This window comes from Salmo trutta, chromosome 35 (genome assembly GCF_901001165.1).
Source record: "Salmo trutta chromosome 35, fSalTru1.1, whole genome shotgun sequence".
In the NCBI taxonomy this organism is placed as follows: domain Eukaryota; kingdom Metazoa; phylum Chordata; class Actinopteri; order Salmoniformes; family Salmonidae; genus Salmo; species Salmo trutta.
The window spans coordinates 19,325,227-19,469,405 of record NC_042991.1 but is presented as its reverse complement, the minus strand read 5'-3'; the positions used below and the strand labels follow the sequence as shown (position 1 = coordinate 19,469,405).

Below are 144,179 nucleotides of genomic sequence, written 5' to 3'. Positions count from 1 at the left end.
TCCTGATGGAAAGTGAATCTTCGCCCCAGTCTGAGGTCCTGAGCGCTCTGGAGCAGGTTTTCATCAAGGATCTCTGTACTTTGCTCCATCCATCTTTCCCTCAAACCTGACTAGCCTCCCAGTCCCTGTCACTGAAAAACATTCCCACAGCATGATGCTGCCACCACCATGCTTCACCTTAGGAATGGTGCCAGGTTTCCTCCAGATGTGACGCTTTGCATTCAGGCCAAAGAGTTCAATCTTGTTTTCATCAGACCAGAGAATCTTGTTTCTCATGGTCTGAGAGTCCTTTAGGTGTCTTTTGGCAAACTCCAAGCATGTTGTTAAGTGCCTTTTACTGAGGAGTGGCTTCTGTCTGGCCACTCCACCATAAAGGCCTGATTGGTGGAGTGATGCAGAGATGGTTGTCCTTCTGGAAGGTTCTCCCATCTCCACAGAGGACTTCTGGAGCTCTGTCAGAGTGACCATCGGGTTCTTGGTCACCTCCCTGACCAAGGCCCTTCTCCCCCGATTGCTCAGTTTGGCCTAGCTCTAGGAAGAGTCATGGTGCTTCCAAACTTCTTCCATTTAAGAATGATGGAGGCCACTGTGCTCTTGGGGACCTTCAATGCTGCAGATGTTTTTTGGTACTCTTCCCCAGATCTATGCCTCGACACAATCCTGTCTTGGACAATTCCTTTGACCTCATGGCTTGGTTTTTGATCTGACATGCACTGTCAACTGTGGGACCTTATATAGACAGTTATGTGCCTTTCCAAATCATGTCCAATCAATTGAATTTACTCCATTCAAGTTTTAGAAACATCTCAAGGATGATGAATGGATACAGCATGCACTGGAGCTCAATTTTATTCAAATTGAGCTATGTAATCAAGTTTTAAAGTTCTGGTGACAAATCATGCATTCCGATTCTTGCATAGATTGTAATGGACACATGATGTGTGTAAAATACTTTTTTGAAGGTTGTACTGATTATGATGAGTTAATGCTAAGCTATTTGCCAGCTATGTGTGGCGCCATGTTTGTTGACATCATACAATGCATTCTGGTTGTCACGTAAGCGTCTATCAGACTAAAGATGTTATAACAAAACAAGGTCCTGTGTGGCTCAGTTGGTAGAGCATGGTGTTTGCAACGCCAGGGTTGTGGGTTTGATTCCCACGGGGGGAATGAAATGTATGCATTCAGTACTGTAAGTTGCTCTGGATAAGAGTGTCTGCTAAATGACTAAAATGTAAGGTGAAGGATGGTTCATGCTACTGACTTATGGTGCTCTCAAGACTACGGGGTCAAATCATGACATCAGTGATCTTCAGGTCAGAGCTCTAGAAAGATACCTGAGTTCTTGAGTTAAAATTCTGAGTTGGATGACCGTTCAAAAGGCTTTTTGCCAGTCGGAGCTAGTCCCCCCCAGAGTTCCCAGTTGTCTTGAACAGACTGAAGTCAGAGATTTCCCAGTTCCCAGTTGTTTTGAACGTAGCATCAGATTGTAACTATGGTACCTGATGGTTGCCAGCTCAGATACCTCTTTCCAGGGCTTTTATTTAGCTTAGAAACTTCTCCTGTGTTTGCCCCCCATTTATAGATAAATCCCCAATCATAGTAATATTTTCTGCATCATATCCCCCCATGATACCTTCCCCCATTTCTAAACCCCCCCCCCCCCCATTCGACTTACAAATCACAATACCTATGAAGGGATGCATAAGTATAACTTATAACTGCCCTTGACACAAAGGGTTGTTTTTGTGAGGGTGGTGATTCTATATAGATCTCACCTCTTCCAGGGTAAGATGCTGAGAGGCTGAGCCTTTGAGAGAAGCTACAATGGCCGGGGTGAATCTGTGACTCATACACACAAACACCGAGCAAGCTAGTGCACACACACACACGCAGGTCAACAGCTCTCAGAGGTAAGCAAATGTAATCAAATCAGCTTAACTACAGTGAGTATGATGCTTTGCCTCTTAATTTAGATCTACTTTAGACATGAAAGCATACAATTTGTGTGCCTTGAGTAGTTTAGGATCAAAGTACATAGCTTGTTTGCTTTTGTAAACATCTAGAAAATGGCTCTGAAATTACACTATTGATAGTGCATTTTATCAACGTCATGGCTTGACAAGTGTCAAGTGGGTAGTGCTTCAGACTGCCATAAGTAGGAATTGGAATGACCTACCATGTTATTAGGTTAATTACACAAACCATATGGTATTAAGTGTTAGTGTTGCCATCTCTAATTGTAGAAACTTTCCAATGTCATTTTGCCAATCACAACAGAAATGATTTATATAATCAAGTCAAAAATAAAAGTAATTATCCAATCCACAGCCATACAAGAAAAATAAGTCCAATACCAGAACTATTTTCTTTCAAGCGTGTCAAGATATCTCAGGGAAACATTTATTCATATCACAACCGATATTGCCACTAGCCAGTGCTTTATGGCTTTTTTGCTCCAACCCCCTCCCCCCACCCCCGTGAAGATGGATGGTATCAATCATGAGTGACCCACACCTTTGGCAAATTTCATTTGATGCCCGGCGCTAGGTTTCTATGATGCACAAGTCCAGATGGGAAAGAGGGAGAAAAAACAAGAACTTGTGATTGAGTCAAGTCCCATTCCTCTATTACTTATTTGGAGTCCAGGCGAGGTATCAGCTACGAGTCAGGCAACTAGGATTGCAAGTGCAACATGGCAACAACACTTAATATGGCAGAAGAAAATGAAAATCTTCTAGAGCAAACACATGACATTGTTCACCCACCAAATCTATGTCTCTGTGTCAGCAGATGCCGCTGCATTGTTAGAATGTTGGCAGGGTTTGTAGACATATGCAAGATACAAACAAAAGCATGTCCAAAACCGTACCTGCTCTGTCTGGCTGGAATTAACTGCACCAGTGCACAACTGCTGCTCCACATTATCAACGTCAAAGATACAACCTCACAAATGAACCCTTTCAATTCCAGTTAGTCAAGATGGTAACACATCCACTTGGAAGAAAATTCAAATGCTTTTTACCAATTCTACAGCACAGAACAATCCCGGTCTTTTCATGCTCTCATTGGTTTTTGTCGAGCAAGTATTAATCAATTCCCAGCCTTTTATTCCAGCTGGCATTACCAGCTGAGGTAGAAGGTGACTGTCAATCACTTAATCTTCTAACTACCTTCGATGTGATTGATCCATTTGTCTAATTTGTACGTGGATGTGCAGGATTGAGGAAGCACCTATACAACATGACTCAGATCATATGTGTACCCCAGTCTAGACCTTATTGTCAGAAAGTCTAGCAAGTCACCCAGATATCTTCTAAACCCATAAGTATTTGCAGCGTTGTAGTTAGGCTTAAAAGACTAATGATCCAATGCATTTATAAAGAAGCAAGTCATGACTGGTCATAACCAGTGATGTAAAAAATAAAATGGGCAAACGCTGATCGCGGTGAAAAAATGCTCACTAAGATGAATGCACTAACTGTAAGTCTCTCTGAATAAGAGTGTGAAAATGAAAATGAATAAAATGGCAAACATAACATCAGACAATCAACATGTTTTTCATGTAACATGTAGTTACCATAAAAGCAAGAACTAGTCTATAGTGCTTCAGTAATTAAATATCATGTCCCCTTTGTCTGCCAGCGAAACTGGGAAACTGGGAAACAACAGGTTAAATGTAGTCTGCAATTAAAGCACTATCAAATGATTGTTCCTTTCATGGCTGGTGATAGATCTGCAGAAAGTACCCAACAGTGAGAAACTGTAATTTACAGCCTATCAATACATCTCATCAGCAGGATCTCACTCTCCTCAGGTGGAAAAGAACAAGGACCAGACAAAGAAATCTGTCTGTCTTCTGAGACACAAAGGCTTTGATGACTGCTTCTACACCATTTTGGTAATGAAATAACAGTCTACCATGTTAAATAGGGACATCGTGTCATCGTCAGTTATGTGACTGTGAGACACATGGTTCTGTTGTGCTGGGTTCTGGGGGACGTTATCGTGGTACAGTTAAATTATCTGACTTCAATCCATGCTGTCCAGCATGGGGTGTGATCTTCCTCTATCCCTCAGCCCCGGTTTAATTCAATTGAAGGCCAATTATTGACTGTTCTGACTGAGGCTTTGAAATCCCCTTCCATTATATTCACAAAGAGAGAATCTTCAGGTGTGGACCTTGTTTTGCCCACACTGCATCTGAATGAATGTACATAATATTGTTTACTTTCTTGTCACTGTCAGAGAGAGTCATTTGATATCTTTGGTAATTCTACTATAAGCCACATCAGTTTTTCTTCAAACAGTGCTGTTAAATCTTTCTCTCTGGGAGCTTAAAGACATTTTTATAGATGTTGATGTTATTGGTCTGATCAAACAAAATGTGTGATGTGATTTGCCACAGACCCAGAACTGTAACAAAAACCCCTAAAAGGATGTGTTCCACACTCCAACTATCTGACCATTCTAAAAACATCTGTGGGACATTCATTCATACTAATAACCAATGAGGTTAATAACTGTAAGGGCTGGAATGCAAGTTGAAAACGTACATAAGACTGAGCATTACCAGTGATGACATGGTCTTCACTGCACAAACATGCCCGTCCTGCAACAATGGGAAGTGGTGGAAAACCGAGCCATACAAAACAAATCAAGAGAGTCCGATACAATGGAAGTCAATGCTTCCCATGTGGTTCCAGGTTAAATGAGGCAAATTAAAACTGTCACATGGTTCCGTATGGGATTACTGGGTTATGTACATTTTGTTAGGGTGCAAATGCTTCAGTAACTTTACTGAGGCACATGCTTTAAAAAGAGTAACAACTTCTCTATGCTCTGATTCAAGCAAGGCCAGTAAATTTGCAATCCAATGAAAGCCTCTAACTTTTTGCTCAACTGCTGAAAAAATCATTTAATTGTCAGCTGTTATGGAGCTGCTCTGTGGTGAGGGATTTTTTGCACTCAGATCTCTTAAGTGTTTAGTCACTGTGCTTATATTCAGGCTGCAGAACTAAAGAACATGTTCGACTATATAGCAGACTAGCAGTACTCTCATGGGTATTCTAAAGCATCTATAAAAATCAGGCAAAGATCACAGCCAACCTGTACCACCGAAGCTGCTTTTTCCCGTTCCTCCAAAATATTGGTAGATCGATACTGTAGCAAGATATGAAAGTAAAACTGGATGCAAATGTTGTCAGGATAATACAACTAACATGGATGAACAACTGCAGTATGATGATAGTCACAGTGCTAAGAGTGTCTTACTGAAATAGGGATTAACCCATTGATATGTTGTGTTAGACTGTCTGTACATCCTGTGCTGTAGAGTGAAAAACATACCATTGTGAAATATGTGACTCACTTGTAGTAATTAGCACCGACAGACGCTGAACCAGCAAAAGGACATAAGAGGGGAACTTACTTTGAGTATTCTTCATTGTCCCTGTCGCATCTTGCGTCCTTATGCTTTTCCCAGTCCTTCCCATGCTTGCAGGTGGTCAAAAGAATGATATCTTCCCCATTGTGAATGTGATACAAAGCATTCCTGGTTTCTGAACCAATACCAGTCAGATATCTCTTCCCTTTGAAAACCAGTAAATATTTCCTTGATGGAGGGACATTGTTGAGTGTCAAATAACCCTTGTCTCCTCCTTTTTGAGAATGGTCTTTTGAAAACAAAGGAATGGACACATCAAAGTGTGGCCTAAAGTTATCCATATCAATGCTGGCTTTGGCTAAAATGGCCTGACCAATATCAAAGCCCAGTTCCTCCGTGTAAGCTGGCCAGGTACCAGAGTAAAGGTTGAATATGAGGTGATTCCTTCCGTCGTTCCATGTAGGGAGGCTCTGTATTCTAGCCTTGACATTGTGAATGTACTGGCTTGACAGCTGGTCCCGGTCCAGAGTGTCAATGCCCAGCACAAACAGACAGGCCTCGTTGACGTCTGTGGTGTGGAAGCGGGAATCCTCGACAGCTGTCAGGATCTTCTGGTAGCTCTCAGACACCGTCTCCCCCTTCAGCAGGGGGTAGACGTACACCTTGAACCCCCTCTGGCAGCGGCTGAAGTCGAAACATGTGTCCATGCGGCACCTCCTGCTCTTGTAGATGTTGTTACGGACCTCCCGTCTCTCCCGGGGAGAGGTGTGCTGGTGGTGGAGGAGAGGGCTGTCCTCCTCCTGCTCTCCGTCCTCCAGGTAGGTGTTGAGCGGGTGGGTCCACTCAGGCCAACGCTGTCTGGGCAGGCCGGGGCTCTGGGCGACTCTGTAGAGTTGCTGGTGGTGGTTTTGGTGATGGAACTCCCCAATCTGCAGTCCCCACAAGTAGGCAACCAGAAGAAGACAGGCCCCTAGAGACACGAGCAGGTACCTCTTCTTGGCCTGCATGTGGACAGTAGGGCTGAAGGTGATGGGAACCAAGGCAGGAGAAGGAGCAGGGAGAACGTGGGGGTCCACACTCAACCCACGGGGATTACTCTTATCCACAGGTAAGCATGCTGCTGATCTGAGTCACTGTGTGCACAGGATAGAACAGAGTGCCTGATAATCACACTACAGCAGGACATTATACATGCAGAGACAAGAGATGCATTGGTATCACTGACAGTGTTTGCTGCATGTTTTGAAACCAATCAATATTCATCTTTCTGATTAGAATCAATTGCTCAACACCAAAGTAATCTCCTTCAGACAATTTCCCACCCATCCACAAAAGTAATAACGAATTAATATAGATCACTCGTCACCAATTCCATTCAAAAACCAATCCCATTGAAGAAAAACCAAACGTTTATTGAATTAAGTCATGTATCTGGGAAAACATGTGTCCTACCTTTTTGTAATGAACACCTGTGGTAGACTACTTTCTGTTTCTGAAACTTCCAGCGTTGATTGATTCCCTCTCACCAGGATGAACAGTTGATAAACACGACGAAAATACTGCATCCTAAATTATCCGAATAGCTTTTGGGACACTTAATTAACAAAAATAATGTATTTTTGTGAGGATAATAGTCAACGAAATTGGAGATGCATTGGAAGCCATCCGAAGCAAAGTAACCTTTTTCCTTACCTAGAATGTGGTTGCCTACGTTTACGTCAACATATCCCAGAGAACTCATGCAAAAATACTGTTCTTTCATTCTCAAGGGCCCCTGCCTTGCACTTCTTGAAGAACATGTCATCACTTGCGATAGAGGTCATTTTCCCATATGGGAGGCCCCGCTAAAACGTTTTTTTAATTGTTATTATTCTTAGTGTAGTCTTATTTCCATAAGGGACCCCCCCACCCCCATAAGACTTACTTATATAGGCCTACCTATATTTTCTGTATTCATGCAATTCTATAGTGGTGTTTACAACGGTTTGCTCAGGCTGTCATCTTTGAGTGTGTCGGAATCCTGCATAAAAGTTTCCATGGAGAACACTTTAGTTTCCAAAGTTCGCTCTCAACGGGTGAATCCGAATGAGTGAATCTAGACCTGTCTCTCCATACTTCCCCGGCGCTCGTACAGACTGGCTATGTCAATTCCAATCGTTACGATTGTGGAACCTACAATGCATTGGCATATCCTTCGTCTGATGACAGTCCATGATTGTCTACCCAGCTCCGTCCGATCAACAAGGCGCACATGCATACCGTGCACGAATCACTGCTGAGATTTAATTCAGGGTTATTTTCTCAATCTCTATACATTCGCGTAAATCATGCGTGACAGTTGAATACATCCACCTGATCGTAATTGTATGGATCCCATGTACATCCACTTGCTCCCAATTACATAGCAGATAAATGATACACAGTCCGTAAAGTTAAGTGTCTGTGTCACCTAAACGACGCGCGCCTCAACAGTCTGGAGCCCAGCACAGCATCTTCCAACGACCAAGCGTCAAATTTACACCAAAGTGATACGGTGCATCAAGCTTCAATCTCTGTCTTTCATTCACCGGGCTGTGATTGAATCACTACGAATATAACCACAGTTCGCAGATAGGGGGTAATTCAAAATGTTCCACGGGTCCTGTGGAGTTTACGAATCCTCCTGCATCCCTCTCCACTCCCATTCAGAGCAGAGGACCATGCAATGAACCTCCCACAACGAGAGGCTGCGCCTCCGACCGCGGTTATTGGTAGAGGATGCGCTGTGAGCAATGGAAATGGATGAGGGAAGCGTCGATCATTTCAAGAGGCGTTGGCAGAAACTGCAGCTGTTCGATGAGAAAGCATGCGAGACGAAGTTCGTGGTATGGTAGCCTGCCTAATCATGACGTGCCCACTACCCAGAGCTCTTTTTTTGTATCAGTCGTCCATATTCACTCTTTAGGGGTGTGCTTGAGATATAGATTGCACATAGTCTGCGCTTACTTTTTTCATCTCAACGTGTACTGTAGGCTATTGTGAAGTTGACAAAATATTCCACTATGCATGCTTGTCTTGAATACAGAGCTTAAACGCAGAAATAGATGATGAGTAAATGATCCAATACTGCGCTGATTCATGATGATGATGAAGAAGTGTGATGATAATGTAATAACTTGGTAATATGGTCCTGTATGTACGTCATCACTGTAGCGGACTATAACTTTAGCAACACTCCCTTGTATAATTAATGGCAAGTCTGTTATATGGTATTTTCTAGACCTCACACAAACCATAAGGATATATGGAAATGCCAGTTATAACACAGTAAAGTATTTATTTAGCTTATTAGTGACACTTATACAATGACTAAAGAGATGCAGACCTTTTTTTGATACCATTTTATGCTTGCTGGATATTGTTGCATCTTTAAAAGTTCACCTTGTTACAGTCGGGTTCATTAGATACACTTAAAATACAACTCCATCAAAGTGATCAAATTGTTTCAATAGGAAGTTCCTAAGGATGATTCAAGTAAAGATTGTTAGATTCATTCTACTTTTGAAGAAAATATTCAAAATTATATTGATTCAGAATAACAGTATAACTGATAATTTCGTCACTATCGATGAATGATACAGGTGTTACGAGTAGGGTAGGGTTTGCATGTCAGCTCAAATGCACATGCTTCATCGTGCAATAAATGATGCCATCTTGTGGTCGAAGATGTAACAGAAAAAGCCAAGCATTATTCAGAAAGCCTGGAATCACTCTACTTGCGAGTATAACTGTTGGTAAGCTAGATCAACCTGTGGTAAATAAATTACTGTCTGAAAGGAACGCTTTATATTTCATTTATGTTCAAATGTAATGTACAAATAACTTCACAGAATCAAATGCACATGCATTGAACTGTGCACAAGCAGAACATTTCACATTCTTACAATAACCACATGAAATCATGCCACATAAAATAACCACATTTGATGCAAGAATCATTTGCAAGTCAGAGTGTAACTTGAGAGCTGTGTTTAGTGCCTAAATGATCAAGTCAACCTATTCTGTGTGCTCAAGTGAAAATCCAATTTTCCCTTTGCATTCCGCCGTTGTATGGGTTCATTAGACTCATCAAGCCATATCTGCAGGCACAGGGGCAGGCTACGCACCACCACTATGATGTTAAAGATGTAGGATCTTAATTTGAGCCAGTTAGCTACAGCAGGAAAATAATCCTGCCGCAAGAGAAAATGTGAATTATTATGTGGATTATAATTCATAGACATATTCGTAGGAGTTGATCAACTTTTTTGTGAGGGAAAATCAAGTAAAAAATGTGAAAGTGTATATTTCAAACTTCAGAGGCCTTTTTAAACCTCAAATACACTACCATTTTTACTATTTCTGCATTGCAGGAGATGCAACAGGGTGATCAAATTAAGATCCAACATCTGTATGAGGCAGCATTTTGCCAACACTTATAGAAAGAAACTGAATCATCTCAGTTCTGCTTGCCGAGTCCTAAGAGGAATTCTCACTACTGCCTTTGAGTCTGCAAAACAACCACTGTTATGAATGTTCCGCTATAGTGTTGTATTGGAAGCCTGAATATACTCACACTGTTTCCCATTAGTTTTTCCAGAAGGATTCCCTCTCTGGTCAGAGTTCTCAGCTGTGGCTGCTAGCTGACCCATAACTACCCTATCTCCCTCCAATGGGACGATAACATCTGCCGTGCCTCAGAGCTCTCCGGGACTGGTGCTAAGTGACCATCAGCTGGCCTGAGAATATACAGTATATTGTGGCAGGTAAACTACAGTACAGATGTTAGCCCCTAGGGTTATATATGCTGGCCCTCTGGGGTGCATTCTATACACCTTGATGCCTGGGGTGCCTCAGCAGTGGCACAGCCCAGGTACAGTAGGATCAGACCACATGGAGCTCAGGGCAACAGAGGGCTCAGTGGAGCATCCATAACAGCTACATGTCAGCAGAACCACAAGTGGGTTTCAAGACAAATCAGGTGCTATCAAATGAAAAACACCCATCGTATTAGCACACAATTACAGTACTTGCTGTATGTCCAAGTGAGTTGTTTCTGTCACAAGCAGTGAATAAAAATAATAAATAAATTAAAATATCCAATGAGACTGCATTTGTTAGGCTGAGAGAAAATTAGCAAATTTCTAGCAATTCTACACATATTGACATGGGGCAGAAAGAAAAATGTGCAGTTTCATAGCTAATCTCATGCTATTCTACACATTTTGCAATGAGGCTGAGAGAATTTTGCGTTTTTAAAGCAGTGAGTAGAAGGCAGTGTGAAAGCATGCCAACTGTTAGGTGCTGTTTAGGAGCTGATAGAAAAAAATATTAAAGCTGTCAAGTCAGTGCATTTTGAGGATGTATTACTCTGAGGGCATACATCATTCTCATCTTGTTGTCTGTGTTGGTCCTGCATGGTTAGACAAGCTATGTGTGTCAATCTGTATATATGTCAGACCGCTAACTTCGTGATAACTTGTAGGCAAGATGACCCTTTTCTCTCCTTTTTTCTTTAGAAAGCTCTGTAAACAATTGTTGCCTTTGTCTGGGATATTAAAGGACATTAGTTGCATATTTGGCTCATTCTACAATATGTCCATCTGTTTTCACAGCTGCTGTATCCTGTCCTCCTCTGGTACTGTGAGGCCTCTGTCTATCATCTGGTGAGAAAATCATGTAATGAGGACTGTCCCAGCTTCCTCCTGGTGCTTTCCAGCAACCCCTGGTCACAGTTAAAGGTTACAGGTTTCAACATCGTGCCTGAGATCAAGCATTAACACCCTCTAGGTTCAGAGGTATGTGATGGATGTCACTGGGAGCACGGTACAGAGTTAATAAGAAAATCATTATTCTACCCCACTCTGACTGTGTCTTCCAGGCATACTGATAAGGGTGTCCTAGGGGTGACCATCAAAACATACCTAATGAGAACGTAGCTGTAAGGCAGGCTTTGGATCCACTGTGGGAGTGTACATGCAGGGCTGCTGCCTGATGAGAGAGCCGTGTGAAGCTTCCTTTCACTTGTGACAAAGTGCCCACTTTCATCCCTCCTTCACTCTACACGTGTGAGGCTTTTTAACAGGTCCCACAACTTCATGAATGGTAATGCTGGGCAGGTCCTGCTTAATCAGGCCGTGGGAGGCTGTAAGCGAGGCTGATTGGCAGTGAGATTCCCATAGGTGTGGGGACCCTAGCCTGTGGTCTACCTGCTGTTGCTTCCTGATTGCTTACTATATACTCTCAGTGGGACAGCGAGAACAACCTTCCCTGGAAACAGAGAGTCCTGCTGGCTTAACACCTGCCCTTGTTGCTGCTCATTTGATACAATCCAGTGAAGTTGTGTTTACCAACAAGATAAGCAGGACTGAGAAAGAATATTAGTGCACACACAATTAATAGACACTAAATGTTTTAAATAGGCCTAAACTTAGAATATATATTTTCATGTTTAATAGTTAAGAAATGTACATGCAGAAACATTATATTTAAGACCAGAAAGAATTACAGTGCAACATGATTTCACAAACGCACTGCTTGAGTCTGAGGTTACTATTGAGGTTTTGTCAGTCTTGAACATTTTGTTGTCAAGCAAACAATAATGGACCAATTGAGAATGTTGTTGTCTTGTCTCGCAGAGTATTACAGTGCAATACCCAGCTTTAATGGATGGGCAAAAGACTGGAATGTTTTAGGACAGTAAGTCAAGAGAGTGCCGATGTCTAAACTGAATTACATATGGATTGAGTGGCCTTTTATCAATGCAGTTGTTCTGTTGAGATTCTTCTGGAAGTCTCCTGAGTTAACAGATTATTAAAAACAAAGTACCATAGCAGCTTGGTTCCTGTGTGTCTGCCTGAGTCTTGACCACATATGTATCCCTCATGAAATATTGATCTGCCTGTCATCCATTCCTCCCAACTCTTTTCCTATTAGCTGTGTAAAAAAAGTTAAGAGTACACTTACGATTTGAGAGGGGTAGAGAGAGAGAGAGAGAGAGAGAGAGAGAGAGAGAGAGAGAGAGCAGACAGAATGTTGATGAGATATGTTCCAGGAAAACAAGTCTTTGATTCATCAAGGCCTCCTGAGTTCTGGTGATAAATAACCGCTTCAAACTCAATACAAATATTTGATTTATCCCTTTATCAAAACAACACTGGTTGACTCACTAATACACTATGTTAATATCATCTCTCGCTGGCTTCTTTTATTAGAAATCACATCAGACCAGCTGAGTTCATGACTCCAACATGATTGGACTTTTTCATCTGAGAATGGTGGGCTCAGGAAGTAAGGTATCCAATTTCTAGTTGATCTGGGATGTCATTTACACTGGCTTTGACAAGTATCAGACTGGGCAAGAGTCAAGCTGCAACCCGTCCTTTTTTCCTCTGCAGGTGTGATATTGTGTTCTGATAGGGACCAACCCATACCCAGTGCCATGTTATTTGGGGAATTGTAAAAAAAAGTTCCACATAGTTTTGGGGTTTTTGATATATTGATAGGAAAAGTCTTTAAGGGTGTGTGTATATAAATAATCAGTAATCAGGGATCACTCTCATTTGACTCAAACTAGATGGAAAATCAGTTATACTGTATGTATTTGTTGTTTTAATGATGCACCCAGCCAGTCAACCACACGTCATAAAATGACACAAATATCCAACAGCCATTTGTGGCCAAATACAGTACCTACATTCTTTTGTTCAGATATGCTTGATTAATGGATTTTTGAGTATTCACATCAGTGAAATAATGTGCCGTTTTGTTTTAGGGCCATCTACTTGTATACAAAGTCATGATATTCACCATAATTAAGATAAAAAACAACTAGACTAAAAAGCTAGACACTCTTCATCCAGAGAGCTTCATATAAGTAGGTTAGCAGTGGCAGCACAATATCCTATCAGGCGAAGGATAAATTCAAAGTCAAACATACCCGTTGTTGAAGTGAGGACACATACAGAGGTAGGGCAATAGGCTATCTGAGGCTGGAGTGCAGATTACATGAACAGAAAAACATACATTTGTTGACATGACAAGCTGGTTGTAATGCCGCACTGTCACTTCTGTAGCGCTCTCCTGTAATTGACCTTCACAGTCAAACCCCAGATGGTCTGTGAGAGATGGAATGCATTCTTACACCCTGCCAGCCAATTTAGCACTTTGGAGACTGGTGTTTGATAGCACTAAAAACAACACATCCTTAGTCGCAACCACACGGATGCCATCAAAAACGCCATAATAAGCAGGTAAACCATATGCTGAAATGAAGGTAAAAGTGACCGAAAACATGAAATGATGTGCTCCATTTGAATGGTGAAGTACACAAACAATACATTCTCTATTCTTTTCTAAAAGGTAAACTACTCTAACGCTGAAAATAAACATTTCTCTTCGCAGATGTACTGCATTATCAGGAGTTAGAGTGTGTATAGATGCGCTAAAGCTGTGAGCTTACTGCGTTACATGGAGCATCGGGGTACTTCTCACCTCTGTTGTGCATAGCGTCCTGGTGCATTACAGCCGTGGTGTAAATTGATTTCTCGTGTTGCCACCGCTGGTGCCAGTGGGGGAGAAGAAGCACCATGTCGAGTGACTCACAACATATTTGGGTCAATCAATATCAAGAGCAGGACCAGCTCAGAATACAGTCCCTAGAGTGGTGTCCTTTAGCTCTCCCAAGTAAATGTCAGCATACACCAGGGCGCCTCACTCAGTCCAGGAAGTATCAGGTGGTGTAGTGAAAAATATCAACCATGAAGTAAACAAGACATTTCCATGCCTGATGATTCTAAATGTATCCCATTTTGTGGTGAATAGATGATTAACTTAAACACCTACAATCTGTGAGGAACCTATACTCTGTCAACCGGAAACTCACAAGTCAGCAAAAGCTAAATCTTTGTCTTTTGGTATTTTTGCCAAAATATTGCTTTATCTACGTGCTATTGCCAGTTAAATATTGTTGTTCAGTGATTATTGATGATGGTGTGGTAGAAGATATGGTTACTCTAGCTATTGCATGCGTCGTTCAGAGATTTCACAATCAATTCCAAATTCACAGCTATAGACTGCAGGGAGCTTCATATAGCTGCGACTCCAAATTAAATCAAGCACTGGTGAGTGTGTCAATTGAAAAGAAGGGTAACCTTCATCCTCGAACAGCAGGCTACCATTAGAAACAGACACAGCATTCTCGTGAAATAATGGCACTCATTCAATCTAATAAAATGAGAATCGCAGGACAGGGAAAGGAAAGTCAATGCATTCTTCTAAGAGGCACAGGGGTATTGTCACGCTGGTATAAAGGATTTTGGAGACAGGCGCATGAATACACAATAGGGGTTTTTAATACACCCAAAACAAACACGTATACAAAAACACTGGGCTCTACCCAAACAAAAGAGTGAAAATAAGCCTCGTTGAACGCCACGGGACAATACCCGTAATACACAATGTACAGTTGAAGTCGGAAGTTGACATACACTTAGGTTGGAGTCATAAACTTGTTTTTCAACCACTCCACAAATTTCTTGTTAACAAACTATAGTTTTGGCAAGTCGGTTAGGACATCTACTTTGTGCATGACACAAGTAATTTTTTCAACAATTGTTTACAGACAGAATTTTTCACTTATAATTCACTGTATCACAATTGTAGTGGGTCAGACGTTTACATACACTAAGTTGATTGTGCCTTTAAACAGCTTTGAAAATTCCCGAAAATTATGTCATGGCTTTAGAAGCTTCTGATAGGCTAATTGACATAATTTGAGTCAGTTGGAGGTGTACCTGGGATGTATTTCAAGGCCTACCTTCAAACTCAGTGCCTCTTTGCTTGACATCATGGGAAAATCAAAAGAAATCAGTCATGACCTCAGAAAACAAATCGTAGACCTCCACAAGTCTGGTTCATCCTTGGGAGCAATTTCCAAGCGCCTGAAGGTACCACGTTCATCTGTACAAACAATAGTACGCAAGTATAAACACCAGGGGACCATGCAGCCGTCATACCGCTCAGGAAGAGAAGCTTTCTGTCTCCTAGAGATGAAGGTACTTTGGTGCAAAAAGTGCAAATCAATCCCAGAACAACAGCAAAGGACCTTGTGAAGATGCTGGAGGAAACAGGTACAAAAGTATCTATATTCACAGTAAAACGAGTCCTATATCAACTTAACCTGAAAGGCCGCTCAGCAAGGAGGAAGCCACTGCTCCAAAACCGCCATAAAAAAGCCAGACTACGGTTGCACATGGGGACAAATATTTTTTGGAGAAATGTCCTCTGGTCTGATGAAACAAAAATAGAACTGTTTGGCCATTATGACCATCGTTATGTTTGGAGGAAAAAGGGGGAGGCTTGCAAGCTGAAGAACACCATCCCAACCATGAAGCACGGAGGTGGCAGCATCATGTTGTGGGGGCGCTATGCTGCAGGAGGGACTGGTGCACTTCACAAAATAGATGGCATCACGAGGAAAGAAAATGATGTGGATATATTATAGCAACATCTCAAGACATTAGTCAGGAAGTTAAAGCTTGGTCGCAAATGGGTCTTCCAAATGGACAATGACCCCAAGCATACTTCCAAAGTTGTGGCAAAACTCCTTAAGGACAACAAAGTCAAGGTATTGGAGTGGCCATCACAAAGCCCTGACCTCAATCCTATAGAAAATATGTGGGCAGGTGGGCAGAACTGGAAATGTGTGTGCGAGCAAGGGGGCCTACAAACCTGACACAGTTACTCCAGCTCTGTCAGGAGGAATGGGCCAAAATTCACCCAACTTATTGTGGGAAGCTTGTGGAAGGCTACCCGAAATGTTTGACCCAAGTTAAACAATTTAAAGGCAATGCTACCAAATACTAATTGAGTGTATGTAAACTTCTGACCCACTGGGAATGTGATGAAAGAAATAAAAGCTGAAATAAATCATTCTCTCTACTATTATTCTGACATTTCACATTATTAAAATAAAGTGGTGACCCTAACTGACCTAAGACAGGGAATTTTTGCTAGGATTAAATGTCAGTAATTGTGAAAAACTGAGTTTAAATCAAATCAAATCAAAATGTATTTGTCATGTGCGCCAAATACAACAGGTGTAGACCTTACAGTGAAATGCTTACTTACAGGCTCTTACCAATAGTGCGAAAAAAAAGGTATGTGTATGTGTGTGTGTGTGTGTGTAGGTAAGTAAAGAAATAAAACAACAGTAAAAAGACATTTGAAAATAAGAGTTGCAAGGCTATATACAGACACCGGTTAATCAGGCTTATTGAGGTAGTATGTACATGTGGGCATGGTTAAAGTGACTATGCATATATGATGAACAGAGAGTAGCAGTAGCATAAAAAGAGGGGTTGGCAGGTGGTGGGACACAATGCAGATAGCCCAGTTGGTCAATGTGCGGGAGCACTGGTTGGTCGGGCCAATTGACGTAGTATGTACATGAATGTATAGTTAAAGTGACTATGCATATAAGATAAACAGAGTGTAGCAGGAGGGGGGGGACACCGCCTGGTGTAGAGGTCCTGGATGGCAGGCAGCTTTGCCCCAGTGATGTACTGGGCCGTACGCACTACCCTCTGAAGTGCCTTGCGGTCGGAGGCCGAGCAATTGCCATACCAGGCAGTGATGCAACCGGTCAGGATGCTCTCGATGTTGCAGCTGTAGAACCTTTTGAGGATCTCAGCACCCATGCCAAATCTTTTTAGTTTCCTGAGGGGGAATAGGCTTTGTCGTGCCCTCTTCACGACTGTCTTGGTGTGTTGGACCATTCTAATTTGTTGTTGATGTGGACACCAAGGAATTTGAAGCTCTCAAATGTATTTGGCTAAGGTGTATGTAAACTTCTGACTTCAACTGTATATAGTATGCATCATAACAGCTGCACCAACGCATAGGTACGCCACCAACGGACATGGGAACAATAACCGACAAAGACAGAGGGAACAGAGAGCACATATATAACATACTAATCAGGGGAAATGGGAACCAGGTGTGTGTAATCAGACAAGACAGTCCGGGGTTGATGATAATAAATCCCGTTCAGTGAAGACTAGAAAGCCTGTGATGTAGACCTCCGGAACTGGTGAACAGAATGAGCATCAGTACCGGGGGGATCCGTGACAGGTATAACACAGGCACAGTATAACATTGAGTTGGTTCAGATGAGGGTCGTCTCAGAGTGCTCAGCTTCAGATGGATGTTCAACTCTCTTATCTCTGAAAGGCCCCTTCACCACAACAATATATTTCAAATTAAACATATCTAGCAAGTGAAGGGGTCACTGTTTCTATTTTGTGATTTACTTCTTTGAAAGTGGTGGATGTTCTGTTCAGTATGCAGGTTGACATTTATTGTCATGAGTCTTGCCCTAGAGACAGAACTGAGTGATTTCCCCTTAGATAGTCCAGATGCATATTCAAAAGTGGCTATATTGTAAAAACTCATGCATTTTGGTCTTAATTGGTCTTAATTTAAGATCAGGTTAGGCATTAGGGTCTGCAGTGTGGTTAAGGTTAGGGTTAAGGTTAGGTTTATGTTTAAAATCAGATTTTATGACTTTGTGGTTGTTCCAGATAGTGACAGCCATGTAGAGTTGCCTCCAGAACAAGATTCATGACTGAAAAACGCTGACCTGTGTTTAGAATGTCCAACTCCCTAAAGAAAAGTAACACATTGTTTGTTGCCCCTGACTCAAACACACGACACAGCTCCCTTGGGCTTATGGTCTTATACATAACTCAACTACTGTATTTTATGTTAATATAATATTCAAGGTCCAGTTACAGTTAAACTAGACATGAATTTGGGAATGAACTGAGATCTAAAAATGTACAACTTTGTTCAAGGGATGTGATGGATCAATATGAAGTTATTGACAACCACCAAACCAATAACTTAATAAATGAAGACTTCTATTTAAAGCATATAGGGAGTAAGCACTTTTCATAAGTGTATGAATTTATTGTGAGGTGTGGCAGCACTTCATTAATAGTATTGAATGGCTAGTGAAGATGCTACAGGTATCTTACTTTTAAAACACTGCCAGTATGGTGTGTCAATGAGTTCATCTTTGCGCAGACACGTGTTCTGTCAAGTTGAAAAAGTGGACCTGGAAAAACACAGCACCTTCTAAGCATTTCATTTTCTCTATTTTATACCCGTTTAATGTGGTGCAGATCAATTATATGCTGCAGGTGTTCAGATAACAGAGCCTTAATTATTTCTACTAACTGCCCTAGCATGATTATCGTTCATTGTTGACTTGGAGAGTAAGTCACCTGCGGTCCCTCTGATAATGATGTAAAAAATAATAGGGAATTATAGTTGTAGTAATATCCAAAGAGAATAATATCGAGACAGCAACAGGTCTAAAGAAGAATTCATATGACACGATTGTAACGACGGTCGTCTGGAATGGACCAAGGCGCAGCGGGTTGAGTGCTCATAATTCATTTTTTTAATGAAAACACTTATACAAACAAAACAAAACGATGGACGACGAATACAGACTTGGAGGCAAACAACAGCAATTCAAGTGACAACCTCCAACAAATTACAAACACACCCTAATATATAGGACTCTCAATCAATGGCGACTAGACAACACCTGCCTTCAATTGAGAGTCCACACCCCAATTAACTAAACATAGAAACAGACTAACTAGAAAGAACATAGACTAACAGAGCAGTGACCAAAAACCCCGGAATACATAAATCAACTACCCTCTACATAATACACACACCCCGAACCACATAAACCAAATACCCTCTGCCACGTCCTGACCAGCCTACACTAACAAAATAACCCTCATACTGGTCAGAACGTGACAACGATAGGTGTAGATCTATGTTTTAAAAAGCTGGTCTGGTAATCTCGGTTGTTCAGATGAAGATGGTACTGTATGTTTGATCAAATTTAGGGAACTACCGTGTCAGAACATACCCACTGGGCACACACTGGTTGAATCAATGTTGTTTCCATATCATTTAAAGGAAATGATGACAAACCAATGTGAAATAGACTTTGAATTGATGTCTGAGCCCAGAGGTATTCTGTTTGTGAATACAAATGCCATCTCCAAGGAGACATTTTCCATGTTTGAAATGAAGATACAGGGTACTGTAGATATTTACTTTCAATGGTGGTTGTCAATTTCAATTGTGAAAATCATGCAGCCTACCATGCAGCTCTTTACACACTACAAGTCGTATGGTTGCCCAGCAGCATAGGAAGATGAAAGCTGAAGCCAGACAACTTCCATCTGGCCCCACCAGACAAGTCCACGGCACATGTCTCTCTCCTGCTCAGTAAAAAGTACTGGGGCCAACACAGAGCCCAGCGGTACCCCTGGCCAACACCAGTGATCCAGACACCCATCTCTCACACTCCCTGGGAGAACCTGGACACTGCCACAGCTCCACAGCTTCCAACACCTGGTCAAACTGCATGGCCTCTCTGCAGGGAGTCCCAGCCTGGATTTCCTGAAATGTTTATATTTATTCTGAGTTAAAGGACTGTCTTGAAATGTTTCCCAGAATCGAGTCATTGTACTGGCCTGTGTTGATTATCTGTGTTTCAGTGTTCTTATTGCAGAGGAGAAGCCAAGTTGATGGTTTTGTGCAGTAGGCTACTTATAATTGCATTGGAAGCTGGTAACCACTGGGAAAACATACTTCCACATGCTCTTTATACATATTGTAGGCATGTATGTATTATGGATGAAGCAATAGTAGTTTCTCTCAAACATTTGACTGGGCTCTGACAAAATAGTGACTGAAAAATCAGGTCAGGAAAAACTTGAGCTCAACTTAACAGAAATGTTATATTTAGTGTATGAATCTAACAGTGGCTGCATCAAACATTGCCAGCTGGATGCTGCTGAATAAAGACCGTTGTATTAAGCAGAAATATTGAGAGTAACAAAAGAGTGAGGCATTGAACCAAAGATACAGCTACAGATGTAGGATCTTCATTTGATCACAGTTTTGTTGATGAAAAATGTCCTGTACAGCAGGAAATGCAAACTTGTAGTGTATTCAACATTGAAAAAGGCTTCTAAAGTTTGTAATTTCCACTTCAAAATGTCAGACTTGATTTGCCCTAATGCAAAATGTACCAACCCATACAAAAAATATCCATTATAATTCACATAATAATTCACCTTTCCTGTTGCTGCAGGATTATTTTCCGGCTGTAGCAAACTGGCTAAAATTAAGATCCTACATCTATTAGTATTTATTCTTAGAATGTTTTAAGAGCCAGTGAGACTTAAATTCCGAGAGTGGATTCTTTTTTCAGGACAAAGGCCTTTTGTTCCAGGTCACACTGAGAGCTGCTGATGCTAGCATAGCCCCTCATATCCTAACTGAAAGATGGAAAGTGATTTGTGTTGGGGTGGAGGACTCCTAATGTTTGGTGCTGTGACACTTTTCATCTTCTTGCACAGGACTGTCAGGACATCAACATGGTTGTTTGTCAGACTGTTTTTACATGTGGAGATGACCTCTTACGACTCAATCCTAACTTGAGAAAATGACTTCTTGGTATCCCATTGTGATCACTCTGCTTTGATATGGACACTTATCAGTGGAAATGCTCTCATACTGAGTCATGAAAATTAAGACATAAGAATCAAGACTTCAAGAATCAAGACTTGGTTTTATTCACGGCATTAATCCAAGTAAAACATTTGGACACTTGACTTAAAACAGATGACCCCTACATCTTGTGTTTTCTTAATTTCATGTTGACCAGACACTTGGTCCAAAGGGATGTCATCATTAACAGAAACGAGAGTTTCTGATCTCACATATCCCCTCAGAGCTCCAGTGGGATGATCACAGGAATTTTCAACAAAATATGCAAGATTATACTGGTATTATTACAGTCTGTTCACAAGGGTGATATGAGCAGGAGAATTTAATCCATGTTCTGTATTCAATTTAAAGTACAACGCCCTATCTCTCTCTATATCTCTCTTTCTAGCTCTCTCTCTCTCTCTCGCCAGTGCAATCCCTCTTCACCAGTCGTGAATAGTTATCTTCATTCTGATAACTCAGCTTGAATTAAGCTCACCCATTCTCATCAGCATGCCCCCTTTTGACAAGGACATTAAGTGCTATATCCCTTGTATGACAGGTCTTGAGGATTGATTTTTATGCCCTATGAAGGCAGTATCTCTTTCATATCAGACAGGAGCAGATTCCAAAGTTCAATTTTCGGTAACAAGAGATACTGAGAGAAGATCATGTCTCAGACTGACAGAATCATTCCAGTGCTGTCAAGAAACTTATGGGAATGAAATTGAAATTCTCCCAAACACAAAACTACTCAAAAACTCAAGACATAGACATAGACATTGGACCCTAAAATATAATAATTTGAGAACTATGACTTCATCCAGACTATTCTATCATCATTCAACAAGATATACAATTTTCTAAACATCTCCATAAAGATATTTGCTACTAAGGACCAGACCCACTATACTAACTGTAAAATCATTGGAAAATAAAGCACCCATATCACTGCATCACAGCATCAGGGCACCAATTACCTCCAACACTTTACAACTTGTCACCTTGTCACCATACATTTTTCAAACCCTCCTTTCCCCAGTGCAAAATGTATAGCATATGATGTGCTTCATTGACCAACCCCTGTAAAATGTTTATGCAATGTCATGTGAATGACATACTGATATATTTTTAAATGAGCTAGTTTGCAAACGAGAATCATTTAGGAGATATCCATATTATGCATTCAGGGAAGCATGCCGAAAATATATAGCCAGATATATGTATGATGGGAAAGATTGATGATAAGACTTGATAGCGGAAGATCTATACATCTTAAAAGATAAAGCCAAACAAATTCTATGTTCATGTTACATGGCTTTGAACAGGTTGTATAGACATTATTTTATAAGATAGACTTTCTTTTATAAGAGTTTGCGAAATATATATCTTTACCAGAGGCTTTCGTTTTTCTTTACATAGACAGACACAGGGCATGCCAAGCCAATGATAATTTAATATTTCTCTATCAGAACTTTTGCAAGGCTTTGCAACTATAAATTACTACAACCAAATGAGCCAAGGCATCGCTGCCCTGAAACCCTTTCTCCCACAAGCCACTGCGGCCACCTGCAGATGCTCTCACACAATCAGTTCGAACACAGCAAAGATAAATCAACTGCCAAAGATCCATTGATGTCAGGAAAATAAATTGCCCTTGCCTGCGTTTTCAGGGAAAACTAATTTTCCTCACCCCGGTAATAAACTACACGGTAGTTTGGCCTCGCTGGAAGCTTGCCCATCAGACCCAGAGCTGTGTACCTCATTTGTCTTGACAAATGGATATATTCAATAACAGGCCGCGCTCTTTAACCTGGAGATAGTGTGCAGACTTCTGCTAGGTGCTCTCTATGCTAATAAAAGTACCAATGTCTTGTTTGATTGCTTCCTTCCATCGTCAATTATTTGCCCCTCTCCTTTCCTCTCACCTGGAGTGAAGGTTTGACTGAATGCATGGATGACTTGCCAATTACTCCACATTAATCACAGAGAAACCATTGAACCAATTGGGGATATGGAGGCCATTCCCGAATGTCTCCTGGAGTAACTTGATTGGCTCCCCACAATAATTCAATCCCCATGCTGCCTTGCAGCAGGAATCCTATAAGAATTTGAAGAATCCTAATAAACACCAAATTAAGGAATAGGCGGTGGGCCGTAGCAAGCTGTCTGCTTTAACTTTCGAGATGATCGATCTCTGTCGAGGGAGGAACTTTTTTTTTTTTTACATATTGTGTATATCTATTCCACTCACAGTTCCGTTTGTTGCCAATGCCAATTCTTGCAAATGTTTTCAAAATACTTACTTTTATGGTCGCTAGCTGGACAGACAAATGCTGCCAAGTACTAAACTGTAACCTAATCAAAACTCATGTACTATCCATGCTACCATCTCTGCTGATCACGTCTGCCAATCATGTTATCCAGTACCTAAGGTAGTAGACAGCTGGTAGACAGCTGGTGACTACAAATATCTATAGGACAAGTAGTGTAAAGCTAATACAGTCATCAAGGCAGGACAGGACCAACTCATTTCCTTCTAACAAATAAGAAATGCCCCATTATCTCTGTCAATAGTTGGAGTAGGATGATTGCAGAGCACCCCGCCTCAGACTGTCAGGATGTTCATTTTCTAGCTCACAAACTACATTCCTTTGCTGATTTATTTTATTCATTTTTGTCACTCAATTTTGTCTCACATGATCTAATCAGCTATGCTGTGTCCAGCTCTCAGAGATCAACCAAGTGCTATTCACCGAGCATGGGCTGATTCACTCACCTGTGAGGAGAACCATGCTACTGCAGTGCGAACTAGCCCTGCTGTCACTGTTTAGACATTGGGACCACATATGCATTTGACTGTTGTCTTTTCTTTATGGATTTTGTCTTACACAGTCTAGTGCATTTTAAAGTTGAAGAACATCCAATACAGATAGATGGGCTTGTTTGAACATCTTTATTCAGTGTCTCTCACTTTTGTCTTCCATTGTCTTTTCACCAAGTCCTGCAGTTTGAACTAACCTTGCCATCACTATTTAAACATTGAGGCCACATACTGTATGCATTTGCCTGATGTCTTTTCTTTGTGAATTTTGTCTTACGAAGTCTAGTGCAGGGATCATCATCTAGATTCAGCCGAAATAAACTTTTTCTTGAGCGGATGGTCAGGGGGCCGGAACATAATTACAAATAATGTGTAGACTGCAAACTGACCACAAGAAAGGGAAAGGGGGATACCTAGTCAGTTGTACAACTGAATGCCTTCAACTGAAATGTGTCTTCCTCTGAATCAGAGAGGCCGCCTAAGCACAAATAGATACAATATTTGACAAAAACATAATCATTGCAAACCTTGCTTACATTTGTATACGATCACGTGTCTCTCTACTATGCTTGGGAATACATGGGAACAGATTTCCAAAATGAAAATCACTTGGAGCTGATTTCCTGGGGGGTTTTACAGTTTTTATGTCCAACAATTAAATTAAATAAAAAAAATATGTATATATATATATATACTGCTCAAAAAAATAAAGGGAACACTTAAACAACACAATGTAACTCCAAGTCAATCACACTTCTGTGAAATCACACAGTCCACTTAGGAAGCAACACTGATTGACAATACATTTCACATGCTGTTGTGCAAATGGAATAGACAACAGGTGGAAATTCTAGGCAATTAGCAAGACACCCACAATAAAGGAGTGGTTCTGCAGGTGGTAACCACAGACCATTTCTCAGCTCCTATGCTTTCTGGCTGATGTTTTGGTCACTTTTGAATGCTGGCGGTGCTTTCACTCTAGTGGTAGCATGAGACGGAGTCTACAACCCACACAAGTAGCTCAGGTAGTGCAGCTCATCCAGGATGGCACATCAATGCGAGCTGTGGCAAGAAGGTTTGCTGTGTCTGTCAGCGTAGTGTCCAGAGCATGGAGGCGCTACCAGGAGACAGGCCAGTACATCAGGAGACGTGGAGGAGGCCGTAGGAGGGCAACAACCCAGCAGCAGGACCGCTACCTCCGCCTTTGTGCAAGGAGGAGGAGGAGGAGCACTGCCAGAGCCCTGCAAAATGACCTCCAGCAGGCCACAAATGTGCATGTGTCTGCTCAAACGGTCAGAAACAGACTCCATGAGGGTGGTATGAGGGCCCGACGTCCACAGGTGGGGGTTGTGCTTACAGCTCAACACCGTGCAGGACGTTTGGCATTTGCCAGAGAACACCAAGATTGGCAAATTCGCCACTGGCGCCCTGTGCTCTTCAGAGATGAAAGCAGGTTCACACTGAGCACATGTGACAGACGTGACAGTCTGGAGACGCCGTGGAGAACGTTCTACTGCCTGCAACATCCTCCAGCATGACCGGTTTGGCGGTGGGTCAGTCATGGTGTGGGGTGGCATTTCTTTGGGGGGCCGCACAGCCCTCCATGTGCTCGCCAGAGGTAGCCTGACTGCCATTAGGTACCGAGATGAGATCCTCAGACCCCTTGTGAGACCATATGCTGGTGCGGTTGGCCCTGGGTTCCTCCTAACGCAAGACAATGCTAGACCTTATGTGGCTGGAGTGTGTCAGCAGTTCCTGCAAGAGGAAGGCATTGATGCTATGGACTGGCCCAACCGTTCCCCAGACCTGAATCCAATTGAGCACATCTGGGACATCATGTCTCGCTCCATCCACCAACGCCACGTTGCACCACAGACTGTCAGGAGCATGCCCAGGCGTTGTAGGGAGGTCATACAGGCACGTGGAGGCCACACACACTACTGAGCCTCATTTTGACTTGTTTTAAGAACATTACATCAAAGTTGGATCAGCCTGTAGTGTGGTTTTCCACTTTAATTTTGAGTGTGACTCCAAATCCAGATCTCCATGGGTTGATAAATTGGATTTCCATTGATTAATTTTGTGTGATTTTGTTGTCAGCACATTCAACTATGTAAAGAAAAAAGTATTTAATAAGATTATTTCATTCATTCAGATCTAGGATGTGTTATTTTAGTGTTCCCTTTATTTTTTTGAGCAGTGTATATATATATATTTATTAATTACTTGATGGGCCAAATAAAACCACGCCAGGGCCAAATTTGGCTTGCAGGCTGCCTATTGGGGAACCCTAGTGCATTTTAGAGTTATACAACATCAACTACAGATACACGTGCTTGTTTGAGCATCTCGAAGACTAAATTCTATGTAGAATCAGTTTGACAAGTGAAGAACAGATTATTTAACAATTATAACATTTCAGTGGTGAGAATGATACGTTTTTTAGTAAGTTGTTCCCAGACACAAATGATACATGTGACAGATGCTCAGCGGCCACCGCTGATCACACTCATATGTTCTACTCATGCCCTAAGCTGTCGGAGTATTAATCATCCTTTTTTACTACTCTATCAAAAGTTGTCGATATCGTCCTGCAGCCTTCTCCGTTGATAGCTATATTTGGAGATCCATCTGTGCTGCCCACTCTTATCAAACGAAAAGCAGTTGTTTGTTGTGGCGTTTGCTTCACTCACAGATTTTATATTTAATTGGAAATCCTCCAAACCAACCACAGTATCATCCTGGTTCCTGGTTGAAAGACCTACATTAATGTATGTTCTTAATTTACAAAAATGAGAGGATGCACTGATAACTTTTTCTTGAGATGACAACCTTTCATTTCCTTTTTTGACCACTTCCCCTCCATTGATGAGGATGAACAACTTAACCGCCAACACGGAGAGGGAGGTATGGGATGTTGTGATTTGTTTTTATATTATTTTCATATCGTTTGTGATCTTTGTCTTTTGATTGTTTGTTTCTTGTTTGGTCTTGTTCTAATAAAAACAATAAAACATTATACAGTTGAAGTCAGAAGTTTACATACACCTTAGCCAAATAGATTTAAACTCAGTTTTTCACAATTACTGACATTTAATCCTAGCAAAAAGTCCCTGTTTTAGGTCAGTTAGGATCACCACTTTATTTTAAGAATGTGAAATGTCAGAATAATAGTAGATGGAATTACTTATTTCAGCTTTTATTTTTTTCATCACATTCCCAGTGGGTAAGAAGTTTACATACACTCAATTAGGATTTGGTAGTATTGCCTTTAAATTGTTTAACTTGGGTCAAACGTTTTGGGTAGCCTTCCACAAGCTTCCCACAATAAGTTGGGTGAATTTTGGCCCATTCCTCTTGACAGAGCTGGTGTAACTGAGTCAGGTTTGTAGGCCTCCTTGCTCGCACATTCTTTTTCAGTTCTGCCCACATATTTTCTATATGATTGAGGTCAGGGCTTTGTGATGGCCACTCCAATGCCTTGACTTTGTTGTCCTTAAGCCATTTTGCCACAACTTTGGAAGTATGCTTGGGGTCATTGCCCATTTGGAAGACCCACGCACCCCCACAACATGATGATGCCACCCCCGTGCGTCACGGTTGCGATGGTGTTCTTCAGCTTGCAAGCCTCCGCCTTTTTCCTCCAAAGATAAAGATGGTCCTTATGGCCAAACAATTCTATTTCTGTTTCATCAGACCAGAGGACATTTCTCCAAAAAGTACGATCTTTGTCCCCATATGCAGTTGCAAACCGTAGTCTGAATTTTCTATGGCGGTTTTGGAGCAGTCTTCTTCTTTGCTGAGCGGCCTTTCAGGTTATGTCGATATATAGGACTCGTTTACTGTGGATATAGATACTTTTGTATCTGTTTCCTCCTTGTTCTGGGATTGATTTGCACTTTTCGCACCAAAGTGCCTTCATCTCTAGGAGACAGAACGCGTCTCCTCCCTGAGCGGTATGACGGCTGCATGGTCTCATGGTGTTAATACTTGCGTACTATTGTTTGTACAGATGAACGTGGTACCTTCAGGCACTTGGAAATTGCTCCTAAGGATGAACCAGACTTGTGGAGGTCTACAATTTTTTTCTGAGGTCATGGCTGATTTCTTTTGATTTTCCCATGACGTCAAGCAAAGAGGCACTGAGTTTGAAGGTAGGCCTTGAAATACATCCACAGGTATACCTCCAATTGACTCAAATGATGTCAATTAGCCTATCAGAAACTTCTAAAGCCATGACATCATTTTCTGGAATTTTCCAAGCTGTTTAAACGCACATTCAACTTAGTGTATGTAAACGTCTGACCCACTGGAATTGTGATACAGTGAACTATAAGTGAAAAATTCTGTGTGTAAACAATTGTTGAAAAAATTACTTGTGTCATGCACAAAGTAGATGTCCTAACCGACTTGCCAAAACTATAGTTTGTTAACAAGAAATTTGTGGAGTGGTTGAAAAACAAGTTTTAATGACTCCAACCTAAGTGTATGTAAACTTCCGACTTCAACTGTATATTTGCACTTACAGTATGTCAATAATTGTAAATTGTTTCCCCTAAAATGTCCATTGAGAAGGAAAAAAAATTCTGAAAATGATTTCACTCAGGCTCTATGGGTTGTTATCTTGTGATTGTATGGTGTGACTAACACATTGGTCACCAATGTCAGCATTATCTCTTTGCCATAAAACACATCAGCAGGGAACAGATAAAATCACCTAAATACAACAGCTTCCTGGCATGGCCTCTTCAACCTCAATATCACTTCCAGGACTGTTTCCACTGTTTATTCTCTCTAATCCCAAAAAATGGATGCATCTCATGCCCTGCCACTAACTAATTTCTATATCAGAATTTATTGATCCTTTTCTTGCAGTTGCAGCTATGAATAATTTACAAGACAGTGACAAACAGTCTGCAGTGGCGTCAGATGGATGCACTGCTGGTTGGCTATGGCTGGCGGGGGATAGGGATGGGATGTACTACCATTTCTATAAATGCAAACACAGCAGAGGGAGCGAAGGGGAAAATGCAGAGTTGTGCTGAAAGTGACGACGTACAGCCCCTCACAGGCAGCAAATAATTTAATTGCAAGGGATATGTCATTACTTTGTCTGTGGTTTTTCCTCACACACTTTCAAAGACAAGGGAACTAATTGGTTCATTATTCTGAAAGGAGCCCTGTCATCCTTTCCCCAGTCTAAAGTCTCCCCAACCCCTGGCTGCCTGTCTGTGTGACCAATAGGCATAAGTAGTGTCATTAGAGTAAGAGCAATGTCTGTCAGGCTGAGATTTAAGGCCCACCTCTTCGCTGAACCTCCCCAGGTATCCCAATAGAAACGCATCTCTAAGGCAATGTGCTGACCCAATGAAGTCATGATCAACATGCACAAAGACCTATAATGGCACTCCTCTGATTGTCTTCTGCCACACTGAGACGGACAGACCATCTGTGAGTTGTATGCTCTGCCGTGCAGCCGTGCTGCAGTACATTGCCTGAATTAAGATTGTTACCTGAGCAATAAGATCATGTCATGAATTTAAGATAGGAAATAAATATCTTTGTAGCTGGATAATGAAGAATCAGTAAGTTATAACCCTTACTTGACACCTGCTTCGAGTAACCTTGTTAAACGTTAAACTAAAATGAGAATCAGAAAGTCATGTGAAAAGTTCAACCAACCCTTAATAATTAAGTAGTTGCTAAAAAGCTTCCCTCTTTTATCTGCTGCCTACATGAATGATTGATCCAGCGGTGCAGACAATAGACTGGAGATGCATTATGTCTTGGCAGAAGTATAGATTTTAGCCAACAGAGTGTCTATTAGATATGGAATATAACACAGACCAGAGACTCCACCACAGGAGGTTGGTGGCACCTTCATTTGATACGAGCCCGCGTGGTAATGGCTGGAGCGGAATCAGTGAAATGATATCAAATACATCAAATACATGGTTTCCACGTGTTTGATGCCATTCCATTTGCTCCGTTCCAGCCATTATTATTAGCCGCCCTCCCCTCAGCAGCCTCCACTGGACTCCACGTTAACAAAACCCTGATTGCATTCTTGAACTGAAATTTGAGTAAAATATAAACAAGACAAAGAGGTTACAGACCCCCCCCCCCCCCCCCCCCTAATTTATTGGAACAATATTTTGGCCAGGAAATTTTATTGAGTCTAGTTACAATAAAACTGTTACTACCGAGAATGTATCTTGCTGTATGTTAGCTCCACTTAGCAGTCCATTGTAGTCCTTTCTCTTATTCAACCCATCACATGTTGGATGCCAAACAACACAAAGTTCGGTTCCATGTTTCTTTTTTCTTCTCATCTCTTTGGGTCAAAGGCACGATTTGCTAACCTTTGGAATATTCGGGAAGCCCTCACTGTCATACATGATTAAGTGTCTCTCCCCAAGGTATATTTACATTTAACGTGAGTCAGCGCTTTCCTGATGCACCATCGCCCTGAATGGAGGAAATCAAATGCCATGCATCTCTGAGGGACATTAATCAGCCTGTCTAATTTGGTGTGCCCCCCACTGGGACCCTAGAGCCACAGGCTCAGCACTTGCTAATGTCCATGGAAGGTGAGGAAATGTAAACAGTCCTTTTATGGGGCACATCAGATTCAGCATGCCAGGCCTGGGCTTTTCAGGAGCTGGATTACTGAACAAAGAAAAAAAGTAATGTTCCCCTAGAGGTGTTACTTTCACTGAGCAATGTGTTTTTGCTTTCTTTCTGCTGTCCTCTGTTTTTTGGCTGCCCTTTAAAAGTAGGAGGAGATTTAAAGTTTGGGTTGTCTGACAAGTGTGTGGGGAAGTGGGAAGATGTATCGTGACAAGTCATGTAATAGAGACAAATGGACATTGTCTGAGGGCACCAGTGTGTCTCTCAAGATTTAGGCCACTGGCTGATTCTGCACATTGATTTTTATATAATTATCAGCGAAGACAATTATTTCAAATGAACAATGATCAGATTTGGTCTTCATTACCAAATATGAGGTGTCAGGTCAGACTCATGCACTAAATAGGGTTCCTCCACAGATTAACCCACTAAACACCCGTGTGACATTTCATCCTCATCTCTTCACTGGAACAACTTGTTTCTCTCCTGTGTTCTAGGCTGGATAGCAAATGGATGTCTAAACATAGCGTTTCCTGTTTATGAAAACATTACACTATAATACAGGTATAGTGGTTTGTAGTTGAACTGCATTGTATGCTTTGCTAAGGTACTGTTTGAGCTTCAGATTTGACAGTCCTGCAGTTTTTCATGTGCATGTAGTGTCTAATGAAACGTGCAGAACCTTAGGGATGCACTAAAATACTTCAAACTGGAGCAAACAAACGTTATCATTATACAATGGACAGGACATTTAAGTCTGGGGGGAATTTCTCTGAGGAAGGAGGATTTGAAACATAGCATTTGCAAACGTAGCACTTTTATTTGCTCCACTTAATATGCAAAACTGTTATGTCTGAGCAATTTAAGCAAGCACATGATTACACAAGGAACTGTTTATATGAATATGTTCCAGGAGCAAATAAAATAGGATATCTCTGCATAGAGTACATTCCTAGCTGGGCATTCCTAGTAGTCATACTGGAGGGATTCTATACGTAGTTGTGTTCCATTTAAAGATTTGCTAGACATTGCATTGTATTTGACAGACAGAAAAACTCTGCTGACGTCTTACAAACATGAGGTGTGGAGCAACAAAAGCTAAACAAAGACGAGTTTCAGTCAGAGGACACAACATTCCTACTCCTACATAAAACTATATAAGCAAATACATAAAACTTTAAAGCCATTTTGTCTCTGCCAGAAACTTCCCATTAAATGATCCCTATTATGTTCCCTGTGTAGGGCCTAATAGGTTTGAGCAGCATTTGGGTTGTTATCTAAATTATGGCCATGTGTCCCTGCATTAAACTCAGGACTAATTTACTTACTCTCCATTCTAATTCACACAGGGTCTCCTGAGAGTAATATAACAGGCCATTAGCTAGCCAAATCACTGCTGAGTATGGGATTGCAACATTTAGTCCAGATGAGGGATGCACTGTATCCCCTGTTCAAGTGGGAAATGATGTTCTCCCTCTGCAATAGCTGCCACATAGTGTATTGAGTATTGTGAAAAATAAGACCACAAGAGCAGCGCAGAGCGAGGGGCAAGGGCTTGATTCACAGACGTGTCAGTAAAACTACAACCATGCCAAAACCAATCTGGCCGCCTTCTTCAGGTCAATGATTACTGAAAGCAAATGTATTTTTTCTTCTCTAGTCCTCCACACCGTAGATGGACTAAATAATGATATCTCAGACCTCTTCTTCTGTTATAGTCATGAAGAGAAACACTCTAGAGAACGAGAGATAAAAATACGTTTGGTTAAAAACACATTTGAAATATGCAAGCATACGTACCACATTGAACAAAGCCCATTGTGAACTTATTTTATCTATATTTTGAATGTGAATTTATTTAATCTATAGCTATCTTGTATCCATGCCAAACAAAGCCCATTGAATGATTTGATTTTCAGTTCAGTTGAATAGTACTGTTCATCTGAGGCTTTCACCTCTCTCTCTTCTTATTCGATGCCAATCTATTCTTGGCAGGTGTCTCTAAGCTAGTCCTCTTGCTGAAATACATGTCTGTCAATCATGTTGGCTGATAATGCAACCTCATATGAGTCACTTTGGGTATATAGGCTACACTCTTTCAAAAGGGTTCCTAAAGGGTTCTTCAGCTGTCCCCATAGGATAACCTTTTTTGGTTCCACGGAGAACCCTTTTTGGTTTCATGTAGAACCTTTTTGGGTTCCATGTAGAATCCTCTGTGGAAAGGGTCCTACATGGAACTTAAAAGGGTTTTACCTGGAACCAAAAATGGTTCTTCAAAGGGTTCTCCTATGGGTACAGCCAAATAAACATTTTAGGTCCTAGATAACACCCTTTTTCTAAGAGTGTACAAGTGAACTCCTGAAGCCATCTAAGAGGACACAGTAGATGTCTGTCCCTTTCTGGTGCAGTTTTAGACAATAAAGTAAAGTTAGGTCTTCACCAGAGAAGAAGTCGTTGATATAGGCTACAACTGAATTCCTGATAAAGTTTAAAAGGAGAGGTAGAATGGATGTTTGTTCCTCACCAGAGAAGATGTCATTAAGGTTCTCAAGTTCCTCCTGGACCCTGAGGAGAAGAATGTCCAGTAGGATCTCCTGAAGATGCTCCACCTCCACCCCCATCCTCTCCAACTGGTGTTCACCCATCCTCAGCAGAGCTCGGCCTGTGGAGGGACAGAGCAAGAAGGCAAGAGAGGTGGTGAGGGGAGGCTACTAGAGAAGGAAGCAAAATAATGCCAGTCAAATAAGGCTGGGAGCATGGATTTCAAATTGAATGGATTCATATTACATGATGAACTTGAATTATGTGTCACATTCCATTCCTAAATTTACTTGAATTCAAATGCATTTAGCCCACAGTGGGCAAAACTTCCGTCCCAGGATCTAAGCCTTAGGACACAAGGTTTTATTACTCATACAACAGTTGTTTTTACTGCATGTTTTTTGACAAGGATTTACTGATGCAACATTACAACAGTACTGACACTGTGAATGAGCTGTGTGGTTTGTAGAGGGTTAACAGTAACTGGGAAGATGAATGTTCCATGTCATTATGTGGGGTCCAGAACTCTCTGCAGGCATCCGTTACTTATACAGTACAGGGCTGGAGTAAGCCTGGGATAAAATATCACATATATTCACTTTAAAAAAAATAATAATAGCAGTCTATTAATGATGACTGATGTACATGAATATACTGTAGGTTGTTTTGTACTAAGGCAAGATTTGGTAAGTAGAAGAGTTACTGAAGATAGCTACCAGATATGTCATGCTTGAAGATGGCTAGTTGGAAGACACTCTTTTGGTAGGGGTACTGCTCCTTGACCCAGTCAAACACATCCACCACGGTCCAGAGGGAGACCCTTTTGGGAAGGCTCATTCTGGAGTTATTATCTGGGCTGCACTCTATATGTCAGGGAAGGAGAAAGTCATAAGTATCTAGTATAAATCTACTTATATACATTTCTCAAAAAGTGGCAATGACAATTTGAAGTTCATTAATTGTTAATTATTTCCAATATCTTAGGAAAAAAGCAGAATACTGCAGTTGTTAATGTTATGAGATGGTTGCTCTTGTATGTCAACTTCATTATAGTACTATTTCCTCAGCCATATCCCTGGGGTTAGACCAGTAACTTTTATAGAGCTGCATCAATGTTTATTTGGCCTTTACATGCTGTGGGGCACTGTCTTGCTTTTGCCATGTTGGAAATATAGGAATGTTTTACTGATTTAATGAAGAGACTAATCTATGATGTTGGCAGGAACGAGCTCCCATATGAGTAATTACTGGACAGCCAGACAAGACAGTGAGAAACCTTTCATTAAGAGGACAGGAAAAGCAGGAAACCTCTCTGCTTGTATATTAGTAAATATCCCACTTGTCTTTTCCTACTAGTGCTGTCTTTGCTGATAACTTAATTACTACAACTTATATGTCGTTGTCTCACCTAGCTATCTTGAGATGAATGTACTAAATGCAAGTTGCTCTGGATGAGAGCATCTGCTAAATGACTAAAATGTAAATGTCCGTTTTTCCTGCCTATGCAAAGAAAGCTGTTAACACTGTATGAAATGTTGCAGTAGGATCTGTTCCCAAGAGCTAGGGGCTGTGGGATTAGACTTTGACATCTGTACACAAACCACAACACAACATCATGTATGAAACATAATCTCATCAGAGAAACACCTTTATCAGTCTTGCTGCTTTCCAGAAGAATTACATCACCATCTTCCTGATCAAACCCACATGAAACCACATACTCTGACCCAGTGCATTTCTAACTGGTGTGTGTAATTCAATGTTTTGTGTGATTCAAAGATGAAGTTGAGAGTATTCAATTCCTTACAATACATCCTGGATTAATCACATGACACTGGAGAGACAGGATCTAAGCGGTGAAAAATACATCCTGTGCATATTGACATTACTCCCTACCCCAAATCTCCCCTTGGGCAGAGAGTTCCCTTCTGTTTGTTTTCACAAACTCTTGGAGACCACGGACTGGACAGAGTATGAGGCAACAAGGTTTAGAGTAAATGTCACTGAGGTTTAAGACTCAGACCTAATCAAATATTACATCAAAGTTTTAGAGTAAAGCGCTGCGGGTCTAGAATGTTCTAGGAAAAAGGTTCAACAAACATTGTATGGTGCGTGGAATAAAGATAGAACGAGACAGCAAGATAAAAGGGAAGGAAAATGAGAGAGGAAGTTGATAAATCTCTCTGAGAGTTCATCATAGTCAAGTGCATAGGTGCACCTTGCTCAGCTAATAAATCAAACTTGCCAAGTAATTGAACATACCTTCAACAGCTGTTGTTTGCAGGCCTTCTCATGTTTTGCTGGACCTAGGTAAACAATTATATATCTTATAGTCAGAAGCATGGGCCCAACGTGACAAATACACCATCTTGTGGTGATATACAATAGCACAGAACATACTAACTTCCCATATTCTAGTACACATGGTCATTTCAATGACATTATACTGTATAACATTTCAAATTCTACACAGGTATACATTGAATTAATGATATAACTTTATTCCAGGTATGGTTGTAATTTTGATTTCTATTTTGCTGCACACCAAACTGTATGCTAGTCAGTACAGTAATAGTAGCCTATGCCATTCACAGGAAGTGTACTGCACTGAGGGCAAACGGTTAATAAAGACAGACAAAGGGACAGAAAACTGTTGAAACTAATCGGTAGCCTATTCTATTGTAACTGTATTTACTAGTACTACTATTATAAACTCTACTGTAAATGCTACCACGTCGCATTTGTAAGTAAGCCTAGCGCAGGTAAGGCGAACTTTTGTAGTCCTTGTTATTTCCTGCCTTCGTATTATTTATTCACTTATATGCGCTAGACTTGACATTCATGATAGTAAAAGTAACGTTAATAGTTATTGTAGTGTTTAATCAAGTACAGTTAATCGTCTTATCGGCAGTCATATCAGCCTCTTACCTGTCCCATTGTGCACAACCCTTCCTGTCTCTGAGTCAGCCAAGCCTGCGTACTGCCGTGGCTGTGGGCTGTTGCTGGTTCGGTGCACAGCTCTAGGGCTCCCTCATGTGGAAGGAACTCTTCCTAAAAGGTGATCTTGGACCACAGCCATTATCATCCAAATAAAATCATATTTCATGCAGAGGGAATAAAGGTATTTCATGACGAACATGCTTCATTTAGGCTATGTATCTACTTGGCCTACAGAGTCATGTTTACAGCACAAGCCTAAAGACATTAACATTAGGCTATTTTATCACTTTTGAGGGCTTTCAAAAATAATAGTTCATTATTTTTCCTCAGAAAGTATAGACCTATCCAGTTGCTATTTTAACATGTAAATCTTGGTGGGGCAAACAAAAAAAAATAGTTTTTTAATGCATGCCATCAAAGCCATTACACAACACAACACTAAACAATACATTCATTTCACTATAACGGTGACAAACGGTGCCCGCACACTGTTAGGGCCTACATAAAGCTGTCCCAACAGCAGAGTCCCAACAGCAGTCCCAACACCTTACCACTGCTACACCTGGCTATCAGCAGAGCCTTGTCTGGCAGCCAAACAGTTCATTCAGCCTCATTTACTGCATTTAAAAAAACAATAGCTGATATGGCTGATTTGCCAAAACAAATGTTGTTTCTACTGACAATTGAGATGTACAAACTATGGCATAATCGGACGACGAGCGGGTAAGAGGCAATCCGTAATTTAGATTAAGACATTAATGAGCGAGCTAGGACGGACATAGTCAATATAACTATTTGTTCAGCACTTTTGAAATGTACAGCAACAGAATTCAGAACATGGGCCGTTCTTACAGTGTTCTCCCTGTACACCAAGTCAGAACCGTAGGATAAATAAAGGGGGCATATAAGCAGATAATGAAAGCTCTTACAATATTCGATGATTACATTTCTATAAAACAGGCTATAGGCTACATGTGCACCACCAAGTCAGAACTGTAGACAATAAAAGAAAATCATGGCCGGTTGTGATACAGCCTGGAATTGAACCAGGGTCTATAGTGACACCTCTAGCACTGAGATGCAGTGCCTTAGACCACTGCGCCACTCAAGGGGGACCAAATTATCTATGTAATATCTCGCTGGCATATTTCATCATTTATGCAGCAGCATAAAATACATTTTTGGACTCACCTTTTTGTGCTGTGCTCACTTCAACCGGAAGGTGGCCGGTGGTCCTTTGTGGGCAAATTCTGTCATCAAACTTTGTCATCAAAGTCTGGCAATCTCTGGATTTATGGTGCTTTCAAAACAACTGGGAACTTGGAAAAAAACAAGGTTGAATCATGATGACGTCAGTGATCTTCAGGTCGGAGCTCTAGAAAGAGGCCCGAGTTCCCGACTTGCAATTCCGAGTTGTCTTGAACTCACTGAAATCAGATTTCCCAGTTCTGAGTTTCCAGTTGTTTTGAGGCCGGCAGAAGTCATGCTGGATTGACACCATGAACAACGTTGAATGTTTATCCTTTTAAGGTTGGACAAGAGACCCTTAAAACCAGACTTGGGACCACACACACACTCCACTGAATAGCAGGCTAGTGATTGCTTTGCAATGCTTGCAGTTAGCCACTGATTCCTTCCAAACCACTCATTGTTGAATTTGCGATTTCCAACATGTTGTGTTTCCAACATACGTTTTATCTATCATTTCTCTTAATTATTTCTCTTCATATGACAAGGATTAAGGATTTGCCAGTAGATTGTCAACTTGATTCATGATGATGACTGCTAGCTTGCTAGCTAAGATTTCGAAAGTATGATGTTGGCATGATCAGTCCAATCAAAGCTGCTGTAGATATAATGTGATTTGATGTAATTTTTATCTGTGGCCAATGACCTTGAGGCTTCTTGGATGGGCACTTCTAATGTAACTCTATGGCAGCATCCAAAGGGCTTGAATTCTCTATCTCTACCCTTAGATTTGGCGGTGACGTAGTGTCCCCATGAGTGACAGAACACTGAGCCAATCACAGCGCAACTGGAGAACATTACCAACACTTACGCTCCATATTTTCCGCTGGCAGCACCACCACCACAGAAAGGACTGATAGGTTGAAACACCTGCATTTTGAAGTACCCTTACTCAAGAAAGCAAAAAAGAGACCAAGTTTGTATGCAACTTTTTTTTAAACATTGTTTGCAAACTGATAAACTAAATATCATATAGTAACCAAAAAAGTGTTAAACAAATCTAAATGTATTTTATATTTGAGATTCTTCAAATTAGCCACCCTTTGCCTTGATGACAGCTTTGCACACTCTTTTTTTTGCTAGAAAGGTGGAGCTCGAAATGACGGTCGCCACTGGACCTATCTATTATATATGTAGTTTATGAGGAATTAGTATAGGAGGGTAGTTTGGAACTTGCAAGAAAGGCATATCACTGTTCGTGTGCACGTGACATTACAACTTTAAACTAGTTTTTGGATAAGATCTGTAGAGATGGAATGCATCTTTTCTGTAATGTGCAATGCTTAAATGCTCAGAGGAGGGCGTATTTGTTCAAAAATTTGTACAAAAGTTTTACCACGGTACATAATTTATACTGGACGCTGCCCTGCCCCAGGCGCATAAGTACAGCAACTAGATACTATATATAGAATGAGGTAAGAATGCATCTAGTCAGAGTTGTCCAGGCAGGGGTATTAGCCACATCGTAGTCTCCATGCCTACACTACACTTTTTAAAAGGGATTAATTCACCCGAGCATCACAGACTGGCTGGTGCACGGATCTCCACGCTGCGCTTATCTAGCTACTGAGAGAGCAAGACTTCAGTTAACTGTTTTATGTTGAAAGGAAACGTTTATTGAGATGCCATTGGGAAAACATGCACACTTTTTAAATTGAAATTAGAGATGAGACATTTGCATCTGTTATACTTTTTAGTCACAACTTTGACAAGGTGAGTGACAAACTTTTCCAAATGTTGCGTCAATTTGTGTAGTCTAGTTTTGTTACCTGTTATATGTGTTCATTTGAAGACATCAACAAAGTGAACCTGAAATGCATTTATCCCCGAAAACCTTTTTACATTCACTTGATTATGTCCATAGATAAATCATGTTCAGTATTTTTGCATCATGACCTTGAAATTCCACTAAAAAACGAGACAATTCTGTTTAAAGAAATTTGAATTCCCACAAATAGAAATTAGATGCCCCCAAATAATGTAGCAAAAATATAATTCAGATGTAATTATGGAGACCTGTAGCGTCTCCATAATGACATCTGAATTATATTATGGCCATTTATTTTACACCTGTGCTCTGGTATCCAATTTAACAACAAACAAACGAGTCTGTTCCTTGTTGACTTAATGCCAAGAAAATGCATATCCGAAAGTTTTTAGTTTTATATTTGTCCACTCATGGGTGAAGTGTCCGTGCGTTTAATTAACTGGGAAATGGGTTAATTCCACACGGACGGATGGATACGGGATGTCTCTATAAACGTTCCCGCTCATGTGAGACCTCTGAGACCACACCGCTGAGCTCTGCTGACATCGTGCACTCACTCCACAGAGATGCCACTCAGCTGTGAGGTACGCGCTGGGCCACTGGACATTTTAATTGTTTTCTCTCCTTTAGATTTGGTCACCATCCATGTGTGCACGTTCTCAGTGTGTCTAGTCTATGTCTATTCAGTCCTCCCTGGTTGGCAGAGAGAAGGCAAACATTACTATGGCATAGTCACAAATCACAGTGTGGGCTTTTTTGTCACAATGAAGGATGGAGGGCTTTGTCCTCTCCCTTTGCCTAGAGACTTTATTTTTCATGATACAGAAAGAAGTTCCTCGTGGAGATTGGACATGCTCATGTGTTTGTTCCTGTATCTGAGGAGACATCACATGGCTCACTCATTGCCAGGTAGGGCAATACCATGGAAGACTTTTACTGTAGCTTCCAATTCCAAAGGAAATATGTCTGGAGCCTACCACTGCCGTGCCTCCATGGAAAAACACAGTGGTGTGTGAGAGATGGCAGGATGGCTTCCTGGGCGTTCTAAGGGATGTACTTTCTCAGAAGTTTGCATTGGGTGACAATGATCAGTGGTGGTGATCACATACAGGTTTCCTAGCAGCCTGGTTCGGTAATAGCTGTGTCTGCCCGAAAATGTCAACTGACACTCCCGCTGCTTAATGAAAAAGTCCAGATTGAGCTCCTTTTAATGACTTTGTTCAACAGTCCCACATCCGTCTCTGTATTTCACATTCTATTCTCTATTGCACGGTTAATATTGACCTATTCCCAACTGATGTCCAAACTACACTGTTTTCTCAGCCATAGCATACTGTAAAGGTACATGCACCTTAATCCCACATTTAGGAGATTATTAGGGTATTTTATAAGGGTCTAATTTCTTGCCTGCTGCTACTGGTTCATATTGTAAGGGGAGGGGTCCATAGGTCTGCCTGAGCTGTGGCCCAGGAATGTGGGGGAGCATCACACTCTCTCTCACACAGCTGTTCAGCTAGGAATGTTTACTGTCAGCCATTTTATCTCTTTCTCACTCATAGACCACAGTCAGATTTATGGCACTAGATGGCAGCACAGGAGGCTTGGATCCTCTATATTCTTGTCATGGATTAATATAATTCAATCCATTCCACTTGCATTATGTTAGAGGCTCTGCTGTTTGCTTTAAAGAGAAAAGTTACGAATTTGGTTTTGTATTCCATGCTGAGAAGATAATAAGGTAATAGATCGGTAAGAATACTTGTGGAGCTTTGCCCTCTTGAATAATGTGTAGTAGTCTGAGAGACAGGGATACAGTGCTCGACCTATGACCCTACCTCCACACTTCAACTTCAAATGAATTATGAATGCCTCAACACTGACAGGCAGCCACATTAGTGGTCTGGTGATGATTTAAAACTTAGGGTTTGAAATTGACACTCAGTCATGCATCATAAGAAACAGATCAGATAGACTCAATATTATAAAAAAGACTGGGGAGAAACAGAGCTTGATAGAATGGGGGGGGGCTTTGCATTACATTTTGGGCTGTAATTATATGTGCCATGGATGACTATAACAAATTGACAAATACTTACATGCATATACAGAACTCATATTGTTGTCTTTGTAAGAATATGTCAAAGATAAATACACAACGCAGAGACAAGAGTACGAGAATAGAACTAACGATCAATGGAAATAGGGTTTTTTCTGTAATAGGGAATTATTGATCAATATGTCTTCTGGAATATGTCTTCTGAAATAGGATACTTGTTATTTGGTCATGGGCTAGTTTTATTGCAAGGAATTCTAATTGGTCAACCACAGGCTAGGGCTGGGTTATAAAACTACATGCTGTTCCCTTTGTTCTGTGGAGAGAGATTCACTGGAGAGAACCACAGGAGAGAATCACTGTGAGAGCATCACCAAGGACAGGGGAGAATGACCATCTAACTCCCCATATGATTTGTCCTCTTTGAATAAACCTATTTTCCTCCCCCTGATTTGCTTTGGAGTTTGTGTTATTGAAGAATAACATACATTGCTAACATCTTACATATTGCTTTGGTTACATGAAAATAATCTGTTTTGTCCTCCCTACAGTTCCTGAATGGAGAATAAGGCCATGTACCTGAGTACATACGAAGAGAGGGAGAACGGATCCTTCTATGAGGAGGGCTACGATGGCAGAAACCTATCAAAGCTTAACCTGTGTGAAGATGGTAAAGAAGCCATTTCCCTTCTTGTCCTGTATAAATCCTTGCCCCTTGGCGTTTCACACGTTTGCCCAGAGGCTTATAATCACCCTCACACATTCACACACACACAGCATACTATCAGCACATAGTGCTTTTTCACCACTCGCTGGGTAAGGGAAATCTGCAGACCCCAGGAGTCAGATTTCCCTTTCCCTTTTCCTTATATTTGCAGTTACAAGCATACCTCTAAAAAGGCCATGACCAAATCGGGTCAAATCGTTTTTGAATTCTGCCATTGATGTAAGAACTCATTTTGTGCCTCCATATGTGATGTGCTCATATTTCAGCTCATGGAGTGATGCAAGCAGAGTCTCTTTGACCCTACTTGGTCATGGCCTTTTTAGAGGATATGCTTGTAACTGCAAAGGTAAATATAGGAAATCTGACTCCTGGGGTCTGCCGAGTTCTCTCACTCAGCGAGCGGTCAATAAACACTAAGTGCTGATAGTATGTTGTGTGTGTGAATGTGTGAGGACCTTGGGCTTGGTCAGGTGCAGTTGAACAAATCAACTGTACAGTGTTCACAACAGTGAATTGGTACAAATTCAGTTGGCCTCTACTTGTCCAACTCAACTAATCTGTCCCTAAGCTGCCAAGCATACTCACTGTAAACATTCAAGGATCCTGTTGCCATCACACAACCTATAAAAAAAGCCAGGCTGAACATGCTGCCACATAATGGCACATTAACTTGTGTTATTTCGTGTTGTGTCCAATGTATTACAGCGTCTATGTCTTAATGTTGCAGGAATTTTTAAAGTAGAAGTTCTGTTCTGCTCCATCTCCTCTATAAATATTCATTCTCTCATTGCCTGATGTCAGCTTGTGTTTAGACTTTATTGACCCCTACGAATGTCTAAGATAAGTAAATATTGTAATGTATATTTGCTATATCAGGGTGAATGGTAATGGTAGGATATATGATATACATGATGCCATACAAAGCACCAGCGTTTTTCTGTGGAAGGTTTATTTACATGATTTTCTTTCCACATAAAAACTAGTGTGATTTAGTAAGCAGACAAATTCAACTGAAAAATGTCAAATTACCCACCCTTTATGTGACATAACTTCCAAAATAGAAATGTGTGCTATAAGTCTTGCTCTTTCACGTTTTTTCACACTAACATTTGCATCCTGTAGCACAAACTCAAAAAAGTTCTGGGACACTGTAAAGTCCATGGAGAATAAGAGCACCTCCTCCCAGCTGCCCACTGCACTGAGGCTAGGAAAGACCGTCACCACCAATAAATCCACTATAATTGAGAATTTCAATAAGCATTTTTCTACGGCTGGCCATGATTTCCACCTGGCTACCCCTACCCCGGTCAACAGCCCGGCACCCCCCACAGCAACTCGTCCAAGCCTCCCCCATTTCTCCTTCACCCAAATCCAGATAGCTGATGTTCTGAAAGAGCTGCAAAGCTGTATACATCAATGATGTCGCTCTTGCTGCTGGTGATTCTCTGATCCACCTCTACGCAGACAACACCATTCTGTATATTTCTGGCCCTTCTTTGGACACTGTGTTAACTAACCTCCAGACGAGTTTCAATGCCATACAACTCTCCTTCCGTGGCCTCCAACTGCTCTTAAATTTATTTATTGCCTTACCTCCATTATCTTACCTCATTTGCACACACTGTGTATAGACTTTTTCAACTGCATTATTAACTGTATGTTTGTTTATTCCATGTGTAACTCTGTGTTGTTGTATGTGTCGAACTGCTTTGCTTTGTCTTGGCCAGGTCACAGTTGTAAATGAGAACTTGTTCTCAACTGGCCTACCTGGTTAAATAAAGGTGAAATAAAAAAAATGTAAACATAAAAAAAGGCACGTCAACAAACAAATGCTTAGTATTTGTATCATTGAGATCTACGTTTGCACTGCTTAAATATGTAATGACCTCTACATTTCTATACATTCCATATATTTGAACAGTTTAAACAGCTCTGTTTTATTTAGCCTTAAGAAAAGGTGCACTTCTGCTAGAGCTAGAGTGGCCCTTTTGCAAGGTTGTTGTTCACACAGAATCCCAGCAGCCACAGCATATGTGCAGCACAGATCCATTGCATGTCTCTATGGACATGACATCACCTGTATTGGTACAATTGAAACCGCCATGCTGTAGGGCTGCAGAGCAGGCTCAAGACTGTTTATGGAAAATAGGTTGAGGGCCTTGTCTTCTAGAATAGTCTCCTCTGTGACTTCAGAGCTATATGCTCCACAGAGAGAAAGAGAGACAAGGAAGGATTGGGGGGACTACTCATTTTTAGTCTTGTGTCTGGGATTGCTTGCCAGGAGAACATAAAATGAAAGTGTGTAATACTTTCCCCTTGGTCTCTCTCAGGGCTTATGTCTCCTCGAAATAAGACAATGTGCTTCATGACCTAATAGCATTAGACACTTTGGAATTGATATCAGATTCCTATTGGACTGAGATCTTTTTAGCCTGAATAATGATGTCTTCTGTCACCCTACTTCTGGGCCTATTTGACCAGCGTTGAATGTTCCCTCAGCAACAACAGTTTAATCCAAACAGCTTCCTCACAAGCACATGACACATACACAAACTCCCAACTAGAATGCCACGATGACAGTTTTAGGTTCGACCTGGACAGTGTGTTAAGGGGTTAAATTACTGAGTGTACAGTATGGTGCACCGGTGACCAATAGATCTCAGGCCAAATGCCAGACATGCAGACTTTGTTTTGACTCTCATGATGACTACAATCTCAACCCAGTGAAGAATCAAGGCTGCCAACTCGCTATGTCAGTACTAATAGAACAATAATAAAATCATTTGGGGGAATTTTTAGCACTCATAAAGTCTATGTTATGAGAGATGGCCGCAACAATGCAACAAGTCATTCAGTTGACAGTCAGGCATGCATTTTTATGTAGGACCTTTTCATCACTGCATAAGAATATTATCCTCATGACATTTTATCCTCATTTCATACAGCTTCTTTTATCCTCATGGCCCCTCAATTCAGACCCCCTCTAAGAGCCCTTGTATCCATCTTTGTCTTCCAATTCTAAAGAGATGTTTTCTTTTCAGCTGTTTCTGCCAAGAGGAGAAGAAAGCCAGACAATTGCTGCAGCCACCTGAACTCCCTGTCTGCCATCAAGTATGCCATCGTGTCTCTATACATCTTGGTACTCCTGAGCATCTTTGGCCTCTGTTTAGCAGGTAAGTCAAGTCACTTGAGTTACAAAGCATGTTATTGCCAAGCTGTCTATCTTAGAGTTTATATACACAAACCACATCAGCTCTATCTGGCTGTTTGAGTGAAATAAGATAAATACCTTATTGGACACTGTCAGTGTTATTCCAGTTCACAAGAGGTGGATAAATTATGCTATTCTTTACATTTTTCTCTGTGGGATCAAATGTGATTGAACTCAACGACATACACTGTCTGAAGCGGGTATTCTGGTTGACTTGAAGTGAAAAACAGAATAAGTTGAGATGTGTTCAATTCTTAAGTTCTTCAACTGAAATTTCAAATTGTTAGTCCATCTGGTTTCACTTGAGAACTCTGGTCTTCAGCCGTTTGCAACGAATGACATCAGTGATCCCACAAGATTAAGAATGAATGGGAAAACCTATGGCTACTGCCACATTAAAACAGTTAGTCTGTCTCAGGAAACACATAAGGATTGTGCTTTGCAATTGTACTCCACTTTAAACATAAGCGACTGCCTATTTCAGTTTATGGATTAAGAGACATTTTTGGTAATTTGAGAAAAGCCATTTCTTTGTACGTTTGGAGAGTAGCTTGAGACCAATGAAAGCAGTAGGAAAAGCAGCTTTTAGTAAAATCAAACAGACTGTAGCTTTGATTGTCGACAGGCTGTCTTCCCACACAATGACATTGGCAAAGGCCTATAGAGTAGTTGAAACATTCTTGGAACAATACATTTTTCTTAAGTAACCAACCCTGACATATGACTAAGGTTACCTGAGACATACTGTAATCCTCATCTTTTAAAGTTATGGTGCTGAAAGAGGGTTACACTTCCCAGTCATTCTCAGTCATGTACCTGCCCCAGTGCATTACTTATGAGACATTGTGAAGAGAGAGGCCATGTGGATGGATTTGGCATGCAGAGACTGACAGGAACGTGTTTCCAATACTCCACGGCCCCTGGAGGGACTCCACCATGGCCATCTTGGCTCTCACAGGGTCCGTGTGTGTGTTTTGTGTGTTGTGGTTGAGGAGAAACTGGACTCCCATCAGCACGTTCGAGAGAGCTCGCCCATGGTGCTGCCTGGCGGCTGAGGCCCTTTCTTCCCACTCCTGGAAGTTGTGTCGTCAGGTAATGCAGTGCTGCACGGTCTGTAGCCAACCCTGAGAAACAGTGTCATTAATCAGTCATGACAGAGCTGTGCCTAGAGCCTCTCCTCCTCACCTCCAGGCCTGGGTCTTTGTGTCTGGGGAGGGATGTCTATAACGTGACTTGCCAGGGTTAGAATCTATGCCCTGGTGACCTTTGGTGTATCAAACCTGGGAAACACCTTGGTGTTTTAGTTAGACATGAGCAGCAGGACTAACATAAAGGGGAGTGATGTGGAGTCAATGTTTTGACAGGTCTTTCAAAACAAATAACCATTCTGGAGGGAAGTTTGAAGTTGTATTTATGGAAAGATTTTTTTGTTGTTGTGTATCACTGGCTTTGTGACACATGGCCATAATACATTTAAAGCTAGAATCCTTAAAGCTGAAACTCACACGTTCATTTGGGATATTACAACAAAGAAGTTACTGCAAACCAGTGGCGTTCGGGGCCATTTAAGATGGAGGGAGGATGATCATTTTTTTTATGAGCATAGCTTTATTTCTATTACAAGATATTGGATAGATGACTCCATTCACCCAGTTGAATGTCACATCGATAGGTTTAGGTTACTACATGATACAAACATTTTCCCTATACCCATCATGAGGTTGCTACAACCTAGCCTATGAATGAAAGTTTACAATGTAGGTGCAAACAGGTCGAGAGAAAGATTTGAGGTGACAGACAGTGACACATGGACAGGGAGTGACACATTCAATATTGCCTTGCACACTCTTGCCTGCATCTAGCTGATCTAGGGTGTAATCATTAGTCTAATAGTTGCAAAAGTGAGTTTCTATTGGACAAATTCAGGTATGTTTATCCCCTTTCGTTTAATTTGCATCCGTTTAAGAAAAGTTTTTCAAAATTATCGGCGGAATGAATATACTCCTGATCACTTTCATAGGCACATATAAACAGCTCATTGTATATATAATTCCTTCTCACATCTATGTGCTCTCCTCCTCTCACCTTTTCCCTTTGCTTATGGACTTCAATGCACAACACATCACCTGTCTGTGTCTGTGACCAGGCGAAAAAAAACTTTCCAAGCCAAACCTTCATAAATGCTACACACAGCCTACATTGCTGTCACCATATTAGCTAAAGTAACATCAACGTCAACATAGCTAATAGAACTAACATGTTAGTAAACCTGCTACAATCATGCAGTGCAGTGTACAGCTAGTAAGCAGTTTAGCAGTTACTCCAGAGGGCCCCGGTGGTAAAACCAAAAGCTTACCTTGACTTGGAAGAGTTCCAGTGTTGGATAGTCATAGCCAGCTAGCTAACATAGCATCCCTCTGTTTGAGCTGGGCGTTTGAGTAGGCTAAACTAGCTAGCTGCATTTGTTAGTTATGTAAGTGAAAGTAAATTTTTTTAAACTAAATCTCTCCCTCTCTTTCTCTCTCTTGCTCCTCCATTTTTGAAGAAATTAATTTGTTCAAAACTGTTCAACTATTGTCTTTCTCTCTCTTTGAGTCAACAACTCACCACATTTTATGCACTGCGGTGCTAGCTAGCTGTAGCTTATGCTTTCAGAACTAGATTAATTATCTGATCCTTTAAATGGGTGGACAACATGTCAGTTCATGTCCTCCGGAAGTTGTCATAATTACTGTGTACGTCTATGGAAGGGGGTGAGAACCATGAGTCTCCAAAGGTTTTGTATTTAAATCTATGTACCCAGAGAAGGAATGAAGCTAGTTGTCCTCTGGCTACACCATGGTACTATCCTACAGAGTACTGTTGAGGCTACTGTAGACCTTCATTGCAAAACAGTGTGTTTTAATCAATTATTTGGTGGCATATTTTGTATAGTTTAAACTTTCAAATGTTTCACTATTTTTATTTTTATGAAATTTACTGAGGTGGATGGTCCTCTCCTTCCTCCTCTGAGGAGCCAACCACTGCTGCAAACAGCAAACAGAGTTTTCTCTCCTTGGACATCATTGCATGATCTCAGTGGTGATTTTAGCATGTAAATCTTGGTGGAGCAAACAAAAAAAATGTGGGATGCATGCCAGCAAAGCCACTACACAACACAACACTAAGCAATACATGAATTGCACTATAACGGTGACAAACGGTGCCCACAAACTGTTAGGGCATACATAAAGCTGTCCCAACAGTAGAGTCCCAACAGCAGTCCCAACACCTTACCACTGCTACACCTGGCTATCAGCGGAGCCTTGTCTTGCAGTGAAACAGTTCATTCAGCCTCATTTACTGCCTTTTAAAAAAACATAGCTGATATGGCTGATTTGCTTAAACAAATGTTGTTTCTACTGACAATTGAGATGTACAAACTATGGCATAAGGGGACAACGAGTGGATAAGAGGCAATCCGTAATTTCGATTAAGGTATTAGGGAGCGAGCGACGACGGACGTAGTCAATATAACTATTTGTTCAGCACCTTTGAAATGTACAGCAACAGAATTCAGAACATGGGCCATTCTTACAGCGTACTCCCTGTACAACAAGTCAGAACCGTAGGATAAATAAAGGGGGCATATAAGCAGACAATGAAAGCTCTTACAATATTCAATGATTACATTTCTCTAAAAGGTTATAGGCTACATGTGCAGCAACACCGAGTCAGAACAGTAACGTTAGGAGAAATTAAGAGATGAAAATAGACCAAAATGTTAGGGTGAGGCACATTGAACGCCGTTTGTGTCTTTCCGTGTCAAAAAAGATACATGTCACAGAACACTATTTGAAGTGTTAAATATGCTTTTAATTTGACACGTCAAATAACAGAATTCTATTACAGAATGTTGTGTGTGTGTAAGGACTGACGCTGGGAGACGAGAAGCAAGTACAGGGAGTGAACATTTAATGGATAATAGACAAGAAACAAACAAGGACAGCGTCAGGACAGGGGAAAACGTAACGACATCAATGCTGACACAGGGACCAACTGAGGAGCAGACAGAAATAGAGGGGCAATCAACAAAGTCAAGGAGTCCAGGTGAATCCAATGAGCGCTGATGCACGTAATGATGGTGACAGGTGTGCGTAATGAAGGGTAGCCTGGCGCCCTCGAGCGCCAGAGAGGAAGTGGGAGCAGGCATGACAGTGTGCTGAATTTGCACATGCAAGCCAAGCCCCACCACTCCTATCAGTAGCACTGTCAAACCTGTACAAAAAAAGTACAAAAAAAATCACACACCGCACAATACCGCGTTGGTGAAAATAGACCAAATTATTAGGGTTACTAATAGCTTACTATACAACATACACTTAGTATTACTTTCTTAGCTACAGTATACATATCTCCCTTGCATATTACATAATTTATGCAGCAGCATACAATACATTTTTGGACTGACCTTGTGATCTGCTCACTTAAACAGGAAGGTGGCGCGGCGGTCCTTTGTGGGCAAATTTTGTCATCCAAGTCTGATATTCTCTTGATTTATGCTGGGAACTCTGTAAAAAAAAGCACACAGCCACTCCATTGAATAGCAGGCTAGTGGTTTCTTTGCAATGCTTGCAGTTAGCCACTGATTCCTTCCAAACGACTCATTGTTGAATTTGTGATTTCCAACTTGTTGTGTAATCTTTATGTCCAATGGCCGATGAGCACCGATACGTTTTATCTATAATTTCTCATCATTATTTCTCTTTATATGACAAGGATAAAAAAGGATTTGCCAGTAGATTGTCGACTTGATTCATGATGATGACTACTAGCTAAGACTTTGAAAGACTTTGAAAGCTACTGTACATATAACGTGATTTGACGTAATTTTATCTGTGGACAATGACCTTGAGCCTTCTTGGAAGGGCATTTGTAATATAACTCTATGGCAGGACCCAAAGGGCTTACATTTTGGATGTTTACGCTTACTAAGGCCTCATTGAGCTAATCACGGCGCAATGCTCCTATTTTCTGCTGGTTCGCCCCACCACCACAGAAAGCATTGAGCTAGGCTGAAACACCTGCATCTTGGAGCTGCCTTAGTCAAGAAAACAAAAAAACAGACCATGTTTGTATGCTGCTTTATTAACTCAATTATATACATTTTTTATATTGTTTGCAAACTGATATGTGACACGTATAATGCCAAAATAGCATGAAAACAGGCAAGTCCACTCCCAAAAAGTATATATACCGCTCAAAAAATAAAGGGAACACTTAAACAACACATCCTAGATCTGAATGAAATAAATAATCTTATTAAATACTTTTTTCTTTACATAGTTGAATGTGCTGACAACAAAATCACACAAAAATAATCAATGGAAATCCAATTTATCAACCCATGGAGGTCTGGATTTGGAGTCACACTCAAAATTAAAGTGGAAAACCACACTACAGGCTGATCCAACTTTGATGTAATGTCCTTAAAACAAGTCAAAATGAGGCTCAGTAGTGTGTGTGGCCTCCACGTGCCTGTATGACCTCCCTACAACACCTGGGCATGCTCCTGATGAGGTGGCGGATGGTCTCCTGAGGGATCTCCTCCCAGACCTGGACTAAAGCATCCGCCAACTCCTTGACAGTCTGTGGTGCAACGTGGCGTTGGTGGATGGAGTGAGACATGATGTCCCAGATGTGCTCAATTGGATTCAGGTCTGGGGAATGGGCGGGCCAGTCCATAGCATCAATGCCTTCCTCTTGCAGGAACTGCTGACACACTCCAGCCACATGAGGTCTAGCATTGACTTGCATTAGGAGGAACCCAGGGCCAACCGCACCAGCATATGGTCTCACAAGGGGTCTGAAGATCTCATCTCGGTACCTAATGGCAGTCAGGCTACCTCTGGCGAGCACATGGAGGGCTGTGCGGCCCCCCAAAGAAATGCCACCCCACACCATGACTGACCCACCGCCAAACTGGTCATGCTGGAGGATGTTGCAGGCTGCAGAACGTTCTCCACGGCGTCTCCAGACTCTGTCACGTCTGTCACGTGCTCAGTGTGAACCTGCTTTCATCTGTGAAGAGCACAGGGCGCCAGTGGCGAATTTGCCAATCTTGGTGTTCTCTGGCAAATGCCAAACGTCCTGCACGGTGTTGGGCTGTAAGCACAACCCCCACCTGTGGACGTCGGGCCCTCATACCACCCTCATGGAGTCTGTTTCTGACCGTTTGACCAGACACATGCACATTTGTGGCCTGCTGGAGGTCATTTTGCAGGGCTCTGGCAGTGCTCCTCCTGCTCCTCCTTGCACAAAGGCGGAGGTAGCGGTCCTGCTGCTGGGTTGTTGCCCTCCTACAGCCTCCTCCACGTCTCCTGATGTACTGGCCTGTCTCCTGGTAGCGCCTCCATGCTCTGGACACTACGCTGACAGACACAGCAAACCTTCTTGCCACAGCTCGCATTGATGTGCCATCCTGGATGAGCTGCACTACCTGAGCCACTTGTGTGGGTTGTAGACTCCGTCTCATGCTACCACTAGAGTGAAAGCACCGCCAGCATTCAAAAGTGACCAAAACATCAGCCAGGAAGCATAGGAACTGAGAAGTGGTCTGTGGTCCCCACCTGCAGAACCACTCCTTTATTGGGGGGGTCTTGCTAATTGCCTATAATTTCCACCTGTTGTCTATTCCATTTGCACAACAGCATGTGAAATGTATTGTCAATCAGTGTTGCTTCCTAAGTGGACAGTTTGATTTCACAAAAGTGTGATTGACTTGGAGTTATATTGTGTTGTTTAAGTGTTCCCTTTATTTTTTGAGCAGTGTATATTTTTATATATATATTTATTTTTTGCTAAAAATGTGGGGCTCAAAACAGGTGGGGCTCTCAAAACAGGTCCCCACTGCACGCTCTATAGAACAGCAAAATATGTACTGCAAAAAATTATTGGATGCTTCTTTTTTCTGTTTTCATCAACATAACAAAAACAATAACAAAGCCACTGGAGGCAAACAGTAGCACTGTTTCCCCAAATGCGGATTCTTACTTTAAACCAACTTAGAATTATACCGTTGTTGACTAGATTGATTTGGAAAAACCTAGAGCATCTGAAAGGAATCAGGCTCTTGGTATCCATGGCTGACAAATTATATCCTAGTGACCAATTTAACATTAATAAAGTAATGTTTCACTGTTAGATTCTAGCTCTATAACCCAGAGAAAACATGCAGTGGTGGTCAGTAAACCACACCTCTGTATTATTAGTAATGAGGGAAGTTCCCGGACACAGACTTAAGCCCTGTTGGGTTGGCGAACAGCAGGAATCTAGATGATTAACTCTTTGTGTAATCTCTACGGAATTTCACACATGCCTTTCCAACTCCTCCCATCAGGACCATAATAACTGAAGTTCTGTAGGTGGATATAGGCCTAGGCTAAGCCAAGGTATTACTGGAGCCAACATGCAATACTATTGACATAATTTGAAAAGGAAGACGAAATCGTGGGAGACAAACACTGTCGTGGAGGTATTTAGAAATGTATGGTTTAGCGTAAAGCTAATTTAAAAAGCAATCAAGCAGAGCTTTCAAATAGTCCCTGTGAAATTAAATGTGGATCATTAGAGAGGGTGAATGAGACTAACATAACATAATGACTGCTGTGGAGGGGGACATTTCACAGGAGCCCTGCCAAGTTTCCAGTGTGAACCAACACCCATCCATTTATTAATCCACATTTGCTTTTCATTTGTGTTAATTTGTGAATATTTATGAGGTTTCCCTATATGACCTGGGCAGGGCTCTGCTTCAACCTCCTAGCCAGCACATTAAATATCCAGGCCTGACATCTGAACCTTTAATCCATGCTTTTAGATAGATAAGAGAGAGGGGTTATATCACTCCATATTTCAAGTCATTCAGATGTACTCGCTGACCCAGGCTGAGAGATCACAGCTCTGTAAGGTCGGAGAAGGCACGGCATGAATACAGATCTGAACCCTGTGCTCCTGTATCAAAGGATGTTCTCCAACTTTCCATAGACCGACTGTATTGGTACACCTCTGTCCACGGACTCAGAATGGCTCTTGCAGCCGTTAAACAGTTGAACAGTTTACATACAATCAAAGTCATCTGCTACTTAGTAGCATTAGTATAACTACACATTACTCTGACAATCACAATAACTATCACCCTACTACTCAGGAATTGAGATGGGATGGAAGAGCCGAGGACAGTAAGGAGGGAACAATGGAGAGAACAGAGAAAATAGAGATACAACAGTTAGACTGTATCTCAGAAGCTGAGCAGAGCAGTGAATAAAAATCAAAGCACTCTATATTTTATGGCTACTCGACCTGAGCACATGATGTTGAGAGTGTATGAGAAGTGAGTTAACCAGCTAGTATTTAGTTTCCAGTTCAAAACGAACTCCCAGTGGGAACTCCCTGTTTATGTCTGGCTCTCTCAGCTGCCTGATAGGGCTTAACAGTGTTTCAGAGAGTGTTCCAGTGAGTTTAACAAACTTTGGGATCCTTGCACTCAGTTATATAAATGCTGCTGTGTGCATGGAAAGCGGTTGCACTTTTGATCCTCCATGCTTATGAGGAAAATTCATGGACTTGTTTGGCCAACGTTCCTAGATGAAGGGACCGGTGCAGTGAAGAGGAAAAAATCTGCAAAAAATAAAAATGTCAACCCAAAAGAAGGATGTCACTGAGAACATTTATTATTTTCATGAATCACTGTGCTCATTCCCACTGTCAAGAACTAATAGTGAAGAGAAGCAGGTTCCTATTCTAGCTACATAAATAATGTGTAATTTTCTTAATCAAAATGTACTACTATTTCTATTTCAATAGCAAAACAAATTGCAGCTGCTTTAAAAAAAAATTGAGCTACATGAGTCTGTATAAATGGACCCTATGACTCATACGTGGTGCCTAGTTAATCAACAAGCTATGTGAGCTATAACCCCTTTACAGTGGGTGGATGTTTCAAAGCATGAAAACACCAGGATTTGCTGGAAACCAAAGTGGTTTATGGGTAATAACACAACCGCTCGCCAAACCTTTTCCTGCGTAGTCCTGTTCCAAATGCCTACAGGTCATCTCTACAAACAATATTAAACAAACCAGAGATACCTGTTCAGATCACCTATTGTTTTAAAGGCCGACTAGTAGCCTAGTCACAATGGACTTGGACACATGCTGTACACATTATTTGGGTAATGATACATTGATTTCCAATGTATTTGAATGTACAGTATGTTGACTAATTTGAATGCATACAGAACCTGATTTAAAAATACATATATATTTGTGTTTTATTTCACCTTTATTTAACCAGGTAGGCCAGTTGAGAACAAGTTTTCATTTACAACTGCGACCTGGCCAAGATAAGGGCAGTGCGACAAAAACAACAACACAGAGTTACACATGAACAAACGTACAGTCAATAACACAATAGAAAAGAAAAATAGAAAAAAATATATGTACAGTGTGTGCAAATGTAGAAGAGTAGGGAGGTAGGCAATAAATAGGCCATAGAGGTGAAATATTTACAATTTAGCATTAATACTGGAGTGATAAATGTGCAGATGAGAATGTGCAAATAAAGATACTGGGGTGCAAAAGAGCAAGAAGGTAAGTAATAATATGGGGATGAGGCAGTTGGGTATGCTATTTACAGATTGGCTGTGAACAGGTACAGTGATTGGTAAGCTGCTCTGACAGTTGATGTTTAAATTTAGAGAGGGAGATATGACTCCAGCTTCAGTGATTTTTGCAATTCGTTCCAGTCATTGGCAGCAGAGAACTGGAAGGAAAGGCAGCCAAAGGAAGTGTTGGCTTTGGGGATGACCAGTGCAATATACCTGCAGGAGCGTGTGCTACGGGTGGGTGTTGCTATGGTGACCAGTGAGCTGAGATAAGGCAGGGCTTTACCTAGCAAAGACTAATAGATGACCTGGAGCCAGTGGGTTTGGCGACGGATATGTAGTGAGGGCCAGCCAACGAGAGCATGCAGGTTGCAGTGGTGGTATATGGGGCGTTGGTGACAAAACGGATGGCACTGTGATAGACTACATCCAGTTTGCTGAGTACAGTGTTGGGGGCTATTTTGTAAATGACATCGCCGAAGTCAAGGATCGGTAGGACAGTCAGTTTTACGAGGGTATGTTTGGCAGCACGAGTGAAGGAGGCTTTCTTGCAAAATAGGAAGCCGATTCTAGATTTAAATTTGGATTGGAGATTCTTAATGTGAGTCTGGAATGAGAGTTTACAGTCTAACCAGACACCTAGGTATTTGTAGTTGTCCACATATTCTAGGTCAGGACCGTCCAGAGTAGTGATGCTAGTCGGGCGGAAGGGTGCGGGCAGCGATCGGCTGAAGAGCATGCACTTAGCTTTACTAGCATTTAAAGCAGTTGGAGGCCACGGAAGGAGTGTTGTATGGCATTGAAGCTCGTTTGGAGGTTTGTTAGTACAGTGTCCAAAGAAGGGCCAGAAGTATACAGAATGGTGTCGTTTGCGTAGAGGTGGATCAGAGAATCACCATCAGCAAGAGCGACATCATTGATATATACAGAGAAAAGAGTCGGCCCGAGGATTGAACCCTGTGGCACCCCCATAGAGACTACCAGAAGTCCGGACAACAGGCCCAACGATTTGATACACTGAACTCTATCTGAGAAGTAGTTGGTGAACCAGGCGAGGCAGTCATTTGAGAAGCCAAGGGTATTGAGTCTGCCGATAAGAATGCAGTGATTGGCCAGGTCGATGAAGACGGCTGCACAGTACTGTCTTTTATCGATGGCGGTTATGATATCGTTTAGGACCTTGAGTGTGGCTGAGGTGCACCCATGACCAGCTCGGAAACCAGATTGCACAGTGGAGAAGGTATGGTTGGATTCGATATGGTCGGTGATCTGTTTATTAACTTGGCTTTCAAAGATTTTAAAAGGCAGGGCAGGATGGATATAGGTCTATAACAGTTTGGGTCTAGAGTGTCTCCCCCTTTGAAGAGGGGGGTGACCGCGGTAGCTTTCCAATCTTTGGGAATCTCAGACAATGCGAAAGAGAGGTTGAATAGGCTAGTAATAGGGGTTGCAACAATTTCGGCAGATAATTTTAGAAAGAGAGGGTCCAGATTGTCTAGCCCAACTGATTTGTAGGGATGCAGATTTTGCAGCTCTTTCAGAACATCAGCTGTCTGGATTTGGGTGAAGGAGAAGCGGGGGGGGGGCTTTGGCAAGTTGCTGCAGGGGGTGCTGAGATGTTGGCCGGGGTAGGGGTAGCCAGGTGGAAAGCATGGCCAGCCGTGGAAAAATGCTTGTCGATTATCGTAGATTTATTGGTGGTGACAGTGTTTCCTAGCCTCAGTGCAGTGGGCAGCTGGGAGGAGGTGCTCTTATTCTCCATGGACTTTACAGTGTCCCAAAACCTTTTGGAATTAGTGCTACAGGAAGCAAATTTCTTTTTGAAAGAGCTAGCCATAGTTTTCCTAACTGTCTGAGTATATTGGTTCCTGACTTCCCTGAAAAGTTGCATATCGCGGGGGCTATTCGATGTTAATGCAGAACGCCACAGGATGTTTTTGTGCTGGTCAAGGAGAGTCAAGTCTGGGGTGAACCAAGGGCTATATCTGTTCTTAGTTCTTAATTTTTTGAATGGGGCATGCTTATTTAAGATGGTGATGAAAGCAGTTTTTAAGAGCAACCAGGCATCCTCTACTGACAGGATGAGGTCAATATCCTTCCAAGATACCCGGGCCTGGTCAATTAGAAAGACCTGCTCGCTGAAGTGTTTTAGGGAGTGTTTGACAGTGATGAGGGGTGGTCGTTTGACCGCGGACCCATTACGCAAGCAGGCAATGAGGCAGTGATCGCTGAGATCCTGGTTGAAGACAGCAGAGGTGTATTTAGAGGGCAAGTTGGTCAGGATGATATCTAAGAGGGTGCCCATGGTTACGGATTTAGGGTTGTACCTGGTAGGTTCCTTGATAATTTGTGTGAGATTGAGGGCATCTAGTTTAGATACTCATGTTTCAGCTGGGCTCCTGCATCTGGAGTCCTTTATGGGAAAATGTGTTTTGCAAGGTATCCAACAAACATTCCTATGGACAAGGAGATTGCCCAATACATCACCTTTCAGAGGAGCTGATTTCTAAATAGCGTTGACACTTCATAGGTGTCCAGGACAGAAGAGGGGAAGGTTGACCAACACTGAAAAAGTAGACCTGCTCACAATCTGTTTGAGAACGGTAGATAAAGTTGGAGAGTAGACCTAGGACTACCAAAAATATCTGTCTTTTTTTATTCCTGCAGCAACCATGATGCGAGTTTATGACATAATGGTAATGGCATTTCACTATAAACTGTGCCCTGCTAAAGTCCTCTCGATGTTTTGTTTACATAATTTCTGTCTGTAATTTTGCCAAACTACCACAGAATGTTTTTCAACATCCCGTTTTTGGCTCAATATGACAGTGCACTCTATATAGTGTATGTCAGGGCCTGTCTGGCATATGTCTGACATCTAAGAGATTTAAAAGAGCAGCATATTAATGTTGAGCAAGGCCAGTTCCATGTGGAGATACTGAACCTCATCCATATGGGTAAATAGATAGTCAGAGAGACAGAGATAGATAGTCAGAGAGACACTGCTGAGAGAGAGCATTCAACAAAACCTTTTTGCTCTGTCATGATGGCCTCACAGTCACTTCTATCCAGATGTTTATGATGATGCATTAGTTGGAAATCCGGTGACTTGATTTAGTTCTACAGGCTCAACACCAGGTTAAGATGCTCTGAGGTTCAAATCAAATTGTATATGTCACATGCCTCGAATACAACAGGTGTAGACCTTACAGTGAAATTGGGGTGGCAATGTAGCCTAGTGGTTAGAGTGTTGGACTAGTAACTGAAAGCTTTCAAATCCCTGAGCTGACAAGACACAAATCTGTCGTTCTTCCCCAGAACAAGGCAGTTAACACATTGTTCCTAGGCTGTCATTGAAAATAAGAATTTGTTCTTAACTGACTTGCCTAGTTAAAATAAAATGCTTAGTTACAAGTCCTTAACCAACAATGCTTTAAAAAGAAACATATGTTAAGTAAAAATAGACAAGTTGAAAAATAGAAAATAAAAGTAACAAATAATTAAACAAATAATTTAACAAATATTAAAGCGCAGCAGTAAAATAACAATAGTGAAGGAACCAGTGCAGGGGCACTGGTTAATTGAGGTCATATGTACATGAAGGTAGAGTTAAAGTGATCATGCATAGATAATAAACAGAGAGTAGCAGCAGTGTAAAAGAGGGGTCTGGGTAGCCCTTTGATTAGCTGTTCAGGAGTCTTATGGCTTGAGGGTAAAAGCTGTTAGGAAGCCTTTTGGACCTAGACTTGATGCACCGGTACCACTTGGCGTGCGGTAGCAGAGAGAACAGCCTATGACTAGGGTGGCTGGCGTCTTTGACAATTTTAGGGCCTTCCTCTGACACCGCCTGGTATAGAGGTCCTGGATGGCAGGAAGATTGGCCCCAGTGATGTAGTGGGCCGTACACACTGCCCTCTTTAGTGGCCGAGCAGTTGCCATACCAGGCTGTGATGCAACCAGTCAGGATGCTCTTGATGGTGCAGCTGTAAAACCTTTTGAGGATGTGAGAACCCATGCCAAATCTTTTCAGACTCCTGAGGGGGAATAGGCTTTGTCGTGCCCTCTTCACGACTGTCTTAGTGTGTTTGGACCGTGATAGCTTGTTGATGATGTGGGCACCAAGGATCTTGAAACTCTCGACCCGCTCCATTACAGCCCATCAATGTGAATGGGGGCGTGTTTGGCCCTCCTTTTCCTGTATTCCACAATTGTCTCCTTTGTCTTGATCACGTTGAGGGAGAGTTTGTTGTCCTGGCACCACACGGCCACACAGGACTGAGCACCCACCCCTGAGGGGCCCCTGTGTTGAGGATCAGCATGGCAGATGTGTTGTTAGCTATCCTTACCACCTGGGGGCGGCATATCAGGAAGTCCAGGATCCAGTTGCAGAGGGAGGTGTTTAGTCCCAGGGTCCTTAGCTTAGTGATGAGCACTGAGGGCACTATGGTGTTGAATGCTAAGCTGTAGTCAATGAATAGCATTCTCACATAGGTGTTCCTTTTGTCCAGGTGGGAAAGGGCAGTGTTGAGTGCAATAGAGATTGCATCATCTGTGGATGTGTTGGTGCGGTATGCAAATTGGAGTGGGTCTAGGGTTTCTAGGATGATGGTGTTGATGTGAGCCATGACCAGCCTTTCAAAGCACTTCATGGCCACAGACGTGTGTGCTACGGGTCAGTAGTCATTTAGGCAGGTTACCTTAGTGTTCTTGGGTACTGGGACTACGGTGGTCTGTTTGAAACATGTTGGTATTACAGACTCAGTCAGGGAGAGGTTGAAAATGTCAGTGAAGACACTTGCCAGTTGGTCAGCGCATGCTCGGAGTACATATCCTGGTAATCCGTCTGGCCCTGTGGCCTTGTGAATGTTGACTTGTTTAAAGGTCTTACTCACATAGGCTACGGAGAGTGTGATCACACAGACATCCGGAACAGCTGATGCTCTCATGCATGCTTCAGTGTTACTTGCCTCGAAGCGAGCATAGAAGTTATTTTGCTCATCTGGAATACTCGTGTCACTGGGCAGCTCGTAGCTGTGATTCCCTTTGTAGTCTGTAATAGTTTTCAAGCCCTGCCACATCTGACGAGTGTTGGAGCCGGTGTAGTATGATTCCATCTTAGTCCTGTATTGACGGTTTGCCTGTTTGAAGGTTTGTCGGAGGGCATAGCGGGATTTCTTATAAGCTTCCGGGTTAGAGTCTCGCTCCTTGAAAGCAACAGCTTTCCATGGGTTCTGGTTGGGGTATGTATGTATGGTCACTGTGAGGACGACGTCACTGATGCACTTATTGATGAAGCCAGTGACTGATGTGGTGTACTCCTCAATGCTATCGGAAAAATCCTGGAACATATTCCAATCTGTGCTAGCAAAACAGTCCTGTAGCTTAGCATCTGCTTCATCTGACCACTTCCTTATTGACCGAGTCACTGGTGTTTCCTGCTTTAGTTTTTGTTTGTAAGCAGGAATCAGGAGGACAGAATTATTGTCAGATTTGCCAAATGGAGGGTGAGGGAGATATTTGTACACGTCTCTGTGTGTGGAGTAAAGGTGGTCTAGAGTTTTTTCCCCTCTGGTTGCACATTTAACATGCTGGTAGAAATTAGGTAAAATGGATTTGAGTTTCCCTGCATTAAAGTCCCCGGCCACTGGGAGCGCAGCCTCTGGATGAGCGTTTTCCTGTTTTCTTATGGCCGTATACTGCTAATTGAGTGCCGTCTTAGTGCCAGCATTGGTTTGTGGTGGTATGAATACAGCGACTAAAAATACAGATGAAAACTCTCTTGGTAAATAGTGTGGTCTACAGCTTATCATGAGATACTCTACCTCAGGCGAGCAAAACCTTGAGACTTCCTTAGATTTCGTGCACCAGCTGTTGTTTGACAAATATACATAGACCTTCACCCCTTGTCTTACCAGAGGTCGCTGTTTTATCCTGCCGAAAATGCTTAACTTCACTAGGGTAGCTTAACTTCACTTCGGAATTTTGGATGAAAAGCGTGCCCAAATTAAACTGCCTGCTACTCAGGCCCAGAAGCCAGGATATGCATAAAGTCTTGTAAGTAAGCATTTCACTGTAAGGTCTACACTTGTTGTATTTGGCACATGTGACAAATAACATTTGATTTGATGTACTGTATGCAGGATATAATCTGGTATGGGCACTGGGTGCTGGGGCTTTCTTGGCCAAGTGTGTGGAGTGCAAAAGATTAAGTAAAACTGTAGGTCACAGTTGCAAACCTCTCTCCTTACTCACAACCGCACTGCTGGCCAACATAACCACCAACTGTCAGATTAAATGAAAATCTGTGGTCTGATGCGAACCTTGTAGGGTTTCCATTAACTGTGACCAGCTAGAAAGGCACTACTTAGGAGACATTCAAATCCAGTCAGAGTTCTTGGGGAAATAGTGAGAAGCTGAGCTTAGCATAACCGCCAAAAAAATCACAATGTCTGAAGTTATCTAGGACCATATTTGCATACTTCATATAACAGAGTACAAGATAAAAATTCACATAAATCTAGAACACGTGTCATACCTAATTTATCCATAGAATAACTTTCTCAGTATGTAATTCAAACCACAAATCAAGCCACTCCTCGGAGCTCAAAGAGAACCTCAATAGTACTGCCACACCCAACTCTTGGATTTATGTGCTCATTTGCAATTTATTTCTTATTTTTACATGTTTATACTTGATATGTGTGAGAAGTGAACTTGCATATATGCTTCATAAACAGTCCAAAGATGACAAAGATTTTCCGCAAACATGTGTAGCTTGGCAACAGCGTTAAAGCCTTGGCTGGAACCCTCTCTTGTCTCCAAGAGCCCTTTCTTGCCCGGTTTCCTTCCATTCTTCTCTGGAAAAGCCCCTTTAATGAAGTTCTAAGCTGATGTTGAAGTTCTAAGCTGACGTTCAGGCTCCTCTGTGCCCAACTCATTACAGACAGAGATTCATCTTTTGGGTTCCTGTTGCTCCCTATAGGCTCACTGGGAAGTCATGAATACATCCCCATTCAGACAGAGAGATAGTTAAACAGTGGGTCAATTAACATTTGAACCATAATTGGTCTGGCCCGTTGCTGGACTGTGCACTTTGCAGCTCCTAACTGCTATAATGAGTTGTCCCCATGTGCTGAATTCATTCCACGCGGAGTGCTTTGTCAGCTGTTCTATTGAAGATAGCCAGGGGTAAGTGATGAAAGAGCAGATTAGCTAAACTCTTTTTCCATATCTGGACTGGATTTGGTAAATGTTGATAATAACTTCCTTTCAATAAAAAGTTATGTCGGGAAGTGTTGATTGAATCTTAGTTTTTCTTTGGCTGTCGGTGGTCCCTCCTTACCGACCGGGACAAAACCCCTTCATGTGAAGAGGTTTAGAGGAAAGACACTATTCCACTTGACACCATGTCGCAGCCAACTTTCAAGGACCCCAAGTAGTTTACAACAGACAAGTTTTTGAAAAATGTCAAGCGCTATTGCTCAGACTCAGCCTGCCAAATAACCCAGCGGTGTTATTGATATAACTTTCCACAAATGACTACAGTGATTCTAGAAGTCTGCACACTCAAATGTCACAGCAGGCTTACAATTTATTTTTTTTATTTTTTTAACATTTTATTTCACCTGAAGTTCAACATTAGTAGTACATAGATGTATATAAGTTTGGAAAAATTAAGAGAGAATACTTTAATTTAAGTTTTGTCGTGTCTTTGGGTACCATTAAACTGAAGATACGTTTATCAATTAGCTCCCTGTAATTATTATCACGCGATTAAACTGATTAATCGTTTAACTGTAATTAACTAGGAGATCGGGGCACCAAGGAGAATATTCAGATTACAAAGCTATAATTTTCCTAATATAACTTTCCTGTACTATAATATTCTATTATAGTATAGGCCGATTATCTTCTAGTTTCAATGGTGTATTTTACCTCACGTTAGTCTCATTCCAAACGTCGTAAATTGTTGTATCTGCACGAACCCAGTCTTTACTAAAATCATCCATACATCAATTGTCTTAAAATCATTTATTTACTACACTAAGTAATTAACAGAAAACATACAAACAGTAATTATCGTCAGACAGGATTGGTAGGGGAATGGGCCCTACTGGCTAACAAGCATGGCTGGTCTGTTAGACAATGGGTCATAAAACGGTAAGCTGAGAAGTTACACAGAGTTCATTAATATTAACAATTGACAATTGAAGGCTCACTCATTCGGGAACAAATGCAATATCAATATATATTTACGCTCATGTGTCGTCGGGATTCTTGTTGGAGAGTTTTGTTCTGATGGAGAGTTTGTCAGCGTTCTCTCTCTCTCTCTCGGTTAGAATGGATCGTTCAGAGTGACATTCATGAATGTCGTCATAGAATGGATGTGGTTGGTCTTCGCGTTCGATGATATAATTTACTTAGCTGCAGACTAATAATTAATATCAAAGACTTGTTCTTATTCTGTCGGTCTCGATAGTAAAAGTTAACCACGTGGTATAGTTCACTTTCAGTAGAGTACTTGGCTGGTCAAACCTCTGGGCCAAACTCACGATGGAGTGTAGGCCTGGTCTGTAGAAATGTAAATCAGGGGGTCTTTTATAGTACCCAGAGAACAGGCTTGTCAAATGACGCCTGGTCCTGTATGTGTCCCTGGGGGCGTGCCTATGACTGAGCTAGACTTGGTTACAGAAATATAATTCTATCACATTAACATCAGTACATAGCATCTCAATGTATTACAAATAGCTTTATCCTTAATAATACATTGTATACACCCATGTGGATTCAGTCTCATCGCTGAGGCTATCATGTAGACCGTTTTAGGGTAATATGGCTATATTGTCTCTTCTGAGTATCACAAAATTGTACCAAGCGGATCAGTTCGTAGCTGGAGTCTTCATCAATCTTCCATATCTTCTCCAGAACACACATGTCGCTAGGTTCTCCAATTCTATGAGTTGGAAGAATTTCCTTTGTCTCTCTATGAAACATGTTGTAGTAGATTCTCCTCTTGGAATTTTTACAACCCTGGGTTGGGGGGGAAGGTAGGTTGGGTGATGGTACAAAGGGGAGGGGGTCAACTGTCCTTCCTGTACCCAAAGAGGCCAACGTCATGATATACCCCCCCTGGTGGTTTGGATCTTGTTTATCCTGCAAGTTACAAATCAACATAAAATCATGACCACGTGATGTCCCATTGGTAGATCATCGTTGCAGTCCTCTCTGGTGGTTGAACTTGGTAGGCTCTCTGAAAGCGGAGCCGTCCACCACAAGGATGGGCAGTTGAGGTCCGGTTGGTGATCGCCGATGCGGTCTCCTCTAGTGGCGTACCTTGGTAGGTTCCCTGGAAGCTGTAAAGTACCCCAGGGAGGGCCAGGGGATGTCCTGGTTGTTGATCGCCGTTGCGGTCCCCCCCTCTGGTGGTTTACCTTGGTAGTCTCTCTGACAGCGGGCATGCCGCCACAAGGATAGGTTGTGGGTGTCCGGATTTGGGGTCGCCGTTCCGGACCCGTCGTCCAGACTGGAAGATCTGGGCAGTAACTTAGGCAGATGTTAACAACGCACACACACTCATGAAATATATATGATTACATTCATTCCCCAATGAGCGGCGTTGTGGCACTAAGTGATGGTTGTATGGGGACTTTGTTTATGGCTCTATCACTTCCTATGCGTCAAAGGAACTGAACCGAAAAGGAATGAAAGCATAAACAAAACAAAAAAATAAATAAAATATAGTTCTCACACAAAAAAAAAATCATCTAATTGGACTGTATTCTATATACGTCCAATGTTCTGGCAAAATGATTATCATGGCATTGTCTCTAATGCCATATCTAGGGTTTTTCCTACTTGGTGTGTTGCTTAGGCGCTATCCTAAGTTGATAACTATATGATAAGTCTACAGCTGTAATGCACTAGTTTTGGGCAGTCTACAGGGATGACCTATGGACTTCTGGGAAGAAAACTGGTGAGTGCTGTAGAGTCAAAGGCCTAGAAGTAAATGTTCAACTTTACTAAGGCTGGTATATTGCTTGGGCCCTTAAGTGGTCCTAGCATAAATCCTAATTGGATGTTCCGTTGTGCATGTGCGCTTATGCTTACACAAGCGCGCATGTCAAGGGAAGAAAACCAAGTATCCGGGCAGATTACAACTTGTTCAGAATGAGTCTGACGTAGTCAGGTAATTTTCAGGTCAATGCCTGGAGGTCAGTCAGAATTGGTGTCAAGGGAGTCTGTAGTAGTTTTCTACAAGTCACGGTGTCTTCCACTATTGTAGTGGCGTTAGGTATGAAGTCTATTTCATAGCTATGTTATCCACGGAGGAGCTAACCTCACGACGGAAGTACTCTTTAAGTATTGGACCAGTCATACGTGGTGTGATCATGGTTCATGACTTCTAATAATTTTCCTCCTGAATGGAGGGTCCTATTTATTAGTGACATGTGTGTTAACCATTGGAAGAGTGCACTGGAGATTCCCCTCCACGTGTTGCACTCTGAGTGACTCCTATGTCGCTGTTGTCGATGGTAATTTGATTGGTTAAATCTCTAACCTTCTTACTGATTGTAGCTGGACTGACTGTTGCTAGTATTGGTACTGGTACTCAAGGGGACCAGTTATCCTACCGATTTATTCTGAAATATTATCTACCGGAACACATGATTGGAGCATTTTACTAGTTGTATGGTAGTTGAACCTACACATGGCAAAGAATGATTACTGATGCCATTTGTTTTGGAGGTGGACAAGTCCACTGGACTTCCTTTACGACCAGTGTGGTACACCTCAGTACTATCTTAGATGTGTTCTAAGATAATCCCCGTCTAGGGGCCTGTCTGCTCCTCACTGTTCTCATAGGAGAGTTTACAACTAGATTTGATTTATGCTCTGGCGGCCTCGTACGGTGTTGTCCGTAGTCTTGACCCCCCCACCGGCCTCGATGAGGCTCATCATGGGTCTGGGCTACTATTCCCCCCCTTTGTGCCCCGGGACCCCCCCACCAGCGGGTGGTGTTGGTGTCCGATGCGCAAACAAGAAGATCGGACCCTACGTACGAGTTTTCAGCGGCCGCGGTGTTATGAGAATGGCTGTAACCTTTCAACCAAATCTCCTGGTGTTTGTGCTTCAAAACGCTCAGTGGCTGTCGAGGCATGTCAGTCCCCACCGCGTCCGCGTGTGGCAACCTCTTCATTACCTGCGAACTGAGACGAGGATATCGGTCTGTGATATTGCAAAGTGTTTCACCAGTGGGAGTCATCGGGTCAGTTGCTGGACTGACGCCATTAGTGTCATTGTAAGGGGTGACAGTCCCCAACAAAGCGGAAGGTGTATTATCGGAAGCAGAGTATACTCTGCGCATCGATGTTTTTCTTGCTGGGACGGCCGCAGTGCTTGCGGAAGTGTCCAAAGGGCAAGAGAAGTTCATCTCAACTACCGTATTGCACGACTGCAAGGAGGAGGGAAGTTGCTCATTCACAGAGACAGCTGGCTCGAAATCATGAAAAGAATGGTCAATCAGGTTGGCTGATGGAATGTGTCGAGATATTGTAATATCTCCATGGATCGGATTTTGTACCAAGAGGTTTCTAAACGTCTTTTTCCCAAGGGGTGCTTTCGACAGATACCCCTCATGAAGGACTGCGTTGCAGCTAGCGTTAGGGGAAGACTGTGTGGTCAGTGGAGAAGGCACGGTGGCCTGTGACCATACCTGGTTGGTTTTCCAATCCATCAATGGGAGTAACCGATCCATCAAGTCTGCTCCAAGTAGGAGGGTTACAGTTTCGAGGCTGGTAACATACACAGGGTGAACGAGCGATACGTCCTGGAAGTGTAGTTTCAGCATGACTCTCAATGTGAGAGGCGAGGTAGTCTGAGTGACCCCTCGAAGTTTAGTGTCGCATCGTTCCACTTTTAACCAACGTTTAGTTGGCTTCAAAGCCCTTTTGAGATCATCAAACAATGTTTGAGAGATGAGTGATATTGTCGCACCCGAATCAATTAGCGCATGACAAGCTAAGCAGTCCTCCAGGACTGTTTCCAGGTATGGCCGTTTAGATTCGTGGTTAGTGGACATATTCCCCACAAAGTGGAGTGGTCGTTCGCAACGACGTGATGTGCCATGTCTGTTCAAGATGGAAGCAGATTGACTTTTCCGATTTTGAGTGGCCTTGGCTTTAACGAAGCGTTTGACCTTTATCTTCACAACTTTAGTATCAGAGTCTATAGACAAAGCCCGGGGGCTTGTTTCTTGATCAAGCGGGCCCTGGATAGGGTCTTGAATGAGAGCGGGAGAAAGTTGAACTTTAACGTCCTTGCTATGGGTGTTAATTCCTGCGGACCTGGTGTCCGGTAATTCCCCGTCTAGTCCTTGTGACTTATCTTTTACCCTTTTCTCAAATTGTTCTCGCTTAAGTTCTTCCCGTAGTGGGACTTCTGGAGAACATTGGTCTACGTTTTGATCGTCCTTCAACCCTTTGTTACCCTTGTGCTCTGACACTTTCTGTGGGTTGGGTGCAGGAACGCAGCGAACGGGTCGATTGTAGCGGTAGTCATGTTGATGGCTACGTACTTTACAGTTATTTCGACCGCGAAGGTTATTGGAATCATGGTTTCGTGGTAGAAACTGTTGTTGTGCGTCATCTCTCGACGCTCCAATACCTGATAATGCACCCTCTAACTGGAGTGAGTGCTCCTGGTTAAACTTCAAAAACGAGTGGTCAGGGCTCTTAGCGTTGTGAACTTTTGATGCCTCAAAAGCTGTGCTTGCAAGCTCTCTGAGTTGTAAGATAGGCAAGCCAACGTGGGCGGCAGGGCCCAAGTAGGTAATGAAGGTGGGATACATGTTCGACAGAAACATTTGTTTGAATGGTAAAAGCTCTTCCATTCCTGTTTCTGTGAGTAGGCCAAAGTAAGCTGAACGAAGCCTATGATAGTAAGCCTGTGGGTGTTCGTTCCGAGCTTGTTTGACGGTGTTAGCCAGTGAGCTATCGTGTTTGCGAGTTGCAGAACCACTGAATTCTAATTTCAAAGCTGTGGCAAGTTTAGTGTAGTCATTTAGCACGTGTTGCTGTTGTAGACGAATGAACCTTGTCACGTGTCTATTTGACGTTCGCTTCAACAGGTAAACCCTGTCAGAACCCGTAGCGTTCGGGTAGCCATCCAACGCGTCCTCTATGTCAGCTAGGAACGTCTCAGTATCGTTTGGCTGACCTGGAATGGGGTCAAAGGTGGGGAAATTCTTGACGAGTTTGTCAAGGTATTCCGCGCCAAGCGGGCGGAGAGGGTTGGCTTCATCCTGTGGAGAGATTGGGGCCGAAAGGCCAAGAGAGGAAGCCAAGCCTTGTTGTTGTTGGCCAAGAGGCGCCAGATTACTCAGTGCCGAAGGGCAAAGAGGAGAAGACTGAGGGACACATGAGGGAGGCAAGGTCTGAAACCTATTGTCTTCACTCCTGTGAGTACAGGGCTCCGGTTGCTTGGATGGGAAGTCGCGCTGTAGAGCGTGACCATTCTGGATTTCCTCCAGATGGTACCTAAGGGTGGAATTCTGCTGCATTGCAGAGTCCACTTGACCGCTTAGATTACTGATTTTGGACACGTGAGTGTCACACCTGCTCCTTTCGGTCTCAAACTTATCTGTCATGGTTTGCAGATAGAGGTCTTGAGTACGGAGCGAGAGATTCAGTGATGAGATTTCCTCTGCTTGCTTAGAAATCAATATTTCCAACCTCATCACCCGAGTTCTCTCATCATTCATTTGGTCAGCGACTTCAATAAGTTCTGCTGATTTATCATCCAACTTTGTCATTGTGTTCATTAACTGATCGTCTTTGGTCTGCAGCGCTTTGAGGAGCACCGTGTTATTTTGAGTAACATTCAACAAAACAGCATGCATGTTGTCAAGTTGAGCGCTCCTGTTTGTAGATAACTCTTCAGATTTATCTAGTTTGGCGTGGACATCATCGTATTTAGTTTTGGCTAAATCGAGTTGTTCCTGTAGCCTATGATTTTGTTCCTGTAGAAAACGATTTTGTTGAAGAGCTTGTGCTTGTTCATCGTCATACGTTTTTGCAATTACATTTAATTGTTCAGTTTTCGAACGCAGTTCCATAGCTAGCAGAATTTTTCCCTTGTCTGCCTTGGTCATTGGTTTCCCGGTTCTCTCCACCTGTCCCTTTATGTCTACCATTACCTGCTCATGCTTCAGCTGTGCACTGCGGTATTGGACAGATGGCAATCTCGGATGGCAAGACATCAGAGCTAGACTGGAGAGAACCTTTACGAGGCCTGCACCCGATGGTTGATTTTGGAAAACATTGTTGTCTGCTTTTCCACTAATGGCATAATTAGGGTTGTTATCGCTGCTGAGGTCAGAGATCAATCCATTTACGGGTGGAGGTTCACTAATTAGCGGGCGAGTGGGGACCACCCCCTCTGATAGCTTGCACATTATTAGAACATTTGAAAGGAAAAATGTTTTTCCTAATTTTCCAAAATTTGGTTTTGGAACGTGGGGAGCTGCAAAGACGATTTTAATCTATTTATAGACGTTAATGAACCATCAGTACTGTACAGTACTGTGGAAGTTGGGCGTGAATGAATTTGCAAAAGCAAATTGAATTAATCAATGCCAATGATTAGTCCTACCTGGGTAGGCTGTCTGGGTATTAAACTTGAATTACCTGAGAGTTTGCTTCATCCAGGTTAATATGCAAAGTTTAAGTTGTCTCATTTAATTGGAAGAACCTAGAAAGGTATGTTCGACAATTTAACTTATTAAATTGAATGAGACGATTGGTTCCTACAATCTCCATTGATTGGATATCATAAGTGTAAACCGAAGGTCAAATGTTGGGACCCTTCACCACTAGGGTATGCTCCTACCTGGGCTGAGCGTCAGTAAAGGGGTTTTACTGACTGTGCCTTGCTAAAGCAGATTTTACTGATTAATCTATTTAGGATATATCAAACCTGTATAGGCTATCTGGGAATTAACTTTGAATTACCTGAGAGGTTGCTTCATCAAGGTTAATATGCAAAGTTTAAGTTGTCTCATTTTGTTGGAAGAACCTAGAAAGGTATGTTCGACAATTTAACGAAATAAATTGAATGAGGCAATGATACCCAAGCAATTCAGATTGCGGAGTTATCCTAACAGTAATGTAGTTTAAATGTTTAGGGTACATTCACCACTATACTTTCCCTTAAGGCCGAAGCCACATGGGATTCACTCCCGTCAGTAATGGGTTTTACTGAAGGTGCCTTGCTAAAGCAGATTTTACTGATTAATCTATTTATGATATATCAAACCTGTATAGGCTATCTGGGAATTAACTTTGAATTACCTGAGAGATTGCTTCATCAAGGTTAATATGCAAAGTTTAAGTTGTCTCATTTAGTTGGAAGAACCTAGAAAGGTATGTTCGACAATTTAACTAAATAAATTGAATGAGGCAATGATACCCAAGCAATTCAGATTGCGGAGTTATCCTAACAGTAATGTAGTTTAAATGTTTAGGGTACATTCACCACTATACTTTCCCTTAAGGCCGAAGCCACATGGGATTCACTCCCGTCAGTAATGGGTTTTACTGACTGTGCCTTGCTAAAGCAGATTTTACTGATTAATCTATTTATGATATATCAAACCTGTATAGGCTATCTGGGAATTAACTTTCAATTAACCTGAGAGCCTTGCTTCATCTAAGTTAAGTTTGGAAAAAGTTAATAATGTCTCATTATGGACGCCCAATCAATTTTGGATATTTTTTTAAAAAGATCCACTTGAAAAGGTAAATCTGGCAATTTCACTTGTTAGTTAAATTGAATGAGACGTCATATCCCGTGCTCCACGTTTGAATTTCCCCTAGAGATGTGCTGGCAATTCCTCACCACCAGGGTGCAGAATGATGAAATTTAAACGGAAGTACAAAGGTCGGACTTCCGTCACGCTACGGAGGAATTTTAAACGTGGTACGGAGAGAGGAAATGTTCCCTCTCTGTTAGCTTGCCCGTAATGCTAAGCTATTGCTACTTGGTTCAGAAGTATCCTTCCAAGCACCAAAATAGGCTCCTTTCACTTATGGAAAGGGTGGGTTTTCTAGTGACGTCTCACCTTAACCCCATTCAGCATATTCTGCTAGCGTTTCTGCTGACCGGAGCGACACGGTACTAAAATACAGATACGCATACGGTCTGCCCACACTGTCCTAGTGCGGTAGGCAAATTATTCGGCTCGGTTACCGGACAGTTAACTTCTAAATTCTAACCTTACTCTAGAAGTTAATATTTACCGACAGAAATAGTACCGTTTGGCCTAACGGACTAAAACTGGAATTTATTCCTCACTGCTATCGATATAAGACCGGGGCTATTTTAAATAGCTTCTCTCAATGGAAAATGTACAATCACTTTGTTTAGATAGCAGGCTGTTTGTACAATTCTGTTTGCACAATTGATATATAGAATTTCACAGCAAAGTCCAATTCTATCTTAGATTCCTCGCACGGGGGCTCCATATATGTATTATCAAAATGAGCCAACGTGTATTTTAGTTTGAGTCCTCACACGGGGGCACCACAGAAGAACGTTTATAGAGCTGTTATCCTCTGAATAAACTCTTAAAATACTTAGTAATATTTTACATCGATAGCAGTCAATCTTAACCCGTATGTTGTTTCAGTCTCATCATGAAAGTTGTAATTCTTGGTTATCTGCACGAACCCAGTCTTTACTAAAATCATCCATACATCAATTGTCTTAAAATCATTTATTTACTACACTAAGTAATTAACAGAAAACATACAAACAGTAATTATCGTCACACAGGATTGGTAGGGGAATGGGCCCTACTGGCTAACAAGCATGGCTGGTCTGTTAGACAATGGGTCATAAAACGGTAAGCTGAGAAGTTACACAGAGTTCATTAATATTAACAATTGACAATTGAAGGCTCACTCATTCGGGAACAAATGCAATATCAATATATATTTACGCTCATGTGTCGTCGGGATTCTTGTTGGAGAGTTTTGTTCTGATGGAGAGTTTGTCAGCGTTCTCTCTCTCTCTCTCGGTTAGAATGGATCGTTCAGAGTGACATTCATGAATGTCGTCATAGAATGGATGTGGTTGGTCTTCGCGTTCGATGATATAATTTACTTAGCTGCAGACTAATAATTAATATCAAAGACTTGTTCTTATTCTGTCGGTCTCGATAGTAAAAGTTAACCACGTGGTATAGTTCACTTTCAGTAGAGTACTTGGCTGGTCAAACCTCTGGGCCAAACTCACGATGGAGTGTAGGCCTGGTCTGTAGAAATGTAAATCAGGGGGTCTTTTATAGTACCCAGAGAACAGGCTTGTCAAATGACGCCTGGTCCTGTATGTGTCCCTGGGGGCGTGCCTATGACTGAGCTAGACTTGGTTACAGAAATATAATTCTATCACATTAACATCAGTACATAGCATCTCAATGTATTACAAATAGCTTTATCCTTAATAATACATTGTATACACCCATGTGGATTCAGTCTCATCGCTGAGGCTATCATGTAGACCGTTTTAGGGTAATATGGCTATATTGTCTCTTCTGAGTATCACAAAATTGTACCAAGCGGATCAGTTCGTAGCTGGAGTCTTCATCAATCTTCCATATCTTCTCCAGAACACACATGTCGCTAGGTTCTCCAATTCTATGAGTTGGAAGAATTTCCTTTGTCTCTCTATGAAACATGTTGTAGTAGATTCTCCTCTTGGAATTTTTACAACCCTGGGTTGGGGGGGAAGGTAGGTTGGGTGATGGTACAAAGGGGAGGGGGTCAACTGTCCTTCCTGTACCCAAAGAGGCCAACGTCATGACAGTTTCCCTATACTAGGCACAGGAAATGTTCAATTACCATAGTGAAAGCTGTCGGTGAGAGAACAGGTGCTTTCTACCGCAGGGGCTTTAGCTAAAAGCCCCTGCGGTCCCAGATAGCATCACTTCAACCAGCCAATCCCCCTCTCAGCAGGAGCTGCGTTTTGATTCCCTTTCACAAACAACAGTCTGGGTACTACTTCTGACTTCATGTGCATTCCAGCAGCTAGGTTTCAGCTGGCTGGTTGAAATTACATTCCACGCATCCTGCGCTACAGCCAGGTCTGGTCTGGTCTAGCCTGCTCATTGTCCAGCAGACAGTCCCTCCGTAGCCACTCCTGGATCACCTTGTCCAGATAGAGTGGGTAACTCCCTGTCTGGGGCACTAACTGATCTACAGTATATGACCCACAGCAGCTTAGAGCGCAGACTGTCCAAACGACCCTCCACTCCTCAATTATGCAATCAATCCCATAATATTGGGGAGGTATTTGTCTGAGCAGCGGATGAAGGTCGTTCAGGGAACAGGAAATTAAAGTAGAGCCTTTGTCTTGTCCAGACGGTATGTGAAAGGATTGTCTTGTCAAGAATAATGGCTGATTTTTGCTGATGTTAAACAAAACAGATTTAACCTCCCTTTATTGTATTCTCATTCCACCTGGAATTTTGAGGTCTCTCTATAGTTTTTAAATGGCTCTGGTTGCTCGGACAGATGAGATTCCTCCCTTCAGAGGAACTGAAGCAGATGTCCACTGGTGTACCTGACTCTCTGTTTGGGGTATTACATTCTGGTGTTGCCATCACAACATGGAACTACTTCATGTGTATCCACCACAAATAGAACTCACACCGTGGGGATAAATGGCAAACTGGAAGTGCAGGAGACATCAGGCAGCTGCTTTTGATTTGTCCTCGTGTCAACTGCTCAATCTCAGGGCAATTCATATTATTCTGTATGTAAATCTGTGATATTCCATTTAGTATGATATGTTACGTTAGGTTCCATTATGAATGGAATAGCGGTTGTACAATATAATATGAATATTATATAGCTAGCACATAACATTCTGAGAACCATATATTTCTTAGGAGGGATTTCCAGTACTTCAGAATAACATTTCCAACAGATTTCCTCATGGTTCTATTTAAAGTAATGTTCCGTTCAGAACGTTCAGAGAACTTTAAGAAACAATGTTCTTCTGTGGGAATTTCAGTACTTCAGCATAACGTTTTCTGCAGGTTTCCTCATGGTCTATTTAATGGCCTGAGACATATTCTGAGATGGCCATGGAAATGACCTGGCAGTGTGGTGCCAGGACAACAACCTCTCCCTCAATGTGAGCAAGACAAAGGAGCTGATCGTGGACTACAAGAAAAGGAGTGCCGAACAGGCCCCCATTAACATCGATGGGGCTGTAGTGGAGCTGGTCGAGAGTTTCAAGTTCCTTGGTGTCCACATCACCAACAAACTATCATGGTCCAAATACAGACAGTTGTGAAGAGAGAAAGGCAACATCTTATCCCCCTCAGGAGACTGAAAAGATTTGGCAAGGGTCCCCAGATCCTCAAAAAGTTCTACAGCTGCACCATCGAGAGCATCCTGACCGGTTGCATCACCACCTGGTATGGCAACTGCTCGGCATCTGACCGTAAGGCGCTACATAGGGTAGTGCGTACGGCCCAGTACATCACTGGGGCCAAGCTTCCTGCCATCCACGACCTACAGTTGAAGTCGGAAGTTAACATACATTTAGGTTGGAGTCATTAAAACTCGTTTTTCAACCACTCCACAAATGTCTTGTTAACAAGCTATAGTTTTGGCAAGTCGGTTAGGACATCTACTTTGTGCATGACACAAGTAATTTTTCCAACAATTGTTTACAGACAGATTACTTCACTTATAATTCACTGTATCACAATTCCAGTGGGTCAGAAGTAGAGGTCGACCGATTATGATTTTTCAACGTCGATACCGATACCGATTATTGGAGGACCAAAAAAAGCCGGTACCGATTAATCGGCTGATTTTTATATATATATTTGTAAAAATGACAATTACAACAATACTGAATGAACACTTATTTTAACTTAATATAATACATCAATAAAATCAATTTAGTCTCAAATAAATAATGAAACATGTTCAATTTGATTTAAATAATGCAAAAACAAAGTGTTGGAGAAGAAAGTGAAAGTGTGAAAAAGTAAACGTTTAAATTCCTTGCTCAGAACATATGAAAGCTGGTGGTTCCTTTTAACATGAGTCTTCAATATTCCCAGGTAAGAAGTTTTAGGTAGTAATTATTATAGGACTATTTCTCTCTATACCATTTGTATTACATATACCTTTGACTATTGGATGTTCTAATAGGTACTTTAGTATTTCCAGCCTAATCTCGGGAGTTGATAGGCTTGAAGTCATAAACAGCGCAATGCTTGAAGCACAGCGAAGAGCTGCTGGCAAATGCATTAAAGTGCTGTTTGAATGAATGCTTACGAGCCTGCTGCTGCCTACCACCGCTGAGTCAGACTGCTCTATCAAATCATAGACTTAATTATAATATAATAACACACAGAAATTCGAGCCTTAGGTCATTAATAATATGATCAAATCTGGAAACTATCATTTTGAAAACAAAACATTTATTCTTTCAGTGAAATACGGAACCGTTCCGTATTTTATCTAACAGGTGGCATCCCTAAGTCTAAATATTGCTGTTATATTGCACAACCTTCAATGTTATGTCATATTTATGTACAATTCTGGCAAATTAATTACGGTCTTTGTTAGGAAGAAATGGTCTTCACACAGTTTGCAATGAGCCAGGCGGTGATTTTAAGAAAGGCATTGATGTTTATGGTTAGATACACATTGGTGCAACGACAGTGCTTTTTTGCGAATGCGCTTGTTAAATCACCCATTTGGCGAAGTAGGCTATGATTCAATGATAAATTAACAGGCACTGCATTGATTATATGCAACGCAGCACAAGCTAGATAAACTAGTAATATCATCAACCATGTGTAGTTAACTAGTGATTATGTTAAGATTGATTGTTTTTTATAAGATAAGTTTAATGCTAGCTAGCACCTTACTTTGGATCTTTGCTGCACTCGCATAACAGGTAGTCAGCCTGCCACGCGGTCTCCTCGTGGAGTGCAATGTAATCGGCCATAATCGGTGTCCAAAAATGGCAATTACCGATTCATATGAAAACTTGAAATCGGCCCAAATTAATCGGCCATTCCGGTAAATCGGTCAACCTCTAGTCAGAAGTTTACATACAGCTTGGAAAATTCCAGAAAATGATGTCATGGCTTTAGAAGCTTCTGATAGGCTAATTTGAGTCAATTGGAGGTGTACCTGTGGATGTATTTCAAGGCCTATCTTCAAACTCAGTGCCTCTTTGCTTGACATCATAGGAAAATCAAAAGAAATCAGCCAAGACGTCAGAAAAAATTTGTAGATCTCCACAAGTCTGGTTCATCCTTGGGAGCAATTTCCAAACACCTGAAGGTACCACGTTCATCTGTACAAACAATAGTACGCAAGTATAAGCACCATGGGACCATGCAGCCGTCATACCGCTCAGGGAGGAGACGCGTTCTGTCTCCTAGAGATGAACATACTTTAGTGCGAGAAGTGCAAATCAATCCCAGAACAACAGCAAAGGACCCTGTAAAGATGCTGGAGGAAACAGGTACAAAAATATCTATATCCACAGTAAAACGAGTCCTATATTGACATAACCTGAAAGGTTGCTCAGCAAAGAAGAAGCCACTGCTCCAAAACCGCCATAAAAAAGCCAGACTACAGTTTGCAACTACACATGGGGATAAAGAACGTACTTTTTGGAGAAATGTCCTCTGGTCTGATGAAACAAAAATAGAACTGTTTGGCCATAATGACCATCGTTATGTTTGGAGGAAAAAGGCAGAGGCTTGTAAGCCAAAGAACACCATCCCAACTGGGAAGCACGGGGGTGGCAGCATCATGTTGTGGGGGTGCTTTGCAGCAGGGGGACTGGTGCACTTCACAAAATAGATGGCATCATGAGGAAAGAAAATTATGTGGATATATTGAAGCAACATCTGAAGACATCAGTCAGGAAGTTAAAGCTTGGTCGCAAATGGGTCATCCAAATGGACAATGACCCCAAGCATGCTTCCAAAGTTGTGGCAAAATGGCTTAAGGACAACAAAGTCAAGGTATTGGAGTGGCCACCTCAAAGCCATGACCTCAACCCTACAGAAAATGTGTGGGCAGAACTGAAAAAGTGTGTGCGAGCAAGGAGGCCTACAAACCTGATTCAGTTACACCAGCTCTGTCAAGAGGAATGGGCCAAAATTCACCCAGCTTATTGTGGGAAGCTTGTGGAAGGCTACCGAAACGTTTGACCCAAGTTAAACAATTTAAAGGCAATGCTACCAAATACTAATTGAGTGTATGTAAACTTCTGACCCACTGGGAATGTGATGAAAGAAATAAAAGCTGAAATAAATCATTCTCTCTACTATTATTCTGACATTTCACATTCTTAAAATAAGTGGTGATCCTAACGGACCTAAGACTGGGAATTTTTACTAGGATTAAATGTCAGGAATTGTGATAAACTGATTTTAAATGTGTTTGGCTAAGGTGTATGTAAACTTCTGACTTCAACTGTATATACTAGGTGGTGTCAGAGGAAGGCCCAAAGAATTGTCAACGACTCCAGTCACCCAAGTCCTAGACTGTTCTCCCTGCTGCTGCACGGCAAGCGGTACCGGAGCGCCAAGTCTTGATCCAAAAGGCTCCTTAACAGCTTCTACCCCCAAGCCATAAGAATGCTGAACAATTAATAAAATGGCCATACAGACTATTTACATTGACACCCCCCACCCTTTGTTTTTACACTGCTGCTACTCGCTGTTTATTATCTATGCATAGTCACTTTACCCCTACCTACATGTACAAATTACCTTAACTATCTTGTACCCCCCCACATTGACTCGGTACCGGTATCCCCTGTATATAGCATCGTTATTGTTATTTTATTGTGTTACTTTCTTGAACTGCATTGTTGGTTAAGGGCTTGTAAGTAAGCATTTCACTGTAACGTCTACACCTGTTGTATTTGGCGCATGTGACAAATAAAAATGGATTTGATTTGATTTAAATGTATGTAAGGATACAGAGTAAATCCCATGAGACTCTTTTCCTCATGTCCCCACCACTGTTACTGCAGCCTGAGTATAAGTTAACGCACCGTTTAATATGTGCATGACTCCGAGAGCCGAACACAAACTGAATGTGTTTCGGATGATGACAGATGACAGGCTCGTCACAGCCTACACACTCTGACATGCTGAAAACAAGAGTGACTTGCCACCCTGTGACAGCGCTCACTGCTGCTAGCCGTATTAACAGAAAGACATGATGGCAATGACTCACTGCTTTTTAAATTTGCAACTCCAATAGTCCTCTCCGTGTGTCTTCTTGACCATGGCACTTTGGACGCAGACTGAGTCAGCCCAGCGAGCCACCCTGTAAATGTCATGTCAGTATGTACTCCCTATGGCTCACATTGTTGTTTGAATTGGCAGAGCCTGGGTGAACCAGTATATTTCCCTTGGCTGTCGCTCAGAGCCCTATAAGAATCTGAGATCCCTTTGATTTGTGCGTGGGCTGCTTCTTGGCCAGTCTGTGACACTGTGGATGAAAGAGCCGAGCTGGTCTGAGCAGGATCCAGGATGGACGTCTCTCTGCCCTCCACTCCCAGAGACAATGGTCCTATTGTGGGTTGGGTGTGATGGCTGAGCCCTGGGGCTGGGTGGGCCTCCTGGACCCAGCATGGGGGTGGAGGCCTGGGTGATAACGTAGTGGCACAGGATGCTACTGGGCTCTGGCCTGGTGTCTACTCAAACAGTCTGACACTGTGTCCTCATCAGGAAAGAAGACAGCTGTTGTGGGCCTACTGAGTGTCCCTGCCAAGGCATGGCTAGACCAGACCAGAGCTGGGTGGACAAAGTGTTTGATTCTCCCCAGAGAGGCCTCTAGTGATGTCAAAAACACCCAGGCCTATGAATGGGATTGGAACTAATCTGTAGGTCCGTCACTGGTTAGAGAGTACTTTGTAATATGCAGGAAAGAGACGATGATGGAGAAAGAGTTTCTCTGAGTTCGTAATGATTTCATAAGGCCGACAATCATGTGTAAATCTGCTTCTTGTTAGCTAGACACTGTCAAAAACATACTCACATTCCAGTTCTTTCAATAAATGACTCATATAGGATACAATTATGTTGACTCGATCTGAATGTGATACTGTACATAGTTTGTTTCATTAATGGCAGAACCCAGAACCAGTCAGAGACAAAACAGCTGTCACGACTTCCGCCGAAGTTGGCTCCTCTTCTTGTTCGGGCGGCGTTCGGCGATCGACGTCACCGGCTTTCTAGCCATCGCCGCTCCATTTTTCTATTATCCATTTGACTTGTCTTGTTTCCATACACACCTGGTTATCATTTCCCCAATCAATCTACTTGTATTTAACCCTCTGTTTCCCATCATGTTTTGTGTGTAATTGTTTCATGTTCTTCGTGGTGTTTGATTTACGCACTTTACTTTGGTTATGTTCTGTGGTTTTGAGCGCATTTTGATTTATGTAGTGCTCTCGTGTTTTGGAACTATAATAAAGTGCGCTTGGTTACATTTCGCCTCTCTCCAGCACCTGACTTTGCCTCTCATACACCCGATATTGACAACAGCCAAATGTGAGGAGTGGGAGACTGTCAGGGCTGATAGGGCTTTACAAAGGCACAGTCTGTCTGCAGCACAAAGACTCTCAGCGCCTGCCCTGCTCTGCCCTGACCTGCCCTGCACAGTGTCTGTCCCTGCACAGTGTCTGTCCCTGTTAGGGTGATTCTCTAAAATGCATGCCTCTAAGCCCTAACCATACTTCTTTTACCTGGTTGTCTTTTAAGGTTCCCTTTAACTTAATCAATTACATATTCTTTGACAGATGCCTGCAAATATTTGAGTCCTGCCTCTAGGCACATTCAGAGGGAGATGAGAGAAATTGATATGCAATACTATTTGTTTGTATTTCGTAATGGTTGTCTTGCCTGTGTGTATGTGGTACCCACTGAGAATTATCCCACTATGAATGTATATCACGTCCTCAGGGTATTTCTTATAAAAAGCTGATTGACAAAGACAGCCGAGGAATGCACTACAAATGATAATATTGGCAGTTTAATGATTCAATGAGATTTACTTCATCCATGAGAAGATTCCAGCTGCAGGAATGTAAACACTTGTCCAGCTTCACAGAGCTTCAACAGCCACAGCAATCAATCTAACAGCTTGTTCTCCACTGACATGCAGCAGACAAACATAACTCAACATAACACAAGAAGCAACGTATCACTCGTCCTTGTGAACAATGCTTTGTAGGCTATACCGTAGCTCAAACATCTAACTTTGACTTTAGATATAGGATGGCTCCATTAGCGTGTTCTGATGTTGCAGTATGTAGAGTGTGGTCTAACAGTAACTGGTGTAGTATGTGAAATGGATTTATGCCATAAACTCAGCAATAAAAGAAACGTCCTCTCACTGTCAACTGCGTTTATTTTCAGCAAACTTAACATGTGTAAATATTTGTATGAACATGACAAGATTCAACAACTGAGACATAAACTGAACAAGTTCCACAGACATGTGACTAACAGAAATTGAATAATGTGTCCCTGAACAAAGGCGGGGGGGTCAAATCTGGTGTGGCCACCAGCTGTATTAAGTACTGCAGTGCATCTCCTCCTCATGAACTGCACCAGATTTGCCGGTTCTTGCTGTGAGATGTTACTCCACTCTTCCACCAAGGCACCTGCAAGTTCCCGGACATTTCTGGGGGGAATGGCCCTAGCCCTCACCCTCCGACCCAACAGGTCCCAGCCGTGCTCAATGGGATTCAGATCCGGGCTCTTCGCTGGCCATGGCAGAACACTGACATTCCTGTCTTGCAGGAAATCACGCACAGAACCAGCAGTATGGCTGGTGGCTTTGTCATGCTGGAGGGTTATGTCAGGATGAGCCTGCAGGAAGGATACCACATGAGGGAGGAGGATGTCTTCCCTGTAACGCACAGCATTGAGATTGCCTGCAATTACAACAAGCTCAGTCCGATGATGCTGTGACACACCGCTCCAAACCGTGAGGGACCCTCCACCTCCAAATCGATCTCGCTCCAGAGTACAGACCTCGGTGTAACGCTCATTCCTTCGATGATAAACGCGAATCCAACCATCACCCCTGGTGAGACAAAACCGCGACTCGTCAGTGAAGAGCACTTTTTGCCAGTCCTGTCTGGTCCAGCGATGGTGGGTTTGTGCACATAGGCAACGTTGTTGCCGGTGATGTGAGGACCTGGTGAGGACCTGCCTTACAACAGGCCTACAAGCCCTCAGTCCAGCCTCTCTCAGCCTGTTGCGGACAATCTGAGCACTGATGGAGGGATTGTGCGTTCCTGGTGTAACTCGGGCAGTTGTTGTTGCCATCCTGTACCTGTCCCGCAGCTGTGAATTTCGGATGTAACGATCCTGTGCAGGTGTTGTTACACATGGTCTGCCACTGCGAGGATGATCAGCTGTCCGTCCTGTCTCCCTGTAGCACTGTCTTAGGCGTCTCACAGTACGGACATTGCAATTTATTGCCCTGGCCACATCTGCAGTCTTCATGCTTCCTTGCAGCATGCCTAAGGCACGTTCACACAGATGAGCAGGGACCCTGTGTGTGACGTTCATCGTAAAGGGTAGACCCAGGCGCAGCGTGTGTTGGGTTCATCATATTTTATTTAACGGTGAACCAGCAAAAACAAAACAATAAACAACACAACAAACGAAAAGTCTTGCAGGCTACTAACAGCAATACAAAAACAAGATCCCACAACTGAAAGTGGGAAAAAGGGCTGCCTAAGTATGATTTCCAATCAGAGACAACGATAGACAGCTGCCTCTGATTGGAAACCATACTAGGCCAATCAAAGGAAAAAAAACTACATAGAAATATAACACATAGAATGCCCACCCCATGTCACTCCCTGACCTAACGAAACAGAGAAAAACGTCTCTCTCAGGTCAGGGCGTGACAGTACCCCCCCCCCCCAAAGGTGCGGACTACCGGCCACAAACCTGAACCTATAGGGGAGGGTCCGGGTGGGCATCTACTCATGGTGGCGGCTCCAGTTCGGGGCGTAGCTCCCACTCCGCCCGCTGATCCCTCCGCTTTTGTTGTTGCCGGAGGAACCAGACCGTGGATCATCGCCGGAAGCTCTGAACCGTGGATCGTCGCTGGATGAACCGGACCGTCGATCATCGCCGGAGGTTCTGGACTGCAGACCGCCGCTGGAGGCTCTGGGCTGCAGACTGCCACTGGAGGCTCTGGACTGCAGACCGCCGCTGAAGACTCTGGACTGCAGACCGTCGCTGAAGACTCTGGACTGCAGACCGTCGCTGAAGACTCTGGACTGGGGAATGTCTCAGGAGGTTCCGGACTGTGGACCGTCTCAGGAGGTTCCGAACTGTAGGCCGTCTCAGAAGGTTCCGGAATGTAGGCCGTCTCAGGAGGTTCCGGACTGTAGGCCGTCTCAGGAGGTTCCGGACTGTAGGCCGTCTCAGGAGGTGCCAGACTGTAGGCCGTCTCAGAAGGTTCCGGAATGTAGGCCGTCTCAGGAGGTTCCGGACTGTAGGCCGTCTCAGGAGGTTCCGGACTGTAGGCCGTCTCAGGAGGTTCCGAACTGTAGGCCATCTCAGGAGGTTCCAGAACTGTCGGCCGTCTCAGGAGGTTCCGGACTGTAGGCCGTCTCAGGAGGTTCCGGACTGTAGCCCGTCTCAGGAGGTTCGGGACTGGGGACCGTCGCTGCAGGCTCCATGCCATGGATCATCACTGCAGGCTCTGCGCCATGGATCACCACTGGAGGCTTTGTGCCATGGATCATCACTGGAGGCTCCGGGCCATGGATTATCACTGGAGGCTTCATGCCATGGATCATCCCTACAGGCTCCGGGCCATGGATCATCCCTACAGGCTTCTTGCCATGGATTATCACTGGAGGCTTCGTGCCATGGCTCATCACTACAGGCTCCGGGCCATGGATCATCACTGGAGGCTTCGTGCCATGGATCATCACTCGAGGCTTCGGACCATGGATCATCACTGGAGGCTTCTTACGTGGAGCCGGAACAGGTCTCACCGGACTAGGGAAAGTTGCTGGAGGCTCCGGACTGGGGGACGTCGCCGGAAGCTCTGGACTGGGAACAGTTGCCGGAAGCTCTGGACTGGGAAGGCGCACTGGAGGCCTGATGCGTGGGGCTGGCACAGGTGGCGCCAGACTGGTGACATGCACCTCAGGGCGAGTGCGAGGAGCAGGAACAGGACATACCAGTCTGGATATACTCACTAGAGGCCTGGTACGTGGGGCAGGCACAGAGCGCACCGGCCTGTGAATACGCACTGGCGACACAGTGCGCATCACCGCATAACACAGTGCTTGCTCAGTCACTCACTCCCCACGGTAAGCACGAGGAGTTGGCTCAGGTCTCCAACCTGACTCTGCCAATCTCCCCGTGTGCCCCCCCAAAAGTTTTGGGGGGCTGCCTCTCGTGTTTCCCTCGTTGCCATGCTTTCGCTGCCTCCACCTGTTCCCATGGGAGGTGCTTTTCTCCTGCCCCTAATTCCTCCAAAGCCCTGGATATACTTCCCAGGTCCATTTCTCCACGCTGCTTGGTCTCTTGGTGGTGGGATCTTCTGTGACGTTCGTCGTAAAGGGTAGACCAAGGCGCAGCGTGTGTTGGGTTCATCATATTTCATTTAACGGTGAACCAGCAAAAAACAAAACAATAAACAACACAACGAACAAAAAGTCTTGCAGGCTACTAACAGCAATACAAAAACAAGATCCCACAACTGAAAGTGGGAAAAAGGGCTGCCTAAGTATGATTTCCAATCAGAGACAACGATAGACAGCTGCCTCTGATTGGAAACCATATTAGGCCAATCAAAGGAGAAAAAAAACATAGAAATATAACACATAGAATGCCCACCCCATGTCACACCCTGACCTAACCAAACAGAGAAAAACGGCTCTCTCAGGTCAGGGCGTGACACTGGACATCTTTCTTTTGGTGTTTTTCAGAGTCAGTAGAAAGGCCTCTTTAGTGTCCTAAGTTTTCATAACTGTGACCTTAATTGCCTACCATCTGTAAACTGTTAGTGTCTTAACGACCATTCCACAGGTGCATGTTCTTTAATTGTTTATGGTTCATTGAACAAGCATGGTAAACAGTGTTTAAACCTTTTACAATGAAGATCTGTGAAGTTATTTGGATTTTTACTAATTATCTTTGAAAGACAGGGTCCTGAAAAAGGGACTTTTCTTTTTTTGCTGAGTTTATTTTAACAATTAAAGTACAGTGAAATTCTTATGCTCTGAGCTCCAATAGTACAGATTAAAAAAAAGAGAAGTGAATGTCAGGCGTGTGCGTACTTGTGGTGAAGTCAGGTGCAGGAGAGCAGAGAATTGTGAACAGGCGCACACTTTATTTCGTCAGGAGAGAGATACAGACGGACGCAGCTGCGTCAAAAACCCTCCAGCCAACAAGGCAAAGTGTAAAATGCGCAAAACAGTCACAAAACAATAAATGTAGAACAATACAAACAGGCTTCGTGAAATGACACGGGAAAAAACGCACGCAAGCCTACGTGCGTACAAAAACACGTAGCACACAAACAATTTCACACAAAGACATGAGGGGGAACAGAGGAATAAATACATGTACTCTGATTGGGGAATGAAAACCAGGTGTGCAGGGAACAAGACAAAACAAATGGATAAATGAAAAATGGAGCGGCGATGGCTAGAAAGCCGGTGATGTCGACCGCCGAACGCCACCCAAACAAGGGGAAGAGCCGACTTCGACGGAACTCGTGACAGTGAATGAGACAATAATAAGAATAATAGTAACTGTAGTAATGATATGTCGATTGGGAGGTGGCGGCAGGGTAAGTTTCTTTCGGGTGGGAGGCACGGGGGTAAGTGAAAAGTGAATGAAACAATAATAAAAAATAATAATACATATTTACAGTTGTAACAATTATAAATTGCTATTCATCAGCCTGATGGTCTGGGGATAGAAGCAAATGGCCAGTCTGACAGTTTTTGCCATGATACTCTTATACTGCCCGCATCTGAGTGATGGAAGCGGGGAGAACAGGCCTGGACTCGAGTGGCTGAGGTCCTTGATGATCTTCTTGGCCTTCCTGTGACACCTGGTGTTGTAGGTGTCCTGGACGGCAGGCAGTGTGCACCTAATGGTGCGATCGGCTGAGCATACCACCCTCTGTAGAGCCTTGCGGTCAGCGGTGGTGGAGTTGCCGTACCAGGCAGTGATGCAGCCCGACAGTATGCTCTCGATGGTGCAAATTATTGAATCAGTGACCAGTTTTGTTCAACATCAGACAGTGCTGTCATAACATGTTCCAGGCACTGTTGTAATAAATCCCCTCAACTAAGGCCCATAGAGTCCATTCAGGGAGAGATTCAGTGATCCTCTGAGACTTAAATGGAGAGACAAGTCAGCCAGGCCACTCTTAGAGACTGCTCTCACTCTGTTCGAGAACAAATGAGCAGGCTGTGGCAATCACCTTCCCCACATGTGGTATTTGTAGTGCATTAGGCCGGTCCCGGGTCAATCCTGGGTGTGGGGCCCCAAGTCCCATCAGCACCAAACTCAGGGCCCTTGGGTCATATGAGCCTCTGAGGGCAAACAGGTGCTATAGGCCTTGCAAACTGTCAAATTGCCACTACCCCTTTTGGGAACGTTTGGGACGTTTTTCAGAGACAGGAATGAGTACCAGAGACATCATGCCCATATGGGGCACAAGGGCACATGCCCCCTCAGATTTGTCCTGTTTAAACAAACAAAAAAATATATGTATATACACTGAATAAAAAAGTGTTGGTCCCATGTTTCATGAGCCCATATGCATAAAAAGCTTATTTTTCTCAAATTATCAAATTATCATTACACAGGTGCACCTTTCACTGGGGACAACAAAAGGCCACACAAGTTGTCACACAACACAATGCCACAGATGTCTCAAGTTTTCAGGGAGTGTGCAATTGGCATGCTGACTGCAGGAGTTTCCACCAGAGCTGTTGCCATATCATTTAATGTTAATTTCTCTACCATAAGTTGCCTCCCATATTTTTTTAGATCATTTGGCATTATGTTCAACCAGCCTCACAACCACAGACCACGTGTAACCATGTCAGCCCAGGACCTCCACATCCGGCTTCTTCACCTGCAGGATCGTCTGAGACCAGTCACCCAGACAGCTGAAGAAACTGTGGGTTTGCACAACTGAAGAATTTCTGCACAAACTGTCAGAAACCATCTCAGGGAAGCTCATCTGCGTGGTCATCGTCCTCACCAGGGTCTTTGACCTGACTGCAGTTCAGCGTCGTAACCAACTTCAGTGGGCAAATGCTCACCTTCGATGTCCAATGGTATGCTGGAGAAGTGTGCTCTTCATGGATGAATCCCAGTTTCAACTGTAACGGGTAGATGGCAGACAGCGTTTATGGCACGATAATGCATGGTCCCATGTCGCAAGGATCTGTACACAATTCCTGGAAGCTGAAAATGTCCCAGTTCTTCCATGGCCTGAATACTCACCAGACATGTCAACGATTGAGCATGTTTGGGATGCACTGGATCGACGTGTATGACAGCGTGTTCCAGTTCCTTATATCCTTATATGAACTGTAACTCAGTAAAATCTTTGAAATTGTTGCATATTGCGTTTATATTTTTGTTCAGTGTATATACTATATATGCAGTATATATACATGTATATATTAATACCATTTTGTTGTTGTTGTTGCTCTGTAATACTGCTACCCATCTATCAATTTTATGAAGTTGGCTTTAGCTAGCCCAGATAGGTTCAAATCTCCCAACCTCATAACTAGCTACCAAGAAGCCATTTCTGGTTATCAATCAAGTTAGAGTAGTTAGCTTGTCCAACTAGCTTAGCTGGCATGCCTACTGTCAAGGTTGGTAGATTTTAGAAAAGCAAGCAATAACTTAATATAGACTACTGAATAAGACTCACATTCCTTTCAATCTTTTACTGAGATTTTAGCAGAGATGCAGAGAAGCATATTTTGTTTCTTTAAAAAAAGAACCACCAGTCAGGAGGATATAGACAGCTCAAGAGGTATGCTTAGATATGCCCGAACATTTGACATTATGATTATGGGTAGATTTCAGGTGTTTGAAAAATGCAGAATTCTCCAACTTCCTACGGGGGTCTAGCCCCCCTCCAGACCACCCCCAGCCATCCTAATGTACTTTGTACCGCCTCAGATTTTTGGGCTGCATGACAACCCTGATGAGGACCATGCTTAAAGCAGGTCGGTCATGGATAATTAGCTATGCATACCCCCACCCTCTCCCCTCCCCCTACAGCTCTAGTTGCCCCAGACTCATGGTTCTCCAGGGACTAGTTAACTTTATCAAGCCAATCATTGTGTTTATGTTATTGTTAGTTCCAGGTCATTTGGTCATAGGGCCCTAACGAGCTATGGTGGGTATGTTTTGGTTTTAGATTTATAGTATATCCACTGGCAGAGTAGGTGTGTAGCTTAAATAGGTATGGTTCTTTATTTAGGTATTGATATTATTCTTGTACAAGACATAATGAAAAAGTACTATAGTATACTATGGTCTAAATACTGTAAAATTATTATATTTATATACTGTAGTATTTACTGTAGTGTTTTTGCAGACATGACTGTAGTATTCTATAGTATTCAGTAGTGTTTTGCGGACCTGAATGTAGTATACTATAGTATTCACTGTAACGTCTCTGTGGACATGACTTTAGTATGCCATAGTATTCACTGTAGTGTTATTTCGGACTTTACTGTAGTATTCACTGTAGTGTATTTGCGGACGTGACTAGTATACTATAGTATTCACTGTAAAGTTATTGCGGGCATGACTAGTATACTATAGTATTCACTGTAAAGTTATTGCGGGCATAAATATAGTATACTGTAGTATTTTTGTGGACATGACTGTACTATGCTGTAGTAACCTGCAGTCTAGGGTTAGCTAAAATGGCACAACTACCAGACTACACCACTTACTATTTAATGAGGGGAACACCTCAACCAGAACATAAGACTCACAGGTTCGTGACAGGCCACCTATTGAGTTGGTTCAATAGTTCTGAGCAATGCAATGGACCAGACAACAATTGTAACATCTAAACGTTAGGCAGGTTCTAGGCCCATTAAAGGGAAACAGCACAGAGGCATATATAAAGAACAAGCAACGTTTATTAACGCTTAGAGGATTAGGTTTGCTTGTCTGACAGATAAATAACACTTTAACAAGAGTACAACAAAAGGACTTCTTAGATCTTGTAACGTCCTTTGTTGGAATGAGACCAAGGCGCAGCGTGGGTTGGGTTCATCATACTTTAATATAAACGGTGAACCAGCAAAAACCAAAACAAGAAGCAACACAACGAACGAACAGTTTCGCAGGCTACTCACAGCAATGCAAAAACAACTTCCCACATCAGACATGTGGAAAAAGGGCTACCTCAGTATGGCTCCCAATCAGCGACAACGATGTACAGCTGTCCCTGATTGAGAGCCATACCAGGCCAAAACACAGAAATACAAAACATAGATAGGGAACATAGAATGCCCACCCCAACTCACGCCCTGACCAAACCACAATAGAGACATAAAAAGGAACTCTAAGGTCAGGGCGTGACAGATCTGTTACTTCCTCTGAAATGCAACTGTGCTTTCACAGAGACTCAGCTGACCATAAGTAAGTAAGCATTTCACTGTTAGTCTACACCAGTTGTTTTACGAAGCATGCAACAAATACAATTTGATTTGACCAAGTTCATTATGTTGTTTTGAAGTTAGAGTCAAGTTGATTGTATGATTGTATAATTGAATACATGGTTGTGTTAAAAAAATTGACATACGTTTTCAAATATAAGGATATTAAACTCAAAAGATACCCAAAAATTGAACAGAGCAGTAGCTGAGTTTATTTTTCTGGATCAAGTGCCATTCTGTGACTTTGGTTAATACGCCATCTTTTTGTTGTTGTGGTATCGTTTTGCTATTGAGTATAGTGATGGTATCGAGTATCGTGATACTTAACCTGGTATCGTATTGAAGTCAAAATTCTGGTATTGTGACAACACTAGAGTGTGTAGTATAGTATTCTCCAGTATACTACAAAATGAAAATTATAAAGTAAGCACTACATGATTGAGGGATACTACAGTGTGGGGTATAGGATTCTACTGTAAACTACAAAATCTAAATTCTAAAGTAAGTGCTAAATGATCTAGGGATACTACAGTATACTGCAGTTTACTACCCACATTCTATAGTAAGTACTATAGTATTCTATAGTACAGTGTAGTATTTCTTTATGTGGGAGAGGACATCAGTTCTTATTGACAATAACACACTTCCACTAGGTGAAAAGTCCCTGCATACTGAACTCCTAGGACAGACACAGAACATGAACTATTTTATGAAAAGGCTTGTTTAAGAAGCAAAAGCTACGGTTGGTAATCAGGAACATGCATTGGGTGTGGGGATGTGAAATCCAATAACAGGAAAAGGAGAGGAGCGTGGCCTGTATTTTTCAGCCTCCTCTCCTCTTTAACTAGTTTGAGAGAAAACAGCTGACGACCACCTGGTCCTAGAGATCGTCTTGCACAGTAACATCCTGTTAAACCACATGATGCACCAGGACAGTGAGGCCTCTGGGAATAATAGGTCTGCCACCACACCCTCACAGGGATGTTTTACACATTGACTCTCCATATATTTTACAGACTCTCCCGTCTTCATGGTAGGTAGTCCAGTTGAGGAATGGGGTTGTTGACATCGCCTGCTGGCTGTTTCGATGAGCAGTCCAGTTTACTGGTCACCACACCCGTTTGCAATTTTGTTTGGCTCTAGTGCAAGGGTAAATATTGCATGGGCGATGTTGAAATTCATACATTAGATATCCTTCGGGGAATTGCTTGAAACTTAATTGGGCTCCCAGATTCCTGGAAACAGAAATGCATCAATAGGAGAAATAAAAAAAATATTTCTGCATTTTGGAGCATTTCAAGAAATGTGACTCTTATCTTGTGTGAATTATTGAGTCCTCTTTGTTATCTTGTGTGAGATCCCGAGTCCTCTTTGTTATCTTGTGTGAGATCCTGAGTCCTCTGTGTTATCTTGCGTGAGTTCCTGAGTTCTCTGTGTTATCTTGTGTGAGTTCCTGAGTCCTCTGTGTTATCTTGTGTGAGTTCCTGAGTCCTCTGTGTTATCTTGTGTGAGTTCGTGTTACTGTCCTGGTAGAGCAGAGACAGGTCAAGGTCATGTGAAGAGCCGCAGTGCGTTACCAGAGAGTGCGGTTCCTCCAAGAAGGAGGGATTGAATGCTAAAGGAGGGCAGACCTTCACCTACTCTATATTCACCCCAGTCCAGGATCCCACATCTCTTCTTAATTTATCCGTCTGGGAAACAAATCCATCTGTTTTGGTTTTGTGCTTTTTGACACGTTGCCACGTTACTCTTCAACCCACATTAGAGCCGAAGTTGCCGTCCGTGAATTCCTGATTAATAACAATTAGGCTTATCTACGTGTGGAAATAACATACTGTAAGATAGACTGTCATTTTGGAATGAGAAAGTCTCTGTAGTTGGTTTTCAGCTCATTAACTTTCTGAACAATGTAAAGTAATGTAAAGTCTCTTTGTGCAACCATGTAGGAAACATTTCCCTCATATTGAAATAATTAAATTAGTTCTGGTCCACAACACACACATAGGCAACAATTGTTACTAGCCGTGGAGAAGGATGAGAGGGATTTTGAACATGTGTGCTGGGAATTGGCCATTTCCTTCCATTTCCCCAACATTCTCTTTTTCTCAGATTGAGCAATATCACCTTTTTTTTTACATAAGAGTCTCAAAAGTATAAGAGAGGATGTCGTCATTGCAGAGCTGAGAGGATTTAGTTTCAAAATATCTCTCTGGCTGACTGCACTGTTACCAAGAAACTTCACTCCAACAGAACATAAACCTTAAAAGCCTTGTTATAGAGGTTGTTTAAAATAGATCACTTCTCTTTCCTTTCAAAAGACATTAACAACAAACAGTCATTGCCAATGGTATAAAAGAGATCACGACACTATCTTGCTGTTTTAGTAGTAATACTGTAGTATACAACTCTAGTGTTACTAATCATCATCCCAGTGACAATTAAGTGATCCAATGTGGTGGATTGCATTGATAAATGTTCAGGAGCCATATACTGTAGTAAGTGTTGTTGATCTGTAGCATTTTCTATCTGCTATGTAGGAGATGTATAATTGAGCCTCTCGTCTTTCTCCTCTCTTCCATGTGTCCTCCTCAGTGTCCAGGTCTCAGATGTCCTCAGAGAAGCAGGAGGCACTGATGGAAAACATGACCCGTATGGAGGACCGCTCTCGGGAGCTCCAGCAGTCCCTGGGTGACATCTCCTCTCAGGCAGACCTACTGGAGAACATCTGGAAGCTGGAGAGCCTGTTCCAGAACCACAGCGAGTCCTTAAAGCAGCTGGGCCGGGCAGTGAGCGGCCTGGAGAGGGATATCAGGGATCTGCAAGGCCACTGCCAGTCGACAGACAGCACCATGGAGCAGCTGGGGGACCGTGTATCCGTCCTGAACCGCTCCACCCAGAGGAGCGTGAGTGGGCTCAGCAACCAGCTGGCCCAGGCCTCGGTCTCGCTGCACAACCATGACCTCCTGCTGAGGAGCGCAGCGGACCAGGTGGACCAGCTCAAGGATAGGCTGGAGGAGGTTGGCTGGACGGTCGGCTCAGTCAACCACACGTTCACCAGCGACATCAGCGTCCATCACCTAAAGATCCAGGACCTGCAGGTGCAGATCAGCAATGCAAGCCAGGATGCACGGTACATGAGGGAGACACAAGTCCACATGGAGGAGACCCTGAAGAATGAGGTAGAGATCCTCAGCACCATCACAGAGGACCTGAGGCTCAAGGACTGGGAGCACTCCAATATCCTCAAGAACATCACCTACTTAGAAGGTAACGGCCCCATCACTTATCACTGGCTGGAATGAAGTTTATGTCATGATTAATCTCCCTATGATTACTGAGCTCCTTACACGATGGTTAAGGAAAATGTGAGATGAAGATGTTGATGTTGTATTGAGACTTGCTATCATACTCAATGACTTTCCTGGTTAAATAAATGTCAAATAAGTATGTCATGATGTAATGTTAGCAGGAATTAGACAGAATTCAGTGATGTGAATCCATGCCAAATAAGACTTTGAATCAGAATCTGATTGATATTGTATGTGAATGGGACAGTGTTTTATTTAGGCTGGAAACAATTGTGAGTTACATTTAGAAGCCTCCAAAACCAAGGAAATCAGCCCTGTCATTTGTTCCACTGCACATCCCATTTGCTTGTCATTAAGCGTGGGTTTAGCCAGGAAAGCTCCACACCTTGTCGTGGTAATTGGCATTTCTGGCCTGCCTCCTCTCCCTCCTTTCATCACTCCATCCCTCCATCCCAATGCCTTTAGCTTATGTTTCATGCCTACCTTCCAATTTGGCAGTGGTGAACAAATGAGAAGGGGGAAAAAACACATTTAAGCAAAGTTGAGAGGTGGATTAAGAAACTGTGATGTGTTGGTCTGAGGAGAGAGAGTGTGAGCATGGAAACATTTATAATCATCACACAGCCACTTGATTAACAGGAATGACTTCAGGAGTGACATGTTTGCTGTTTTAGTGAAGTGTCTTCTGGCTGGGAGGATCACTGTGTCCATTGCCTTCATTCTCATGGAAATGTAATTGTCATAATTTAAACATTGATCTAGCGCTAATTTCATTATTCACCAGTGGTGGAACAAAATAAGGAAACTTGAATGTTCTTTTAGTGGATCATTTGATAAACGGTCATCCTTAGTGTAAAAACAATATCAGCCACCTTAAATAGCCTAAACATGTTTTTTTTAAAGCATCACAGCTTCATCAGAAAGCCAATGGTTTAAATAATCTACAGTGAGGGAAAAAAGTATTTGATCCCCTGCTGATTTTGTACGTTTGCCCACTGACAAAGAAATGATCAGTCTATCATTTTAATAGTACGATTATTTGAACAGTGAGAGACAGAATAACAACAAAAAAATCCAGAAAAACACATGTCAAAAATGTTATAAATTGATTTGCATTTTAATGAGGGAAATAAGTACGTGACCCCTCTGCAAAACATGACTTAGTACTTGGTGGCAAAACCCTTGTTGGCAATCACAGAGGTCAGACGTTTCTTGTAGTTGGCCACCAGGTTTGCACTCATCTCAGGAGGGATTTTGTCCCACTCCTCTTTGCAGATATTCTCCAAGTCATTAAGGTTTCGAAGCTGATGTTTGGCAACTCGAACCTTCAGCTCCCTCCACAGATTTTCTATGGGGTTAAGGTCTGGAGACTGGCTAGGCCACTCCAGGACCTTAATGTGCTTCTTCTTGAGCCACTCCTTTGTTGCCTTGGCCGTGTGTTTTGGGTCATTGTCATGCTGGAATACCCATCCACGACCCATTTTCAATGCCCTGGCTGAGGGAAGGAGGTTCTCACCCAAGATTTGACGGTACATGGCCTGTCCATTGTCCCTTTGATGCGGTGAAGTTGTCCTGTCCCCTTAGCAGAAAAACACTCCCAAAGCATAATGTTTCCACATCCATGTTTGACGGTGGGGATGGTGTTCTTGGGGTCATAGGCAGCATTCCTCCTCCTCCAAACACGGCGAGTTGAGTTGATACCAAAGAGCTCCATTTTGGTCTCATCTGACCACAACACTTTCACCCAGTTGTCCTCTGAATCATTCAGATGTTCATTGGCAAACTTCAGATGGGCATGTATATGTGCTTTCTTGAGCACAGGGACCTTGCCGGCGCTGCAGGATTTCAGTCCTTCACGGCGTAGTGTGTTACCAATTGTTTTCTTGGTGACTATGGTCCCAGCTGCCTTGAGATCAATGACAAGATCCTCCCGTGTAGTTCTGGGCTGATTCCTCACCGTTCTCATGATCATTGCAACTCCACGGGGTGAGATCTTGCATGGAGCCCCAGGCCGAGGGAGGTTGACAGTTCTTTTGTGTTTCTTCCATTTGCGAATAATCGCACCAACTGTTGTCACCTCACCAAGCTGCTTGGCGATGGTCTTGTAGCCCATTCCAGCCTTGTGTAGGTCTACAATCGTGTCCCTGACATCCTTGAAGAGCTCTTTGTTCTTGGATATGGTGGAGAGTTTGGAATCTGATTGATTGATTGCTTCTGTGGACAGGTGTCTTTTTTACAGGTAACAAGCTGCGGTTAGGAGCACTCCCTTTAAGAGTGTGCTCCTAATCTCAGCTCGTTACCTGTATAAAAGACACCTGGAAGCCAGAATTCTTTCTGATTGAGAGGGGGTCAACTACTTATTTCCCTCATTAATAAAATGCAAATCAATTTATAACATTTTTGACATGCGTTTTTCTGGATTTTTTTGTTGTTATTCTGTCTCTCACCGTTCTATTAAACATACCATTCAAATTGTAGACTTTGTCAGTGGGCAAACGTACAAAATCAGCAGGGGATCAAATACTTTTTTCCCTCACTGTATCTATCAAGTTGATACCAAATGTCTCAAAACAGATTGCATTGCAGGTGTTTTCCCTTGACATTTAAATAGGGCGTTACCAACGTGTGTTTTCTGTCCAACCTACTCCGATTCAGAATTGCTGATCCATGACACAGCACCGCATATTGGCGTTTAACAGACAGCTCTTCATGTGAAAGTTGCACGCTGGTTGACCCTCATGGAGCATGTTTTTTTCTTGAGCATTCTTAGTTGAATTAATAGAAGACTATTAAGAAGTGAAGAGTGATATCATTGGTCCTACTAAAACAAACCAGTCAAAACCAATTAAGTGGAGTGGTTTTCCCTTCAGACCCCCCAGGGTGAGAAGACTTCCAAGTGAATGTAACGGCCATCGAAAGGAGTAGACCAAGGCGCAGCGTGTTGAGTGCTCATCATATAATTTTAATAGAACTCTTTAAACAAAACAAGACCACGAACGACAGCCAAACAGTTCTGTCAGGAACATCAACTAAACAGAAAGTAACCACCCACAAAACTCAAAGGAAAACAGGCTGCCTAAGTATGGCTCCCAATCAGAGACAACGATATACAGCTGTCCCTGATTTAGAACCATACCCGGCCAAAACAAAGAAATACAAAACATAGAAAAAAGGACATAGAATGCCCACCCTAGTCACACCCTGGCCTAACCAAAATAGAGAATAAAACCCTTTCTATGGCCAGGGCGTGACAGTGAACTTTCAACCCTGACTTGTCATTAGCCACTACTTTACGCCAGAACAGTATCTTAGGATCTAAGGATCAGCTCACATTATGATTTGAAAGGCTACTTTGAAAATGTCAGTCGGACAAAACAAAACTTTTCAATTGTGGTGTACCTTAGGTAATGTGTTTTCCGTTGTGGTCAAGCTGATTCTAATAACAAGTCTGAAGTCAGTTAACTGGATCCAAGCATAAAAAATTGTTGGATGATGTCCGTTAACCATGTTTCAGACTCAGATTCTGCCTTGAGCTCCTCTGCTTTAGTCCGAGAGTGTGGTGAAACATGAATGACATACCGAGAGGAAACTGGCAATTTATGGGATTACAGAACTTCAGTAATCATATTGTCTTCATATTACAGTATATTCATCAGTTTGTTATGTCGGGATCAACTCAATGCTTTAATGAGGTTGTTTTCCACAGGGCCTCCAGGACCAAAAGGTGAGATGGGCGATGTTGGGCCACTTGGGGCCCCTGGTGTGGCAGGCCTCACAGGGATGAGAGGTTCGTACACTTTACAGTAACGTCATTTGTCCTATTCTAGCTTTCAACATACATGACATTCTTCAACCATTTTTCAACCACGTCCTCGAAACGTATCTTACTGTAATTGGCCCGGGTCACGGATTATGTAGCCTAAACCCCCATAGACATATTTCCAAGAAGAATACTGAAAGCAATCCTCCCTTTAGGAGCATGGAACATGTTCATTTGTTATAGCCATCCAAAACACTCCTCCTACCACATTCAAACTATCAGTCAGTCCACTATCCTACTTATGAAAGAGTTGGTTACTACAGTATACCTTGTTAGTAATGCAGCGACTATATCTTCAATTATTGATTCATCAGGGGTTACCTAGTGAACACGACCCCCTATGGTTCCAAATCCATAAGTCCACTCTGTCTGTTAGCAACCTAATAACAGCCCTCCAACTGGGCTCAAAGCATCCTGGGAAATGTAGCAGGGGCATTCCCTGAGATAGTCTTTCATTACATAATTAAATGGTGAATAAAGAAAGAGAACATTGGAAAATGTTATTATGGCATGCAAGCGGACCACCGTACTCAAAGATTCGGAAAAGATAGGCTGTTTGCATTCTTTGAAACACATTTCAGATATCCTGTTTGAAAAGAATTGGGAAAATAAATCCAATGCTTTGTTTATGTCCTCCCGGCAGGTTTAGCAGGAGAAAAAGGCTTCCAGGGTCCAAGGGGACTAAAGGGCCTGAGCGGCACTGACGGCCTACAGGGGCAGAAAGGGGATATGGGACCCGAAGGGCCCAAAGGTATGTCTGATATTATTACTGTCAGACAGCTGTAGAGCCATTAGTTAAACTATCCTCTGTACCTCGCTGCCTCTTTGAACCTGCTGTCAATGGTTACATCTATCTCCCTTATCCTTCTGTGATGGCATGCTCTCTCTTAAACTCAGGCTCCAGAGAGGGCAATCCAAGGCAGATTGATGGAGGCTCAGGGTCTATTCCATCTGATTTGTTGTGTCTCATTGACAACTACAGTAACAGTCAAAAGTTTGGACACACCTACTCATTCAAGGGTTTTTCTTTATTTTTACTATTATCTACATTGTAGAATAATAGTGAAGACATCAAAACTATGAAATCACACATATGGAATCATATAGAAACCAAAAAAGTGTTAAACAAATTAAAATATATTTTATATTTGAGGTTCTTCAAAGTAGCCACCCTTTGCCTTGATGACAGCTTTGCACTCTCTTGGCATTCTCTCAACCAGCTTCATGAGGTAGTCACCTGGAATGCTTTTCCAACAGTCTTGAGGGAGTTCCCACAAATGCTGAGAACTTGTTGGCTGCTTTTCCTTCACTCTGCAGTCCAACTCTTCCCAAACCATCTCAATTGGTTTGAGGTCGGGTGATTGTGGAGGCCAGGTCATCTGATGCAGCATTCCATCACTCTCCTTCTTGGTTAAATAGCCCTTACACAGCCTGGAGTTGTGTTTTGAGTAGCCATGCTGGTTAAGTGTGCCTTGAATTCAAAATAAATCACAGACAGTGTCACCAGCAAAGCACCCCCACACCATCACACCTCCTCCTCCATGCTTCATGGTGGGATCCACACATGCGGAGATCATCCGTTCACCTACTGTGCATCTCACAAAGACACGGCGGTTGGAACCAAAAATCTCAAATTTGGACTCATGAGAGCAAAGGACAGATTTCCACTGGTCTAATGTACATTGCTCGTGTTTCATGGCCCAAGAAAGTCTCTTCTTCTAATTGGTGTCCTTTAGTAGTGGTTTCTTTGCAGCAATTCGACCATGAAGGCCTGATTCACGCAGTCTCCTCTGAACAGTTGATGTTGAGATGTGTCTGTTACTTATTTGGGCTGCAATCTGAGGTGCAGTTGAGGCTGGTAAATCTAATGAACTTATCCTTTGCAGCAGATCTGGGTCTTCCTTTCCTGTGGCGGTCCTCATGAGAGCCAGTTTCATCATAGCGTTTGATGATTTTTGCGACTGCACTTAAAGAAACTTTCAAAGTTCCACATTGACTGTCATTTCTATTTGCTTATTTGAGCTGTTCTTGCCATAATATGGACTTGGTCTTTTACCAAATAGGGCTATCTTCTGTATACCAACCCTACCTTGTTACAACACAATTGATTGGCTCAAACGCATTAAGAAGGAAATACATTCTATAGATTAACTTTTAACAGGGCACACCTGTTAATTGAAATGCATTCCAGGTGACTACAAAGGGTGGCTACTTTGAAGAATCTCAAATGTAAAATATATTTTGATTTGTTTAACACTTTTTTGGTTACAACATGATTCCAAATGTGTTATTTCATAGTTATGATGTCTTCACTATTATTCTGCAATGTAGAGTAGTAGTAAAAAATAAGTAGTAAAATAAAGAAGAACCCTTGAATGAGTAGGTGTGTCCAAACCTTTGACTGGTACTGTGTCTTCATGCCCTCTGCCTCCCCATCCTAACCCAAAGCAGACCTTCCTTATCAGCTGAACCGCCAACCTAAAACCTTGCAGACAGAAATGTCTCCCTCTCACCATAATAATGGAGGAAAGCCATGTCCGGTTTTTAGTTGGTCCAACCTTAGCCCTGAGACCTGGCTGTAGACGCTTATGGTGCCTAGACATCATAGGAGTCTACAGCCATGTCTCAGGGATAGTCCAACCTTGCTTTTAGGAAGCTTTTTCATCCTTCGTCACCTTGTGTGTTGGGAAGCAGCACTTGTTTTGTAATCAGATACTCCTTTCACACATATGATTTGAGACGCAGTGCCTCATTGTTTTGGTCATGGATTTGACTCTCCACAATGGACTTATTTTATTTCTCTATGCAAACCAAACAGCTGGATCAGTTTAGTTTGGCTGAACTGTCCGGTGCTGGAGGCTCAAACCCCTGTGAGCCAATAACATTAAGATTGGATGTGGGTGCTCTGCACTCTCTATCTGACCTGTCCTCCCAGCCCTGTTAGACTGACTCACTGTGACTACAACACCCATAACACAGGGTTAGATAAATACGAAATAAAATAACAAAGGCACTTAGCCATTTAGTAAAGCTTGTAAAAGCACCCTTGTGGAAAAGGGAGAGATGTTGTGTGGCCTGTTAAAGTAGGCCTTTCTTTATGTACGTTTTTCTGTGAGTTAGAGCTGTGTTTGGCATTGGGCGTTTGAACCAGAGTAAGTGTCTAACATTTCCTGACCACCGCACCACACATTACTATGAGGATGTGGTCAGCTCAGAGCACTACCCGACAATTGGTGGTTCTGTTTGGGTGCCATTGCCATTGGGCCCTTTCCTGGGACTCTGGATCTGAAAATACAGGAATTAAACGCGGGATAATAGTCACTTTATTACAGTAACAGCTCATAACCACACCTTGTGGTTTTAAACTTGTAGTTACAGAGAGATGTTCCCACAGAACTGAGTGGTAGGAATGTTAATATTCCATCAAAGGCATATCCAGAGTTTGTTATTTTTATGAATATTCTAAAATAAAAGATGACAGTACCATACTGGTCATTTTTGCCTTATTGTGTGGTGTCCTCTATAATCATGGACATAAACTTCTGGTACATATCAAAATACAACAAATATGAATTTAGTGTAATTAAAGATTGAAGTTGACTGATTACTTCATTTTCCGCAGCCTCTCTCAAGTCCAGACAGTAAATTAAATATATGGTGCTGGCAAACTTGCACCCACACTCAGATCCTCATCAAATCAGCATCAGATGCCCCCTTCAGGACACAAATGTATCCAAGGAGGATCTTCTTAAAAATAAATTCTAAGACTGTTAACTGGCTTCAAGTAGTGAAGCCAGAAAGACGCCATAAAATGTCTCTCTGCTCACTCTGAAAGAGGAGCTGCAGGACGACTGTGCTTTCAGCCTCTCAACCCCAGCGATTTTTCATAAAATCCTTTAATCGTTAAATTGATGTTGCCTTTTGCTCTGACTCCTTTTTGTCTTTCATAATATAGCATACAACCCACAGACAGACAAATGAATTGCCTCAGACGACGAGAGCAGAGCAACAAAAACAATAGCCCACAACAATGATGTCAGATCACAGAGAATCAAGGACATATGTGTTCATGTTCACTTTTGGGGAAACATACACCTCACTATACTGTATTTGCTGTCTATACTGTCTTTTTCTTTGTGCTGTTTTCTAGTCCACTTCAGCAAAAGCTGAAGATACTGTAGTTCACAAGGAGGTTGTCCTATAATTGTTAAGTCTAATGACAAGGTGCTTACATTTAGTTTGTGGGTCTTCAGTTCACGTTAACAAGATTATAAGGTATCCAAAGGGAAATTGAGTTGAGGGATGTCTAAAATCAGACCTGAGGTTGGTTCAGCTGTCTTTCTTTCCGGTGTGAGGGAGACTATTTTAGAGTTACTTTGTTCCCCCAACCATGGGAAAAAAGATCCTCTCACAAGTAGAGGTGGCACCACAGGTCCCAGAGTGGTGGTGGGGGAAATAAATCTGGATCCGTAGTTTTTTCTGATCTAGTAACCTAACCAGTTAAAACTCTGACCTTATACGGTATGACGTGATTAATCAGTTGTAAAAAGGTTTAATATGGGCTATGATGGGACCAGAGCTTTTCCGATCAGGTCACAAGGTTTTAAAAAACTCCTGGAAATACTACTGACCTTGGGGAGGATGAAAACCCTGTCAAACTTCAGCAACCTTGTACTTGTTAATATGAATTATATTTTAAAGAAGGGGGGTTGCTATACAGAGACACAGAGAAAGTGCAGGAAAGTAGAGAGTGCACCTTGAGCTTTGTGCATTGTGCCCGGCCAGCGCAACCTCCGATTTCCGTGAATCTGATTTGTCAAGACATGCAAAGAGCCTGCAGCAACACTCTGATGTGAAGGACAGAGTAATTGTGCACAAGTCAACAAATCATGAGACAAATTTGCCCCTCTTTTTAACACTTTGCATCAATATATTTTATTCAGCTAAATCAAAAGTGGTGTGGCACTACCACACCAGATCGAAAAGTGCTATGGCAAATGCCACCTCGCCACACTTTTATTTTCAGCGGCCCTGCTCACAAGTATTCCAGGAAGGCAATATGGAAACCTCAAACCATAGCCTAGCTTTAGGCCTAATCCAGGCCCACCTACACAAAGTCAACCATGACACAGTGAGAGAGCAATACTTAGAAGAGAAATAGCATGTGGAAAGGTTCTCTAGGAACATAATACTGATCTGGTTCAACTGGATCATCAGTTTTACTTATGTCCAGTTTGATTTTGTAGTTACAGGATGTTAAATATTAATCTGTGCTTCTCCTAAAGTTTCCACTGAGTGTAACACAATGTTTTGTTGTCTGTTTGTCCTTTCCAAGGTGACAGAGGAGACAGAGGACTGAAGGGCGAGAAGGGAGACCGAGGTGACCGCGGTGAAAAAACAGGTGAGACCAGTGAATAGTGAAGAGTTATGGCATTGCTGATGCTCATCATCCTCTCAATGATGTTGGTCCATTGTTATCTGGATACATATCTGTAACACTGCTGCGTCGTAAAATTTGTTATTGTAATATGTTGTTTAAAACACAGGTAGATTACCAAATTTAACCCTAACTGACCTACCAATTATTGTATACAGCTTTTCAGAGGACAAAGGAGTGCAGAGGGTCTTTTGAGGCCTGCTACCTTTCTGTTTGGCTTTAGAATGCAGTTAGCACCGTCACAAAATATTTAAAAACTCAGCACCAGAGCTGATGTCACATGCTGGTGTCAGTCTAGTGAGTTCATCACTCATTTACATGAGTAGGTGGAGGCTCTCACCTGGCACACACACATCACTTGTAAACAGGGATGCCTAAGGATCAAATAGAAAAATAGACGACTTTATGGACCGAATCACAACAGGCATACATCTCTGCTCTACTTGTACACGGAATGCTGGTGGTTGGTGGGAAGCAGTGGTAGAAGTAGGTTCCCGTAGTGAGACGAAGGTCTGTCACAGCTCAGAACCCGTGGGTCTCTTTGAGTTGGGGATCGTGCTCCCCAGTCCCCTGGGTCATTAATCCTCTATCTCGCTTGATGTTTACAATGTCACAACTGACAACCATGTTTTTTGGGGGCGGTAGGTAGCCTAGTGGTTAGAGCATTGGGCCAGTAACTGAACGGTTGCTGGATTGAATCCCCGAGCTGACAAGGTAAAAATCTGTCGTTCTGCCCCTGAACAAGGCAGTTAACCAACTGTTCCCCAGTAGGCCGTCATTGTAAAGAAGAATTTGTTCTTAACTGACTTGTCTAGTTAAATAAAAATAAACATTTTAAATGTTAAAATTATCCTAGAAGGCTGAGGGTTGGGGCTGAGAGCTGGGACTGAGGGTTGGGGGTGCAGTTGGACCTAAAGCCCCTAGCTTGACAAGCTGTAAAATGTCAGGTGCTTTAATGCTTGCTTGGTAATTGTTGCTATAGCATTGCCTTTCACCTTCACACCTCTCAGAATGGGGGTACCAAACTTTGATATGATATCCCAAGAGTCCCAAGAAACTGGAGTAAGCTTGGCTTTGACAGATCATTTTTACAGGACAGCCACAAGCTTCAGTCTCCACATTTGAAGTGTCTGCCCACACACACACACACACACACACACACACACAGCATGGTCTTAGTCCATTAGTCCAGAAATGTTGTTGCAAAGGGCCAAACATTGGTTCCATGCCAGATGTTGAAAACTGTTGCTCTAAGATCAAGGTTCACTCCCTTCCTCTCCTCTAAGAGTAAGGAGGAAGGTGTAATGCTTTTTGTAGGAGAAGTATCGAAGTCAGGCGCAGGACACAGGGATGAGTGCAAACAAAACGTTTTACTCAAAAACAATAATCCAACTTCTCCCACAGTAATAAAACATGGCTGGGAGAAACACCTCCAACAACTACAAAACAGGAAACAATCACGGACAAGACAAACATGAACGCCAGAGGGTTAAATAATGAACATAATCAGGGAATATGAAACAGGTGTGTATAATTAAGACAAAACCAAACGAACAGGGAAACATAGATCGGTGGTAACTAGTAAGCCGGTGACGTCGATCGCCGAACGCCGCCCGAACAAGGAGAGGGGCCGACAGAGTACCCCCCCCCCGGCGCCGACACCGGCCTCGGGGACGACCCGGACGACGGGGAGCAGGGCGATCTGGACGGAAGCGGTGAAACTCGCCTTTTGCCGCCTGATGGCTCGTTGTAGTCATACATGGGCAGCGTTCCATTTCTCCTCGGAGTGCCGAAACCATTCATCCACCGCAGGAGCCTCGATCTGGATCTGATGCCATGGAGCCAGGACCGGCTGATAACCTAGCACACACTGAAAAGGGGTAAGATTAATCGAAGAGTGGCGTAGGGAGTTTTGGGCCATCTCCGCCCAGGGGATAAATGACGCCCACTCTCCCGGCCGGTCCTGGCAATAGGACCACAGAAACCTACCCACCTCTTGGTTGACTCTTTCCACCTGCCCGTTACTTTCGGGGTGGAAACCTGAGGTAAGGCTGACCGAGACCCCCAGGCTTTCCATAAACGCCCTCCAGACTCTAGACGTAAATTGGGGACCCCGATCAGACACTATGTCCTCAGGCACCCCGTAGTGCCGGGATACATGGGTGAACAGGGCCTCCGCAGTTTTTAGAGCCGTAGGGAGACCGGGCAAAGGAAGGAGACGGCAGGACTTAGAAAACCGATCCACAACGACCAGGATCGTGGTGTTACCCCGTGACAGGGGAAGATCCGTCACGAAATCCACCGATAGGTGTGACCACAGTCGTGCGGAACGGGAAGGGGTTGTAATTTCCCTCTGGGCAGATGTCTAGGTGCCTTGCACTGTGCGCATACCGAACAGGAGGAGACATAAACCCTCACGTCCTTGGCTAACGTGGGCCACCAGTACTTCCCCGCAAGGCAGCGCACCGTCCGACCGATACCAGGATGACCAGAGGAGGGTGATGTGTGGGCCCAACAGATCAAACGATCGCGAACATCAAACGGAATGTACACGCACCCAACGGGACACTGGGGGGGAGTGGGTTCTGCACGTGATGCCCATTCGATGTCCGCGTCCACCTCCCATACCACCGGTGCCACCAGGCAAGAAGCTGGAATTATGGGAGTGGGCTCCGTGGACCGCTCCTCTGTATCATACAGCCGGGATAGTGCGTCTGCCTTCACGTTCTGGGAACCTGGTTTGTAGGAAAGGGTGAAAGCAAAGCGTGTGAAAAACATAGCCCGCCTGGCGAGGGTTCAGTCTCCTCGCTGCCCGAATGTACTCCAGATTTCGGTGGTCAGTCCAAATGAGGAAAGGGTGTCTAGTCCCCTCAAGCCAATGTCTCCACGCTTTCAGAGCCCCAACCACAGACAACAACTCCCTATCCCCCACATCATATTTACGCTCCGCCGGGCTGAGTTTCTTCGAAAAGAAAGCACAGGGGCGGAGTTTTGGTGGCTTACCTGAGTGCTGAGATAGCACAGCCCCTATTCCAGCCTCGGATGCGTCCACCTCAACTATGAACGCTAAGGAGGGATCAGGATGCGCCAGCACTGGAGCCGTGGTAAACAGAGCCTTCAGGTTACCAAAAGCTCTGTCCGCCTCAGCCGACCACCGCAGTCGCACTGGTCCCCCCTTCAGTAAGTAGGTAATGGGAGCCGCCACCTGGCCAAAACCCCGGATAAACCTCCGGTAGTAGTTGGCAAACCCTAAAAACCGCTGCACCTCCTTTACCGTGGTTGGAGTCGGCCAATTACGCACGGCTGAAATGCGGTCAGCCTCCATCTCTACACCTGACGCGGACAAACGGTACCCAAGGAAGGAGACGGACTGTTGGAAGAACAAACATTTCTCCACCTTGACGTAAAGGTCATGCTCCAACAGTCGACCAAGCACCATGGGTACAAGGGACACATGCTCAGCGCGGGTAGTGGAGTATATTAGAATGTCATCTATATACACCACTACACCCCGCCCGTGCAGGTCCCTGAAGATCTCATCCACAAATGATTGGAAGACGGATGGAGCATTCATTAACCCATACGGCATGACGAGGTACTCATAGTGCCCAGAAGTGGTGCTAAATGCCGTCTTCCACTCAAAACAATCACGGACAAGACAAACATGAACGCCAGAGGGTAAAATAATGAACATAATCAGGGAATATGAAACAGGTGTGTGTAATTAAGACAAAACCAAACGAACAGGGAAACATAGATCGGTGGTAACTAGTAAGCCGGTGACATCGATCGCCAAACGCCGCCCGAACAAGGAGAGGGGCCGACTTCGGCGGAAGTCGTGACAGAAGGTGTAGAACGTTTGGTGGAAGTTTTGTATGTCCTTTTTCTTCTGTTATTGTTTATGCCCTGGTTATGTGCATTTCATGCCAAAACCAAGTTAGATATCTATTTATCCCCGAGTATATTTTAATGCCGAAAAATACCCAGTTAAAATTGCAGTTTTGATGACATACAGCATTTCAAAGTGGGACAGTTTTCCAATCTGCCAAATGCACTTTTGACAATGTGCCTGTTTTTATAAGGTATTGACAGCATGGTTTTTAGTGCTCTCTCCCTTAGGACTTAACCAATTGGCTCTTTTTCTAGAACAAATAGTTTAGTTGTGAAACTGTAGAGAGATGTCAGCAGCGTGGTGCTGGTTTTCATTACGCGGTCGTCTGATCATTTAGCTGGACTTTAACAGGCTCTGCTAAGAGGTTTTCTGTTGGATGTATGATTATGTCTAGAGTAAAGTGTTAACAAATTTCTGTCTGAATTTCTAAAATGATTGGACCAAACCAAGCCTCATGCTGTCCTCATGGTAGATAGGTCTATACCTGGCTGAGATGTATTTTTCATTAGTTATTTCGTTCCAGGTCTCCAGGATTGGGCTTTATGTGCAGGGGACCTGCAATATGACATCCTGACTAGATCTAGCATTTCCTCTTCTTCCTATTCTTCCTAAATCTGTTCTCCTCTCACATGACAGGAGGGACAGGAGGCCCCTCGGATCAGCCTCCCACTGTGTGTGTGCTGAGGGAAAGGGACTCCTGCTGTCTCGGGGGGCGTGTGCACACGCACACGCACACACACGCACACGCACACACACACACACAGACACACACACACACACACACACGAGAGGATGACGACATTGCCCACACATAACCCTCTTTGTACAAGGCAGAAAACAGTCCAGCACAAACACATACAGCGGAGGTGACCTGAGAGGAGATAGCGTCAGAGCAGTTACGATAGCACATAGACTGGTCCCTGTGATAGCCATCTCTAGGAGGTGAGGTCTTGCATATGAAACTCCCTTAAGGACTATAGGCAGGGGCCCATCCAGGGGTTGAACACAGATTGTGTTTGCCTAACCAGTAAACTGATAAACACATTTTCAGTTGAAGTCGGAAGTTTACATACACCTTAGCCAAATACATTTAAACTCAGTTTTTCACAATTCCTGACACTTAATCCTGGTAAACATTCCCTGTCTTAGGTCAGTTTGGATCACCACTTTATTTTAAGAATGTGAAATGTCAGAATAATAGTACAGATAATGATTTATGTCAGCTTTTATTCCTTTCATCACATTCCCAGTGGGTCAGAAGTTTACATACACTCAATTAGTATTTGGTAGCATTGCCTTTAAATTGTTTAACTTCGGTCAAACGTTTTGGGTAGCCTTCCACAAGCTTCCCACAATAAGTTGAGAGCTCCTGGCAGAGCTGGTGTAACTGAGTCAGGTTTGTAGGCCCCCTTGCTCGCACACGTTTTTTCAGCTCTGCCCACATATTTTCTATAGGATTGAGGTCAGGGCTTTGTGATGGCCACTCCAATACCTTGACTTTGTTGTCCTTAAGCCATTTTGCTACAACTTTGGAAGTATTCTTGGGGTCATTGTCCATTTGGATGACCCATTTGCAATCAAGCTTTAACTTCCTGACTGATGTCTTGAGATGTTGCTTCAATATATCCACATCATTTTCCTACCTCATGATGCCATCTATTTTGTGAAGTGCACCAGTCCCTCCTGCAACAAAGCACCCCTACAACATGATGCTGCCACCCCCGTGCTTCACGGTTGGGATGGTGTTCTTCGGCTTGCAAACCTCCCTCTTTCTCCTCCAAACATAATGATGGTCATTATGGCCAAACAGTTCTATTTTTGTTTTATCAGACCAGAGGACATTTCTCCAGAAAATACGATCCTTGTCCCCATGTGCAGTTGCAAACCGTAGTCTGGCTTTTCTATGGCGGTTTTGGAGCAGCGGCTTCTTCCTTGCTGAGCGGCCTTTCAGGTTATGTCGATATAGGGCCCGTTTTACTGTGGATATAGATACTTTTGTACCTGTTTCCTCCAGCATCTTCACAAGGTCCTTTGCTGTTGTGCTGGGACTGATTTTCACTTTTCGCACCAAAGTTCATCTCTAGGAGACAGAACGCGTCTCCTTCCTGAGCGGTATGACGGCTGTGTGGTCCCATGGTGTTAATACTTGCGCTCTATTGTTTGTACAGATGAACGTGGTACCTTCATGCATTTGGCAATTGCTCCCAAGGATGAACCAGACTTGTGGGGGTCTACAATTGTTTTTCTGAGGTCTTGGCTGATTTCTTTTGATTTTCCCATGATGTCAAGCAATGAGGCACTGAGTTTGAATCTAGGCCTTGAAATACATCCACAGGTACACCTCCAATTGACTCAAATGATGTCAATTAGCCTATCAGAATCTTCTAAATCCATGACATCATTTTCTGGAATTTTGCAAGCTGTTTAAAGGCACAGTCAACTTAGTGTATGTAAACTTCTGATCCACTGGAATTGTGATACAGTGAAATATAAATGAAATAATCTGTCTGTCAACAATTGTTGGAAAAATGACTTATGTCATGCACGAAGTAGATGTCCTAACCGACTTGCCAAAACTATAGTTTGTTTATCAAGAAATTTGTGGAGTGGTTGAAAAACGAGTTTAAATGACTCCAACCTAAGTGTATGTAAACTTCTGACTTCAACTGTATTCAATGAAAGCCTGAAGGGTTTAACAAGAGATGTTGAGGTCTTTATTTTCAGACTTACAGATCTCAATTAGAGATGACTTATAGAGTAAATGCTTGACCAAATAGACAAACTCGACATGGGAGATTGTTTGTTAAATTGTCCTTATTCTGCAATAGGCTACAGCACAGTTTATCTTCTATCAATGCATAATTTCCAATCACCCATATATGTTTTTCTTTGTAAATATACACTATCGTTCAAAGGTTTGGGGTCACTTAGAAATGTCCTTGTTTTTGAAAGAAATGCAAATGTTTTGTCCATTAAAATAACATCAAATGGATCAGAAATACAGTGTAGACATTGTTAATGTTGTAAATGACTTTTGTAGCTGGAAACGGCAGATTTTTTATGGAATATCTACATAGGTGTACAGAGGCCATTATCAGCAACCATCACTCCTGTGTTCCAATGGCATGTTGTGTTAGCCAATCCAAGTTTTACATTTTAAAAGGCTAATTGATCATTAGAAAGCCCTTTTGCAATTATGTTAGCACAGCTGAAAACTGTTGTTCTGATTAAAGAAGCAATACAACTTTCCTTCTTAGACTAGTTGAGTATCTGGAGCATCAGCATTTGTTGGTTCGATTACAGGCTCAAAATGGCCAGAAACTAAGAACTTTCTTCTGAAACTCATCAGTCTATACTTGTTCTGAGAAATGAAGGCTATTCCATGTGAGAAATTGCCAAGAAACTGAAGATCTGGTACAATGCTGTGTACTACTCACAGAACAGAACAGTGCAAACTGGCTCTCTCCAGAATAGAAAGAGGAGTGGGAGGCCCCGATGCACAACTGAGCAAGAGGACAAGTACATTAGAGTGTCTAGTTTGAGAAACAGATGCCTCACAAGTCCTCAACTGGCAGCTTCATTAAATAGTACCCGCAAAACACCAGTCTCAACATCAACAGTGAAGAGGCGACTCTGTGATGCTGGCCTTCTAGGCAGAGTTCCTCTGTTCTTTTGCCCATCTTAATCTTTTATTTTTATTGTCCAGTCTGAGATATGGCTTTTTCTTTGCAACTCTGCCTAGAAGGCCAGCATCCCGGAGTCGCCTCTTCACTGTCCGCTGTTGACGTTGAGACTGGTGTTTTGCGGGTACTATTTAATGAAGCTGCCAGTACATTTTAACAAAATGAAATATGACATTTACGGAAGTATTCAGACCCTTTACTCAGTACTTTGTTGAAGCACCTTTGGCTGCGATTACAGTCTCAAGTGTTCTTGGGTATGACGTTACAAGCTTGGCACACCTGTATTTGGGAAGTGTCTTCCATTCTTCTCTGCATATCCTCTCTATCAGGTTGGATGGGTAGCATCGCTGCACAGCTATTTTCAGTTCTCTCCAGAGATGTTCGATCGGGTTCAAGTCCGGGTTCTGACTGGGCCACTCAAGGACATTCAGAGTCTTGTCCCGAAGCCACTCCTGTATTGTTTTGGCTGTGTGCTTAAGGTTGTTGTCCTTTTGGAAGGTGAACCTTCGCCCCAAGTCTGAGGTCCTGAGAGCTCTTGAGCAGGTTTGCATCATTATCTCTCTGTACTTTGCTCTGTTCATCTTTCCCTTGACCCTGACAAGAAGTCTCCCAGTCCCTGCCGCTGAAAAACCTCCCTACAGCAAGATGCTGCCACCACCATGCTTCACCATAGGGATGGTGCCAGGTTTCCTCCAGACGTGATTCTTGGCATTCAGTTTCTATCTTGGTTTCATCAGACCAGAGAATCTTGTTTCTTATGGTCTGAGAGTATTTAGGTGCCTTTTGACAAACTCCAAGCAGGCTGTCATGTGCCTTTTACTGAGGAGTGGCTTCCGTCTGGCCACTCTACCATAAAGGCCTGGTTGGTGGAGTGCTGCAGAGATGGTTGTCCTTCTGGAAGGTTCTCCCATCTCCACAAAGGAACTCTGAAGCTCTGTCAGAGTGACCATCAGGTTCTTGGTCACCTCCCTGACCAAGGCCCTTCTCCAACGATTTCTCAGTTTGGCCGAGAAGAGTCTTGGTGGTTCCAAACCTCTTCAATTTAAGAATTATGGAGGTCACTGTGTTCTTGAGGACCTTCAATGCTGCAGTAATATTTTGGTACCCTTCCCCAGATCTGTGCCTCGACACAATCCTGTCTCGGAGCTCTACGGACAATTCCTTTGACCGCATGGCTTGGTTTTTGCTCTGACATGCACTGTCAACTGTAGGACCTTATATAGACAGGTGTGTGTCTTTCCAAATAATGTCCAATAAATTGAATTTACCACAGGACTCCAGTCAAGTTGTAGAAACATCTTAAAGATGATCAACGGAAACAGGATGCACCTAAGCTCAATTTCAAGTCTCATAGCAAGGAGTCTGAATACTTACGTAAATAAGGTATTTGTTTTCTAAAAACCTGTTTTCATTTGTCATTATGGGTTATCGTGTGTAGATTGATGAGGATTTTTTTTATTTAGTCCATTTTAGAATAAGGCTGTAACGTAACAAAATGTGGAATAGAATGCACTATTTCAGAAAGTGACTTACCACTTGCATGGCAATTTCAGACTGGGTAGAATTGATGTTCACAATCTCCTATCTGCAAGTTTAGCCAATGACATAACACCTTATTGACATCTGATTTGAACCAACCAATAAAAATACATAAACATTTAATACATAACAACCCTGTTACACACCTACAGCTGTATGGCTGTTTAATTTTAGTGATAATACAGTAGGTATGTGTATCTGGTTTGGCCTTGTAGGCTATTGAGCTGGATTAGGCATTTAGAAGAGCATGGACTTCTCCTTGTTAGTTCTGCTACCTACTGTAGACAGACCATTGTCCGCATTGCTCTGTTAATTACTCTGCAAATATGACCCTGGCTCTGGCCTAGCCTCATCACACCCCCATCAGAGATAACTTGGATATGCTTTTCTCCAGACAGATTGAAGTTTCCTGAGCCGTTACCAGAGTAATCCTTAATGGCAAAATGAAAGTTCCGGCTACATGTCTGTAGCAGACACGTTTTCAATCTGCCAGATTCTCGGCATGTCTCAGGCCAAGAGTAGAGCAGAGCTCAGGCTCAACATCTGCAACACATTATTGAAATGTTCCTGTCACGTTCTTGGAAATGAGCGGACCAAGGCGCAGCGTGAGTATAGTTCCACATATTTATTTAAGTGAAACTAACAAAAACCAAATAACAAAACTTACAAAGACCGTGAGGACGTAGTGCCCAAACACACTAACAAACAATCAATATCCCACAAAACACAGGTGGGGTAATAACTACCTAAATATGATCCCCAATCAGAGGCAACGATAACCAGCTGCCTCTAATTGGGAACCATATTATCACCAACATAGAAATAGACATACTAGAACACCCCCTAGTCACGCCCTGACCTACTACACCATAGAGAACCAAGGGCTCTCTATGGTCAGGGCGTGACAGTTCCTGTGTTCTTCTCGAGTCTATCCTCCAGATTCATATTCAGCCATTTGGAGCCCGACGTTATTAATCTCTTATTAAGGTAAATAAAGGCTAGTTGAGTCAGAGTACATATTCCAATGAGAGGTACTAATCGTTTTCAATGCCTTCTCCTGCCCTGACAAGACCACAAGGCAAATGTCACTTCAATCTTGTTAAAAGTGAGGTTTTGTTTTATTTTCACAGTAATGGAAAAATAACAAAATTGACAAAGTTAAAGATGTTTGGCTTGTTGCTCCATGGATTTATTAGTCTACATGAAAATGACAAACAATGCTTTCAACAAACTTATTGAAAAAAAGCATGTGTTCACTAATTAAAGACAATAACCATACTGGGCCCGGTTTCCTACAAGCATTTTAATACTAAGTTCATTGTTAGAACCTTCGTAGGAGCATCATTAAATCTCTGAGATGATTCCCAAAACCATCGTTATTAACATTGCACTTGAAAACGCTCATAATCCAACGCCTGGCTCAGACCATTCGTAGAACTTTTAAGTGGGCTCCCGAGAGGCGCAGTGGTCTAAGGCACTGCATCTCAGTGCTAGAGGCGTCAGTACAGACACCCTGGTTCCATTCCAGGCTGTATCACAGCGGTCTAAGGCACTGCATCTCAGTGCTAGAGGCGTCAGTACAGACACCCTGGTTCCATTCCAGGCTGTATCACAGCGGTCTAAGGCACTGCATCTCAGTGCTAGAGGCGTCAGTACAGACACCCTGGTTCCATTCCAGGCTGTATCACAGCGGTCTAAGGCACTGCATCTCAGTGCTAGAGGCATCAGTACAGACACCCTGGTTCCATTCCAGGCTGTATCACAGCGGTCTAAGACACTGCATCTCAGTGCTAGAGGCGTCACTACAGACACCCTGGTTCCATTCTAGGCGGTATCACAGCGGTCTAAGACACTGCATCTCAGTGCTAGAGGCGTCACTACAGACCCTGGTTCGATTCCAGGTTGCATCACAACTGGCCGTGATTGGGACTCCCATAGGGTGGTGCACAATTGGCCCAGCATCGTCTGGGTTAGGGTTTGGCCGGGGTAGGCCGTCATTGTAAATAATAATTTGTTCTTAACATATTTGCCTAGTTAAATAAAAGTTAAATAAATCATTAAAAGCGCATTGTTAAATGCTTTTTCGCCCTCAGAATATCTCCGCTAATCATAGAATCACATGGCTTATCCGTCTCTCTGTGACCGCCGATAACTTCAGAACAAAGTTGACTACAAATACAAAGTTGCCAATGTCTTTGCAATTGATACAAACAAGAGACGTATAAAAATATGCTTCAAATGAAACCAAGCCATGGTAAAAATTGTTACGTACAGGATCACTACAATACATACGTAAGTACAATACTGTAGTGCTGGCCATCCAGTCACGTATGCTCACGGACAACACGACAATCACCACAATGCATTACTGTAAAATACAATACACGATTATAATACAGGTGGAAGATGTACGTATGATATTTTTTTATATGTATATTAGGATCCCCATTAGCTGACGTCAATGGTGACAGCTGGTCTTACTGGGGTCCGACACATAACGAAAATTACATTACAGACAAAATACTTTACAATTTATTGCCATCCCCATCAGCGAACCACCCTCCTTCAGGCCATGGATGAGGCATACAATGATTTCAAACCAGACCTATGTTAGGCTTAGATTCGCAATGCCAAAAGGTTTTTTCCCAGGTGCATGAACAATGAGGATATTTTTCTGCGACTTTGATGAAAACATATGGACAAATGATCAAGACAAGGCTCAAATTAGTGCCTGCTAAACATTTTTTCTTTCTTTCATTTATTTTTTTTGATTACACTGTGAAAGATGCCTTCAATGATCACACCTTTGATCACACATGGGATAGAAATGATGGAAATGTGATGTTTAGTCATTTTTAATGGGTAGTGCTAGTGTAGTACTTAATGTGAAAACAGTGTAATGTACTGTAATTTACAGTACTGTAGCATACTACATTCAAAGGACAATTATGAATCATGTATCTTAAATTTTTTGCTGTTGGATTAACTGGTTGTTAAAAGAACTACCGTTATACACTGCTCAAAAAATAAAGGGAACACTAAAATAACACATCCTAGATCTGAATGAATGAAATAATCTTATTAAATACTTTTTTCTTTACATAGTTGAATGTGCTGACAACAAAATCACACAAAAATAATCAATGGAAATCCAATTTATCAACCCATGGAGGTCTGGATTTGGAGTCACACTCAAAATTAAAGTGGAAAACCACACTACAGGCTGATCCAACTTTGATGTAATGTCCTTAAAACAAGTCAAAATGAGGCTCAGTAGTGTGTGTGGCCTCCACGTGCCTGTATGACCTCCCTACAACACCTGGGCATGCTCCTGATGAGGTGGCGGATGGTCTCCTGAGGGATCTCCTCCCAGACCTGGACTAAAGCATCCGCCAACTCCTGGACAGTCTGTGGTGCAACGTGGCGTTGGTGGATGGAGCGAGACATGATGTCCCAGATGTGCTCAATTGGATTCAGGTCTGGGGAACGGGCGGGCCAGTCCATAGCATCAATACCTTCCTCTTGCAGGAACTGCTGACACACTCCAGCCACATGAGGTCTAGCATTGTCTTGCATTAGGAGGAACCCAGAGCCAACCGCACCAGCATATGGTCTCACAAGGGGTCTGAAGATCTCATCTCGGTACCTAATGGCAGTCAGGCTACCTCTGGCGAGCACATGGAGGGCTGTGCGGCCCCCCAAAGAAATGCCACCCCACACCATGACTGACCCACCGCCAAACCGGTCATGCTGGAGGATGTTGCAGGCAGCAGAACGTTCTCCATGGCGTCTCCAGACTCTGTCACGTCTGTCACATGTGCTCAGTGTGAACCTGCTTTCATCTGTGAAGAGCACAGGGCGCCAGTGGCGAATATGCCAATCTTGGTGTTCTCTGGCAAATGCCAAACGTCCTGCACGGTGTTGAGCTGTAAGCACAACCCCCACATGTGGACGTCGGGCCCTCATACCACCCTCATGGAGTCTGTTTCTGACCGTTTGAGCAGACACATGCACATTTGTGGCCTGCTGGAGGTCATTTTGCAGGGCTCTGGCAGTGCTCCTCCTGCTCCTCCTTGCACAAAGACGGAGGTAGCGGTCCTGCTGCTGGGTTGTTGCCCTCCTACGGCCTCCTCCACGTCTCCTGATGTACTGGCCTGTCTCCTGGTAGCGCCTCCATGCTCTGGACATTACGCTGACAGACACAGCAAACCTTCTTGCCACAGCTCGCATTGATGTGCCATCCTGGATGAGCTGCACTACCTGAGCCACTTGTGTGGGTTGTAGACGCTGTCTCATGCTACCACTAGAGTGAAAGCACAGCCAGCATTCAAAAGTGACCAAAACATTAGCCAAGAAGCATAGGAACTGAGAAGTGGTCTGTGGTCCCCACCTGCAGAACCACTCCTTTATTGGGGATGTCTTGCTAATTGCCTATAATTTCCACCTGTTGTCTATTCCATTTGCACAACAGCATGTGAAATTTATTGTCAATCAGTGTTGCTTCCTAAGTGGACAGTTTGATTTCACAGAAGTGTGATTGACTTGGAGTTACATTGTGTTGTTTAAGTGTTGCCTTTATTTTTTGGAGCAGTATATTTATTTTTTGCTTTGGTCCTATGTTCACAAGTATGTGTTGAATTTTCTAAACTCCAAACTGGTAACACTTGTAACACAGCCAGTCTTACATTCAAAACCTTTCATTGTGCGTTCATTTTGTTTGTAGACATCTTTCACCAAATATAAGTTTAATGTGAAATATAATGAATACATTGTTTTAATCACCAAAACACAACATAATTGTCACGGTTGTCGTAGGGTTTAGACCAAAACGCAGCGGGAAAATGTATACTCATCTTCTTTTATTAAAGGATAAAGAAGGAAAAACCAAAACGTATACAAAAACACAACGAACAGGCCGGTAAGGCACAAAGCTATACCCAGCAACAATCTCCCACAAAATCCCATGACAAAACACATACCTATTTATAGGACCTTCAATCAGAGGCAACGATAGACAGCTGCCTCCAACTGAAGGCCCCAACACCAATTAACTAAACATAGAAATAGAAACGACTAGACCAAACATAGAACTAAACTAACATAGAACAATAACCAAAACCCTGGACTAATTAATCAAATACCCCTCTACATAAACAACCACCCCGAACCATATAAATCAAATACCCCCTCTACATGAACACATACACAAACACACCCTGAACCACATAAAACAAATACCCCCTGCCACGTCCTGACCCAACTACAATAACAAATAACCCCTATTACTGGTCAGGATGTGACAATAATGATGTCTTCTCAATATACAGTTTTAATTTTGGATACATGTTTACTGTATAGGGGTTGCATTTCATTTTTTTCTTTCTTTTTGGGGGGGCACTTTCTGGATTATTTGCATATTGGTAATGTATTGCATTGATATTGTATTACTGCACTGTAGGAGCTAGAAAAATAAGCATGACATTGCACCTGCTGTAACATCTGCTAATCTGTGGTCACAACCAATGCACTTGAATTTAATTAGTTACATACAGTACATCTCTGAACTTGTCAATATCAGATTTTTTGCAATTTACTGTGAGTTTAAATCATATTAGTCATCATCATAGCAGTACTTTTGAGTATGCAGTATATCATATTTATGTTTCTAATTTACAGTCATACATTTTCATGATGTAGTTCTCATAATCTGTACTAGACAAGCCAGTTGGCATGATAAACCTACAGGTTTACCAAACGGTTAGGTGATCATCAATTAAGAGCAATTGGGTTAAGTAATAGTACAAGTAATAGTACTCTTTAGCAAAGAGAAAAGAATCATATCAAAAGTAATGTGAGAATTGCATTGTGAAACAGGTATTGCAATGTGAAACGTATTTCTAGATGAAACACTGATTAAGTTTGGTGAAAAAGTGACTGTATGATTTTGTGTCTTATACTTAATCAATTGAAAATGTGCTTACAGTTTTGAAATTACTGCTTTTTGATTATCTGTTTTGAGTTTTGTACTAACAGTTGTGAAAATGTACAACATACTTGAGGAAATTGCACCGAAGCGATAAAAATGTACAAGATGTAATTATGTTGTGTTTTGGTGATTAAACCAACGTGTGGTGAAAGATGTCTACAAACAAAATGAATGCACAAAAGTAATACACTGAGTTAAGCCATCTCAACCTTATCTGTGGTCTATGAACCCCTCAGCATCCCTTGTCTAACCACCATTCTTGTCTCTCTCTCCTGCTGTGTGTGTGCGCGTGCGTGTGCATGTGTAAGTTTCAGTGGACGAGACACTGGTGAGACTGGTGAATGGATCAGGCCCTCACGAGGGGAGAGTGGAGGTGTTCCACGAGAGGCGCTGGGGAACGGTGTGTGACGACGTCTGGGACAAGAAGGACGGTGACGTGGTCTGCAGGATGCTTGGCTACACAGGGGCCTTCGAGATCCATAAAACAGGCCGATTTGGACAAGGTAACTCAGCTAGCACATTTGGTTCCTTGGAAGTTGAGGGAATGTAAGTTTAGCTTTACTTTACTTTACTGACTTCATTGTCCCCATGGGGAAATTTTGTTGCAGTGTCATGTACACGTTTAAAGTGGTGTTTAAACACAAAACAAATTGACAATACAACTTTCATAACAGTTACAGTACATACCAATAAAAAGAGACTAGCCTGCTGGCCTTACTGAGTTGATAGGTACATTAGCCCGAGCTATTTCGGAGGGATATCACACCTGGCACAAATGATTGTCTAGCTCTGTTTTTCCTGCCGAGGGGTGCCCTATACCTGTGTCCAGAGGGGAGTAGTTCAAAGTCCGGGTACACGGGGTGGCTTGGGTCGAAAATGATTTAGATTTTGGGTCTAAAATTATTTTGATTTTTAGTTTCCCATTAGTTCTGAGAACGAAACCATACGTTTCCTGAACGGTAAAACGGAAGGTTTTTAAACGTTCTGAGAACAGATGTAAAAATGTTGCCTGTTCCTGGAACGTACATTTTTAGGTTGCAGGGAGATTCTGATAACGTTTTACTATGGTCCCCTGAAAGTTTTCCTCTGAGGTTTTATTAACGTTCTGAGAATGAAAAAGATAGGTTATTTTGAGGTTTTTGAATAACTTCCTTAAAACTTTCACTGAATGTTTCAATAAGACTTTATAACACTGCTAGATTAGTTTGGGTTAACTGTTTTGAACTCCAAGCACAGATAGGACACATGGAAATGAATTTGCTTAGGCATTAATCATGCAAAACATTTCTGTATTATTGTGGCATGGCATCAGTGAGATTCAAACCTTTGATCTTCTGTTCTCTAACCATGGAATTAGCTCACTGTGACACCAGGATGGAGCATCAGGAGTTGTAACAGAAATTATTTTCCCATCGTTTCATTCTGAACAAAACCATTATTCTTTTTATTGCGTTCCACTGTTCCGACCTGCAAAATAAAGTTTTGAACTGGTTCGAACCCCAAAAAAGTACCTGTTTATATCGTTCCTTTCTGTTCCTTTTTAAACCTCTGAAATCTATATATTTTTTTTACATTAGCTCGAGATTAATTTACTTCACCAATCAGTGCAGATAGTGCAGCTTGCTATGGAGCGGGCAAACTCTAGTTATTTTAGCCTAAGCAGCCGATAGTGCCTGGGTGCTATCAGCTGCCTAGGCTATAGTTGTTTACATGCACAATGGACCACCAAGTGTAGTGAGCGAGATGCGACTGAAATTTTGCAGGTGGGGAGAGAGCAAGAGAGGGTGGAGGAGGAGGCTTGGCTTGAAGTGCTGGGCATCTTGTTATGACATGCAATATCTGAATTAGGCCTACGGAGGAGAGGCTTCTATGGAGGAACTTTGAATGTCTTTGAACTTCCGAGAGTTGGACCAGAGCTAGCTAGCTAGCTAAATGCCTTGTGTGTGAGAGAGAGGCACCAGAATTTAAAACAGTTAATAAATCCAATGTGAAACGTGATAACTATAATGCCCGTAACTAGCATTGGAAAAGTTCATCCATTCTTCTCCAATGAAACATCTCTCCCTAATTTCTGAATCACGCTTGTAAATTCAGTAGGCTTCAGTAGCTTAAGCTTCGGAGGGGGAGGGGCACGTTGCCTACACACACACACATACTGGCAAAGATTTTCAGCTAGCAGGCAGACACTGGAATAAGTTTCTAAGTGACAGAGTGAGAGCTTTGGCATAGGCACCTTGTTCCGTTATTTGTGGAACAAAAACAATATGCCTGGAATGTAAAACAATGTTATTAACTAGTTACCGTGCTTTTAAAAATAATGGTTCTGTTCCGGAACAGTATAGATCACTTTTGTTCCCATTTCTGATTCTGTTCATCAAATGTTTTTGTTCTTTTCAGGTTTTCTGTTCTGTTCCCAGAAACGGTTCCAACCCCTGGCTAGCATGCCATGTTTTTTTTACTCATACAAAGCAATTCATTTTAGTCTATTCAAACAGACCCCATTTCATAGGAAACAAGCTCTCATTCAGATCAGGGTCATTTTGTGGACCTGAACACACTTAACAAGATAGAGGATAGAGTGAGTTTTGTTGACGCTGAGAAAGGAATGTATATGTTTTTAAATAACATTCTTAGAACGTTCCTTGAACGTTACTCATGTTTTCTTGTGGTTTTTACATTTTACAGAAAGGTTTTTTCATGTTCTGAAAACATGACTTTAAATAGAACCATGTGGAAAACGGCAGAAAACATTGTGCTAAATACTGAAATTCCCATTGAAGAACGTTGTTTCTTAATGTTCTCAGAACAAATTGAGAACGAAACATTACTTTAAATAGAACCATGAGGAAACCTGGTGGAAACGTTATGCTTAAATATTGAAATTCCCACAGGAGAATGTTGTTTTTTAATGTTCTCTGAACTATTTGAGAACATTATTTTAAATAGAACCACGAGGAAACCTGGTGGAAACATTATGCTTAAATATTGAAATTCCCACAGGAGAACGTTGTTTCTTAATGTTCTCTGAACTATTTGAGAACATTCCCAATGTCAAGCCAGTTGGAGAACATTCCTAGAACTGTAATGTAATCAAATGTAAACATGTTTGAACTTTTAGGAAACGTTCTGTTAAAGTAATGAAATACCAAGAAAATAATGGTATTTTGTCAAGTTCCTTAAATGTGCTGAAAATGTTCCAAAGCCAAACAACTATCCTGCATAATTCCCAGAACGTTGTCGGAAGGTTGTATGCAAAATAACCATAGGACAACCACACTCTCACCAAGCTCTAAGAAAAATATGGCTCTCAGAAGCCACTTTGCAGTTTATCTCCATCTAGTTAGGAACTAACTACAGTACAGACTGTGATAAATGTGTTCCAGGGAGTTGGATTATGATTTTTATCATTTGTTTTTGTAATTGTACTTTTTTATGATGGTATTAGTGCACACAGCAGTAGAATACTACTGAGATTCATATAAGTTTATATGGAAAAATCGTAGGAGCCAGATGCCATCAAAAAAGTCCCAGTGGTAATATCTGTTTCCTCTATGACCTTTTTTCAACAACTATCATTACGTCACACACACACACACACACACACACACACACACACACACACACACACACACACACACACACACACACACACACACACACCTCTGTTAGGTCCAATCAACATGTTATGGTGTATTAATATTATTTGTTTCTGGGAATACAAATTCCAAGAGCCATGCTTTAAATGTATTATAATTCACATTGACTTTTGAGGGCGTATGTTATTTGAGGACAAATTAAACAATTGTAAATGTGTCTTTCATAGACCCCATTTGTGAAGCTACATTTAGTCAAATTTTTCCAATTTATTTACTCTTGACAAATATCTTTGATGTGATATATCAATAATTAAGTTAGAGACGACATTGTACATCCCTGCATGGTCAGTCCAATAAATAATTCTGAAAAGAAGTGTTAAGATCTGGGGTAAACCAGTTTAGGAGGTATGTCTTGTTAAAATAAACCCAACAGTAATGCATCAGCCTCTGAAAATCTGTGCTGAATGTACACTATACTATACCGGCCCTGGCCAAGTTTTCTTTTCAAGTTTGCTTCATGTTCATGCTGCACTCAAGATGTTTCAGTTATTCAATGTAATGTAGTTGGTTGTGCTACGACTTGGAGTCTCCTCTTTAGCACTTTATGGTGCTAAATGTGGTAGAAAGACCTTTGAGCAGAACTCTGATCATACACAGTGTGTTTGCCAACATTCAAAGGGAAAATATTGCCCACACTTAAAGTTCAGAATGTTTCTGTGAACAAACGGATAGAGTAGATAGACAGTAGGCCAGGCCTTTGTGATTGTGGTCCGTCCTCGACAATACCGTTGGTCATAAAGTATATGGAAAACAATATGGTAGGATATTTACTTACACATCCTGTTCTTAAACATGAGAGGGACAGGACTCATTTGAACATTAGGGATACTACTTCTTTGGAGCCAAGACACACAACGATCGATAAAATTGCTGAAATTGAGACATTACTACCAAACAACACAAAGAATTCTCATTACAGACTTCTATTTATACGCTATATCAGACCAGCCCTGACGTAGTCTGCAGATCAGCCCTGGTCTAGTCTGCTGGCTCCAACTAGAGCAGGATATATTGATATTATATTGGCCTCTAATGGTCTTTCATCAAGTCTGTCTATGAATCCTCTCACCCGTACACAGCCTCTGATTGGTCTATGGAAGGAGGCCCTCATGCATATCTGTAAACTCTCATCATAGAGTAAAAGAAATGAACGTTTGATTCAGGTTTATAAAAACCATATTGTGCTTTTTGTGCTTGTTATTTTGTCAGCATTCAAATATAACCCTGAAGAAATCTGATTCAAATGTGGAGTAAGACAGACATGCTTATGCTAATGTAACTCTGTGGGAACCTTTGTTGGGACACAGACATTCATATGACATATTGCATCTTAAAAACATATATTATGTGGATTGGTTTGATATACTGTATATATAGTTTATCTGTGTGGTTTTCTTGTATGTATATTAGACCTTGTTGTTATAGATCAAACCAAGTTGGGTTATGTTAGGCATATATTTAAGATCCTATGTCTTTGATTTATGTTAGTGAACTTCTCAAACCTGCTTATCTGGCAAGTAAGGTAATTTAGATCCCAAAAAGAGCACAGTGGTAGATCAATAGACAGAGTGTAAAACCATCCAGCCCTCAAGTACACAAATGCATTCCCATCAGTTTTACATACCGATTGATGACGTGACCTTTCTTCTCAAAGCGCATGATGAATTCATTGTCCCAAGTTTACCATTGTAACTCCAAACTCATCATGAACAATGGAATTCCTAAGGTGCATTTATACATTGTATATTCATTTTGCACATCATTCTTCAGACAGCAACAATTCATTAAGCCATCCTGGAGATCTTGACTGGGTCTTGAAATAATTTTAATTTGGATCAAGAAGTAGGCGCTGGGGGGTGGTGTCATGTTTGTTTGTCGGCCTCCCAGCTCTGTCTTCAATGTAATTGGTACAACAATAAACCCAGTTTCAGACAGAGGTTCCATGCCAGAGGTCCCCTCTGGTGGTGCTAAGCTACCCTAGCTGATGCCTGTGGACGGGGCAGAGGAGAGAGGAGAGGCTTGCTCCAGTCTCCAGAACCTCTGTGTTTGTGGAGACATGGCGTGTTCTCATCCCTCTGCCAGATATCTGCCTCACATTAACGCTTCCAAGAGCTCTCAGAGGAGACTGGTGTGATGAATTACTCAGCAGACTGAGGAGCTAGGAGAGGAGCCTGAGTATGGCCAGACCAGACTCTGCTATCACAGTCTCTTCACTTCAGATAAAGGCTGTGATTAGAGAGGAGAAAGAATAGAACATCAGAGCCTGATACTTGGCTGCCCCCATGCAACTCCCTTTTTACCCACAGCTGTCAGAGCAGCTTACTGATCACTGTACCTGTACATAGCCAATCTGTAAATAGCACACCCAACTACCTCAGCCCCATATTATTACTTACCCTCTTGCTGTTTTGCACCCTAGTATCTCTACTTGCACATCATCATCTGCACATCCATCACTCCGGTGTTAATGCTAAATTGTAATTATTTTGCCTCTATGACCTATTTATTGCCTACCTCCCTACTCTTCTACATTTGCACACACTGTACATAGATTTTTTTCTATCGTGTTATTGACTGTACATTTGTTTATGTGTAACTCTGTGTTGTTTGATTTTGTCGCTCTGCTTTGCTTTATCTTGGCCAGGTCACAGTTGTAAATGAAAACTTGTTCTCTACCTACCTGGTTAAATAAAGATGAAATGTGTTTCTGCTCTCTCTCTCTCTGTCATTAATATACAAATATATCTCCCTGTCTATTTCTACAGGTACTGGGCTCATCTGGATGGATGATGTGGCCTGTGTTGGGAATGAGGACACCATCCACCAGTGCAAGTTCTCAGGCTGGGGCAAGACTAACTGTGGGCACGTGGAGGATGCGGGGGTGACATGCAACACCTAACACCCATCATTTTAACTCCCACTGAGTTCAATTTTAAACTGCAGAGTTAAATTGCAGATGACAGGCAGCGTGAGGTAGAGCAGAGGGGCTGCATTCTGATGCCCTACACCCACTCACTGCTGTGGGCAACTGATTTGACTTCAGACCCCTTTAGGGCCTCTTGGCCGACTTTGTCCACGTAAAGTATGTTTAACAATAGCTGAACTAGATTCAGTGCCTATAAAAGACTAACTTAAAAAATGGTCAGTCACAAATGTTTGTCCAATTGTTGACAGATGAAGTGATTACAAAGAAAATAAAGGGAACTAATGCCATTTGAAATAGATGTATGGCTTGGCCCCAGTACGATTGATTGGTTTGTGTCTGTCGATTTTACCATTTCTGTCTGTGGAGCCAAGCATTGGTTTTTATCATCATGACTTAGAGTCTCTCTCTCTCTCTCTCTCTCTCTCTCTCTCTTTCATTCTTCTCCCTTCAACTGGCTAATTTTGATTATGTTAGAGCGCAGCCAAAAATGCCTCTTTCTTCATCGACAATTGCAGGGGCGGTTTGGAGACTAACGCTTGGTTTATGTATGGAAACCAGGACTAAAGTAAGACAAATTACAGCCTGAGATGGCTTTTTATATTTTGGGAAACATTTTATGAAATGGTAAAACATGTACAACGACTTGAGGTTTATCACAGGAAAAGAAACAGGGAAATATAGATTATCGTGTGATATAAACGAAACCAACCGCTGACGTAATACACTTTCAAATGTATATCAAGTGTTGCCATGAGCATGATATTTTTTATCATAGATTTCTGTACATGAGCCTAGACAAATATTGCTTTGGGATAAGCAAAAATATGTGCTGAGGTCCTGAGGACTAGGTTTGATACACTCTGAGCCACATGAATTTGGACTATCTCTCAGTATTTCATTTGGAGCATTGAAGCAGCTCCCCTTTAGACATGGTCCTCACTTTCATCCACTGGGGTTCATGCTCAGACAAGTGCTATTGAGGTGTTATAGAGTGCTATAGAGCAGTGGAGGTTGGTGGGAGGAGCTATAGGAGGGCAGGCTCATTGTAATGGTTGGAATGGAATAAATGGAGCGGTATGGAAACCACATTTTGACAACGAGCCCATAGCTCCTCCCACCAGCCTCCAGTGCTATAGAGTTTTCTGGTTCGAATACCTGAGCCGACAAGGTGAAGAATCTGTAGATGTGCCCTTGAGCAAGGCACTTGACCAGGGGAGCCATACTACTATTGCTGATCCTGTAAAACAACACATTTCACTGCACCTATCTGGTGTATGTGACAACTGTCAAAGATAACACCTTATCCTCTTTGTATATTTTCACTCAGATTGGGAAAGGTCCTTAAACAGAAAAGAAACTATACAAAATATTTTCTATTGGAATTCTTCAGAATTATTTTCATAGAAAGGAATTATTCTGGTTTTGTAGAAATACATATTCCTACAGTATGTGATCATTACTATTATAATCCACTCTCAAATATTCAGCTAGGGTACAGTTAGTCTGTGAACATAAGAGGTCATTTTTGCATGGATCTTCAACTGTTCTGTAAATTCATCACTGTCATGCAATGCTTTTTCATGTACAAGGGAGCAGCCTGCACACAATTTTGATTTGTATAACAGAGACCACAAACCCAGGTTCCCACTTTAGGAACATACTATCAAATACCAGGATGCTATTATTGCTACAGTATGTGAAGTCAAGATTGGTTGATTTATTATACCATGGTACCCCTGTAACTCTAACCACCACTTTTATTGGACAAGATTTAATAAGGACTTTCGAGGAGTGTAAATATCTGTTTATCGATTGTGCTGGTCATAACACCCAGCCCACATGAAAAAATACTTCAGATTACTATAGAACACTACAGCACTTACTATAAAATTATGTAGTAAACTGTAATACTGTATAATACTATACTACACTGCAACATCCCTCGACTATGTGTGGTAGTACTTACTAGAGTATGTTGGAATATACCGTAGAATACTATAGTAAATACTACAGTATTATCCGCAAAGAAAACACTGTAGTAATTACTACTCCTATTTCTACAATTGATCTTCTTAAAATGTGATTTTAAACCTAACCGTAACTTTAACCCTAACCTTAAACACACTGCTAACCTTATACCTAACCTTAAATTTAGATAATGAAGCAATTATTTTTTTCATACATTTTTTACGTTACAGCCAATTTTGACTTTGTGGGTATGGTAACTAGTGGAAAACATTCCCCTCCCCCATATTCCAATTTGTGCCACCCATAAGTGAGAAACCTACATGCCAAGTATAGACCATATATTTTGTTACCTATGGGTTATAGAAAAGAGCAGAAGTGCTGAATTATCAGTTTAAACCCCAGTCCCAACTACATTCAGGTTATTGAAAAGGTGATCTTTTTAGTACTTGTCCAGTAGATTTCCTCAAGGACAAAGCCTCCACTTATGTCAAAGATAATAAAACAAAAACACAATAGTAAATACTACAGTAATCTCTTAAAAAGCACTACATTAAAAACTGTAGTATATACTACAGTTTTATTTTACTACAGTATTTATACTATAGTTAACTGTACATATACAGTATACTAGAGTGAATATTACAGTAGTCTGCAAAACACTACAGTGAATACTATAGTATTTATACCATAGTATAGTATTTTTTCATGTAATATAAAATGTTTAAATAAATACAATGAATATGTGACAATAATATTTCATCTGTTCATTAGATAATACTTAACTTGATATGTACTGTTGAAAGAATAAAATGGTACTCATTTGTTTATGTGGACATTTATTTTTTATTAAAATGAGGTTAGAGGCAATTCAGTAGAAAGCTAAGTAATCTTATCCCATACTATAGCTACAGTAGGGTTTCCCAAACTCGATCCTCAGGACCTCAAGGGTTTTTGCCCTAACACTACACAGCTGATTCAAATTATCAACGCTTGATGATTATTTGAATCAACTGTATAGTCCATCGGCAAAAGCCAAAACATGCACCCCTTAGGGTCCCGAAGACCGTGTTTGGGAAACCCTGCTGTAGCTACATTAAGAAAACAGGACTAGGGTTGCTTACCCCTGGCCTAGCGAGAACAAAGACCCCGAATCATGAGTGAGGGGAAGATGTGTTTAATCAACATGTTTGAACTTTTATTGGAGGATTTTTTTTAGCAGGTAATAGCACATATTTCCTTTTATCATGTCAAATGTTTGGGTCTTTGGTATACCCAGGTTCATACACTCTGATTGTGGGAGTCTTTAGCATCTGGACCTGTATCAATCTATTTTCTACCCTCAGTTTTATGACAAACAACACCAAGTTGTTTATTTGAGGTATGGCATGAGGACAATATTTGTTAAGAGATATTTCAGTGGAATTCACAGATGGACAAAGGAACCATTGGACTCGTATCCACTATAGTACCCACAAGGCCTCTCTGGCATCAACATCGATGACTGTCACATTGAGTCAGCTCTGTATGAGGATTTAAAATAACAATCAGTGAATCTATTTACTGTGATTTTGTGCAAGGGGTAGTGGGCTCAATAACTATCTCTTCAGCTCATTTATGGAAAGAAACCATGGTTCAGAGCAGGCTCACATCACATAACTCAGAGAGAAAGGACAGTTCCAGCAATCAGCACTGCTTGATGTGTAACTTTAAAAAATGAGTATGTTTCAGGGCTGCACTTTGAACTGCTACCCCAGAGCCCTCCAGAACTCCCCCATATTCCCATGAGTATTCTGGACAGGATCAACTCTATGAGAAAGATTTGACAGCCGCTGTTTGCTATTGTAAACTAGCAAGAGTTATCGGTGGCCTTTGGCCTGGATTTCCTGAACAGTCTTCCATCTCCTGTGTCTGAATATTCAGATGAAGCTGCTGCTGAGAGCTGTTGGAACACACACATTCTGTCGACATGTCCATATACAGAATTGATTAACATATGTACACTGGATATGATCCAAATAAATGTGAAGTTAAACAATAAGCAAGAAATTGTCAAAATGCAGTTGATTATTCAAGTAAAACCATGGACAAATAAACCATGTATACAGAACAACATTTGACATTGAAAACATGCATGAAGTGATTAAATTGTGGATTTCCCCAATTCCACCCAATTTGAGCAGAGCTGAGGACAGCTCTTTCTTCCCCTCCAGAGCCCACACTGATTTGACCAAGGAACACATGTCTATAAAAACAACCAAAACATGTAGCAACAATGCACGGTCTTCATATTAAACTGTTTCTACAATATAGTGCTGAAGGAAAGAGGGTAAACAACTAGGGTATTGAAATCCTTCCCACCAGTGATTAAACAGCATGCAGTACCACCTGGAAGGGCAGTATGGCTGGGGAATGGTCTGCCCATTGCTATGGTGATGTTGTGTAGCTATGCACATGTGGAGAAATTGGGTAAGACGTGTGCCTCAACTGTGCTTGGGATCATTTCAGACACACATGCAGGCTGCAGCAGACATCTGCTCAAATGTGGCTGGTTAAACAACAAATTAAACAGGGGATTTGTCCCTTGATCTGCAGAAAAGTAAACAGTCTGTGAGAGAGTGCAGAACATTTGCATACCCAAAGCTGTCTTTTCTCCCCTTAGAACACACTCCATATCAGTCAAGAAAAAGAGACACATGCAATGAACATAATTGATGTTTATTTTTTGTTTATAAGAGAGATAAACAACACAGAATTGACAAGTTGGCTCTGCATGAATCTCACATTTCAGTGCACTACAGTAGGCCTTAATTGATTTGGAATCTGATGTATTATGGTACCACAGGACCATCCTCCTTGCTCAGCACACCACTGGTGGTCACATCTACCTATTTATAACCTGTGGTCATGACATGCACTATAAGTTTGTAAGATGTTTAATGTAGGCTAAAGCACTTTGGTGCATCTACATATGCCCAGTCCACACCATAGACTGTGAAGGTCCACACAAACAACACACCTCTCTATTTAGCTCCTAAGCCTGCCCTCTGCTGGTGTAATACATGTATTTTACTTGAAAAAAAAAGATAATAATAATATATATATATACTGCTCAAAAAAATAAAAGGGAACACTTAAACAACACATCCTAGATCTGAATGAAAGAAATAATCTTATTAAATACTTTTTTCTTTACATAGTTGAATGTGCTGACAACAAAATCACACAAAAATAATCAATGGAAATGCAATTTATCAACCCATGGAGGTCTGGATTTGGAGTCACACTCAAAATTAAAGTGGAAAACCACACTACAGGCTGATCCAACTTTGATGTAATGTCCTTAAAACAAGTCAAAATGTGGCTCAGTAGTGTGTGTGGCCTCCACGTGCCTGTATGACCTCCCTACAACGCCTGGGCATGCTCTTGATGAGGTGGCGGATGGTCTCCTGAGGGATCTCCTCCCAGACCTGGACTAAAGCATCCGCCAACTCCTTGACAGTCTGTGGTGCAACGTGGCGTTGGTGGATGGAGCGAGACATGATGTCCCAGATGTGCTCAATTGGATTCAGGTCTGGGGAACGGGCGGGCCAGTCCATAGCATCAATGCCTTCCTCTTGCAGGAACTGCTGACACACTCCAGCCACATGAGGTCTAGCATTGTCTTGCATTAGGAGGAACCCAGGGCCAACCGCACCAGCATATGGTCTCACAAGGGGTCTGAGGATCTCATCTTGGTACCTAATGGCAGTCAGGCTACCTCTGGCGAGCACATGGAGGGCTGTGCGGCCCCCCAAAGAAATGCCACCCCACACCATGACTGACCCACCGCCAAACCGGTCATGCTGGAGGATGTTGCAGGCAGCAGAACATTCTCCACGGCGTCTCCAGACTCTGTCACGTCTGTCACATGTGCTCAGTGTGAACCTGCTTTCATCTGTGAAGAGCACAGGGCGCCAGTGGCGAATTTGCCAATCTTGGTGTTCTCTGGCAAATGCCAAACGTCCTGCACGGTATTGGGCTGTAAGCACAACCCCCACCTGTGGACGTCGGGCCCTCATACCACCCTCATGGAGTCTGTTTCTGACCGTTTGAGCAGACACATGCACATTTGTGGCCTGCTGGAGGTCATTTTGCAGGGCTCTGGCAGTGCTCCTCCTGCTCCTCCTTGCACAAAGGCAGAGGTAGCGGTCCTGCTGCGGGTTGTTGCCCTCCTACAGCCTCCTCCACGCCTCCTGATGTACTGGCCTGTCTCCTGGTAGCGCCTCCATGCTCTGGACACTACGCTGACAGACACAGCAAACCTTCTTGCCACAGCTCGCATTGACGTGCCATCCTGGATGAGCTGCACTACCTGAGCCACTTGTGTGGGTTGTAGACTCCGTCTCATGCTACCACTAGTGAAAGCACCACCAGCATTCAAAAGTGACCAAAACATCAGCCAGGAAGCATAGGAACTGAGAAGTGGTCTGTGGTCCCCACCTGCAGAACCACTCCTTTATTGGGGGTGTCTTGCTAATTGCCTATAATTTCCACCTGTTGTCTATTCCATTTGCACAACAGCATGTGAAATGTATTGTCAATCAGTGTTGCTTCCTAAGTGGACAGTTTGATTTCACAGAAGTGTGATTGACTTGGAGTTACATTGTGTTGTTTAAGTGTTCCCTTTATATATATATATATATATACCAAACCAGAAATACCATTAGCTACATACAGCATGACATATTATACACCAAACAGTGTGTTCATGCCACTGACTGCCATTTCAGATAGTTGGTGGGCTCAATCTGAGCAGTGGAGGCTGCTGAGGGGAGGACGGCTCATTAATGATGGCTGGAACAGAGCAAATGGGATGGCAAGATACCGTTCCACTTATTACACTCCAGCCATTGCCACGTGCCTGTTCTCCCCAATTAAGGTGCCACCAACCTCCTGTGGCTCAATCACTGTATATATCTATGGGCTACATTTTCAGAGGGGGTGGGTTATAAATCCCGAACACACATTTCGGTTGAATACATTCAGTTGTGCAACTGACTAGGTATCCACTTTCCTTTTTCATTACATATTTTAAAAACGCGTTTTCATTTGACAGACGTGCCGTTTGTCCTTCTAGCGCGCCTGTACTTGACCTACGTAAACAATTTTTGAACAAAGACTGGGCGCGTTTTCTGCAGGATTTGTGATGAAGACATAGCTAGCTACAAGACAGAAATTGGTAAGAAATAATAATCAGTGAATTTATCCCATTATGCTGTAGTTACATAAAACGATTATAATCGCACGTTTGAGTAAAGTATCATGATCGCTAACTTTGGGTTCCTGCCATAACGTTAGATCACTGCCGGTTGTTGAAGTTAGCCTAGCCCAATATGTAACTTACTGTTAAGGCATTACCGTCTATGAATGGGAAAAAGTTCGCCTAGATCAGTGGCCTAGCCCTAGATTACACGTTAGCTAGCCAGTCAGCTGTGCTAGCATTGAACGATTATTTTACATCCGTCACATCTCTATTCACAGATCTAGGAAAGAATGGACTCCACTATTGCCAGTGATGTGAATGGATTCAAGACGCCCTGCAAACCAGACAGGGTGAAGCGCCTTCTCTCTGGTAGCACTGCCAGTCCTAGAACTCCCATAACCATCCCTGCCTCCCCTTTCATGAAGAAACTGGGATGTGGAACTGGGGTGAATGTGTATCTCATGAACAGGTTTGTTTTGTTTAGCATCTTCAATGTCACCCATGGTTTTGGTGTGTCACGAGTCATGACCATGTTCCCATGTGCTCGTTTTTTTAGAGTTGGTAAACTGAACCTGTCTCCATGGGCTGTCAAAAAGATCAACAACAAATGTGCCTCAAAGCAGGTGGGTGTCTACCAGAGACGACTCTGTGATGAGGCAAATATCCTGAAAGGCCTGCAGCACCCAAACATTGTTGGTAAGAATGAAAATTGTTGTTTTTTACAGTGTAATGACCTTCTATAATCTACATGAAAAGGGCTACAGTACTTGTACATATTATAAAGATTGAGTTGAACAAATCCCAGTCCATGCAATATTTGGTTCTTGATATCCGTATTAACAGCCATATGATTTGACAGGATTCCGTGCCTTCACCACTGCCAATGATGGCTCTAAGTGCCTGGCCATGGAGTATGGTGGGGAGAAGTCCCTGAATGACCTGATAGAGTGGAGAAGAGAGGAGGGCCTGAAGGCTTATCCAGCCGCCACCATTGAGAAAGTGGCCTTGCATGTGGCGCGTGGCCTACAGGTAACCTCATACTCATCTTTTGAACCCAGTTTACACCTGGTCTAGGTCCGGAGGGGGTGGGTAATTGAGTGCTTGTAAACAGAAAGCTGTAATACCAGGAGTACTGTAAACTGTATAGGCTTCGATGTGATTATCCAGATAGGCTAATTGATATGGATGGGCTTTATTCATGCTTTGGGGCAGTCGGTCATGTAAGCAAATGTAATTAAAGATTGCTTTTAGACATTTTCCCCAACTCAATCCTCCTCTGATGTGAATACAGACATGTGGTGAAGAGTTTGAGTTTCTCCTCTATTGGTGTTATTACAAAAACAATTTCAGGTTCACGATTTCAAATGTTCTGTAATCCCCTGAGGGGGTGATTTAAGTGTCACTGCTGAGTGTAGATATCTTTGATTCATTGCCTAGCTATGACCAAATAAACTTTAAAAGCCACCATGAAAATCCCCCAGATGCTTCATGTTATTCCATCTTTTAATGTGAGTCAAACACATGACTGTACAATTGTTATAGAAGTATAGGAAGGAAACACTGAAATGTATATATTTTTTCCCACTTTCTCCAGTACCTTCACAACGAGAAGAAGCTATTACATGGCGACATGAAGTCTTGCAATGTTGTCATCAAGGGTGACTTTGAAACTGTCAAAATCTGCGATGTGGGAGTCTCCTTGCAGTTGGATGAGAATATGAAAGGTAGATGTCACCATCTGAGCTGAATACATGTACTTAAACACTGGGGAAAATAGGCATTACTTGGTATTTTGGTCATTAGGCCTCGTTTCCCCATGTTGTCAGACAACCTGCCTTTTTCACTGTTAGTGTGAACCTGAGAAATTAGTCTGGTGTAAACACTGATTAGACTTCAACAAAGTGCATTCATACTAGCCTGGTTTAGGACTCTGGGAGTAATGCCAAACATCTGTTGTTCCTGCAAAGTAGCTTGTAGATGATTTTCACAATGTTGCACGCACTCATGTCATGAGCCTAATGGAACGAATGCCAAGGGCTTCTCATAAACACAGCCTGGGAATTCATGGTAGTGATGCTGTAGGGATGGGTATACAGTAACAAACAATGTACAGGTGGTTTGCCATGTAAACAATGCCTGTTTTCATTAGGTGATGGAACCTATCAATGAAAAAGGCACAATCAATACAAGTTTATGTATTCTTGTATTTCAGAAATAGGCTGTAGGCCTAGGCAAAAGTGAATCATTCTGGGTGTCAACAAGTGAAATGCAATGAGTTTAGTTTACCTCAAACCAAAAGCAGAAGAGCTAGCACTTTGTTTAATGCACATTAATACTTTTATATAGAGTAAAAATGCTTTGAGCAATGTGTGATTAATTATAGTTAACATCTCTTAACACTGGCAAGAAAAATGAAAGGGGATCAAAAATGTTTACAATACCTCCATTTCTGTTACTTAGGCTTCAAAGCAAATACATTCCTCCTCTTTATTCTTCAATAGTTTCTTAAACATGTTCCCAACTTTAAGCTCTTTTCAATTCTATTTTGGGATTTTCTGAGAACCACAAATACTCACATATAAACTGTTGGTCAAATGTAAGAATGCCTAAAAACCCTGGCTTCACTGTATAACGTGTTTAAACCTATTTCTGCCTCTCTCAGTGAGTAACCCCAAAGCAGAGTACGTTGGCACTGAGCCATGGAAGCCCAAGGAGGCTCTGGAAGAGGGAGGCGTGATCACGGACAAGGCAGACATCTTTGCCTACGGACTGACCCTGTGGGAGATGATGACTCTGGCCATGCCTCACCTGGAGATGGACAACAGTGAGGAGGAGGAGGGTAAGGAGAGTTCTCATACTCTGGCTGTATTTGAATCTAGAGCTCTTTTTAAAAGGCTATTTCCCTTACGTTAACTTGTTTTAGATAATTATTTCATAAGATCTGAGATTTGTCACTGTTTGTCCCATAAGTATCACTTGCTCAAAGTAATTTTACATTCATTTTATATTAATCTTTTTAGATGTCTCAATGGACGAGGATGACTTTGATGATGATGCCTACTATGAGAAGTTGGGCACCCGACCGGCGCTGGACTCTGAGAGTCTTGGGGGAGCCTACCAGAGAATGGTGGAGCTCTTCTGGCTCTGCACAGAGGAGAATCCACAGAAACGCCCGTCGGCTGCCCAAATAGTTCAGGTTCTGGAGTCCAACATGCATGCGGACAGCAAAAACAATGTCATTGTCATAGACTGATCAGTTAGACTAGTCTCATCTCATTCAAACCATACTGTAATGTTGACTAGTCTTGTTTTCGTATCCAGAAACCTTTCCTGTTTGTCTTGACTTATGTATGTAATATCCTGTCCTGTACTCTTCTCAGGTGAAATGTAGTAAATAAAATGTCTTTCAGTAAATTGATATGAAACAATTTAAGGAAGCTGCTTTTCTAAAGACTAATACTTCAGCATTTTATTAGTGTCATGTGTAGCCATGTGTTCATGTCAAATTGATGCGGGCATACATTGTGCAGCACAATCTGAAACTGAACGTGTAATGTAAAATAGATGAAGGAATTCTCAGCTGAAACAGTAAGGTTGTTAATGATTATACAATGAAATTAATATGCTTAGATGCTCATTGTCATTAAGACTAGCCTGACTGAAATGGTATGTTTATCAACTTAACTGTTTATATATACTGAACACATGCACAAAGCTTCTCTCAAATTTTGTGCCCAAATGTTAGATAATTTCTCCTTTGAGAATCCATTCACCTGACAGGTGTGGCATATCAAGAAGCTGATTAAACAGCATGAGCATTACACAGGTGCACCTTGTGCTAGGGACAAGGCCACTTTAAAAGGTGCAGTTTTGTTGCAACACATGTCTCAAGTTGAGGGAGCGCGCAATAGGCATGTTGACTGTAGGAAAGATCACCAGATCTGTTTCCGGAGAATGTCAATTTCGCTACCATAAGTGACTTGTGGGCATTCTCCGTTTTAGAGAATTTGGCAGTACCAACCAGCCTCACAACCGCAGACCAAATGTAACCACGCCAGCCCCAAATTTTTTAATGTTGTGTTTATATTTTTGCTCCGTACAGATATTTAGCTCACAACGCATTTCTGTAAGTAGCAGCAGCACATAACGGTTAGTTCTATTGCTGACAAACTACTCTACCCAAAATGCACCTGTTTCACTAGAGGACTGCAGCATGACATGTATTTTCCAAGAAATTGTGATTCTGAAGTGTGATAAGAGGTAAAGATTTTATTCAAACTATATACAAGATGTAGAAGAGGTCAATCACCATCTCTTCAAAGTAAGTTACTACATATAGTCCAGTTTAGCATTCTCTATGAAATGGGCTTTAAAATGTGTGATTAGAAATGATGGATGCATGTCCATTTAAAAGTGGCTCAAATTCATGAAATGTTAATGACAGTAGTGTGATAATGTAAATGTTCTTTAGTTTAACACGTACTCATTAAAGGACCAAAATATGTCAAATGTAATTTCAGCCTTAACCAATGAAATTGTAGACCATAAACGCAGGCGTCTCGCAGTACTTTGTGGCGAACAGTTTGCCGTCTGGGGTAGGGTCAGAGAAGGCGATTTCGTCCTTGGTCAGGTGGCCCCCATACATAAAGGAGTTTCTGAAATGACAAATACATTAATTAAAATGGGATATGACCTTTCCTGGTTAAATCAGGAATAACTCAAATTTATACATCACTGAAATGAATGCACCCTCAAACCAGTAGATATCCACATCCCTTATATTAACAACATCCATTTATCTCAAGTAAGTTAGCACTACCCAACCTGGAATAATTCTCTTACCGGACGGTGTCGAGCATCCTTGTGGCGATGCCCTTCCTACGGGCCAGGCTGAACACCCAGATACGACTAACCCCACAGATGGCCTTCTCTGGGGTGGTAGAGCAGCACCAAACCCTGTGGTGCTCCATGAAATCCTCCTTGGTCATGTCCTTAGTCTGCTCTGGCTGCTCCAGCACTCTGAAGCCCTGGAAACAAAGGGCAAGATAGCCCAATCATTCATCAGTCACTCAGCTAAATATCCCTGTAAGATAGCAATCCACTCACCAACTACACCTAGTTAGAAAGTGAGAATATTCACCGAGTGTGTTTACAAACACCTGATTGAATCTCCTCCAGGGTGCTCCCCTATTGGTAGTTACCTGTCATATGTGCTCTGCAATGAGGCAACAGATGACCATCCCGTCACTGGCCCTCATGAACGCAGAGTTGACAGCAGAAATGACCGTGCACTAAAGCTCACGTCTGATTCTATCTGAGCGTATATTAGTTAATTTCTTGATAAATCAAACTTCATCTTTCGCAAGCACTCGACCGGAAATGAACATTATCACAGGCCTTTATGTCACCATAGTCGGGTAAAATACTCCTGATCCATTACTGGAAAACCTACCATGTTGAGTGTGACACATTTGAACAGAGCGCAAAAGTTTAGCAGCACCGGAGAAAATAGTTTTTACCTGTCGTATGTGCTCTGCAATGAGGCAGCCGACGACCACCCTGTCACTGTTCACAAACAGATAGGTTTTAGCCTGACTGGGGCAGCTGAGGGACACTTGTTGGAAGCCCAACTCGTTGTCAGCAAGTTGCCTCACATCTTCTGCCTGATAAACATTAAGCATGAGCAAGTGGGTTCAGAATTCCATTCACACCAAATGCATAAACACAAACTGATGTGATTGATACAGTTGTGGCCAAAAATATTGGCATCCTTGCACTTTTCTTAAATAATTCCCTATTTCTTCTCAAATAAGTTGAAATTGCAAACTTTAGTTCCTCACACCTCAACATTGCAGAACGAATTTTATTTTTATAAACTTAAGTTTACAATTTTAAATGTAGAAAATAAAGACAAATGGCATGGACACAATTATTGGCACCCCAGCTAGTACTTGGTTGCATAGCCTTTGGCCAAGATAACTGTCAACAAATGCTTCTGTTCAATAAGCTTACTAGCAATTTGGCCCACTCTTCAGCAGCAAACTGCTCTAATTCTTCAATGTTTGAGGTTGTGCCCTCCACCAACTGCTGGTTTCAGCTCTCACCATAGGTTATACGTATGACAGAACAGTCCAGGGCTTCTTGATCAAATTATGTGCTTTTGATGTGTGTTTGGGGTTGTTGTCCGGCTGGAAGGCCCACAACCTTCAAAAGAGACCGTTTTTGGACGCTGGATTGAACATTGCAATCCAAAACACCTTGATAATCTGCTGACCAGAGGCAGCTAAGCAACCCCACAGCATTATCGAAACCTTCCCCATGTTTGACTGTAAGGATGGTGATCTTTTCTTTGAATGCTTCATTTGGCCGTTGGTAAACATAGGAACACTCCACTGCTGACCGAGGCACAAGAAAGCCTTATTGAACTTCTCAAAAACCCGCCTGAACAAGCCTAAATCCTGGGGAAATGTTCTGTGGACCAATTAAACACAATTAGAGCTCTTTGGCAATAAAGATCAGCGTTTACTGATGACCAAATGAAGCATTCAATGAAAACACCCTCTCTACAATCAAACAAGGGGGAGGTTTGATAATGCTGTGGGGTTGCTTTGCTGCCTCTGTTACTGGGGGCCATGAATGTGCGCAAGGAGTTTGGTAGACCAATGTTCAACCCAGTGTCCAAAAACTGTCTCTGTTGAAGGTTGTGGGTCTTCCATTTTAGAAGAAAGGGAATTATTTAAGAAAAGTGCAAGGGTGTAAATATATTTGTCCGGATCCATAACTATATATACTGTACCTTTCTGACAGCGTATTTTGGATCATCTGGTAGAACCAGAACAATTTTTCCATCCCAGAAATCGGCTACCACCCTCTCTTTCTTCCAGCCCTGGGGACGAGAAGGAAACATTGATTAAGCAGCCGTCAGAAATCAAGAGAGAGAGAGTGGTCAGTTACATTTTCCCCCCACTAAACCATGGCAGCGGATTTGGCTAAGCTTTTGTGGAAAAAATAATGAGCCACTCTAAAACCAACATCCTTAGGGCAACTTGTACACATCAGTGGGAGGGAGGAAACGCCTGGGCGTACGCACCACAAACTTAATACTGTCCAGAAAACGCTTATGGAACTGTGTGTGCTGGAAGTTGTCTTCCAGGCTGTCTGCATTGTAGATCATGCCACAGGACCCACACGTGGTGGCACCAAACTGCTTCTGGCCTGCATCCTGAGGTAAACACAGAGCATTAGCAGAGCTCACAGATGGCAGGGAGAGAGAGGTAACAGTCATCATCAACATTTCCATCCATTCATCTGTCCATCAAAAGATTTACTTACAATGATGAGTTGATCATCAGCCTCAGCCTGTTTATTCATATCTCTCTTCTTCCTGGCTCTCTTCTCTTTAGCAGCAGAGGGAATGGGGTGACCAAGGGAAGAGGGGGTGCTGCAATTCATTGGAGAGGCCTGAGCTGCCTTCCTCTGGGGCCTACAGGGAGAAAGGACACATTGTGATAAATGCATAAACACTCCTGTATACAGTGTGTGGAGTTACTACTACTCGACCACGTGTGAAACTGTAAATAATTTCCTCCCTGGTGGGCAGTAAACCATTTTAGCTGAAAATAAACAGAAGTGGTTTTTGCCTACCTCTTTGATGCAGATCCAAAGATTGTACACACAGCTGAGGATTCTACAGACTCGGCTAAGGAGTCTAAAGGGGAGAGAGAAATCATCAATGAAAAAGACATTTGATTTGAAGTAAAAACATATGAATGATAATTGACCAATGACAAAAAAAATACCTTTGACTGGACTGCTGATACAGTTTAATGGGCTAATATCACTGAGATCAAACACTGCATGAGAGCCTGCATCCGTGATAAAGTCCTCCTACAAACAGTGAAAGAACAATATAATAAAATGTAGTATGTATACACTATGCTTTGGTAATTATTTCCCCACAGGATTAACAGACATTGAGATTCAGGCTAAACACAATTCCAGTGATATACAGCTCACCTGAGTGTTTATTTCTGGGGATGCTGAACATGTGGGAGACAATGATAAGTTTAACACAATCCTGACATCCTTGGTCATGCCATATTTCTCTGCTATAGCTCTGGGTGACAGGTTCTCGGGTGACTCTGGACTCTTTGGCAAATCCTGGACACTGGGTGGAGACTGCGGCTTTTCCTGCAGTTTCTTCACTACAACAGCACATCGCTTTGGAGATGGGGCTTTTTGTTTTTTTTCTTGCTTTCCCTCTGACGCAAGTACCAGAGCATTTGTTTTCTCAAAACTCAAAGCTGGCTTGGTAGACTTTGGGGCAGACTTTTTGTACATGGAGGCTGTCTTTTTTCCTGTGCTGAAAAAGGCAGCCCCAACGAAGATCTTAGGCTTGGGCTTAGACTTTAAACCGCCGAAGGCCAAGGGGATGCCTTTTTTCGGCTCCACTTGCTTTGTGCTGGTGGGTGCTTTAGGCTTTGAGGAATTGATCAGGCTTGATTTGAAGTTGCCATTTCCCTTCAAGCTAGTCTTCATTCTGTGTACAGCGGCCACTTTCTTGACCTTGTTACTGTTAATCATCCTCTTTTTCTCAGCATCCGTCAGTATTCCATACGGATCCACAGTGGTCAGCCTTGGCAGTGATTTGGTCTCATTCAGCATCTTCCTCTCCAGGGGTGTCAGGTACAACGGTTTGTGTGTACCATAGAAGGACCCTGTAACCACAGCAGGCTGGAATGGAGAGGCTCTCTTCCGAGCAATCTTTAGGGGAGATGGAGCTGGTGATCCCTGAGGGGATGGGCAGTTCTCCTTCTCCTGGTGTCTGGCTGACATCTTCTTTAGTGGAGACTGGTGCAGCTGGGGTGACTTTCTTTTCAGGGGAGATCCTCCATCCGTGACAGGCCTTTTGGCTGGGCGACTAACATTTTTGTAGTAGAATAATAAGGATGTTAGTCAATGTTATATGCATGATTGATTGATTAATGACTGATTTAACACATATGACGGACTAATACACATCTTTTAACTCACCTGTGCTTCCTTGTAGTATTAGGCATCATGTTTCTAACTTCACTGGAAGAATAAATAGCATCAGTAAATTAACCATGCGTAATCAGTTAGCATAACAATAATACATTATAATTGAAATACAAACATCATGTCTTTTAAACATTGAACAGTTGTTAAATATCTTGACGCTAAATATTTATGTGACGACAGCAGTCTCTGCAAGCCAGGGTTCAGTGGCTGAGTGAATAATATTTGGCGGGATCATCATGGATTGACATAAATACCCCGCTACAACACTGTCTGGCAGACATACCTAACGTTAGTAGCTAACGTGAAGTGATCAAACTTGCCAGAAACTTTTCACCTAAAGGTTACTAAATTAATTTTAGCTAGAAGTTGCTAGATACTCGTTTTTGTGCCTGACATGATTCTTATTAACGTTAGCTAATTTAGCTTGCAGAGTTGAAGTGCGCACCGGGGTGTATTCATTATGCCTATTCTGTTGCAAAACGTTTTGCAACAGAAACCGTTTAAGTTTTGCTACGACGGTAGGTCCCTCACAGTTTCGCTGTTTGCAGTTCCGATTGGTTCTTAAAAGGTACACGGTTTCCGTTACAAAACGTAATGAATACACCCTAACAATAGCTGACTTGCAAAATCAAAACGTCATGCCATCTAAACACTTTTGCTAACTGTCTTTAATCAAATACATTGTTTTTTACAAACACATACCAAGCAGACGTTATCCACAACGTAACAAAGTTAGAAAGTTGTGGAACTGTGGCTTGCTTGCCACAACCAGCGTTCTGTTTCCCCGCGGTTTCTTTCACAGACTGTTTTGAATAGCGCGCGCCACTTTGCAAAACAGTTACCCAACATCACTTAAGCGGAAACAGCGACGACTTCCGTGTCAACTTTCAGCACAGTAATCAAGAACATTGTGCTTATCTCGTTATGATGCACATGTATTTTCAGGTTTGAAAATGTTGCTTCGATTCATGCAGGATGGTGTTTTACTTGACGAGCGAGTGAGTAGCTGAGCTTGTCTTTTAGCTGGCTAGCCCGCCCATAGTTAGTTAACGTTAGGTAGTTAGCAGTTGAGCTAACTAGAGAATCTTCTTGCATCATTTTGTTAACTAGCAACGTTTGATGTCTTGTGAGAGAGCTTTCATGTCACATAATCAAAATAGTTTGTTTTTGTTTACATTCAGGCCAGCAGATGAAAAGTTAGTCTGCCTTCTCCCTACAGTTTTCAGCCATTCACGTTAGTTTCGCCCATGACTGGCTCATGTGAACTACAATCCCGACGCTGTTTTAACGTTTAGAAACGTCAATAATCATAGTTTGCAATATGGCTTTTGAAACATATGTCCCTTTGATCAGCGAGAAAGACTCCTTCAAATTAAAAAATACACACTTACTGTAGCAGTTATGCACAGATCCATGTCTGGCTGGCCCAATCCCATCTGCTCCCTAGAGCACATTTGCTCATCACCCCAGGGCCGACATTCTAGAGCAGACCGATAAAGTTCGTAGGGACCGGGAGACCCTGAGACGGTTCATGCCGCCTCCTCAGGCCCCGGGTCCAAGGCAGACGGACCGTCGCCACCCACCTGCACCCGAACGACGGTGGGGTCCCTCTCCTGCCCCATCGCCTCGTGCTAAGGGTCGACAGCGGGGAGGGGCACAGCGTAAGGTGAAGCAACAGCCTGTTTTTCATAAACACGGGTCTTCCCTGGTTTTTGCAGAGGTACTGGGTAATTTATCCCTCATCGGGTTCCTATCCCTCCAAGCGGGTCACGACATAAGCTCTCCCAGGGCTTTAGACCCCTGCTCCGTGGCCTTGTTGGCTTGGCTGAGCTTATGGCTTGTCTTTGTGACAGCTGTGATGGTGTCAACCGTCACCGCCATAGGGACGTGCCTGGGGGACCCATGCACTCGGGGTGCCAGAGGAGAGGCGGGCCCCGGCAGGTCACCTGACACACCGTTCCTCGGTCGCTTCTCCCGGTCTCCTCTGGGCTCTGGGATGTCTAGCGTCTCTACGCGCAGCGCACGTACCTGGCATCCTAAATGTGGCAGCAGGTATGCTCTCGAAGGAGGGCCCGCCACCTTGGGACTGCAGCCTACATACCAAGGTGGTGCAGCACCTGTGGGACAAATTCGGGAGGGTGCAGGTGGAGCTGTTTGCCTCCTTGGACGATGCACACTGCCACCTGTAGTACTCCATGTCGGAGCCACCAGGGCCTCTGAGCTTGGATGCTCTGGCTCACGATTGGCCAGGGCTGGAGCTTACGCATTCCCCCCTTTTCCCCTGATCCAGGCGGTGCTGGACAGGACCAGGATGGCAGAGCATCGTCTGCTTCTGCTGGCCCCATACTGGCCCAGACAACCCTGGTTCAGCCTTCTCCTGTCCCTGTTGTCTGGGACACCTTGGCAACTTTCCCTGAGACTGGACCTGCTGTCTCAGGTCGGGGGAACTGTGGCATCCGAGGCCGCACCGCCTCAGTCTGTGGGCTTGGCTACTGAACGGCACCAATGGTCCATGTTAGGAGTACAGGAGGGTGTAATGAACACCATGCAGAGTGCAAGGGCGCTGTTTACAACCACGGCATACCAGTTGCTCTGGCGGTTGTTCTGCTCTTGGTTTACTGGTATTGAGGTTGTGCCCGAGTCATGCGGGGTGCAGTATGTCCTCCAATACTTGTAGTCTCGCTTCGATGAGGGCTTGGCAGCCTCTACACTGAGAGGGTATTTGGCCGCTATATCTGCCTGCCATGTGGGGTGGATGGACAGGCCAGTGGGGCGCCATCCCTTGGTCTCCAGGTTTATGAAAGGGGTTCGTCCCGTGCGTCCAGCTAGGACCCGCTCAATGGCAAGCTGGGATCCGAATGTGGTATTGGCAGGTTTGACAAAGCCGCCTTTCGAACAGTTGGAGTCTGCCTCCCTGAAACACCTCTCTATGAAGGTGGTTTTCTTGGTAGCGATTACTTCCATGAAGAGGGTGGGTGAGCTCCATGCTCTTTCAGTAAGTTCTGAGTGCTACCAGATGGACCCCGGGGGGAGGAGTATATCTCTCCGCCACAACCCCAAATTCCTCCCGAAGGTTCTGTCAGACAGGCATGTGAACATCGCTTTTTATCTGACCGTGTCCGCTCCCCATAGGCAGCCAGTGCCCTCATAGGGCACGACATGCCGGAGAGAGGCTCAGACTCCCCCCCCCCCCCCCCCCCCCGGCAGTGGTGGGGAGTCTGAGCCTCTCTCCGGCATGCTGCCTATGGGGAGCGGACACGGTCAGTGAGAACAACAGACCAGCTCTTTGTCTCACTGGATCGTGGACACGATTACGACAGCATACTGCCTGGCTGGCAGGCCAGTGCTGGGATCTGTGGTGGCACATTCAACATGAGATGTGGCTGCGTCCTGGGCTCTACTGAGAAGAGTGCCCCTCGCTGATATCTGTGCTGCGGCCAGCTGGGCTTCCTCTTGTACCTTTGCGGTTGGTTCAGCAGTCCTGGGTGTCGTCTCCCCTTCGGGGACTGTGCCGGGACCCCCCTTCCACATTGACGGCCCCAGCGTCTCGGTGCCGCGCTGGGACTTTGCCGCTGGCTGGCCAGGTCCCTCTAGCACCGATTAATCTGGTACGGATATACCAATATATTGGAGTGATCCAATATAGTGAAACATAACAAAGGTTATGTGAGCTATAAGGATCACTCCAATCCTTTACGGTGCTAGAGGTGCCTCAAAAATTATGTCGAGAACATGTGTTGCGGCCATGGGGTCTATATATAGGGGCGGACCTTAGCCGTGACACAGGTGTACACGGGAGTAAATCTGTCAATCTTCACCTCGGATGTATCCCTCCGCCGCAGAGTGATATCAATATATTGGAGTGATCCATATAGCTCACATAACCGTGGTTACATACGTAACCTTCGGTGTATATGCTCCTAAAAACCAATGAGGAGATGGGAGAGGCCGGACTTGCAGCGTGTTGAGCGTCACAAATAGAACAAATGTATATTTTAGCGCTTGGCCACGCAGATACTCGCTGACGCCCGTGAGCAATGTGGGTGCAATGATTGAATAACATGTATGTGTACATTTATTTTGCAACGCTCGTACATGAGCGTTGTGGTCAGCATGTTACGCTTCGCGGAGCAGAACTGTTGTCAAGGAAGTGAGTTTGTGTTGATACAGGACATCTCACCCGCCCCCACCTACCATCAAGCAATCATGTCAATGCGGAGCTATACTGAGCCCACAGCATTGTTAAAACAGTTTTGGGAGGCGGTGGGCACACAGGACATTGGTACAGAGCTCAATTTGGCCTCTGCGTGCCTCTGGAGGCTCTGCAATTGCGTCACACCCTCCTTACGGAGTCTCCGACCACGTTTTCATTTTCGGATCAAGCATAAATTGGCTCTTACGCTTACGCACAGGTTTTCGGAGCATGCTAGACAGCTAATTAGCACATGTCGCTGCTTGTCTTCTGTCTGTTTACCGTAAACAAGAGCTGTAACATGGAGATATGATCGTGTGGGAAAACTAACCCTATCAAGGTGTGTATCAATTTAACCTTTTGTTTTTTCAAAATAATTTCTCACTGATATGAAAGATAAGTTCCTTATGCTTCCAAAACCATACCGCAAGTGACACGTGTTAATGCTAAGATTGAGCGTTGGGGCGCTTTACAACACTCCCCTATACAGAAGACTCCTTCGTCCAATGACTCTTGTGTGTAATGGTCATGAGCAAGGGCTCGTGTTAGATTAGCTAGCTAGGCATTAATGATGAGTAATCATCATGTGGAGGATGGCAGAGTTTTGTCCTATTCTGAGAATGGACTGTTCTGTTATCCACACCCTACTTTGTAGCTAGTAGTGTTTGAGGCAAATTATCCTTTTATTTGTTTAATTAGCCCCAAAGCCTTGTTGATACAGCAAATTCGAGCTTTTAACCTTTGCTTGTTGTTTTATTTTAGTTACTCCTCCCTACACTATCTACATGGGGAAAGACAAATATGAAAGTAAGTAGCTGGTAATTTGAAGTGTTTTTCTAGTAACAAACCAAGATTGTTTTAGCAGCATTGTGAGGTAGCAAAGTGACTACTTAGCCAGCAGATCCAACACATTTTGCTCACAGCCGCACTAGGGTCGGACAGGCTTCCTGTGTAGAATAAGACAGAGGAGCCGGCGTGAGACATGGCTGGGAAAACGTACCTCCATCCAGGGATGAGAAATGCGTTGCCCATTATCCCCCCAAAATTGTCCCATTATCTCAACTGTTACACCAGGAAGATTGAATGACTGCTAGCTTTTAAGTAAACTGCCGTTTTCGACCTTGCAGTAGACATAGCACCCTTTATGG

The 144,179-nt window shown here is 42.7% G+C and overlaps 5 protein-coding genes across 7 annotated transcripts in view; 2 read left to right on the top strand and 3 right to left on the bottom strand.

Moving 5' to 3' along the window:
• The window catches only part of LOC115174806 (exostosin-1), a 307,505-nt gene extending 299,220 nt beyond the window's left edge, over positions 1–8,285 (bottom strand). For both annotated transcript variants that reach the window (XM_029733720.1, XM_029733721.1), the window contains exons 1-2: positions 6,839–8,285; positions 5,432–6,519 (exon numbers count right to left, since the gene is read on the bottom strand). In XM_029733720.1, coding sequence (XP_029589580.1) covers positions 5,432–6,393 — 962 coding nt within the window. In that variant the 5' untranslated portion in view covers positions 6,394–6,519; positions 6,839–8,285. The remainder of the gene's footprint in view (positions 1–5,431; positions 6,520–6,838) is intronic.
• Positions 8,286–31,240: 22,955 nt separating this feature from the next.
• LOC115174805 (sterile alpha motif domain-containing protein 12) lies at positions 31,241–36,006 on the bottom strand. Its single transcript, XM_029733719.1, has 5 exons — positions 35,913–36,006; positions 35,247–35,290; positions 33,701–33,847; positions 32,968–33,105; positions 31,241–32,178 (listed from the first exon to the last, which is right to left on the bottom strand). The coding sequence occupies exons 3-5, from the start codon at positions 33,819–33,821 to the stop codon at positions 32,162–32,164; spliced, it is 276 nt and encodes a 91-aa protein (XP_029589579.1). The 5' UTR covers positions 33,822–33,847; positions 35,247–35,290; positions 35,913–36,006; the 3' UTR covers positions 31,241–32,161.
• Positions 36,007–38,561: 2,555 nt separating this feature from the next.
• Positions 38,562–125,380, top strand: LOC115174803 (scavenger receptor class A member 5). 2 transcript variants are annotated; one of them, XM_029733718.1, is made up of 9 exons: positions 38,562–38,885; positions 41,545–41,663; positions 44,762–44,893; positions 90,933–91,607; positions 95,355–95,435; positions 96,112–96,219; positions 100,804–100,869; positions 116,320–116,508; positions 122,427–125,380. In XM_029733718.1, the coding sequence occupies exons 2-9, from the start codon at positions 41,552–41,554 to the stop codon at positions 122,558–122,560; spliced, it is 1,497 nt and encodes a 498-aa protein (XP_029589578.1). In that variant the 5' UTR covers positions 38,562–38,885; positions 41,545–41,551; the 3' UTR covers positions 122,561–125,380. The 2 variants fall into 2 exon arrangements, with proteins under 2 accessions (XP_029589578.1, XP_029589577.1); XM_029733717.1 differs by having other exon boundaries at positions 38,563–38,885; positions 116,314–116,508.
• Positions 125,381–129,662: 4,282 nt separating this feature from the next.
• On the top strand, positions 129,663–133,225 carry LOC115174801 (lymphokine-activated killer T-cell-originated protein kinase homolog). Its single transcript, XM_029733716.1, has 7 exons — positions 129,663–129,773; positions 130,076–130,266; positions 130,354–130,493; positions 130,657–130,826; positions 131,392–131,521; positions 132,460–132,636; positions 132,818–133,225. The coding sequence occupies exons 2-7, from the start codon at positions 130,088–130,090 to the stop codon at positions 133,048–133,050; spliced, it is 1,029 nt and encodes a 342-aa protein (XP_029589576.1). The 5' UTR covers positions 129,663–129,773; positions 130,076–130,087; the 3' UTR covers positions 133,051–133,225.
• An 821-nt stretch (positions 133,226–134,046) lies between these two features.
• On the bottom strand, positions 134,047–139,685 carry LOC115174800 (N-acetyltransferase ESCO2). Its single transcript, XM_029733715.1, has 11 exons — positions 139,542–139,685; positions 138,831–138,872; positions 137,814–138,717; positions 137,597–137,684; positions 137,442–137,505; positions 137,130–137,280; positions 136,888–137,019; positions 136,594–136,683; positions 135,317–135,460; positions 134,640–134,824; positions 134,047–134,452 (listed from the first exon to the last, which is right to left on the bottom strand). Exons 2-11 carry the CDS (start codon positions 138,857–138,859, stop codon positions 134,320–134,322), a joined length of 1,920 nt encoding a protein of 639 aa, XP_029589575.1. The 5' UTR covers positions 138,860–138,872; positions 139,542–139,685; the 3' UTR covers positions 134,047–134,319.
• Between the last annotated feature and the right edge of the window lie 4,494 nt (positions 139,686–144,179).

Coding starts and splice junctions, on each gene's coding strand:
- LOC115174801 (XM_029733716.1), top strand. CDS start 130,088: ATGGACTCCACTATTGCCAGTGATGTGAATGGATTCAAGACGCCCTGC. Junction 130,267..130,353: donor AATGTGTATCTCATGAACAG/GTTTGTTTTGTT, acceptor TCGTTTTTTTAG/AGTTGGTAAACTGAACCTGT. Junction 132,637..132,817: donor CAACAGTGAGGAGGAGGAGG/GTAAGGAGAGTT, acceptor TAATCTTTTTAG/ATGTCTCAATGGACGAGGAT.
- LOC115174803 (XM_029733717.1), top strand. CDS start 41,552: ATGGAGAATAAGGCCATGTACCTGAGTACATACGAAGAGAGGGAGAAC. Junction 41,664..44,761: donor GCTTAACCTGTGTGAAGATG/GTAAAGAAGCCA, acceptor TTTTCTTTTCAG/CTGTTTCTGCCAAGAGGAGA. Junction 44,894..90,932: donor CTTTGGCCTCTGTTTAGCAG/GTAAGTCAAGTC, acceptor TGTCCTCCTCAG/TGTCCAGGTCTCAGATGTCC.
- LOC115174805 (XM_029733719.1), bottom strand. CDS start 33,821: ATGAGCCTTCCCAAAAGGGTCTCCCTCTGGACCGTGGTGGATGTGTTT. Junction 33,106..33,700: donor CTTCAAGCATGACATATCTG/GTAGCTATCTTC, acceptor GTCCCTCCACAG/GCCGAGCTCTGCTGAGGATG.
- LOC115174800 (XM_029733715.1), bottom strand. CDS start 138,859: ATGATGCCTAATACTACAAGGAAGCACAG. Junction 135,461..136,593: donor CAAAATACGCTGTCAGAAAG/GTACAGTATATA, acceptor AATGTTTATCAG/GCAGAAGATGTGAGGCAACT. Junction 134,825..135,316: donor TTGCAGAGCACATACGACAG/GTAAAAACTATT, acceptor CTTTGTTTCCAG/GGCTTCAGAGTGCTGGAGCA.